This window comes from Pangasianodon hypophthalmus, chromosome 29 (assembly GCF_027358585.1).
Source record: "Pangasianodon hypophthalmus isolate fPanHyp1 chromosome 29, fPanHyp1.pri, whole genome shotgun sequence".
NCBI classification, from domain to species: Eukaryota; Metazoa; Chordata; class Actinopteri; order Siluriformes; family Pangasiidae; genus Pangasianodon; species Pangasianodon hypophthalmus.
The window spans coordinates 7,629,086-7,773,264 of NC_069738.1; the positions used below are offsets into that span (position 1 = coordinate 7,629,086).

General features: G+C 38.4%; 5 protein-coding genes across 9 annotated transcripts; 2 read left to right on the plus strand and 3 right to left on the minus strand.

Moving 5' to 3' along the window:
* Positions 1-29,251: 29,251 nt before the first annotated feature.
* e2f3 (E2F transcription factor 3) lies at positions 29,252-36,456 on the minus strand. The gene is made up of 7 exons (XM_026942389.3): positions 35,967-36,456; positions 33,181-33,283; positions 31,797-32,016; positions 31,477-31,644; positions 31,010-31,124; positions 30,762-30,900; positions 29,252-30,499 (listed from the first exon to the last, which is right to left on the minus strand). Exons 1-7 carry the CDS (start codon positions 36,210-36,212, stop codon positions 30,252-30,254), a joined length of 1,239 nt encoding a protein of 412 aa, XP_026798190.1. The 5' UTR covers positions 36,213-36,456; the 3' UTR covers positions 29,252-30,251.
* A 2,500-nt stretch (positions 36,457-38,956) lies between these two features.
* Positions 38,957-44,565, minus strand: srfbp1 (serum response factor binding protein 1). Its single transcript, XM_026942106.3, has 3 exons — positions 44,415-44,565; positions 42,009-42,675; positions 38,957-40,608 (listed from the first exon to the last, which is right to left on the minus strand). Exons 2-3 carry the CDS (start codon positions 42,648-42,650, stop codon positions 39,160-39,162), a joined length of 2,091 nt encoding a protein of 696 aa, XP_026797907.3. The 5' UTR covers positions 42,651-42,675; positions 44,415-44,565; the 3' UTR covers positions 38,957-39,159.
* A 32-nt stretch (positions 44,566-44,597) lies between these two features.
* maco1a (macoilin 1a) lies at positions 44,598-58,261 on the plus strand. 2 transcript variants are annotated; one of them, XM_053231462.1, is made up of 12 exons: positions 44,599-44,832; positions 45,518-45,590; positions 45,757-45,898; positions 47,183-47,309; positions 48,052-48,175; positions 49,927-50,105; positions 50,712-51,159; positions 52,553-52,711; positions 53,820-54,002; positions 54,347-54,467; positions 56,350-56,524; positions 56,620-58,261. In XM_053231462.1, exons 4-12 carry the CDS (start codon positions 47,249-47,251, stop codon positions 56,820-56,822), a joined length of 1,653 nt encoding a protein of 550 aa, XP_053087437.1. In that variant the 5' UTR covers positions 44,599-44,832; positions 45,518-45,590; positions 45,757-45,898; positions 47,183-47,248; the 3' UTR covers positions 56,823-58,261. The 2 variants fall into 2 exon arrangements, with proteins under 2 accessions (XP_026798163.1, XP_053087437.1); XM_026942362.3 differs by lacking the exon at positions 45,518-45,590 and having other exon boundaries at positions 44,598-44,832.
* A 1,627-nt stretch (positions 58,262-59,888) lies between these two features.
* ldlrap1a (low density lipoprotein receptor adaptor protein 1a) lies at positions 59,889-76,779 on the plus strand. Of its 2 annotated transcripts, XM_026942303.3 has the most exons (10): positions 59,889-60,135; positions 67,486-67,628; positions 68,190-68,302; positions 68,682-68,796; positions 69,152-69,224; positions 69,403-69,492; positions 69,930-70,048; positions 70,164-70,198; positions 71,269-71,300; positions 73,266-76,779. In XM_026942303.3, exons 1-10 carry the CDS (start codon positions 60,054-60,056, stop codon positions 73,310-73,312), a joined length of 849 nt encoding a protein of 282 aa, XP_026798104.1. In that variant the 5' UTR covers positions 59,889-60,053; the 3' UTR covers positions 73,313-76,779. The 2 variants fall into 2 exon arrangements, with proteins under 2 accessions (XP_026798104.1, XP_034157577.1); XM_034301686.2 differs by lacking the exon at positions 71,269-71,300 and having other exon boundaries at positions 59,892-60,135; positions 73,266-76,776.
* A 5,016-nt stretch (positions 76,780-81,795) lies between these two features.
* fndc5b (fibronectin type III domain containing 5b) lies at positions 81,796-107,473 on the minus strand. 3 transcript variants are annotated; one of them, XM_053231486.1, is made up of 6 exons: positions 107,186-107,473; positions 96,365-96,480; positions 94,481-94,679; positions 92,138-92,227; positions 89,235-89,412; positions 81,796-86,985 (listed from the first exon to the last, which is right to left on the minus strand). In XM_053231486.1, the coding sequence occupies exons 1-5, from the start codon at positions 107,286-107,288 to the stop codon at positions 89,273-89,275; spliced, it is 648 nt and encodes a 215-aa protein (XP_053087461.1). In that variant the 5' UTR covers positions 107,289-107,473; the 3' UTR covers positions 81,796-86,985; positions 89,235-89,272. The 3 variants fall into 3 exon arrangements, with proteins under 3 accessions (XP_053087461.1, XP_053087463.1, XP_053087462.1); XM_053231488.1 differs by having other exon boundaries at positions 96,365-96,476; positions 107,186-107,352; XM_053231487.1 differs by lacking the exon at positions 107,186-107,473 and adding an exon at positions 96,582-96,892.
* Between the last annotated feature and the right edge of the window lie 36,706 nt (positions 107,474-144,179).

Below are 144,179 nucleotides of genomic sequence, written 5' to 3' on the forward strand. Positions count from 1 at the left end.
ATGTAAAACACAATATCTTACAATAGGTGTCTGGCCTAAATGTTAAGACTATAGTAACTTAGACAACCACTCTTTACAAATGTGGTGAGGATTCTGCTGTTGTAGCCCATCCACCTCAAGGTTCGACATGTTGTGCGTTCTGAGATGCTTTTCAGTTCACCACGGTTGTAAAGAGTGAATGACTAGCGTATCCTTCCTGTCAGCTCGAACCACTCTGGCCATTCTCCTCTGACCTCTCTCATCAACAAGGCATTTCTGCCTGCAGAACTGGATGTTTTTTGTTTTTCACACAATTTTGGGTAACTATAGACATGTGAAAATCCCAGATTGCATTGCACTGCTGCCACATGATTGGCCGATTGGATAACTGCATGAATGAGCAGGTGTACAGGTTAAAGTAGCCAGTGAGTGTATGATGTTCAGATTTTAAATACTGAATTGTTGTAATACATGAACAAAGCCATCCTACATTAATCTGATTTTATACATAATCCTCGGGCCATGACGGTTAATTCTCCAGCTCATTCTGATATAGTGAATATGTGATTCCCACTCTGTATGAAAGTAGAGAATAATTTTAAAATAATGAGCTTATCTATTATTTCAGTACAGTGCCTGCTTGAGAAGAGAGTAAAAAGCCATTAGCAGTTAATGATGCCTTTATAAACCCTACTAATGTTTAAGCCTCATACCTCAAACCTTAAGCTAATGCACTTACCAGCTTTCTCAAAGCCTGAGAGAATTTGACCAAAAACAGACCAGCACCCACTTACCTCAAAGCATTTATCACACCCCGCAGTGCACCACGCTCCCTCCGATCCTCTAGCACTGCTCGACTGGACCCACCATCTCTCAGGGTACAAGGAAGGCATGCATCGAGACTCTTCTCTGTTCTGGCACCAAGGTGGTGGAATGAACTTCCCCTAGATGTCCAAACAGCTGAGTAACTCGCAGTCTTCAAATGTCGTCTAAAAACCTACCTCTTCCTGAAGTACATAAATTAGCACTTTAATTTTAAAAATGTGTTGTTTGTGTGATTTTCTTACTATATTACCTCCCCAACAGAGTTTTTAGATTGATGGTATTCTAAGTCCATGACCTAGTGAACCAGTATCAGGATGTATTTATTGATAGAGACTTCAAAGCACTTCTGAAAGTCGCTCTGGATTAGGGTGTCTGCCAAATGCCAGAAATGTAAATGTAAATGACCACTTGCAGTTCTATCCATCCATTCTCTGTACCACTTATCCTACAGACGGTTGCAGGGGAGCCTGGAGCCTATCCAAGGAAACTCAGGGCACAAGGTGGGGGACACCCTGGACAGGGTGCCAACCCATCACAGGGCACAATCACACACACATTCAGGTACTACGGACAATTTGGAAATACCATTCATTCTATAATGCAGGTTTTTGGACTGGGGGAGGAAACCGTTGTACCCGGAGGAAGCCCCTGAAGCACGGGGAGAACACGCAAGCTGTGTGCACGCAGGGCGGAGACGGGATTCAAGCCCCCAACCCCAGAGGTGTGAGGCAACAGTGCTAATCACTAAGCCACAATGCCCCCTGCCCACTTGCAGTTACAGTCCTTTAATCTTTAACCAGCTTGTTCATAACATCCCATGAATATCAAATTTCAAAATAAACAAAGCTGAAAATAAAAAATGAAAGCTAGACAATAGACCTTAAATAATCGTTCAATGTTTTTAATTCACAGCATTTCTTTATTGGTTAAAAACAATCTCTTCCTTTCAAAAGGTCAGCTAATAAAGGCAACTGAGAGAGCCAACCTAGTCTAGATACATATCTCAGGTCTCAAGTGCTGCTCTAATTAGAGTGCAAATACTGTGTGTTAGTTTAAGCCTAAAACAAAGGCTTTAGGGACATAAATCCAAAAGGACACTGATGAAATGAGAGCAAAGAGGAAGCACTCTTATCTGCTTCAGCAGCAGTAGGCGGGACACAGAGATTCCACCATAGAGTTGGCAGGGTGTCTGTAGCGTTTATTAGCCACTAACCCTGGACCACCTCATCTTCAAGCCTTTCACTGACACGCAGCAGTGCTGATAAGAGCAGTGATGAACTATAAACTTCACACAGGAAGGCTTAAGAGGCTGGCAATGCATGCTAGCTGGCACAGCAGGCATCGCTGCATGGGAAACACTAGGAAGCAAACTCAACCCAACACACACAGGTCTTGTGCATACTGAAGTTTAGAAGCATGAGATGATAAGAAAACTAAATCAGGATGGGTCAAACGAGGAAAGGCCAGCAATAATCTGACACAGAATGGCATTAAACAATAAACGTGTCCAAAGAATTTGAAAAAAGTTATTGAGCCATAAAATTTTTACTCTTTGTAAGTACCATTTGTGTACTCTTTTTTTAATTATTATTTTTTCAACCAGAAGGAAATTGTGGAAACTTATGGCAAGCTTTCAAAAAATATATATTGGTATCTGTATTACGGCTGTAAACCTTAGGCTCTCACACAGAACAATATGATTTCAATTCTTACGACAATGATTAGATATTAGACGATGCCACTGAATCTGCATAGAGACATAGAGCATGTGAAGTATCAGACTTATAGGGCAAGTCACCTTGTTAGCCTATTTACACTTCTGCCCTTTTTTTTTGATAATAATTGATTTATAATCAGTTATAATCAATAACAATTGATTTATGATCCTTGCCTTTTAAAATCGATGCATTGATCCAAATCATCTGATCATTACACCTCTAATTTGTATCCGTTTGGAACACATTATCTGTTCATTCTGAATAACGTATTCATATTCAATTCCATCCCTAATCCACATATAGTCTAATTGTGAGCTTTGTGTTCTGAAAAGCTTATTACTTGTTAAACTAATAGACTTAGAAGGCAAGTGACAGGATGGTAAAAAGGAGTAAAACTACTTTAGTTGGCTATGCTATAGCTTTACAAAAGACCACAACATCAGTCAGCATGGTTGTGCCTTATGTTATGGATTGTTGTCTTGTTCCAGATTAATAATTCTGTATATAATTTTAACCATATCAGTTTTTTCCCAGTTTTTCCATTTTTCCATTCAGAAAACATAGCAGGGTGCAAATTTTTGCACTTAAGCTGTAAAAAAAAGCCTTCTTTTTACATTCTCTTAAAGCTAGTCTCCATTATTTGCACAGAAAAATGTAATCAAATCCTCTGCAGTGAGGGAACGTTGCAAACAGGACATTTATAAGAGCACGGACCTTCCAAGAGTAATCAATCATGTTGTTCTTGTTCTTATGCAAATGATATGTTGATTGGTTCTGAAACAATTAGCAGTACTCATTAATTAAGGCCAGAACCATTTTGTCAATGTTGGAGGGTCGGAGACCAGGAGGAGAATAACTCCTGTGTGTGATTAATGAGTGCATAAAGATCAGCTCTCCTGAGAGACACATGGTTGAAAAAGTGATGTAACACATGTACTAAAAGCTTTATTTACAGGGAAGTGAGTCGAAATCATTCGCTGCACTTAACTGGAAGTACTTGAAGTTAAGTTGAGACTTGAGTGCAAACAGGCAGAGAAAAAAGAAAACACAATATAAATCTTTGAGACTCTGCTAACCTCCGGTGACGGTTTCCACACACTTGCACACGTCTGCTGCCTTTTCTCCAGTGTGTTCACACCTCACTTGTGAAAACTCAAGCTACCAACTGCTTTCCTGCCAATCCAGCAAGGCAAATCTGCATTGCCAGACACGGCGCATGAGTCACGCCATCAAATCCACGTTAGCTCCACCGCCACTGAAACCACATCGCAAATGTTGAAACACGAAGAGGGAAGATGGCGCATTTTCATTCCTAGCAATGCACAAATATAAATATAGCAATGATAGATGAGCTGCTGTTGGCTGTTGATAAAAAGATAAATTCCAGGACTACGAGAGAGACTGTTGGACCCTTGAGCACCCTTAATACTCACCTGCTCAGATTCAATTAAATATTATTTGTATAGAACTTTTATCAAAAGAGATTGATACAAAGAAGAGCTGCGGAAATGCATATTTAGTTTTGGATCCCTAATGAGCAACCCAGAGGTGATGGTGGCTAGGAAAAACTCCCTGAGAAGACATGAGGAAGAAACCTTGGGTGGAACCAGACTCAAAAGGGAACCGAAAATCATTACACTTCTAAAATTGTATACTATAACATCAAACAATACTACATGTGTTCAGTAAGTTAAGGATGTTCAGTATGAGCATGTAGCGTTTACGATTACAGCAGCACTTCTACAGTATCCAGGTCAGACTATGCACTGAAACCAGGGTGAGTCTTGGGCATAAACTGTTCTTGGGAATCCCAAATCTTTAGGGTATCCATGTGCAACAATCCACAGCAGCAGAAAGTGTGTCACAAGTACAGAAGTTCCCACCAAAGAATTACCGGAATATGTGTGTGGCAATCTGGGAAAACCTGCTGGATGCCGCTGTGGCTGAATTCTGAATCTGGTTTTGATCAAAATTGAGTTGTTTCACCTTTTATTTTAAATAAAAAGATATATTTCAATAAAACAATGTGGAAATGTTTTTATTTAGGCTACTTTCTAATCTTGCCTTGACTTTACGATCATGTAGTGTACAGGATCCAGTTTAACAAACATGGTGGTAAAAACAGACTGCCTAAAGATGTCTAAAACCTTACTAGCAGAGTGTGATTTCCTCACACAGTGAATGTCACACTTTGATCAAACTTGTAATCTAATACCGGCTGTCAAAATGTCTGCAATGCTCCTGCGCCATCACATCATCATCAAAACTGATAAGAGCACTTCCACTCTGCACGGATAACACTGGACAAAGTTTTCAAAAGTTTAAAATGACCTAAAAAAGGACATTGTTGTTAGGCTGCTCCTGTTATGGCGTCACCACAGCGGATCATTGGTCTGCGTATTTGATTTGGCACAGTTTTTACACCAGATACCCTTCCTGACAAAACCTTCCCCAATTTTGGGCTTGGGACTGGCACTGAGAGCTCACTGTTGCATACAACCCCAGTGACCAGGAATTCGAACCCAGGCCGCAGGAGTGAGAGCGCTGTGGCCTAACCACTAGTGAGCCAGGGACCCACACCTTTCTTTTTTTAAAAAAAAAAGGGGGGGGGGGCATTAATACCAAAAATAGTCATCAGAATAGAAGTGTGTGAATGAATCAGTGATTATTTCAGTGCTGATGTTAGCGTGAACATAGATCAGGAGATGAGAGAGACTGATGTAGATGATGCTGATAATCAAAGTGAGGACTCATTTCCCCATGATTTTCTATAAGTAGATTAGGTTATAAATGTAGACGTAAGCAGAATATGTTTCAGTGAAATGGAATGAAATCTTTAAAAGTGATTTTCTCCCATTTCACTTTTGGAGGATCCAGATTTTAAATTGCTAGAATTTATGTGTTATTGAGATACATGCAATCAAATTTCCACCATGTGAATATGCATAGCTGAAATTTGGCCTCACTATCAAGCCTTAAAAAATCAACCTTTACTGTGTGGCCTTAAGTGAAAAGACCCGAAAGCCATCAAAATCATCCCAGTTTGTTGCACATTGCTTCCTAATTGAGCCCAAAATCATCTTTTTTGATGCAAAATCTGTCTGGTAAAATTCAAGTCCCCATCTGCACCAAAATAATTAACCCCCCTTTATTGAAGTCAAATTAACACTCGCCCCCTGCAGATTTCTCCACTGCTGCCTCTGAGCCCTGCTTATCTCCACAAGTAATAAACATTTCAGGCCCTCGAGCATCCTGTGCAGGCGAGAGACAGAGGGAGAGGGGGAAAAAGAGGGAGTTAATAAAATAAATATAATCCCTGCTCTAAATTTCTTTGCACCACATCAACCTGGACGTTTGCACCAAGGACATTTCAGAGCTGCTCAGAAATTAGGCTTTTCAACCACAAAAAGGATTCTTTGGCCACCAAAATTAAGAATAGCAATGTGATGAAAACTGGCATGAAGATTACAGGTGCAATCACGTATAGATTAAAAAAACACATCACCTTACAGCACTGAACATTGAAAATGGACAAAAGCCTACACACACATACACGAGTGGAGTAAAGTGAAGAATTTTGCTTCTACACATGGCCTTGCAGATGAATGCTGTGCTGATTGTGTTTGCCGAGGAAAAGATGTGTTCCATCCATCGCTCCCCTCCTTTCCCCACTCGTACCCCTTCCAAACATCCGTAGTCTGAAAAGACCACATTATCCAGAGGATTCGTGTCAATTTGCATATTCATTAGAATTAATTAAAATGCATTGCTGCCTGTTTTTTTATCTTAATTTTTTTCAATACTTGAGAGGTTGTAGAGACAAAGAGGAAAATGATCAGAATGTGCGATTAGAGTCTAAAAAAGAGAGTGAGAGAGCGAGAGAGAGAGAGAGAGAGAGAAAAAGAGAAAGAACTACAGTATCTCCAGCCGAGCTTAACGTCAGGGAAATGCCTTTTTATTCAAAATCAAGCCCGACTCTTCCTGATGAGTCTTATTCAGCCGCAGACAAACGGGGCCTTTCTATAAGATGGGCGACTCTCTAATTTGGACGAGTTCAGGTGCCTTTTCACTGGGAAACTTGAATTTTAAAAGGCCCGAGCCACACGACTGCTCCACAAAGCCTCCTGGCTGCTTTTGTGCACGAGCTGTGGAGTGAAGCAGTCAATCACGCACACAGACGCGCGCAAGCTCGCGCGCACGCCGAGCTCATTCAAAAGCATTGCTACTACTCCCTAATTAAGATCACAGGGCACACATTAATGCATTTTCAATCCAAACGAAGGCATTCAGACTGCTATGCAGCGAATGTAGGAGCTGATCGGGAATAAAATAACGGTGTTTTTTTAACGGTTGTTAAAAAAATGGCATTAACGTTAACAAATGAAAAACAAACACATACAAATAAGTTGATTAGGTGTCATGAGGCTAAGGTCAGGGTCATGCAGGTTAATAGCAGACCTGTATGGTATTTGTCAAGCTTTGGAAATGGTTAGCGGCATCCTGAACTTTCTCAACTGCTATGTGCTACAAAATAATTATTTTTCTAGCATGTGCTTGGCTCCATTTCTCTAATTAACCTGAATATCCATTATTAAAAATTTGTAATACAGAGATTACAATAAAAATTTGTAATCATGTCATCTTAATTAAAGGTAAAATGACTGTTTTTTCTGGAAATCAATCATTCAAGAATTTACAAGATTACTGAAAATATAAATGTAGTGCAATTCTCTTTTCCATTTTTTGAGAATTAAAATCCCATGAAACTACAAACAGTGGGCTAACTAGTTTGTCATTCAACTGCCATGTATTTTTTCTCTGTTATCTTTTTTTCTCTCTTTAAGTTAATAAGACAAAAAAGGCAGCTTGTCTTGTTACCAAGAAAATGCAAAGCCACCAATCCCCCCCTCCCCAAACCTTGAGGTTTTTGTGGAAAACCTAAAGTTACAGCTTTACACAGGACCTATCAATCTCAGAAAACACTATTAATAATAGGAGAGAAGAGTCACAGGTGCAGAAAAAAGTTCAGAGATTGGTCTTTTAAATAGGATTTTAGTGTGGAATAGAATGGAGGCCTGGCTTCGCTCTCAGCATTAGAAGAGTGTCAAAGAAAATGGGTACTTTTCAGTACTCCACTTGACACCTCCTTGAGGCTACATCCTTCAGCCTGTGAGCTAGAAATGTCCACCATCATTAAGGACATATCAGTTATTTTCAGGGACATGCAGAGACCTTAAGGGGGCAGATGTTCAAGTTGGATCAAGATGTTAGAACACCAACTACAGTGTAACTCACAGGTTCCCAACCCTGGTCCTAAAAACTAAAAACTTTAGTGTTTTTCCTGCATTAACTGAGTGACTTTGACAAGGGCCAAATTGTGATGGCTAGACGTCTGGGTCAGAGCATCTCCAAAACAGCAGGTCTTATGGGGTGTTCCCAGTATGCAGTGGTTAGTACCTACCAAAAGTGTTCCAAGGAAGGACAACCAGTGACAGGGTCATGGGCACCCAAGGCTCATTGATGCGCGTGGGGAGTGAAGACAGATCCCACAGAAGAGCTGAAACAGATCCCACAGAAGAGCTACTGTAGCACAAATTGCTGAAAAAGTTAATGCTGGCTTTGATAGAAAGGTGTCAGAACACACAGTGCATCGCGGCTTGCTGCATATGGGGCTGCGTAGCCACAGACCAGTCAGAGTGCCCATGCTGACCCCTGTCCACTGCCGAAAGCACCTACAATGGGCACGTGAGCATCCGACCTGGACCATGGAGCAATGGAAGTAGGCGGCCTGGTCTGATGAATCATGTTTTCTTTTACATCATGTGGATAGCCGGGTACACTTTCATGCCAACGGTATTCCCTAATAGCAGTGGCCTCTTTCAGCAGGATAATGCGCCCTGCCACACTGCAAAAATTGTTCAGGAATGGTTTGAGGAACATGACAAAGAGTTCAAGGTGTTGACTTGGCCTCCAGATTCCCCAGATCTCAATCTGATTAAGCATCTGTGCGACGTGCTAGACAAACAAGTCCGATCCATGGAGGCCCCACCTCACAACTTACAGGACTTAAGGATCTGCTGCTAACGTCTTGGTGCCAGATACCACAACACACCTTGTATAGTCCATGCCTTTACAGGTCAGAGTAGCACAAGGGGGACCCACACAATATTCGGCAATATTAGGAAAAGTCTTTATTAACACTTTGATATGATTTTGTATGAAGTGTAGAGGTGTGGATGAGGCTGTTTTTTTTTAATCCTGCTCCCATCCACTGCTGAAGCAATTCCTCCTGCAGATATTTTTGTTGTCTGAAATAAAAATTGAATAAAATCCATGGAACTGACAACATGAATTCCATTGTGATCAGCACTTTGTAAAGGAGCACTTTCAGAGCCACGGGTTGCACATCAGTATCAGTGTCTAGTTTAGAGTCAGATCAGCAACACATGCCAGCTGAAACAGGCTCATGCAGACTCGTTTTCAGACACTACCGGATTTGAACATGATGAAAACACCGCTGTGGACATTGCATCTGAAATTAAGTTATAAGGAGCTTCCCCTCTGCGTGGTCTCAGTTTCAGAATCAACGATTTTAGCTGAGTGGCCTGCTCATCCATATGAGTGTGTTTTAAGGATTGGTATGTCCTTAAATAGTGTAATATGATACACAGATTTATTATTTTGCACATTTATTGCACCGATTTATTTATTTTTGTCACGGACAGTGTAGCCTAAAGAGCACTGACTCTGGAAATGTAATTTCTAGCCAGTATACAGCTGTTAAAATTTGATGCACATATAAACAACCTAACGATATTGATGTCTTGAAACATTTTTTGGCAAAGATAGAAAAGATGACTAGTTAACAAACTTTTCTGAATTACTGATTGACTAAAAAAAGTACTAGTCATTCAACCCCTAATATAGGCTTGAACTTTGATACACACATCCAGTAACATTTTGATCAATGTTAATTTAGTGTGTAATCACACTGTTTTGTTTATGTACAGATCAATTATGGCTAATAATACGTCATACAGCTGTAAAACAGCTCATGTGTCATTTGGTGAATACATTTGGTGCCAAGTCCTCCTTTTCTCATATCTCATCCTTGTTTCCCTTCCTCGTACCCACAGAGCAGGGAAAGTAAATGAGAAGGATGATTGAAGAAATTAGATGCACCCAAAGAACAAGTGTCAGAAACACATCCTGTTTTCTTTAGTCCTTGCTCCAGCTGTGCACTACCACATCCTCCTGATCTGTGTTCACACCTCATTCTTGTGATTAGTCACATTGTTTCTCACTAGTCTCTCTATTGTTATTTCTTGGGTTGAAACACAAAGCTGTGTTCTTCCAGATGCTTCCATAGAAATTACTTTTTGGATTTGGTTTCTGCTCTTGGTTTAGGTCTCTGCCTCACTGAGAACCATGTCATTATGGTCCTGCCGATGTTCACCATGTCTGCCTGTTCTTTAACCATGATTCTTGGATAACTCCTAATAAAAACACTCTGTTCACATCCAGTTACCACTGGACTGCCTTCGATACAAGATTGTTTTTAGCAACCACCAAGAGAACAAACACAGCAGCTGTAACCTGCTTCAGAAAATGGATCTGATGCTACTTGCAAGAAGATTCATTGAGCTTCATTTTTATCAGCTCTAGTAATCTAGGAGCTTGTGACTGTTATGGATGGTCCCACTTGGATACCCTAAAGAGATTTGCACTTACGAAAAACAGATTATGACTAAGACCTACCCTTACATCTGTAAGCATCTGCCCTGGATACTGTAGATTTTTAACACAGCAGTCTATGTACACACTTAGTACTGTTTGTCTTTACACTTCTACAGCTGTATACTGCAATGATTTATCCGGAGTCACAGTTCCCTTCTGAGTCTCAAGGTTTCTTCCTCATGTCATCTCAGGGAGTTTTTCCTTGCCACTGTCACCTCTGGCTTGCTCATTAAGCTTCTAAATCTACATTCAGATTTCTGCAAAACTGTTTTTGTGACCATATCTATTGTTAAAAGCGCTATACAAATATAATTTAATTTACTTGAATTGAACTGAACTTCCAGCAGTACAGACAACGCAGAAGAAGAAAATTATTATATACACTCTCAGACTTAAGAGCATTTTTATAGTGCTCCAGAAAAAGCAAGACTGAAAGCAGCTGCTGGAGAATTAATACACCTGATATGCTAGTGTATATCATAGACTTGTCATTACAGACAAGGAAGATAAACGTGTTGATTCAAATCAGGTTAGAAAATGGGGCAAACAAAAAATCTGAAATGAGTGGGGATGCTTTTAAATGAGAGCTGACACTCTGTAGACTGCAATAAGCACCAGAGTGGAAAATGCTTTTGATGTCTGATACAAGCACATGCATCCGAGCTAAAATATAGAATCGCCTCGTGAGATGTGATTCTGACAGGCTGAAAAACACACAATACTCCCATGAGCCACATTACTGGAGGGAAAACGGATTCAATTAAACGATCCTAATTAGATTTCCTTCGACTCCTTTCTCATCTCTGCTACATCGCAGCTATATTTCCGCCTCCGTATCGACTTTCAGACACACGAGGAGCTTGGAAAAAGTCCCTCTCTTTTCCCCGACATTGAGCAGCAAGTCTCCTGAGGCAGCCAAAGAGCCGATCATGCCACAAACGACTTTAAAATGGACTGAGCAGCCTGGGCTGAGTGTGCCTGCACGTTGGGCGCCAGCTGTGTCCTCATGTGGGTGCCAGCACTGCTGCGGTGGGAAGAGGCAAAGCTGCACATTCACAGGCTGTTTTTTGTTATCACTTGGGCCATACAGAGGTCAGAAAGTGTGCATGCGGGCAGAAAAAGAGACGAACCCCTAGCACTAACGTCGTTTTATAAGCAACTGTGATGAGCTCAGCATAAACAGACAGATGATTCATATCTGCGGTCCAACAGGGAGGTCGGGTGGCGTTGCATGAATAATTGAGTGGTGGAGAAAATGGTTCAGTGTTATGAATTTTGCCAGTGACCGTTTTCTCACAGCAGAAGCACCGCCGGCATGCAAGCCCTCGCTACAACGAGCCCTTTGACACTGTGTTTATACTCAACACAGCACAGCCGCATTCCAAGAAATCCTGCATCTGTAGGGTAGGGGAAAGCCCGGAACTAAAAACTCAACATTACCGCTCATTTCATACTATCGGTTTTTTCAATATATGGATTTTTTTTCTTCCTGGAAGCCTGGTTCGCAGATCAGTGCCAGGAGCCACCCACAGGATGTCCTCTGCCAAAGAGGTCACACACATGGCTGACATTACTGCATTCTGACCAGCTCATCATCTCACACATACACACGTGCCATGCATGCACGGCCATTCAGGCAGAAACAAGATACAGTAGGGATCTCTCACACACACACACACACACACAGTTTAAATGACAGAATTATGAAGAGCCCATGCCAATGCTGCCAATCCGGTTGGCACAGTGACCACGGAGGCAAATGGACTAGTCATGCTTTCTCTATCATTAGCACTAGCATCCCTTCATGAGGTGTTCAGAAAAATAGATCACTCATAAATGAAAGAAATACACAAAGAAGGAATAAAACACTTGGGCATGCTGTTACAGGAAAATAATCAACTACGGGCTGGGGTGATACGACCAGACATGAATGACATGCCACACTTTTTATCCAATTATAGATACATTTTGTGGAATGTCTGTGAAACATATTAGTTCCTTTAACAAAAATAAATAAATAAATAAATAAATAAATATTTTCCAGGCTCCTTTTTAGTTTAAAAAAAAAAAAAAAAAAAAAAAAAAAAATTGATTCTATTTGTTCACACTTTTTATTGTATATTTCATAATTTATATGATTTTTTTATTCTTTCTTTATCTGCTATTATTTATTGGATTATTGTTATTTGCCTATTTTCTACCTTTTTTTAAATTACTTCCTTTTGATTATTATTATTATTATTATTATTATTATTATTATTATTATTATTATTATTATTATACTGGGATGTAAAAATCAATCAGCACTCTGTGTTGTACAAAATTCCTATAAAAATTCAAAATGATTTTATGGGATTTCATAGAAAATCTCATAAGAAAAATAACACACTTATGTTATATGCATTGGTTCAGGTAAATTCTTTTTCTGCAAGGTATACAGAGCCTTGAATAAGTATTCACCCCCCATGAACTTTTCCACATTTTGCAGTTGTATAACTAGAAACTGAAACGGACTTAATTGGGATTTATCATGAATCTACACAATATATCCCGTAATATTAAAGTGGGATGAAAAATACTTTGCAAAGTCTTTTAAAAATAAAAAAACATAAAAGCTGTGATTGCATAAGTTTCCACTCCCCCTTGCTGTGAAACCCTGAAATTAGTTCTGGTGCAATGAGTTGCCATCAGAAGCCACATAATTCTGATTGAGAGTGTGTGGCAAGACTTGGAAATTGCTGTTCACCAATGGTCTCTATGGAATCTGACAGCGTTTGAGTAATTTTCCCAAGAAAAATGGGCAAATATGTCAGGATCCAGATGTGCAAAGCTGATTGAGATATCCCAGAGGACTTGCAGCAAAAGGTGGTTCTACCTAGAAGTGGACCCAAGGGGTGAATATTTATGATATTAGTACAGTAAATATAGCAATTAAGGTTATAATGCCTGATGTCTTGACCTTTAAGGTGTTTTAAATACTGCTGTGTAACCCTTCACTAAATGTAGAGGACCTTTGCTCTAAGGATTTTTGCTTGTGTGTTTCTTTGGTTTGTGCCAGGGCCTTCTTTTTTTTTTACTTTGAACTTCAGCCTGCTAAATTAGAAAATAACTAAAACCTTTATTTATCCCTCCTTTTGGATTCTATTTCTGGCGTGTGCTCATTACCACCATGTTCCCGTTGCCACACTTCAACAATGAGTGTGTTGTAGTAAAAAAAAAATACAGCCTGCGATGCCACAGAGGCCACAGGGTACAGTGTCTGGCACAAGGCAAGCCTGGGAAAAACCCCTGCGTACCAGCTTACTGGCCTCAGCCACTAAAAGCACGCTGCTCACACACATACACATACAAACACACACAAACACACACAATGCCTGACCTTAATAACCTTGTAGAGTCAAACAGGGATTGCGTGGTGGAATTCAAGTAGCTTTGGAACAAGAAACAAGGCGTAAAGGATGTGAGAGTGATGTGAACCTCACTTCTGAGAACCTGTAGGTGATTATCCAAATGCGAGTCAGAAAAGGTTTAAAAGAAGCCACTGTTCTGAGCCACACACACAGCTCAACACATGCTTGGTAACAACACTGAGGCAAAACAGCCAGGATCTCCAGGAAAGTGCCAGAAACACAAAGAATGTGGCTGAAAATGAGGAAATTAAGACTAAAATTGCCTGCAATGATGGACATAAATAACCACAAGACACAACGCAATGTCTCTATCTATATTTGTTCAGTGCTCCAAATATCCATATCTGTACTCAGATTTAAACCCAGAAGTTTTTTTTATTATTATTTTTAAACAAGCTCTATCACTATGCCCCTGGAAACTATGAAAAAAACACCCAGAGACAGAAATGCCAGCACTGTCAGCATGGTGTATGAGTTCTGGCTCTGACAGTTCCTCAACCTCAGCTACATCACTCGAGTTCATAATTGGTCTCACATTGAGATGTTAATCCTGCTTGCACGGTTATTATTTTTGTTTGTTACCACTCACGATATTTTCTAACACATTTAATTGGTTTCCCAAAATATAAACAAACTTAGGAGCCTAATTTAAACCACCACGACCCTGCCCATTCAGTTACTAAGGATGAACGAATGAATGCTTTACCTTCATCTAAAGAACATGGGCTTTGTTTGTCCCACGAGCTTCATATATAACCACATGAAAGTAATAACATCCTACTCGCACCTTTTTGTTGCGTCGTGTGGGATCCCAGTCTCGATGCACATTTCTAGTCTCAACCAGATACCCTGTTAAACTTTCGAGCATGCTTTCCTAATAAAATATATATATATATATATATATATAGTGTGCCTTCTATATCGTATTTGTATTATCAGAATATTATCTGTTCATTCTGAATAACATTCCTATTCAGTTTCAACCCTAAGACACACAAGCAACACACACCAGATGAGAAAGAGAAAGCCTGATATACAGTTTATATGCTGTAAGGAGGGCAGCTGTCATGTCTAACATGGTGTGTATAATCTGGCCTGGGATGACAGAGTTGGTCACACGGAGTTAATGCACACACACATATCCCTGTGGGCTGTGACAGCTTGGGTAGCGCTCAAGACGAGCGTGCAGACGGCCTGGTTCCCAACACCCGAGGCTACCCAGTGCTCCACTATAACATATCACAAAGCATCAGTGCAATGAAATAAAACATATATACCATTATATACTGTGAGACCATGGCGCAAAGGTAACACACTGATTCATTAGGACAAGAGCCCACAGGCTTAAAGTGTGTACTCATTTTGAGTCTCTCAGCAAGCATCAGCACCATTATTACTCTTATTATTGCAATTCATCCTGAACAACTTGCATATGAATCCTTATAATTAACATAATCTTCAATGGCATCCAAGATTTATTTTGCAATGAATTTTTTTTTTAGTTTAAACCTATTTCATACGACTTCAGTATATTTTCACTTTGGCATCCTAACGGCATCCTACATTACCCACAAAGCTGTTCGACTACCTTCTGATAGTGGTGCCAGTGGGATTTAGCCCCTGGTTGATCTCTACCTAAACAGAGCAATGCAGCAGCGCTTCAGACCTTTAGTGTGTTCAGCTTTCTCATGTCCTCATCTGTACACTCTGCATAAACAGATCAGCTTCCAAAGCTTCAACTTTCATTCTAACGCCTTAGTGCTTGCCATCTCATAGATTACTGACTAGCCGAACCGTGCCGCTGCTGTAATTCAGAGCAACTGCATTGTATAGCCCAACTGCATTCTGTTACTTTTTGGACGTTTGCTGTCTTCGTGGGATTTTTGGTGAACGTTACTGGAAAATGGTGAGTGAGAAAAGAAGCTCTTGCTCTTTAGTTTTTAGGACCTAACAACAAAACCTGATCATTATCCATTTATCCATTATCCTATTAAAAGCCATTGTAGCTGGGCTAGCATCAGTAACACAGCCAACCACTAACTTCTCAGAGGAATAATGAAAATACCAACAAATTAGCACCAGGATCAGTAAACACATCACAAATACAGTAATCACATACAAATACAATTCAATATATACATATTTAACATGTTTCAGGGTGGAGTTTTCCTTTAACTCCATGTTTGGCTTAGATTCTGCCTCATTTGTAAGTCATTTTGTCTGTTAGAGTGTGCCAAATGCATGACTATAAACGTAAATATAAAAAATACTGCCACTTTCACTGGATCCAAGTATCTCATCATTCCATATGCAGACAGAATTCAGGAAATGACCTTGTGTATGCTTAATTGATGTATGTTGGACATATGCCTCAATGAGTAGGGATGTTTTATTCAGTATACTGTCTTCATCACCATATAGTATTTCTTCTAAGACTTCCTCTTACTTAACCCTAGAATCCCTAAGAGCAAAGCTGGCCCAGTCCCTACACCACCCAGCTGCCTCCAGAGGAACAAAAGAGCACTCCAGAGTCCAGAATGAGCTCCAGTAAAGCCAGATTTCTCGATATTGAATAAAAGCCGAGGGTAAAAAGGCCACCATCTTTGTTTTTAGTAAACGCTAAGCTGAGCTTTACTACTATGATTTGATGTAAGTGTAAGTGTAATCATAACATTAATTGTGAAAAAAGTAATATAGTTGTAATACAGTTTCACATTTTTAAAATGTTAAATGTACTTTTCATTCAGGGCAGTTGTCCTCATGTGGATGTGGGCGGAGTCATCCTGGACAAGACCACTCTCATCAGGATAGAAATGTTTCACCCTAGGATAAACGTGATCATTAGTCACCTGACTTTACATTAGAGCTTATTTTGCAAGATTAAAGACTTCACTCTATTGTGTTTCTTTGTCAAAAGCGAATTAAAATCCCAAACCTGATAAACAAGGTATACTAGAAAGTTGTAGTAAGTTAAATTGTTGCTATTGGACCGGCATTCCTAAAGTACCACCACATTTTAAAGTGTGTTAATTGTGAGATAGTCAAAGGCTTCGACTCTTAGCCCATGGGCCACAGACTGTCTGGTATTTTTGTACACTTTTCTGGCCACAACCTTCAGGACCTTCAGGAAGGTTGAAATCTGAGTGACTCTCTGGTTTTCAATGGGAAAACAAACTGTAACCCTGCAATACAATTAGCATTTTGGCTGCTAATTGATGTGATCACTGAACTGAAAAAAGTTTAGGATATCCTGTCAAAAGTCATTAAAGACTACTGCTTGAAGCAGTTAGTGGTGCGTAAATGAGATAATCTTACAGAAAAAATTTCTGTGGTTGGGCATCTGCCGCGCCCATCGACTTGCCTATTTTTCTTAAAGTAGGCGGTTCTTGGCTGCATTTATCATCGAAATGTACCAGGCACTCTTGCAGCTGCTAGAGATTGGGCTTGCGAGACTAGAGGTGAGAACACTTCCTGTAGGAATAGTGAATTAGAGAAAATGCCAGTTTTGATAGTAGAGTGTGACAAATTAGACGTAGCCCGGCTCACACACAAGAAAGGTGTGATGAAGATGGTATGCCTTAGTAGAAGAACCTGTTCCTCATCAGCACCCTTCATCACTATGCTGGATTTAACACATGAAGCTTGAGACGGAAGTAAAAAAGAAAAAAAAAAAGGTAATATGAGATTAGTTTGTTATTCGGTGAATACATAACTCATTTCTCAAGACATCTGTTAAGAAGATTAGAAAGCTGATGGTACCAAGGCCTCAAATGAGAATGAACTGAAGATGGCTTCAAATCCAACAAATACTGTATGACCCCTTCCTTTGGTGTTTACAAGGTTCAATTTATGAATAAAATAATGTATTAAAAAAAAACATACAGTGCTCAAAAATGAACATTTATCCAAAAAGAAGCACGCTTTCACTACTAAAGTCTTCTTTGACTTAGATCTGCTGTCAGTGTGTGAAGAGAAGACAAAGTCTCCACATTAACTAATACCAAAATCCCACTATTTATCAAAGCCATTCTCTGATCTTGCACCTAATGTAATGAATGCGTCACTGTTTGGACTGCTGAGTGAGATTGATCATGCTGATAAGCTCAAGACCCATCAGAGCCAAGCCCAATTTTTCATCCTTATGAAAAGCATGACAGGACATCCACGCACGCAAAAGGCTCCTTGATTGGGAACAGCTTGCGCATCCTGGTCCCAAACGCATGCTAATGTATTCTTCTGGTTATATTGATAATATGCTTAATGAAATTAATTGCAATCAGAGCTTGGCAAGGACGCAGGCAATTAAGGTCACCTATTGGAGCAACCTCGGCAAAACTGTTCTTATGCAAATGAGGTGCAAACTAAAAAACTAGTTAATTTGGCCTCTTGACATTCCCAACTGGCTGAGCTTGGTAGAGAAGAGGTGGGTTGTGTAAGTGTATGCAAATCATATGCAAATGAGAGACGCAGACTGTTTTCTTAATGTCTGAAATAAGGATGCACCAATCCCACTTTTTTCCATATCGATGGTCAGGGCATCGCCTGATACCCAAAAGTAACATCCTCTCAGTATCTGAATTGACTCTCTATAAGCTTCTGTCGCAGTCTTCTGCAAAGGCATTTTGTGTCTTATGTCAAATTCAAAAATTTGTGTTCATGGCTCAAGTGGATCAAAAGGCATTTGGCTGCTGAGCTACTGATCGAAAAGTCATGAGTTTAAATCCCAGCACCACCAAGCTGTCACTGTTGGGAATACGAGCAAGGCCCTTCACCCTCAACTGCTCAGTTGTATTCTGTCTCAATTGTAAGTGAAAAACTCTGCACAGACACAGCAGTAACCCAAGCTCAGAATCGGAAGCTGCGGCGCATCAACACTACTCACTGCACCACCATGCTGCCCTGTTAGAAATTCAGTTCTTTGAAAATACCTATTTAGGTAAATCAACCTTTGCCAACTCATCAGCCAAAAACATCAGAACTCTAAGTATATTATATGGCCAAAAGAGTATAAATGTATAAACATCCCATTCCAAAACCATGGGCATTATGATTGATGTTTGTTGTTCATCCTCTGCTGCTATAACTGCCTCCACTCTTCTGAGAAGATTTTGGAATGTGGCTGTGGGGATTTGCCCATTCAGCCACAAGAGCACAAGAGGCTGGGCAGTGATGTCGGGCAAGGTCTGGCACAAAGTTAGACTTTCCAATTCATCCCAAAGGTGTTCAGTGGGTTGAGATCAGGGTTCTGTGCAGGCCACTCAAGTTCTTTCACACTAACCTTGCTAAACCATGTCTTTATGGACCTCACGTTGTGCACAGGGGTAGTATCATGTTGGAACACGTTTGGGTTCAGGTCCTTAGGTCCAGTGAAGGAAAATCTTAATGCTACAGCACACAACAGCATTCTAGACAACTGCCTACCTCAAACTCATACACTCAAAGATGAGTGTAACATCTACTCGCTAAAGGACTGAAGCATGCCCATGGTAGCATGGTAGACAGACAACAGTGTAAGAAACTGATGTTAGATGATGTAAATGTTATGAGTTAAGTGATTAGATACAATTAGACAAAAGTGGTGTGGGAAGTAGGTTCTAGCTCATTGTGTCTCACTCCTGATTGCTCATCAATTTGATTCAGTTCAGAAAGAACAAATAATTTCTGAGATTGTCCATCACTGGTGCGTAGATGACAACCTGTTTGTCCGATGTAGCCACACAAAGCAGGTAACAAAAAAACACAAACAAAGCACAGCAATGATGTAAGCAAAAATTAATACATTTATTTGGATTGAACAGATAATGTGTTCTAAACAGGTACAAATATAGATACAAGTAGAAGGCGCACTAATCAGGTTTTTTTTGCCATAAACACACAGAGGGCATCTGGGACTAGTGGTGGGACTGGGATTCTTTGGGATGCATCCTTAGTAACTGCCCGGTCAGGGTCATGTTGATTTAAATTAGGTTACTAATGTGTATGTATTTTGGGAAACAGAACCATCCAAATTTGTTAGCAAAAATCATGACCAGGCAAAAACAATAATAACAATATTAATAAACTCATGAGCAGGATTAAAAAAAAATAAAAACTTGTGCACATTACTATTTGAGACCTTGAGGGATGTAGCTGAGGTAGAGGAACTGTCACAGCCAGAAATCACACACTGTGCTGGCATTTCTACCTCTATCATTTCCATGTTTAATTTGAAATAATAGAGAAAAAAGAAACAAAGACAAAAAATCAGATTTAGACCACACCCACACTGGGTTTCAAATCTGAATACAACACACATCTCTTACTTTGGCCTTCCATTTACAGGAGGTGAGCTGAAAGAACGAGGAAGCAAAAAATGTTTGTTTTTTTTTACCAACAGCCTGTGAAAAGATCATTGTTGCTCTTCATGAGGATATATACGATCAAACTAGTGATAAAGAGCAGGAAAAAGCTTCAAGCCCAAAAGGCAGATCAGTGGTGTGCCAATTTACACTGTCCTCTGAGCAGCTGCTAGTGAAGCAGGGGGCAGACGTTAGCTCATCTATACAGGAACGGGTCACCTAGAGAGAGGGAGTGTGTGTGTGTGTGATGGAGCAAAAGCACTCGACTGGAGGGGAAGTGTGAGACAAAGCTCAGTCAGATCACAGGGTTTAAGCAGTGGACCAGAAGGACACTCGACTCCCTGCTTGAAAAGTCAAACCAGAAATTCCATACAGGGAATTAGCGCATTTCCACATTCAAGAATTTAATAAGAGCTAAATGGCAAATTCATTTGTTTGCTATTAGCATGAGCTGCATGAGGAATGCTAATCCATTAGAGTCACGCTGTCAACATAATCAGCGAGATCTTTCTGGAAGAATCCTACATTACTCCCAATGGACATGTTCAATCAAATGAAAATGCAAAAAGGCCCATTTAGAAAAGACTGTTAGTCAGTAACTATTATTATTATTATTATTATTATTATTATTATTATTATTCAGATTTGATACCAGTAAATAAATATTCGATTAGGTGCCTCAGATAAGATGAAGGCAGAAAACTGACTTACGTGAAGCATTTTCTCCAAAGGTCTTGATTCAAATCAGATTTTTTCCTGCACAACTCGATCAATCAAATCCATTTCACGGAGAGACGGGGAAGGTTCATCAGATAAACAGACGGAGACCGTGTCTGTGCTTTTCAGCAGTTTAATGAACAAAACAAAGCAGTAAAAAGAAGCTTAAACACCCAGTAACACTTCACTTAATGTCAGCATTCAGAGGGTATACATGACACCTACATAGCCCCTTCATGACAGTTGACATAACACTAAACAAATATTTTCAAAGGCTTCATTCAACTCCTTCTGTCATATTTGATACCGAGTGACAGATTTTTGTCATCACAGGATTTTATAACAGCAACACTGATGATCATTAAACTGTAATAACAGATTTATGTATCATTTTTCTGGCATGTTTTTCTCTTATAAATACTTATAGCAGTGTTATGTACAATGTTATGTTTCCCCTGACCTTGAATTTGAGGGAATTTCGTTTGGTTTGATCATGCAACTCAAACATACCAGAAGTGCAGCCTTGAAAGTGTCATAACATAATCAAACCTATTTCACTTGACATTTTTCTAATACGTTCTATGCAGTTCATAATTATAATGAACTTTAGACACATTCATATGTTATAATGCATTAATAAATCATTATACATGTTATAATTACTTATGAAAACACATGATACATTATAGCTATGTTTATTATGCACTATAAATTGTTATCATGACAGAAGTCTGATTTCCAGATAATCTCTCTGGTATAATTCATTTGTTCAAGAAAAAACTCAAGACAGTTTTTGTGCTGGACTACAGAAAGGTCCTCTGATTCACTGGTATTGGTATTATAATGCGTTATGAACACTAGTTCTAATCCATCATGTTATAATGCATTCATAACTCATTATACACATTGTTAGAATTATTTATGAAAATGCATTACATTGTATAGTGATATTTATTAAGCATTATGAATTGTTAATATGATTATAAGTAGTGTTCATAATGCATTATGACACCAATACCAAAGAAACTATGTTTGTATAGACCTTTTTTTTTTTTTACTTTTTCCTTTAACAAATGAGAGATGATCAAGAAATCACACTACAAAAATGTAGACTTTTTTTTTTTTTGTATTGGCATTATAATGTGTCATAAACACCACTTATACTGCATTCTGTTAACAATTTATAAATGCACGAAGAACATTATGATAAACTGTAATGCCTTTTCATAAATAATTATAACAATGTGTATAATATCTTATGGATGCATTATAACATGTTATGAATGTATTCATAGGTCATTTTACATATCGCCTTCATAGAAAGTGTTAAAGTAGTTTTTCACCTGGTGGAATAAGCCATTATAACTATGTATGTAGATTTAGATGTTGATGGTCATGAAGGGCTTATATACAGTGAATATTCATAACATGTTATGTTAATGCATTCATAAGGCATTGTAATGAGTTATGAATATATTCATATTTCATTATACATATTGCCACAGTTTTTATGACATTCGTCACCTGTTGGAATAAGCCCTTATAACCGTTTATGTAGATTTAGATGTTAGTTGTTATGAAGGGCTTATGTAGCCTTATGAATACTGAGGGTAAATGTAAATGGTACTACTTTAATTTCTTTATATATATATATATATATTTCCTGTAGCCCTTAGACTCATTATTGACTTTGAAAAGCAGATGGTCGCCTAAATAAAAATCTAAAATATAACGAGATGGCTTTTAGGAACGACTCCAGTTCCCAACAGTGAAATTAATCTGGCTTAACACAGACAATGACATAAATAATGTGCTGCCTTGATGCCTGAATTCCCAACACGAATAGATACGTCTTTAACTGATAGTAAATGGAATCACACATGCATTCTCCCTAAAGACCTTCAGCACATACACAGGTTTAACACACATGCTTTCACATCTCCTTTGTGTTCGAATCAGGGCAAAGGAAACACACAATGGCTCCGATAATTGCCTTAACATAGATCACGCCTGTTGTCCTGCATAATCAGAGTCCAGAACATTCCACTCACATACATGATTTTATAGTTAAGGCAGGATTTGCGCATGCTACACTCTATTATAGAGCAGGTTAGAGCAGAAAGTCACCAATCTGCAGCCACTTCTACTCGACGCAGTCCCCAGAACAGCATTTTGTTCCACATCATCCTCTGTGGTTACATATAAACTGCTCACCGCTGCTCAGTATGAACGAGAAGCTTTCCGGCGCCCTCTCACTCCCGCAGCCTAAACATACCGAACGGAGCTCTGCTCTGATTGGCCACGTCTTGCAGCGTAGCTGATCCCTCAGCAAATCGGCTTCAACCAAAATACGGCGAGTGAGTTTTATGAATGGGGAATAGAGTACGGCAGGCGTGTTAGCGTGCACTCGGGTTTTACAGCACGCGTGTGCATCACGGCTTTCCTAAACAGTGCTGGTGCATGACAGTCACCGAGCAAGGATTGTGATTTGAAAAATTTATTTAAAAAAATAAAGAAAGAAAACAGGACTGCATTAAAAAGCCCTGAATAGAAAAGACAGGACAAACAGGAATTGTTATGATGTACTATAACTGAGATAACTTGAAATACAGTGTAATAACATTGTACTGAATATACATTGTGACTGATGTGCTCACTCTTGTGATGACAATTCTCCCAAATTTGATTAAGCAACATGATCTACATCAACTTTCCATGAAGCAAAAGTGGGGAACTGGGTTAAGTGTGTTTCTTAGCCTTTCAGTGTGTACACAGTGCCACCTATGTGCAGACAGACAGAGTGGTCCAGACACTAAAAGAATTACATCACAGCTTCCCCGTCCATTCACCGCTGCGCTCGACCAGACAAAGAGCCGAGGAACATCATTCAGCTACGAGGGGAGATAAGGGGAGGCTGCACCCTACGCCAGTCATCCGGCTCCGTTCTAATTACGCCGTCTGCTCCCGTGCCCTGATTCACAATGAGAAGCCTGGCGCTCGGTGGCCTGTGTTCGAGACACTGCCCGATGACACAATGACACGCTCCAGCTGCCAGGAGATGCGGACATGAGAAAATGAATATGGAACATGCACGGGATTAAAGATGAATTATTTAAAATTGAGTTCAATTCATACTTGTTTAAATAGAAACAAAAAGAAACACAATATCATGCAAGCCCAATTTCATTCCTCAATGTGTAATAAAAAAAAATTAGGCAATAGAAGCATGCTGCTTTTAGAAGATGTGTTTTTAGAACATATCACAGCGTGGTTTAGGGACATTCAATTGCAATTTTCACTCAAGTTAGTTTCATTTGGAGCCGCTGCCATCTAGTGTCAGAAAATAGAAAAGGGGGAAGGGAAACTGAGCGGATGAGGCAATTCCAACAACATGGCATAGGATTTGTGTTAAATAAGTTCTTGCAAGGACTTGTGCCTACTTCCTAGGGGAAATGATGTCATCACTAAACAAATGCCTGGAAAGATATTAAAAAAAAGAAGAAAGAAAAAGGACTTTTTCCAGTATCAATGTTTAAACACACGGATCAACACTTGAAGAAAAAAAAATGTAGCTCTACACATTTCCGTGACTCCTGGATAAAGAAAAAAAAAACACAACTTCTGGATATCCAGTCATAATGTTGAGATACTATCTCATAATTTCAAAATGCTGTCATAATTATGAGACAGTCATATTTATAAGTTATAATTTTGAGATATTTTACATCATAATTATGAGAATAATATTTCAAGTCATAATTTTGAGATAATGCTGGTCTACCACATAAGACACTATCATGAAATACTTTACTTATGACTTATTAATTATGAGATAGTATTACAAAATTATGAATTGCTTATTATTATGGCATAGTATCTCAATTATGATTGAGTATCTTGAACTTGATTGAGTTTTTGTCTCAGATTTATGACTTAATATGAGTTATCTCAGAGCTCAATTGTGACTTGTAGTATCTCAAAAATCATGATTTGATATCTCAGAATGATGACTTGGTTTCTTGAGATTATGATTTAGTATCTTGAAATTATAACTTAGTATCTCATAATTACCAGACAGCACACAGGATTTGTTTAAATGGCAGAATTAGGCTTCCACACACACAAGAAAAGCCAGACTAGTCTTGAAATTATGAAACTATTTCTATTTAATGTTAACGAGTTCACTTATAACGGCAGGCTTCTTCAGCTCACCTGAAATTAAGTACATTTTATACTTGAACAATAAGTTGAATTTTAGAAATCATGTACAATAACTTCAACTCTTTGTACAATAAAGATGAAACACTGCATTCTACCTAAAGTGCTACACATTACAGTTTAATAAACATTATCACTGCACAACATGGGGACTAATTTATGTAACTATATGTACATGTAGTGTAACTACAATTATATAACACTATATATCTGGTGTGACATATAACAGATAAAACACTTTATCTGACTTGTATCTGGCACTAATTATATGAACCTAGTGTTATAATTATATAATACTATATATTTGCTGTTACAACACCAAACAATATTTTGCTACTTCTTTTTTTTATTGCAGTCAATAACATGAGTCTAAACAAATAATAAACCATGATACTGCCTCCTTCTGTACAATATAAGATAAGAATAACCTTTTTACTTTCAATAAACTTAAAAAAAAAAAAAAAAAAAAAAGGCTTACAGGTGTAAGAGTCAAAATTTAATGCTTGTAGGTGTTAAATTTGTGGGTTCAAATTCAGTCCCCTAATGTTATAATTTTGTTTTCCAGGCCTGCCTGTAAACAGCTTTTTAAGCAAAAATGCATTTAGTGGAAATAGTGTAATTATGTTCTTATAGAGTTTACTATAATTCAGAGATACATATTGACAGACTCGTGTCTGACGTTTTCCTTGAACAGAAGTTATAAACTAGCATATGATTTTGGTCACGTGACAGTCTCACTTAAAGCTATCTGCATTTGGGTGAATCTCAAATGGCTCGAATTTGAACACAGTACAGTGCACTACAGAGGGAGAGGAAACCAGTATTTCATCGCCTACATGGTGCACTTATGTAAAGCGTAAGACGGTTAAAACTAATTAGAGGAACTTAGCGATAACTAAGATTTAATATCTATTTGACCTATCATCAAACCCATAACTGCCTCTCATGTTAATACAGCACAGCTCTTTGTATAATTATATCTACATATCTATAGTGGATTTTCTGCTGTGTGATACTGTAAGGCTGAGAATCTGTTCATTAAAACAAACAGCCTTGAAGACGAGACTTTTAAAAAAAATTAATAATAATAATCGCCCAGACGAACTCCAGGACTTCATTTCAGTTTATGAAGAGGAAGCGTATAGACTATGACCTTTGCATTCAAAACTTTATTAAAAACAGTTTGAAACATTGTACACACACATACACACAGCCATGCCACAAATATAAAACTGCATTTGAAAAAAAAATAATAAAATACAAATAAAAAAAAGAAGTGGGGAGGAAAAAAACCCAGAGCAGTGGTGGTGCTGGAGAGAAGTTGAATCTGACCCTGAATCATCTGCATTTTGCCCTTGAGTTGTAAAAGCTTATTGAAAACACTCCAGACTTTTTTTTTTGGGGGGGGGACACAAAAACAAAAAACAAAACAAAAAAACCCACAACCAGACACATTTTAGCATTTGTACGCAATCTCAGGCCTACAGAAACACTTCCACAGTCTTTTATTTTATTATTTATTTTACATCATATATTGGATAGTAAAGTGCAGGGAAATCAGCTGCCAGTGCAATCATATGCAAGACATACACAATATTTTCCCCCTTTTTTTATGAAGGTGGATGTGGTGACTACATGTGATCCACCACAGCACGACCGAGAGCGAGCGCGCACACACGCGCACACACACACACACACACACACACACACACACACACACACACACACACCAAAAGTGAACCGCAAAGAACTTATGACTTCATCATTTTAGTCATTTACTAAAGTCAACGTGATGTGACTTTAGTCATTTACAACGTGGTCAAAGATGTCAAACGTTTCCTTCATATTTAATCAGTAAGGAAATTGGCACAAAGGTCTCGACTAAGAAAAAGCTGAGCTCAGTTTCTACAGAATTCAGAAAGAGGAACTTCACTTTGGTCATCCTCAGTGTTCAGTTTTGGTAATGAGATATTTTACATATTTTACAAGTACCTAAAAAATCCATAAGTAACCTTAAATAAGTTAATTTGGAAGGGCAAAATCTTTGAAAAGGTGATTTCTAGACAGAACCCTACACTAAAGCCTACACTTTTAGGGTGAAGTGTTAATCAAAGGCTCTTGGTTTGTGCTTCTGGGTGAGCCATTAGCGCTTCTACATAGAACCCAAAATCCTCCAGAGAACCCTTGAGGAACTCTTTTTAAACATATAACCAGACAGGCAGTCAAAGCTACGTTCTTAACCTTAAAGGAAAACTGAACTGAAGTGGACCTGCAACAACGCATTACACAAAATCAACACAAAATATAAAACGAACATTGTGGAAAGGTAAAGAACATTATTTTTGATTGCGGTCTTCACGCAAAGAGCGATAAGGAGCGAAATGTTCCTGTAAATAAACTCTTCACATTTCCTAATGCTCTCCAGAACTCTCTAGAATGTTAAATCATCAGCTTTTGCTCACGATGAGCTGCACATGGAGAAAAAAAGCAGTTCTTACAGGTTGTTGTTACAAATGGGGCGAGTTCAGCTTGAGCACCAACAACTCTTCTAATCCGGACAGGAAAATTATAGGATTTCGAAATAATTTTCGAACAGTGTGAAGCTCAGGTGTCTCATTCAGGGAAAGGACAATGTATGTGGCTCAATTACGAACCATGAACCGGAGCACAGGCGTAGGAACTTACCCCAACACCTTAAAAAAACAGTGACAATATAAATTTTCTCGAGTGTTAATAAGTCACAGACTTAGACATGAATTGTTCGTACTACTTGGAAGTTATGCAATAGGTGCAGTTTACGATATATATATGAAGTGTACTTGTTACCATGCAACGGATAATAATAATAATAATAATAATAATAATAATAAGCTGGAGGGGTGGACAAATCACAAAGCAGATTTCATATCTAGGCTATTTGTTTTTGTTTTTGTTTTTTTTTCATTTGTAGTTATTTTTCAACAACCAGAAAAAAAGACAAAATAAACCCTACTCCATATTAACTTTGACAAAACATTTTTGCTTGTTGCGTGTGTTTAAATTTAACGTATATCACGGTGGTGTGACGCACTTCTGATGCACGATAGGTAGGTTTTTACTAGGCAGATTAATTGGTGCGTACGAATCCCCGCAGAGAACACCGTAGCTCATAGCTAACTTTTTGTCAAGGGCATAAACATGCTACATTAGGAACTTTATCAGGATAATGATATGTCATCCCTTCGCAAGGAATCATTAACCCTTTCATTTTCTTTAGTCTGTATTAATGCCCTTAACTAACTTTTATTATTTTGCATTAGCTACTACTTTTAAGTCTAGTTAATAAGGATTATGGGTGACGGAAACATGGAACCACGCAAGCATACTGGAGCTTCCACTTTCTATGTGGGCTAGGTAATAAATTTATGATTTCTCCACACCTTACTCTCGTGGTTTAAAATGTTAACGTGAAAAGACCAGTAGATTTGTTCACTAAAAAAAGCTGGACAGGTAATGATAAGTATTATAAGATACATGATTAGCAAAAGTCCCTGAATGAAGCTTATCTACTGCTCAATGCCCTTTACCTCAGACCATTACTGAAAGTTCAGTTCAATGTTTTATTGTAAATGTATCATGTCATGGATTTCCACAATCCATAAGAATATCAGTACAGGGTCTATAGCTGAGCAATAACCGGCCGTGCTGACATCATTGTATGATGGCCAATTTTCATATTTAAAGACTATCCATTTAGTCCTAAAGGGGTATAATTCATAAATGTATGCCATTTAGCACTAATAGGAATACGAACTGATAACTGTCCTGAGAGAATCAGTGCTGTGGTAGTACACGTGATCTGCACGGCATACTGAAGTCTGCATAGCGATTCTGCTAAATACAATGACTGGAAGACGTTAGCAATTTGTCCATGATACTCAGATTGAGTATATGAATCCATGCAGGAAGATTAGACTCTCCCAATCAGGCACAATTCATGTCCAGAATCAGGACCATCAGCTATAGCAATGTACAAGATCAAGCGGCTGTACTTCATGAAAACTGACAAATAGGTCATAGGCATTTTAAACTGATTAGCTTTTAAAGAAGGAAAGCTAGCAAAGCTCAGCCAAACTTGAGTAAAGAACTTACTGTGAACATGTGTGTTCTGGTAAGTGAATTACAATATGGACACCGTTAATTAAAATGAAAAGGAAACGTTGGTAAGCAAAATAAAATGGATGCAGGACGATCCATAAATCACAAGTCAAGGAGAGAGGAATAAAAAAACCCTGCATTCACACTAGCAAGCGACAATTCACTCGTTATGTTATTTTTTTTAGTTCTGATGAGAAACGACAGTAGCTATATTTACATATATAGCTACTCTATAGCTTAAAATAATGCGTTACTCAGTAAGCAAATTGATTCGTTTATATGTTTACATGCTAGGCTTTGCACTAGCTTTGTTTCAGATTAGAAAAGCTAGCTAACTGCATTGGCTACAAACACTCATCAGAGACACTAATGATCACTGCTACTTCCTTCCAAGCTTTATTTCAGGATAAGCTGAAACTGCGGTTATACGGGTGTAATGACATGTCACATCGTATCATATCGTTTTTCTTCTATTTTTGTGCATCAAACCATAAATGAGAAACAACTGCAGCTAGACTTTGTCCAAGGAATCATTCAAGCCGATCACTTGGATTTCTCGCTTTACATGTTTGCATAGAATTGAGAAAATTCAATCTCAATTCAAATGTTTCTTTACACTTTGAAATCGTAGCACACACATACACAGAAAATAAACACTCGTCTGTCGCTTGCTAGTGTGACATCCTATTTAACACAACAGGTAGCAGTATTTAGCTTAGTATTTTACCTTTGTAGAAATCAAGCCCTGAAATGAAAAGTTCTCCACTGGGTAGTTTTGATCTAGTATAGCTGTTATGCGGAATTTGTTTTGTCTGTAAATGCAAATCAGACAAAGCTGCTGAAGCAAACCAAGTTTGCGATGCGAAATAAAACTACCTGGTTACCAGGTTTTAGCTTGGTGGCTCAACTGCAGACATCACGTCCAAAAAGCTTTCAACATCCACTACACTATGCAAACATCACGCTTAAAAAAACATTCCCTCTGGATTTACAGAATGAAAAACAAAAAACAAAACATATCAAAACTACCAGTCGTGACTGGCGATCCAAAAGTCCAACTGATCCAGACTCAACCAGCGCATTTCATCAAACAAGTCCATTTTTCCCCTATTTAAAAAAACAAAACAAAAACAACAAATGACACGTAAACCATCTCCTGTTCACCTGCAGGCTCACACCATGAGCAGCTCATCCAGAGGCAGCATGTCCAGGTCGCAGGAGTCGAACAGGTCGCTGATGCCCTGCTCCTCGTCCATGCCCAGCGGGTACTCATCTCCCAGCAGCGCAGGCGAGAGCGTCACGAACGGGCCCAGGATGGAGGACAGAGACGAGCTGAAGGGAGACAAAGGTGCCGTGCCGGTCTGCGTCACGCTGCTGTTTGACTGGTTAGAATCAGCCATTTCTGTGTCTTTGGTGTCTTCTGCAAAAGAGACGGTTCAAGGTTAACATTTTTCAAAGAATATACACCTCTGAATAGGTTGAAGTAACATTACCGTAAAGACAAAATCTACATCTTAAGAGAAATTACAACCGGCTAAACAGTTACATCTCTCACTACAATTAATCGGTGTAAAATCTTTATGATCAGTGTTTTCTTTTTTCCATAAGCAGACAAGCTAGTAAAAAACACATAGGCAATTATTTTGATATATGTTTTTAACAGCATGTCACCAGATGCTCACCTCTGGACATTCGGAGGAAGGCAGTGTCGTTCCCGTTCACGTCCACACCGTTGCGCAGGGGAGTGCTGGACTCGCTGGTGTCCGTGCAGAGGAACACATCGATGGGGCCTTTAGAGCTGCTCAGATGCACCTGTAAACTCTACACAAGACACACATAATTGTGAATAGATAATCACTCTGTGTATATAATGATGTATATTATGCTAAAGAGAGCAGCGTTTTTTGTTTTTCATTTGTTTTTTTTATACCTCCTTTGGGTCAGGAACCTCCAGTTTAGTTTCTGATGGTGCTTTAACAGCAATTACAGTTTGATCCTGCAAGTTTTTGATTCTCCGGATGTCCTGGTACGTGACGTAGGCATACGTGGGAGAAGATAAGGAAAATACCAGATGGATTTTGGTGGGTTTAAAGTTATATGGGCGAAAACTTTAATTTTATGATCTCTAATTTCATCAAGCAACAACTCCAGTGGCCTTTATCATCTTTTCAGAAGTCTCTGCTCTGGCCCTGGTCTGATCAGTGATCGGTCAATGTGTGTAAATGCTGATATGGTGAACACTGTCGCTGATTATTTTCCAATAACAGCACAACCAATCGTATTTTATTCCTTACTTAAAGACCTGCAACAGACCTAGTGATGCGACTGTACAGTTGTAAACATGAATGGCCTGCAATCTGATCAAGATAGTGCTGCGTTAGAGGCAGTAAAGGATATTTCTGGTTGTGCATCTCCTCAGTCATCTGCTGCACGTTGTTAGTGCAGGCCTGAATGAGCTCGTCCAGTCGTCTCTCCTCGTCTCGCAGGGCCAGCATCTCTCTGCTCAGAGTCTGCAGAGGGCCGAGTGGACACAGCGGCCCTGATTCTGAGGGCAGAGTCGAGCCCCTGGAGCACACAGCAAACATGAGCTGTAAATATCATCTATGTTCTTTCACATTATTATACACCAACCATTTGACATGGATGACAGAATACTGTAAACCCTACATACACGCATGTACACACAAAAGCACAAACACACACACACACACACTCACAGCCACTGGATGTTGTTCTTCGATTTCTTCTTGATGAGACGCACGCCCTCCAGCACATTGGTGATGTCATACAGGCGTCTCTTCTGGACATTGAGTGTGTCAGCGGCCTGGTTCAGATCCAACACGCCATCTGAAGACTGAGCCAGCAGCTGGCAGAACTTCTTGGTCAGAAGGCCGAGGGATGTGTCATAGCGTGACTTCTCTGGTGGGGTTTTAGGAGCTGATGCATAAAAACAAATGGGAAGTCAACTTTTAAACAATCAAACAATATTTAAATATGTATAAGTCCATCATGCTCACAGATTATTGCCACATCCAAGATTGGGAAGAAATAGTGCTGGTCCTTCTAATACAAGCTTTGGGCAATTATATCCAATTATAAACACAGTAGATGTCCATGCAACATTGGTATCCATGACAGTGCGAACGAGGGAACTCTTCACAGACAGTGGTGGAAAAAAACACTACAGAGCCAATGAAGCATCTTGGTCTTCGAACAAGTATTACTTTTGTTAACTTAATTAATAAAGAGCAGTCTACTTGGCTGCCTCAGCTGTCATGCGTTCATTAGGGTTTGGTCGTGTTAACTAGTTATTTAAAACCATTTTCTTTCCTAGCCTGGAAGATGCCCTTGCTAGGAGTGGACAAATCACTAGCCAACATTCTTGAGTTGACTGTCTGTTGACAAGTACGTTCAAACAACCAGAGAAAGAAGATAAACACTTTTTTCACAGAGCAATGCATGATGATATAACTATAGCATGGCACTTGTTTCAAATCCAGCACTAAATCACACACATCGTCCGAGGCGTGATTTGGCTGACAGTAGATGCAGATTAATTAGCGCTTCCCCTCGCTCACTGGGTCTACACTCTACTCATGAATCAAGTTGAATTTTGGGAATAAGAGAATCTGACTGATCACTCTCAATCAATCCTCTTTCTTCTGGCAAAAGACCACTTTCAAGGGTAATATTCGCAAAGAGGGAAAGTAAAGCTCATGTGCCTCAGTACTCAGTGCTCAGTGCTCGCACATGGAAGCTGCTCTGCTTGCTTGATTCATTGCTTTATTACATTAAGGGTGAAAACATGATGCACTACATTAGAACCTTTGTTAGAAAAGGATAATGATCATATCCATAACTGTCTGTCTTAGTCGGAATTAACGCACTTAATTAGCTAACTAGCTTGTTGTTACATTACGTTAGCTACCCGTATTTAGCCAGGCAATAAGGCTAAGATGGGACTAGGCAGAATACTGGAGCTTTTACTTGCCTGAATTAATGATTTGTCCACCCCTGCAAATCAGCCTTACTTTAAATGCAGTATAACTGAACAGCCACAGTCTGGACCTTTCGTACATTAAGCACACTAGAATTAAATACCTTTAGGGCTCTTCATTCGGAGAGCTGCTCTGCGACCTCTTGGTGTTCGGGCCGGTTCACTGTACTGGTGATCTGCGACGTCCAACTCCAAACGCCTTTTGGCCTGAACAGTCAAAACGTTACTGGTAAATTACGACAAATGAGAAAATGCAGCAAAGCAACTAGTCTTATCCATTTGCTCAGCAAACAAAGCAGAAGCGTGTTCTATTCGTCCTAGCGCTTGTACTAAAACCGGTATCTGACTCATTTAGCACGGTCAACACTTCAGTGATGAAGTTAGGAGTGAAAAATCAATAGACTGCTAAACTAAGCTTAGAGAACTCTGAGTAGATTAAAGTGGAATACAGTGTGTAACAGTGTGACAAACACACTAACGGACAAGTGAGGATGGCCACTTTGATAAGATCTCTTGAAGTAAATGCATCAGTTTTAGATTGTGCACCTTCACTGATCTTAAGATTCCTACTTTTCTTATGGTATGAGATAATCCCAATAAAACCTTGGACGAATTCTTTAACAGACTGTGAGATAAGGTGTTCTCCATGTCAGATTATGATAACGATGATCATCCAGCACTGAACCTGCGATTGAAGACAATTATGTCCTAAAATTATGACAAAACGTCCTATTTATGTCAACAATCAACATGATTTGGATCTTGTGCAGAAATAAACAAACATTCTTCAAAGTGAGCTTGAAGTAATAAGGATATTTTTCACTTGGTTGAGGATTTGGTGAAGTTATTGTTTCTTTTGTTGAAGGAGAAATCTCAGGCAGTCTTCACCATCACGGGTATCGATGGTTACATCAGCGTGATGTTAGAGGGCGTGTAGATGAATGATCATCAAAATTAATGATCCGATGGAGTGGCGTCCAGCGCTCCAAGTCCCCAATGCATTATGTCATATGGACTCATATGATACATTTAAGCCTAATGGCGATTAAATGTGCCATAACACATTGGGGACTGGATTGCTGTACCGAGAGCGCCGCAATTACAGATGTTACACCGCAGATGTGACCATCAATAGACTACTGCCTGCGAGTTCCATGTGGTTCTTCCTTTTAAATAAACAGTTTATTGCACAGTCTTATCAAAGTTCTACTACTAATAATAATAATCAGGTGCTGATGCGTCACAAGATTAAGTATTTCTGTATTCATAAAGTAACACATTTCTTTATTCTCGCTAGTTATAGTATTATGACTTTATTCTTGTGACTTTACATTGCAACTTGTCAGGTAATATTGCGTCTTTTTCCCTGTATTATCACATATCACTTTGTTTCTCAAAAAAATCACAATATTACTCTCAAAATATTACGAATTTATTCTTGAAATCTCACATTTGTCTTTTATTTAAACAGTGACCCTAAAACACTGTGATACTTATGACAGTCAGAATTACATACACAAAAACTGTAAAACAGTAAAGCAAATTAAAAAAAAATCTTAAGACTTTCTTTAAACTGGAAGGCAACAAGCCCCCATCCCCCATCTACACAAACCAAGGCCTAGGCTGAATCCCCAAATGGCTTCCCTTATGAGACAAAATGCTCTATAGAGACAGAAGAAGCCATAATATTTCTGTAAAGACCTTTGTCTTTGTCAGTCCTTACTATCAACATGAGTTAATATTAACAGCTATTGTGTATTTGATCCTTCTTGTCTGGACACAGATGCAAAGTTAAAGAGGCTGTTTCACATTTCTCCACACACACACACACACACACACACACCACAAATGCTCCATAAAGGCCATGAAAAAAAGCTCTCTCTAGTCCATATAGTGCACTTATGTGTGTAGTAGAGATGAATTTGTTATTAAGCCCAAGTCTCTAAAGATGAAGCTTGGGCCTTGTGTGTGTGTGTGTGTGTGTGTCTTGTAGCTACATGAAGTAGCAGCATAACTTAGCATTAAAGAGACTCACAAAACAGGTAGCTAGCTACCAAGCTAACTATTTCCACAAAAGTTGCAACTTTTCCCCATGAAATTATCAGTAAAATGGCGTTCTGGTGTTTTATTTGTGCATCACGAGCTGAAGTGTTTACTCACCATTAGCCATGAAGCTAGCGACAGTTTGCTAACTTTTCTTTCGGTTTGAAGCTAAACAACATCCAGGTTGCTACTTTAGAGGCTAAAAGAAGTTTCCAGGACTACATTTCTCTCTCTCTGTGGCAAGATATTACACTTTTACGGTGTTAAGGAGCGTGACACTTAGGAATACGAGTCAAAAAAAAAGTTTAGGACATGTCCTGAAATTGGCGGCACCGAGTAGCTCGGTGTATAATAACAATAATAATAACACTACTAATAAGAACACTAAGCTCATCCCCATGGCTGGATTATAGGAGCTATATAATAAAGTTCACTACCTAATGCAGTGTAATAGGTTTTTTTACAACATTTCTCTCTCTGTAAATGATCAGATCATAGAAAATAGAGTAAAAACAAGCTCCAGAGCTGGCTGATGGTATCATGGTTAAGGAGCCAGGCCCATGGTAGTGTAGTTGGGACACCATTTTAAGGCCACCGCCAAAAACTGGTGCACAATTCAGTATAAACAGTGTGTACTTTTAACCCAAGACTTTAAATCAGCATCAGATTTAGATCGCAGCTCACATCTCTTACTGATCAACGTCCTAAGTGAATATTTAGGAAGTGCCCATGCAAGCTGCTAATGCATTTAGCTATACAACACCATCATCAGGGTTATTTTTATCTTAAATGCATCCAGATCTTTTTTTTTTTTTATTTAAATCCCTAAATGAAAGAGGTGAGTTACCGGAGGTCGTCCTAAAGCAGGTCGCAAGCCGGTGCCGTTTGCAGATCCTTGGAGAGGAGTTGTGTACAAGCTGCCAGATGAAGACACCCGGACATGATTAGGCTGTGAAGGCGGTGTGATCATTTGGATGTGTGTGGGATAAACTGCAGAGCGGCGATCGGAGCCCGAAATCAAGCCCATGTTCGGCTCAATAAGAGCGGCTGATATAATCGCTCTGTCTGAGACCGAGGAGACCCCCTTTCTCATCTTCAGAGATCTCCCTTTGTGCCTCCCCTTCTTCGATGATCTTTTACTAAAAATCGCACCAACGCACACACAAAATAATCATAGATATCGAGAAAGGAGAGTCTTATGTGTTCATTTCGATCAAGATGTGCAAAGATCGGTAGCGAAAAAGCAGCAGATGGAAGCGAGAAAAACGACCAGGCGAACTTCCCTCGGAGCCGCTTCAGAAAAAATGGCTCCAGGAAGCGGACAATGAATGAAGGGGGATGCGGTTTACGCGCGAAAAGGCGGCTCGCGCGAAACTCGGATTTCCCGGGAAAATTTTGAAATGAATTTGCATGTCGAGCCCCATTGGTCGTTTCTCATACGGCGTCCGTCGTGATTGGCTGATGTGTACTATATCTGAGCCAATAGAAACGAAGAAGGCGGAACTTCAGTACAGGCGCAGGGTTGCTACGGTGATGGCGCGCAGGACGATATGAATATTTACAGAACACACAGTGAGCGAAACTATTCAGGAGGAAAAGCTTAAATAGTGAATATCCTTTAAATTCAACATGAGGATCGGGGCAAACGTAGATTCTAAACAGCTTTGACAACTCTTTTTCAGGGGAAAGTCGCTAACGCATACTCAAATAGTCGTTAGAAGCCGCCGGAAAACGTCATAGACTTATTTGCATATTCCGTGAAACGTCATGATTATTTGCATGTTAAAACGAATGGAGATTTCCTGAAGACACACAAATTTTTTTTTTCTGATATATATATATATATAATCATATTATATCAAAATATTTACATATGTACAAAATACTATAATTTCTATCAAGACCACAGACAAAATGAAGCAGTGGTAGTGAGTAGTCAGGAAGTAGACATAAAGTAAATGGATGGAATAACTCACTTTTAATATTTATACATTTTGCAGACAGTTTAAAACAAAGAACAAAGAACTGCGCAGGCGGAACAAACAACGGTGGTCAGTGATTGGTCGTTGGGAACAGTGCTGATCAGTGATTGGTCTGTATCAAGTGCAGGATATTCACTAATTTCTGCTCAAAGGTCCCTACATTTGTCAATTGGCTCTTTTCTTTCTAAATAAAGCCACTAAGGGGATCTAAAAAGTCACCAAATCTAGCGACTAATTAAACATTATAAATCCGTTACAATAGATAATTGTACCAAGCTGTAACCATTTTTTGTTCTTTATTCTTTCTAGTGGTTTGCATTTTGTGCTAAAACCTGTGGCATGACCATGTATTTTTCTCTTTATAGTCATAATGAGGGCTCATCATCCACTTTACACTTTCTTTCTGATTTATTTCTGAAAGTCTTCTCCAATCAGCCATTACTGTCTCTCATACACCACACTGATGTATTGCAAAACTCACCAGCATACTCTAGATTTCGTAACATTGTCCTAACTAAGTAGTTCATTTTGTTCTGATCTTTTGACTGTTTTAGCGTCATGATGTTCTGCTTTACTCTCATTGCCTGATCTTAATGTTGAGAGACAACAGCATCAAGCAGAAATGCCACATCGACAATCAGCTCTAGACCTTTTGTTCTTATGGAACAGCTGAACAGCATCTTATCCAGATTCACCTGATATGGTCATGCATATACACTGTATTTGTAGTCAGCATGTTTGCATATACACTCAGTTGCCAGCGTATTAGCTACAAATACCATTTGTAAACCTTCATCAGCTGTTATATAAAGTACAGAAGGTATAGAATTACCCCATGCACCACTGAGCAAATGTTATTTGGGTGGTGGACCCACAATGGACAGTCTAGTGTGTGTTGTGCTGGTCGGAGTGTATGACACAGAAGAGGTGGTGTGCTTTCTGAAAACAGTGTACACTTAGAGACCACATTTCCTTTTCGTAGCAGCACAACACACACTGCCTTGTCGGTGCGACTGCTGTGTGGAGAATAATTCACCATAGGGCACCTATAGACTGCAAATTTGCAGAAAATAATCCTTTTTAATATTAAAACCCCTAAAAAGGCTTTCCAAATTTCCAAACGGTTCAGCTCTGTTTAATTCTCAAATCTGATTGCTCAAGTGTTGATTAATTTCCTATAAGAGCAGCTCTGCCAGTTGTTCTGGTTGTAATTGAAATAACACGTTTATATGTTTCTATAATAACACTACTATATTATAATATACTATAGTTTCTATAGTAACAGCTCTTTGTTTAGCAGACGCTTCACATAATCTGAGGTTAATTATATCTAGATTAAAATGTGTTGTTATTTAACATAACAATGTGTAATTGTTTTTCCAAAATTTGTAACTGTCAGTTTTCCAAAATTTTCAGGAAAAAGGAATTTTGCTATATTTAAAAAAATAATAAAATTCAAGAGAGAGAAAATAGAAAGGCTTGTGAGAGAATAACTGGCTGATAACAGGAACTAACTTGTCTTGTGAATGTTATAAATGGTTAAAAAGCATGAGTTGTTCATTAATAAATCAAAAACTGTAATCATGGGCAAATTGCTGTTGTATAAAAGGAATAAAACACTCCAGGCCATACTGTTATTGGGAAATAATCAACTTCAGGGTAGGAACAATAACCCTGCTTTGCGTCAGGCTGCATCACACTATTCCATCATTGATTATTTTCCTACAATGATATGTGCTGAAGTGTTTTATTGCTTACAGAATAGATACCAGAAGTAAAATGATCATAAGAGAGAAATATTAAAATCATACTATTTTTCAATTACTTTTTTTAGTAAAACTTCCAGAAACAGGATGAAAACACATATTTACATTTTATTCAGGATTTATACATACAGCTATGAAAAGGTCTTAAACCATCCTAACATGTCAACATGAATGAATGAATGAATGAATGAAGGAACCTTGATTTGAAACATAGAGTAAGACAAATATCGTCTCTGTCACTGTGGAAATCAGTGTAAATGTCTTAACAAATAAAGAATGATCCTGAGAGATGTTAATCATCATCATCAAATTTGATCTTTTTCCCTTGGAAGGCTGTGATCTGAGCCTGCTGCTCCTTCCTCTTCCTGCTGGCTTCCCATGACGGATGCAGGGCCTGCTGGGAATGCCTCGCTGCTTTATTAACCGGAGTGTTTTTCCGCTCAAATGCAGGTTTACCAGTTTTATCTCCTCCTGGACCTTTCTGCTTTGAACTCTCTCTGGATCCAGGCATCTGATTTTTAAATCCCGGAGGCCTTTTTTCCCTTCCAGAACCTTGGCTTTTAACCCATGATGGTTTCTCGTCACCTTGTGAACGTTTCTGGTTCTGGAAACGTGGTGGATTTGGACCACTGTGTTTACCCTTCTGAGAGGAACTGCTGGATTTGGACAGAGTGGAGCAGAAGACTGACTGCATTTTGAACTGAGGTGTCTCGCTAGCTTCTTTCTCTCGAGCCTTGTTAGGATCGTTTGTTTTCTCCTTTCTGGGTGCAGTGTCGCTTTTCTTCTTCTTCAGCTTGCTCACTTTGCCGAGGAAGAAGTCATCGTCATCGCTCTGCTCTGAATAAGAAGACTGCTTGTGGAAACGTTCTTCAGTGCTGTCGTCGAAATACTCTTTCTCTTCATCAGAATCAGACAAATCCGACTCTTCTTTGTCCTTTCTGGTTCCTGGTTGCTTGGTGTCAGGTTTGGAGACTTGTTTCAGTGGTGGTGCTGCTTCTTTGCTCTTGGATGGCAGACTCTGGACCGCTTTGACAGCTGGTTTGGAGCTAGATTTCGGATTTGCAGGACTTCTCGCAGCTTTTTCCAGCTCTACTCCTTTTGATTTCTCTTTCGTAGAAGCCAACTTGGTGTCCTCTGGTGGCTTTCCAACATTAGACCTTGGAATTACCTTCAGGGTCGGATGTGTCTCCTTTACTTTCTCCTCCTCTTTCTCCTCCTCCTCCTCCTCCTCCTCCTCATCGTCATCATCATCATCATCATCATCGCTGTCATCACTAGCTACCTCCTCTTCTTCAACCTCATCATCACTATCTTCAGCCTTCATCACCTCACTAACATCCTTATTCTTTTCTCCAGCCTTTTCAGCTTTTGTCTTCTCCTCTTCAATGGCTTGTCGGACATCTTGAAGCTTCTTCACGAAGCGTGGGTGTGTGGAGATCCGTGCCGTCGCTCTCTCTATCACACTAGATTCTGGATCCTGGAACACTTTCTCCATATCAATGCTCCCCTCGAGGGCTCTGGTGGTAACGAGGTCGGGTAGAAGCGTCCTCAAAACCTGCACTTCTTTCTGCAGCCGTGCCACCCCTTCCATGTTCCCTTTGAGCTCAGACTCGTCAGCTTTTGCCTTCTTGAGACTGGTGATCTGCTGAGTGAGATTCCGGATAATCAGCACCCGGAGTTTCTTCACCTCCTTCCTCATCCTCACCACCTCAGCTGGAGTGCTGCCTGTTTCGGAGGAGCTCTGGGAAGAAAAAAAACACAACATCAACTCCTAGTTATGATTAACAAGATATAATCCACTAACATGACAAAATCTAGTAAGTGTGGATGTGTTACACCACAGCGCTGCTGAATTCTGAAATCTCATGGGTCAGATGGTCTTGATATGTCTATCTTAAAACAGATTTTAATGTCTTAATATCTTAAAACATTAATTAATTTATTTATATTTAACATGTATGGAAGGAGTCTCCAGTGTCAGGGGTTTGTAACAGTCAGAAGTAAAGCTGTTTCTTTAGGTTCTCTGACATGGGAAACCTTCCACAATATTAACTGTAACTATAAATGGATAAAAAGGATAAAAATGGATAATAATTCTTAATTATCAACATATGTAATGTTACCAGTTGCTGTGGTATAAGAGGAATTAAACACTTCAGAACTTGCTGTTATTGGAAGAGAATCAACCTTAGGGTAGGAACAGCTTTGCACAGCTTTGATTATTTTCCTGTAACAGCACATCTTCAATATCCTCATTAGAAAATTGATATGATGTTATATTGGAATTTTTTCTTGTGTTTTAATGCACAACTCTATAAACCTGTGATACGCTGTGGCCTGCATTTTAGTAGTCCCATGAGCCAGACATCTATCTTTTGCTAGAGAGTCTGATACTTTTCATCACTAAACACAGCCAAGAACCGCCTACTTTCACACGAACGCTACAGTCAGTGTTATAGATTTAATAAGCGAATATATCTGTATGTTGATTGATCTAAAGTAAATACTTGTATATACAGTATAACTCATTAAAAAGTAAAGAAGTGCTACTTTGTTTACTGTTGATTTGACATGAGGAGACCAAGGTGACAAGGTGAACCTGAAGGTCGTGGATTCGAGTCTCAGGTCCGGCAGGGATTGTAGGTGGGGGGAGTGAATGACCAGTGCTCTCTCCCACCCTCAATACCACGACTGAGGTGAGACCCTTGAGCAAGGCACTGAATCCCCAACTGCTCCCCGGGCGCCGCAGCAAAAAAGGCTGCCCACTGCTCCGGGTGTGTATTCACGGTGTGTGTGTGTGTTCACTACTGTGTGTGTGCACTTGGATGGGTTAAATGCAGAGCACAAATTCCGAGTATGGGTCACCATACTTGGCCACACTTTACTTCACTAAAATATGTGATGCTGAGGATTTTTAACAGCTTAGGATTATAAAGTGTCATTCAAGTGTCAGTCAAATTCAAGATTCTGAAATGTATGACTAGCTAAGAGTATGAAAGGTATGAAGACAATATGTGACCAGTGGATGGAGTGGCCGAGGCAGGTTTCATGACAGGTAAATTTAGCACATCTAATAGTAAATTATCAATTTTACACCATAGTAATCTAGGTATGTTTGAGAAATAGCTAGATTAGCCAAACCTCTTTTGCTGTGACTGAATCCTTATTCTGCTTTGTTGGTTCCTTTAATTTATCTTCATCTGCTTTCTGGACCTTTTGAGAGGAACCACCACCACCATCATCATCGCTATCATCATCGCCATCATCATCGATATCATCATCATCGCCATCATCATCATCTTCCTCTGAGCCCTCTTCGTCATCACTATCTAGTTTTGATTCTCTCTCTTGTTGGTCAACGTCTCTAGATTTTTTATCTTTCTTCTTTTCAGCTCTCTCAGCACTTATCCTCTCTGCTTTAAAGGCTTCTACGGCATTTTTGATGCTCTGTATTTTCTTGCTGAACTCGGGGTGTGTGGCAATGCGGGCTGTGGCGCGTTCTGAAAGGCTGGAGTCTTTACTCTGGCACACTTTCTCAAAGCTGATGTCACTCTGCAGGGCAGCCTTGGTAACGCTGTCTGGTGCGAGTGCCTTCAGTTCATGGATCTCCTCGAGCAACCTTGCCGCTCTCCTCTGGTTCCTCTCCAGGTCGGCTTCAGTCCCTTTCTTCTTCTTCAGAGCCATGATCTGGCGAGTGAGTTTGCGAATGATGAGCACCTTCACCCGCTTCACCTCGGCTCTCATCTTCACCACCTCATTGCTGAGGTTTAGTGCAGCTGGCATCTTTCTCCTGTCTTTATGCGGATCACTGGAGAAAGTAGAGAGAAATGTTACAGCCATGCAAATTTACGATGACAGATGAGGGGACACAAATGCTCAATGTGTCTGGTCACAATACAGTTTCAAACTTGAATATCAACCGCAAGACACACAACAACAAACACACACACAGACACAAACACATATCTTCTGGTTGTTAAAATGCTAACGGTTATATTTAAAGTGTTTATAGTCCTTTAATGCCTAGAGGAATCTCAGTAGTGATTATCTTACATTACAATGGCTCCTGGAGATGGATTCAGCTGTTTAGCACACATAGCAAGTGTTTAATACTGAAATTACGCTAGACTTCAGACATAACTACAGACTTAAGTGCTATTCAGACAGTTGCGCATGAAGTGGAGTTTTAATAACAGATGTGTGTCTCAGTTACCTTGGACTTAAGCCCGTTTTTCTTGCGTGATAACAGCGAGGAACAATTATTAAATCCAGTGCCACTGTCTGACAGTTTTATGTAACCACAACATGTCACTATAAAATGTATGTTTTGGGCTGTAAAATACATTCAGATAAACAATGCAATGCCATTCAAGCCCAATATTAAATACATAAATATGACACTATTCATTAATTACTAATATCATTCCTTTAAAGACCAAGAAAAGGTGGGTTTCTTTTCCACAGGAGACAGCATCTTAACATGTGACACTGCCTATCTTGAGGACCAAATCTTTAATGGTTTAAAGTTATAAACTCTTAATGTGAGCTGTAAGCATAGCAGAAGAGTGCTTGGTCAGCTTATTCTTCAAAGCATAGGTGTGTTCTCTTATCAGGAGAGCCCATGGAATTAGCACAAAAACCGCATCTGATAGTTCTACTTAAGAAATATCTCGCAGGTATGAACTATACGCAGGTAATATGATTAATCTGATGGGCCGCACGTAAAATCGCAGGTGCGTAACCAGACTGAATACAAGGAACCTTCCTGTGTAAATATTGATATTGCTTTTGGACTTGAATACGGCCCTATATGAATCTGGATTAATGAGTTCTCAAGCTATCGGAACTCAAAATCACCTGAACACATTCATTTGCATACACAAATCCCAGAGGATTTATTTTGTTGTAATTGTTCCACCCGTATCCTCCTGTCAGTTTAAAGCAGGACAGCTCAATGAGCTGACTGCATCATGTGCTATTCTGCTGATTCTTCCAGTTTTTTGTTAAATGATTCCTTTTGTAAAGGTAGAATAAAAATTCAACTGAACGTAGGAACCTATAAAACAGATATTGGGATACATGACATGCTTTCTCATCTCGCCAAAGCCATAACTGGGCTAATCAAAAAGACTTATGATTAAATCACTTCCTTGTGATTTTTCTCATTTTGGCAACTTCTCCACTCTTATTATAACTTCATCTTCTATTCATCAATTGTGGTTAGTTCTGGGAAAAGTGGAACAGCAGTTTCTGACAGTTAATTACATCAGATTTCTGATAACATTCACGCATCCGAAAACAAATCATTAAATCTATCATTCTGATCGCACAGATGTTGCAGTGTAAATGGACCTAGAGTAGTTTCTGTAGTTTAAAGTGTTTCCCAGCATGGCTGAGGGAAGGCATGGCAGTGTGGTCTACACAATTCAGTCTTTATCAGCTCAGTTAACATCTACTGCTCGACATCTACGTAATAGTTTACAAATATAAACGCGCTTTATTTATAATTTACATATCACTACTTAATTAGTGGTATTATTTACATACCTTTAAAACTACAAGCATTACATTTACGCATGGAAGTCTCTCGCGTAGGGCGCCGCCATGATCCTGGACGTAAGAGAAGGCGTGGTTAGATGACGCCATCACGTCCGCGGACACGTTGGATAAAAGGGGCGGGGCCTCTCCGTTCTGGCTGGAGTTGTTTTTATTTATTGCTTTGTGGCTCTTTGAGCTGAAATGATGACCAGCTTGTGTTCATGGCGTGACGTAGGTCAGCGTTAGGGCGCTTTCCTGATTCAACTCAACGTAACGGTTGAGGGACATAAATAATACACGTATATATTAAACATAAATATATATTCCAGTCGAAAAGGGAGGGGAGAATGAAGCGGCGCAATGCGGACTGCAGCAAACTCCGTCGCCCGTTAAAGCGGAGCCGTATCGCCGAGGGAATTCACGGCAGGTACGCGGGAGGAGGCGCACCTCAGCCCGGCCACTTCAACACACCGCGCCGGCCCTTTTCTCCAAATGAAGCTGTACACTGTCAGTTAGGCGCTTAAAACCCTTTTTCAGTCAGCTCCAGCTGGGAGGAGGGACCAGGCTAGGCTAGCCGAGCCTCTGTGATAACGGCCTAGCTTTAGCTTTAGCTAAAATAATCTGTTATTTAATGTTTACCGGTGTATATATTCGCGCGCGCGCTCCGTGCACAGTGCATATAACTGTAATAAAGCAGCACTGTGCATGCTGGTACACCTTTAGCTCATGTGTTGCTTGGTAGCCTGGACCAGCATGGTAGAAATGGCTCCAGATCTACTTTCTTACATCTCATTTCACTGAAACTTTAAAAGGAAATTAGACATTTCAGGTGTCACACATGTTACTGAGCTCCTGTGTCACTTATAATGCCTGGGTTACAACATGTCCTGACTTACAGCTGGTGGTTTCTCAGAGAACAGTTGTGATAGTTATTTTTTTTATTATTATTATTATTTTTTTTTTAAATCTGCACAGCTGGTTTGGTTTACATGTAGTGAATAAAAGTTTGAAAAAAAAATGCTCCATCAAATCATCAAGTTCAAGCTCAAAGTTCAGCTGCCAGTTAATGAGCCTGCTGCATGTTTACTTCTCCTCTTATCTCATCATGATAGCAGCTACAGTTTGTTCCTGGCCTGCTGAAAGTGTATAAACTGGTGCAAAATGAATACCAGAAATAAGCTCCCGGTATGCGATACAGTGAAACATCTTCCAACATGACATGTGCATGTAATTACGTTCACTCATGCATTGTTTTTCCTGGGAGATGAGCTCTTCTGAAATGTAAAGCAGTTGTTATTTATTGTCATGAATTCGTATTTCTGATCTGTGTCCTATACCTTCTGTCTCGCAGTACTTTCCTTTACCTGAAGTTCCTGCTCGTGTGGGCCCTGGTGCTGCTGGCAGATTTTGTCCTGGAGTTTCGCTTTGAGTATTTGTGGCCTTTCTGGCTCTTTATCAGGAGTGTGTATGACTCCTTCAGGTACCAGGGACTGGTGAGTGACATCCTCTTGTCAAAGGATTTTGCCATTTGTAGCTACATCAGATTTCAGGACAGGGTGTGCAAGCTCTAAAATGAGGAATAAAACAGGACCAGGCATGCTGTAGTAGGATAATAATCAACAACAGGGTGGCATGATGCCTTTACCTTCCTGAAGATGAAGAAGGTAACATCTCTTCTGGTAACAGCGTGTCCTGAAGTGTTTTATTCATCTCATACCACAGCAATTTTCCAACAATTAAATTTATTAATGAAGTAAAAATAGCAAGGCATGTTTTTTTTTTTTTTTTTAAGAAATGTTTACAGTTATGTTTAGTGTTGTATAATGTCTATGAAACAAGTTAGTTTATCATCACTTATAACAGCTATAAGCAGTAGTTCCCTCGCCAGACTCTTGTTTTTTTTTTTTTTTTCTTTGGGGTTTCTTGAAAGTATTAAGATGTAATTTTAACATGGTACTGATAAACCGCAAAGCATGAAAAATGTCAGAAAAATTACCTCTGACGCTGGAGACTCCTTCCACAAATGCTAAATAAACATCTCCTCTCAGAAAGCTTCATCATATCAATGTTATTAATTTGCTTTCATGGAGTGTCTGTCATCCAAGTCCTTGTGTAACTTGCTGTAGGAATGATAAGGTATTAGAATGAGCACATTAACATAAAACTGAATTTATTATAAAGCTGCTGTTAAAGCAAATTAATCAACACCCTCTGACCAGTCGCTGCTGTGGTATGATTGATAATAAAGCATTGCCATATTTTGGTGCCCTGATAGCTTTATGCTGTCATTGTGATGAATGTATTAAAGGCATCATCACGGTGTACTGGCTCCAGATCACTTGAGTATGAAATTAAATGGATTGGTTGCATATTTATAAATAAACGATAGTGGGAGGGAAACGACGTCACCTGTACACTGATGCGACAGTTAGAAATGAGCCCTCAATAACTCGCCTGAACCTCCCTGTGGTTATTCATAAATGCCATCTATTTATAGCTAACACTGATAAATGGAAAACAGTTATATCAAGTTTGCAACTCTGTGTTTTTTTTGTTTGTTTTTTCCCTCCTTTATATCTGTATAATTATCACAGTGTGGTGGGAAGTTAATTACATTTCTGATGGGAATTCTATCTCTGAGAGATTACACAACAGAGTTTGTTTACGAACCCCAAAGTGCTATTTATTTATTTATTTTGGATGCTACTAAAGGCATCCGGTCTCTTAAGACGATCGCATGTCCATTAACTTTTCCTCCATTCCTTTTTGTCTTTCAGGCGTTCTCTGTGTTTTTTGTTTGTGTTACGTTCACGTCAGACATCATATGCCTGCTGTTCATCCCTATGCAATGGCTGTTTTTTGCCGCCAGCACTTATGTTTGGGTACAATATGTATGGCACACAGGTACGTATTGCAATATTCCCTTTTTTTTTTTTTTTTTTTAAATGTATAATAATTGTCAGGCTTTATTGTATAGTTGATTATTACAAGAGGATCTGTTGCAAAACTGTAAACATTCTCAATTAATTTTTATTGTTTAAAAAAAATGACATTTTTAAAATAATTTTATATATATAAAGATGAAATTTCTGCCTCCCAAATTCATTCAATCATTCATTTATTCATTCATTCATTTATTTATTTGCCTCACTTCATTTCCAAGTATATTTGAGAGCCTCTGCTTGAAATGGAAGCCATTTCACTGCTTTTATTTCTGTTCTACCTTCACCCTCATCATTAAACATTTAGCACACATGCATATTTAATCTCACATTAAAAGAATTACAAGAATTCTTGTCCTAATTCTCTAATAGCCAGGGATGGTGAGGGGTATTTAAAAAAAAAAAAATCTCAATCCTTTAAAATCCTCAGGAATAAATCTTTAAAGTGGCTCTCAGAGGGTTGAGGAGTTCAAACAAACAAGAAAGCTCAGTTAACGAAATGAAAAGCCACATAGTTTGATATTTCTGTAAGTGTTATCAAGAGTTTTGCCAGCTGTGTGTGTGTGTGTGTGTGTGTGTGTGTGTGTGTTGCTGGTTGTTGCTAATATGAGATCACTGCCTGAAATGGAAAATGGAAATCTTTCCATTGCCGTTCAGGAGAAGGAGTTTGGCTAAGCGCCTTGTGTGTGGTTGTGTGTCCTCAGAGCGAGGTGTGTGTCTGCCCACGGTCTCTCTGTGGATTCTCTTCGTCTATATCGAAGCCGCCATCAGATTCAAAGACCTGAAAAATTTCCACGTGGGCCTGTGCCGTCCATTTGCCGCTCACTGGTAAGGTTGTCTGATGCAGCTCTCTTAAAACAGACGTGTTTTTGTTCAAATGTAGACATGTAGACGTGCGCAATGCGTTCTTTTCACATAAACATGAATCCTATGATATGCAGTCGGGTGCCAGTATTTATTGTCTGGTTTATTTCCCCCAGATAGACCTACTATATACTTACACCTACCATATACTTGCACATATTATTCTGATATTATTAGTGTGATCCTCAGCACAGCAGTGACAGACATGGGAGTGTGTGTGGCTCTGGTTGGGTGTTATGGTATCACGATTAGTCACTGTGTATGATCGGATGGCTACCTCACTGCTGTTTTTTTTTTTTTCTTTTTCAAAATATCGATTCAAATGCATTTCCACCCCCCTTTTTTTTTTCCAATCAAGTTCCTCACTCCAGTGCACTCACGCCATCTGCACTTCAGAAAAGCCCGGTCATCCTATCTACTCTTGTATTTGTGCGCTCGTGTGTTAGAATTTATCGTAGCCTGTTTAATAGCGGGCGTAGAAAAATGCTGTTTGTTCTTTGACGGTCTGACCCTCAGAAAAAAAGATAAAGATGAGTCAGGAGGGGATGATGAAGTGTGTGGCATTTATTAACAGCCTCTTACTTCCAACAAACAAAACAAGAAAAAAAAAAAGATGACGAGAAATGGAGGGGCGTCACAATCTACGCACGAGTCTACTGCATACAAAACAAACATTACCCATGATGCAGTGCACCTAAACTTTGAACCATTACCTTTTCATATCCTCTACTGTTGTGAACATGTTACACTGCTATCAGTGGTGCTACTCCGATCATGTTTGTCATACAAGTTTTGGCATTGATGAACATGTCACTGCTGATCATAACTAAATGAAATGATTTTTATTATTTTTTTTTTAACTAAAATTAAATAGTTTTTGGATAAGCAGCACCTCACACAGCCACACTAGTTTTTTTTCGTTTCTTTTTTTTTTTTCCTCAGTGCACCACCTTTCCTCGTAGCCACTTTCCCTCTTATCTTAGAATACCGTGACAATGTACAAAATTTTATGGGAAAGTTGTTCTCAAAATGAACGAGGATTTGATTAGATTGAAAATGTTTGTACAAAGTTTTCATAATAATTATTTCCTTTAATTTTTTTACCACCGGATTGTTCGCTTTTAAATGATTGATTAATGCAGTGATACCAATTAAGCCGTAATATGTGTAGACTTGGTTATCACATTGAAAATTTCAAATGAAACACATCTAGATGCTACTATTTTGAAACACCTCAGTGTCACTGCTGCATTCAGAGCTATAAGCCAGCTAAAAATACCCAACCCACAGCCAATCAGAAACAGTCACTGATAAAGAGCTAGAGGTTGATTAACACACACTGTGCATGGGAAAATGAGCTCTAACTGTAGCTAGAAGGTGAACCAGCAAGGTAGGTGTGTGTAAGAAAATGGCTGGTAAGAATACAGTGTTTAAAAACCCCAACATGACTGCTGAGCCTCATGCACTCGTACCAGCATCACCTGCAGTAATGTCGAGAGAAAGAGAGAGAGAGAGAGAGAGAGAGAGGTTGGGGAAGCTGTTGTAATATAAGTGACTTATTTCTGGAACGCGCCACAACGTTAACTTTATACATATAACTATAAACAGATAAAAAGTATGATATGTTAGAATAATATGTTTTATTTGTCTTATGGTACAGTAATTTGTAATCGTGGCACCACACAATGAGCACTTTCTCTTTGTTTTCTTTACAGCATCGGCTACCCGGTGGTGACTCTGGGCTTCGGCTTTAAGAGCTACGTGAGCTATAAGATGCGCCTGCGGAAGCAGAAGGAGGTGCAGAAGGAGAACGAGTTTTACATGCAGCTCCTGCAGCAGGCCCTGCCTCTAGAACAGCAGATGCTACAGAGGCAGGAGAGGGAGGCAGAGGAAGGTAAGCAACACGTGATTCGATGAGTGAACGTCGTCACGTTTTTAATCTTGGAAACAAGTCTGGATAAAGAGATGTTGGCTCACACAAGTAATTGTACAGACTTTCATGGAAACTGTAAAAGTGACCCTGGGGATGAAATGCAGAATGTCTGCTCTTAGTTACAACAAGCCCCGTTTCCAGAGTCCTCCATGTATGGGGAAAGTTACGTAGTTGGTTCTTCAGTGTACATAAAAAGACTGCAGTCAATAAAACCATCACTGATGCAACCTGTAAAAAAAAAAAAAGGAAAACATTAAAGACATCTCCTTGTAAGCATTTTCCACTCTATAATGCACGTCTGCATTCTTATTTTAGTCACCAGATGCTGCCACATTTACTGCTGCTGGGCATTTTAATGATGTCTCTATAGACCTGTTTATGGAAATGAGTATGGCGGATACACAGCGTTTAAAATTCAGCTTCTCTTCAGCTTGGAAGTGGAAATGTAGCATCAGTCTGCTCATCTTTACTTCTGATCTTATGATGTGATTGCCAGAATCTCCACATTATTCCTCTGTAATTGGTGGTCTTCTTTTTTTTTTTTTTTTTTCCCTCCCCTCCATCTAGGAACCTCTAAATCCATGTTGGAAGCAGATCCGACGCTTTTGGCTCAGAACGGCACCAAGAAGCTGCCCATATCTTTCCCCGAGCTGGAGCATCGGGCCAAGAAACAGCACCAGCACAGCATAGGAATAAACAACAACATCCTACACACTGTGGAGTCGAAGCTGCAGGACATTGAGTACATGGAGAACTATCTGAGCAGCAAGAGACTGAACAACGAGCTGAACGGCTGCACGGAGGACGTGGGTGGCACAGATGCAAGCTCCGCCTCCTCCTCCAGACATTACAAAAATTCCTCCCCACGCAGCCACAGCTCCACCAATGGCAGTGTGCCATCCTCGTCCAACAGGAACGAGAGGAAGCAGAAGGGTGTAGGGAAGAATGCCCATCGAGAGCTGATGGAGAACTGTATACCCAACAACCAGCTCAGTAAACCGGATGCTTTGGTGCGGTAAGAAGCTTCCTGATGATTGGCCATTAATAAGAAATCTGTTTAGTATGTTTTGTATCACACAGCTGGTGGGTTGTTGATTCTGATTGGTTGCTTAATTTTCTATAACAGAAACTCTGATGGTTGTAATTTAAATCACAGGTTTACATTAAGGCGCTCATTCCTAATACATTTATATTTTCTTTCGTAAATTACACAGTGACATGTATGGCAGACGTGCCGCATAATCAGATCAAAATAAATGTGCGTAATTGTTGATGGGGTGAAGTCTTCTGTGAGGTGACGTTTATTTAGCATTGTGGAAGGAGTCTCCAGTCTCACTGCTTTGTAGCAAACAGAAGTTGTAACTTTAACATTTCTGTGGTCGCTGTGGTACACGAAGAGTGAAACACTTTGTGATGTGCTGTTATTAGAAAATAATCAACTTCAGGGTGGTAACAGTAACTCCACTTCATGTCGGGCATCACATCAACACAGTGCTGATTATTTTGCTATAACAGCAAGTGTTGTTGTTTTTGTAGCTTATATATTAAAATGCTACACTATTGTATTTCCATGGGCATTGCATTTAGGTTTTCTTTTCCCTCTTGCAATAGATTGGATAATAACATTCATTCATTCATTCAGCTTCAGTAACTGCTCAATCTTGGTCAGGGTCACAGTAGATCCAGAGCTGGAACGCTGATCACAAGTCGGGAATACAGTCCATAACAGGGCTCCATGTACACACTCATTCACACCGAGGGGCAATTTAGAGTCACCCATTCACCAACTAGCATGTTTTTGGGAGGTGGGAGGACACCAGGGAACCCAGAGGAAACCCACACAGTGACGGAGAGAGTGAAAGAGTGAAACTCCACACAAACAGCAGGCTCAGGATCGAACCACTGCCCCACCGTGTCACCCAAATCAGGAAGATTAAATCATATTTCAAGGTTTACTTGCAATTAAGTTCAAAACACTGCCGAGCCTCCTCTTTCCCCTGTAACCGGTAAGTCTGCCTGATTGCACTAAATTCTGGGCCGGAAGAATTTGTACAAATTGCCTGAAATAAAGAAACGAGTGAAATCTACAGAAATTTAGATAGCTAATACTTTTTATAGTGTATCTATTTGTAAAATTATATGATTATTATAAATCTAAAATCATTTTAAAACCTTAGACAGCCCCTTTAATTCTCAACACATTCATCAGTCAGCGCTATGAGTTCTAAGCCGTAAACAGAATTCTGGTGATTGTTATTGTGAAGACTGTTTAATTACCACATATGGTGGTATAAAAATATGTAACTAATTACTGGTGCATGCCACAGATTCCAAAACAAAACTGCGCAATTTGCATCTGATGGTGTGTTTCAGTTTGTGAGTGAAACACGTTGTGATTGTGTGTGCAGTCTGGAACAGGACGTAAAGAAGCTGAAGGCGGATCTGCAGGCGAGCCGCCAGCTGGAGCAGGAGCTGCGCTCTCAGATCAGCTCTCTGAACAGTGCCGAGAGGAACACTCGCTCAGAGCTGGGCCAGCTCCGCCATGAGAACGAGCTGCTCCAGAACAAGTGAGAATTCAACATGCACCAAAAAGCACTTTCCTGCACTTTTTGATTTATTGTGGACAAATGGAAGCAACTCTGTTTATTCAAAATGTGAATTGGAGCATAGCATTTCCATCTGAATAGAAATTCTAACATGAATATTGCAGAAATGTTTTTATAATGGGCTACAGAAGATGCTTCAGTCTCTCCATGGCTATCTAACAACTCGCAGTCTGGTGTACTAAAAGCTAAAGTGAAGTTGTGCACAATCTGTGGTAATATATGAAGGTAAACCATTTAGATTTACTGTGCTTATTCACCAAGCAGAGCAGCTCGGAGGAGTAGGAGTAGGAGTTAATGATTGTAATGATAAAACAAAACCAGGCATGTCTCCTTTCATATTAAAATCTGTGTGGCGCTGCCACATTTTTCTTTCATAGATTGAAAGGAAGCACAATGCTGCACATTTGTTTGGCAAAGCGAACACCCAAATACAAGCATGACAATGTTCAAACTTTCACTTAACACAGCCCAGTGTGCCAATGCTTTCATCTTTAGGAGCTCAAACCTTACTAGACAATGGTAAGAAAACACATGGGTGGTTAAGCTCCATTATTGTATATCCTATCCAGGCTGCAAAGAGGGTGGATCACAGGGAAGAAATGTAAATAGCAATAGGAAAACTTTACTGTGGGTAAAGAAATGAAAGTAAATCTGAAACATACAATTGTTAAATTGCTGCCATGTTAAAACCACCAGATAAAGGACTTTTAAAATGAGTTAGAAACATTGGCAGACACTTGATCTGGTACTGAAATTTTTTTTCCCGCTAGAGAGCAACTCCAGCTAGAAACTTTAATCAGGACGATTCTGTGGCGATGGTGGTTGATCAATCGAAGGTCTGCACTGTTTTTAGCTCCGCCCATGTCAGGTCTCGTAAGCATGGTAACTAGACTCACTTGCTGATGGAAATGGTGACCAACACTCGTCAAATACTGGTCAAAAACTAATTAATTAAAAAAGTCATCACCTGCTTGCTGTTCTTTAGAGTATGGTCTGCTAGCTTTTAGGCCATTGATATCAAAATGTCAGAATTTGCTTGCATTAATGGTGCTTTGTGTCTATGCATCAGGCTTCATAACTCAGTGCAGTCCAAGCAAAAGGACAAGCAGACCATCACTCAGCTGGAGAAGCGGCTGAAGTCCGAGCAAGAGGCACGGTCGGTGGCTGAGAAGCAGCTGAATGAAGAGAAAAAGCGGAAAAAGGTGGAGGAGGCGACGGCTGCCCGGGCTGTCGCTCTCGCTGCTGCGTCCAGGTAAAGCCTGAAGAGTCAGCCACTGTCCAGCATCTCAAACAGCAACTACATACCTGTTATTCTTTAAGTATGTGCAGCTCTATGAAGAAACTGAATGTAGTAGAGAGGAAGTAGAGACAAACATAAGGATGTTTTCCTCTTTTGCCACATAATGACTGTTCTTATTTGTCAAAAGCATGCATAATTTTATTCTACTTCTCTTATGCAAGCATGTTAGATTGTACCTTGAGCGAAATGATCATGTTCAATTTGGGACAAAAACTTGAACCTGCATTTTCTTTGTCCCTGACTTCAGTTTTATTTCAGTGACTGTTTTTTTCCTTCACTTTCTCTGGATGCTGTAGAGGGGAGTGCACAGATTCCCTGAGGAGTCGAATTCGAGAGCTGGAATCCGAATGTAAGAAGCTCTCCCACGACCTGAAGTTTAAAGAAGAGCAGCTCAGAGAGCTGGAGGGCAAAGTGCAGGTGAGCCACAAGCTTTTCACCAATAAAAACCCTCTTCCATTCCACCTTGGACAATAAATACAAGTGGGAGCTGCATAACCTATGGTATTATGCACAGTCACAATGGCTGTGCCGCACTTTTTGCTGACTGCACCATCTTTAAGAATTCAGCAGTTTCATGGCTTTTTATAAACCAATGCTTTAGACTTTAAAATACCTTTTTAGAAGAGTCATTATAAGTTTATGAGCCTCCAAAGAGTTGCCATCTATGGTGTTGATGCAGAACAGCTTTCACCTAAGGGCATACAGGCACTTCTGTTTAAGAGTGTTTCCCAGACTGCTAGATTGCAGACCTCAGTTCATGATTCATTCCGAGGGAACAAACACACAGGGACAAACACACTGTTCATCTGCTCCAGGTTTTGACCACCAGCAAGAGCAGCAGGGAAAACTAAGGTCTTGCCAGCCATCTTGGGGCCACAAGTAGAACTCTGGGTATTCAGTTGCAGAATTCTGTGCAAAGTGAAGTATCAGTGTATGTTCACTGGCTCTGCCAGGGAGAACCACAACTGATGATATCCCAGAATCCTCACCAGAAACCATACCAATCTGCACATAGCAACCTGGCTCAATCTGATTGGCAAGTTTAAAAACATCCACCACACATTGGAAGATGCATCCCAAATTACCTACACCTTGGTAGAGGTGCATTTGAACCAGTCATCTCAAAACAGCATTCTCTGGCCATCATGGGAGACAGGGTAACTTGCATACCTCTTAAACACCTGTGGTGCTAGAGGGAGAGGCCAAAGGGTAGGACTTTGAATTGCCGTGCCTCCTTGGAATGTGTTCTGGGGCGATTGATACATGTAAGTAGGTCTACCAGCATAAACCAGTCCTGTGTTGCATGGTATATAAATTCTGATACAAAAACAGAAAGGGGAGGGTCTTTAGAAACCAGTCCCCTCAAATCTAGAATTCGAATGGAAACCACCAACCTTCTTTGGAACAAGTCTATTGTGTAGAATCCTTTGTTTGGACCATGAGGGTTACTATTTCAATTACTCCTCTGTCCAAGAGGGAATGAACTGGGTCAGAGCATCAACCTTGTTGGGGTTTGATAACAACAAGTCTCTGAGAAAGTTGGGGGCCGACAGCAAAACGGGAGTTTGTATTCGAGGTGCTGTTGGGATGGATGGAAATTCCATTTGGTCACGCTGATTCTGAAATGTGCAATCCTTTCCAGTGCCTTTTTGTAAACAGGTCCAACAAGCGTTCCTCTTTGCACAGTGTTCTGAGCAACAACACACAGCAAGTTTGTGCAGTGAGCAACAGATGATAAAGCTGTCACTGCTAACCAGGGAATACCAACTCAAAGCTAACGGGTGCCACAGAGATCCACAGTGTTTCACCAAAAATGGCCCAAAATGTATTTTAAAAAATACATTCACCATGGAAGAAGAGATGAGACAAGGTTATTGCCAGCTTTGAAAGACAGATTGCCTGTAGCTCCAACCATGGTCTGATGTATACACGGCGAGAGGAAGAAAGGAAAAGATGACTGTGTGACTGCAATATTTATTGCAAATACTCTGTCACGTGTTAGTTCGTGACTTTGTTGGAAGGTCTCTGTATACTTGTTTTTGAATTGTGTGTATCTGAGCTTTTGGTTTAACACTGTATAGAGTAATAAAAAGTTATGCAATTACTGTGATAAAATTTTTTGCTGGTTCATGCCTCTCAAGCATTCACAGCTTGTACTATATTGTTATTAGGGTGCTTCATGAAGGCTTGGTGGTGTTAGTAAAAGAAAATAAGTGAATTGGTGGAAAAGGTGAATAGAAAAAATATACAGTATAATAAGACAACACTCATGTTTCCACTTTCTGGTCTGTTTTGTCAGGAATTGCGCAAGTACAAAGAGAACGAGAAGGACACAGAGGTCCTCATGTCGGCACTGTCGGCCATGCAGGATAAAACGCAGCACCTGGAGAACAGCCTGAGTGCCGAGACCAGGATCAAGCTGGATCTCTTCTCAGCGCTGGGAGATGCCAAAAGGCAGCTCGAGATTGCACAAGGTATTTTTTCCCTTCCTAACCAGTTTAGTCAGTTTTTGCTCTCATAATTTGTCGCAACCACACTCATGCTTGTATTTGACCGAATCTGTGTGCAGGTCAGATCTTGCAGAAGGAGCAGGAGATCAAGGAGCTGAAGCAAAAGATAGCCGAGGTCATGGCCGTCATGCCCAGCATCGCATATTCGTCCGACTCCAACAGCATGCCTCCTATTTCACCTCACTACTCATCAAAGTTTATGGACACGAGTCCATCCAGCCTGGACCCCAATGCGTCCGTCTACCAGCCACTTAAAAAATGACCCTATGTTTTGTTTTTGTTTTTGTTTTTTCTGAATTGACCAGGATCAGTATGCATACCTCCTTAAGAGTGTTGTTTTTTTTTTCTTTTCTTTTCTCCCCATGTCCTTTCAGTAATCTGTAATGTGGTGTTGATTAAACTACAGGAGAAAATGGAACAGTTCGAGATTAAGACAACTTGGTTTGGATTTTATGATTGTTCAGTTAAGGTGCTATGGCCTACTTTTAATGCACAGAGTTTGTCTGTCTGCATTTTTGTGTTCACTATAAATGCCAGCAAGAGTGGCACAGTTTTGTGTTAGAAAATAATTATTACTTCATTTGATTATTTTACCATAAAAGAAGAGTATTCATGATAAGTTGTGATTTCTGTATCAAGGTGCTGTGTCTGAAACCTGTTTCCATTTAATTATAACCACAGTATTGCCATTTCTCCTGGAACCAAGGAGCTGTAATTGGTTGTTTTCAGTTTTCCTTGGGAAAATTCAAATACTCTGTTCTTTCCCAGAGCATCTCCAAATTTTTCATTCGCCCGCGTTGTTGACGAGGTTCAGAAGAGACTGATTTTGATGTATTTGTTAATTATATGCTGCATAAACTTTTTGCGAATACATATTGTATTTTGCCCTCAAAGCAATTCCTCTTTGTAACCGGACCAAAACTGAAATTTAGCTTGTATGCAGAAACACACAAAGTGGGGATAGCTGATCGATTTCCAGTCATTGTTTTAATGCAGTGCCTTGAATCTTTTCAGTTTGAAGTAATTTAATTCATGACCTGGACTGCTTCTCCCTTGCTCAACCTGACGATCCTGTGTCACATGGACAATGTTTTTTTTTCCCCCCACCCTCACTCAGTCACAGTACTTCTTTGCATTATGCTTTGGATGATGCTTTGGATTTTATTTGTCCAACAGGTAGAGATGTCACAGTATTATCACTGAAAACAAGCAACCTCATTTTGTCAGTTACAAAATGGCCCCTCTAGTTTTAGATTCCTTTTCCATAGAAAGAGGTACCGACTTGTTTACGACATGCAATGGTGTAACCTTGTGCTGAATGTTCTCATTTTAATCATAAGTGCCAAGTACTTTCTCCATATAGAGTTTGCCATAACCAATGTGCACAGTATGTGTATTCTCTTAACAGGCCTAATTTCTTATGTGACTACTCAGACATTTGCCTCATGCAACAGCCATGTTTGGGTTTGATCTCATTTTGCAACAGGGATGATTTATAAAATTCTAAGGCTATCAGGCATCTTCACCCAGATAGCACATTATAAAACTAAGATCACAAAATATTCTATTTTAATTGTTCCCTCGTCCACTTTTTTCTTTTACTTTTTTCGCCTTCAGAAAAAAGTATTTCTGTGGATTGTAATGGAATTGTACCTTTATTTGGGGGGTAACTTTGTGGAGAGTAAAGACTAAAGCACTTGTTCCTCTTTTGCTCACTGGTTCTTTGGTAGGGCATGATTTATATGCAAGAACAAAACAAATCAAAAAATTCATTCGTTTAAGCTTGTTGCTCTAGATGCTTCAGCAATAGACCAATATAAACTTCAAATATAATGTCCATAGATCTGTAGTAACTCTAACATTGTGTAGAACTTTGCCTGATAGCCACATGAGGGCGTATTGGAGGATGTGTGATTTTATTGCAGGCTGTCCACAATTCTTTACACCCTGCTGCGGGAATAAGATAAAACCCTACAGCAAGTATAACTCAGAGAATGCAAACACATTTTCATTGCCTTTAGTATGACTTGAAATCATACTTCTTGCAAAACACTATGCATAATTCTCCACTTTAGGGATAACCTGAGGAAAGTAAATTCTCTTGTATTTTATTTGGAAAGCATTGCAATTCAAAAATGCAGCACTCATTTCCATTCCTTACTTTAATTATTCACTTCAGAGCTTGAGCAACATAAGACAGAACACAAGTGATCTCTTGTTTTTGGGAACATTGAACATACAGTGTTAGTGTGCAATAACTGACTTCATACTGTGCCGATGGTCAGAAGCTGTTGGTTAATTTTCTCTAACAGCAGTTCTTACAATAATGCCAGCTATCAGGCAAATCACAGAGTTATATTAATGCATTTGTTCTAATGCATTTCTGTATTAAAATCTCATTCACAGGTACTTGTATAGTAGACACTCCAAATAATCAAAACCTTAATCAAAACCTAAAAACATACTTAACAAAGAAAAATATATTATTTGTGATATGACGTTTTCTGTAAGGAGACATTTATTTAAAATTTATGGAAGGAGTCTCCAGTGTTGGCTCTTTGTAAAAGTTTTCCACCACAGGAAAGTCTTCAGGACAGAGAGAGGACTTTTTCTGGTTTCTTAGTAACATTACAATCTGTGATTTTTAAAAACAAAAATCTAAATTTTAATTGCTGGCAATCCAAAGAGGAATAAAATACTTTGGGACATGCTGTTATTGGAAAATTTCAGGTGGTAACAGTAACTCCAGGTGGCGTCAGGACACATCACACCACCCTGATTGATTATTTTCTTAAAACAGAGTCCAGAAATAAAATGATCATAAGAGAAAAATCTAACAGTGGTACACATACACTGTCAGCGCTTTGTAACGGTCGAAGTTTTCAGTGTGTGTGTGTGTGTGTGTGGTCACACTGTATGGCCAAAAGAATGTATATGGACAACTGACCATCACACCCATCACCCATATGTGCTTACTGAACATCCCATTCCAGATTTTAGATCTATAACCAAATTTACAAGTGTGATTTGGATGAAATGTTTATTATGAAAAGAGACATTAGGTGCTGTGTTTTGAATTTGTGTTTGGGTATAATAAGTGTGTGTGTGTATATATATATATATATATATATATATATATATGTATGTATGTATGTATATACATAAGCCCAGTTCCAAAGAATTTCAGATGTAGGCAAAAAAGTTAAGGGGGAAAAATTGCTATGTGATAGAAAAGTGAAATATTTCATTTCAAAAATGTACAGTGCTTATAGTTAATGTAGCTTTGCTAATTAAGGCACGTGCGGGGTGTTTTTTTATGATTGACACCCGTAACTCCGCCCACTCGGATGCTGACGTGAAAAATGAGTGCAGCTGGATAACGGCATCAAAACAGAGAGGAGAAAGTTCACAGAGCGGTTGAGACGCTTATAGACCGCGAACATTTGGGTTTGTTTAGGGATTTTGAATATAAATATATTAGCTAGTATTCAGTATGGACATGCTGAAATCAGCCAGAAGGGTTATCCGGAGTCCGAGTGTCTCCAAGCAACCGTGGCACACCGCTAAACACCAAAGTGAGTGAAGCTTTATGGATATTTCCGTTAACTCTCAGGCTCAATTTACGCCATTTCACTCATTTTCTAGTTTACACTAGTTTGTTCTCTCTCTCTCTCTCTCTCTCTCTCTCGCTCTGTGTGTGTGTTTTGACGTTAAGCCTTTCCTACATTTAAATGTAAACCTCCGCTGGCGGAAAGTTCGCGCGCGCTACGGACAGCGTTCCCAAGACGTGCTATTACACTACACAGTAGGTCAGAGCTCTTCTCCATCCACAGGTGACTTGCACTAGTTTGGCATTCTGTTTAGTGCAGTAGTACGCGGATTGGGACGCAGCCACGAATTCGCTGCTAGGCAACAGGGAGCACGAGCTAATAGTTTCCCATTATTGCTGGAAGATGTCTAAATTTCTTTCAGCTTTAAAAAATGTCTTATTTTCCAACACTGGAAAGTCATTTCCTTTCTCAATAACCACTTTCTATTTACTTATGTGTGTGTGTGTGTGTGTGTGTGTATATATGTGTTTATGTATATATATGTATGTATGTATGTATGTATGTAAATAAACACACACACACACACACACACATATATATATATATATATATATATATATATATATATATATATATATATATATATATATATATATATATGTAGCCTTTTGCCATAACTGACTAATTGGGATCAGTGTACTATTTTCAGGTGGATTATCTTTCATTCATTCATCTTCACTAGCTGCTTTCCTGGTCAGGGTATCCTGGGAACACTGGGTGTGAGGGGGAATATGCCCTGGCTTTCCATCCAAGGCGTATTCCTGCCTCAGGACACCACTCAAACATACTCACTCACATCTAGGGGCTATAAAGTAGCCAATCCACCTACATCCATGTTTTTGGGACCCTGAGGAAGCCCACATGGACACAGGGAGAACATCCACAGAGACCTTACCCTGAACTCAGGCTCAAGCTGGGGACCCCGGAGCTGTGAGGCTACACACTGTGCCACCAGGAGCAGTAAACAATAAGCACGTGCACAGGCCCTGTATTGTGTGCTACTGACTACAAGCAGCTTGATTTATAGCTCCTTTAGTTTTTTTTTGCTCAGTTGAGGTCAGGGAACTTTGCAGTCTCTACAGAACAGCTACTTCCACTGGGAAAAGCCTTTCTGCAGAGCCGTTAAGGTGACCTGAAGGCCACATATTAAGGATGACATTGCAACACATATTAAGTCATGGGCTCAAAGGTACACACTTTGTGGCCATGACTTTGGCAACTCATGGCCACAACGTAATATTTTCTGGCCATGAGATGCTTAATTTGTGGCTTCTTCTTATTAAAAACCCAACCATCATCTCACCTCAGCAGCTCCATAGCTTTCTATGTTTAGTCTTAATCCTTTTTTAAGACATTTTGATGATAAAATCTTGGAAAAGAATTGCGTGCTCTATTTTCTTATGACAATAATTTATTTACTGGTTGCAAACCCCGTGACCCTACCTGTGACTGTTTCTAAAATGAAAACCTCAGCAGTGTCTTGACCCCATAGGAGCTACTTAGTGGTTAAAGACTACTTAATTTCATGAGCGCAGGCTTAAAATTCCTGAAATTCAAGCTCATCACAGGAGGGAAAATAATCTCAGTAAATCTTTAAAAGCAGTTTACTTGGCATTCTAACCACTGATATGTTGACTACACAACATGCCCAAAGGTATTCACACAATGTCGTAACACAAGTGGTAAATTGCACCAAGTCTTTCCAACAAGACTTAAACTCCAAACTGCTGGAGCGAAGTGTGTAAAACTGTTAGGTCGCGGCTGCAACAATCATTATCGAGTTCCAGACTGCCTCTGCACAAGGGCTACTTTTGAGAAGCTAAACAAGATTTTGAATAAATGGAAATTAAATCAAGATGGCAACTCGGCACCCAGCACCTTCCAAATATTTGCATGGGTAGAACTGCTTCACCCAGCAGACACATCGGCATGTTAATTACAATAAAGTACAGAACCAAACTCATTCAGTCATTAATACATGACACTAGTTCCTAAAGCTATAATTCGCCAATGCATTTCTTCTTAACTATTTCAGGTATGTGTTAATACAAATCAAGTGCTAATGAACCAAATGAAAGCCATGGAAAAGGACATGTCAGCAAATTACGTCAAAGTCACAACACCGGAAAAAGACTAAGAATGTTTGTATTTTATGTGAGATTCTGGATGCTTCCTAAAACTCGACTTAATGCCTCGTTAGTTCCTCCTTCAGACTGTAACTTGAAAATCAATCGAAGTCCGCCATCTTTACGAATGTCAATAGAGATAGGAGGCTTGTAGAGCAAGGATACACTGGTGTTTCTTACGCAGAGGTATTCTGTGTGTGTACGTGTGTGTGTGTGTGGCCCATGCTCCATCTCTCTCAAAAAACAAATGAATATAAATGATAGAAGAATATGAACCACAAATACAAGATTAATGAGCTTATTTAAATAATCAGTGGGTACAAATAAAATCCTTGCATGAAAGCCTGTTTTAAAAGTGGAAAAGTGAGGTGACGTGCAATAATGTTTTAATTAAGAAAAATTGAACTGTTCACTGTCCTGTAGGTAGATCCTGCAAACGTCTTCGATAAATACATTTACTAAAGTCACTTTGAAGTGGTGCATTAAGGAGCAAGAACGTCTCATTTGATAAATTTTGTCTGTTCTCAATTCCTCCTGTCTTGATTCCTTCCTCCCTTGCACCTTTTTCTGCACTTCTTGAGGTATGAAGCGAGGAAGGGAAGCAAAGGAAACAAGGCAAGATTAAAGAAATGAGAAGCATGCCATATATCTGTTACTTTGATAAAACTCTGCCTCAGAGAAGTACCAAATGCATTTGTTATGGCAGCGGAAAACATGCAAACTTGCAGCGATCTTTTAATGAACAAGCGTGCTCCATCGCTCTCACTGGCACTTGAAGTCAAGCCCTGTCTAAATCCATAATATGAAAAACAAGGCCAAATCGTGCTTCTTGCTTTGTTGATGCGATTCAATTTTTAATAAAAATCTCCCTCCATTTCATGTGCCATGTTACAGAAATCATTTCTCGTTAAAAAGTAGTGGGGGCCTTGGTGCCCTTCCAAAGCTCCAAAGTCACACACTTTCAATGAGAAATTGCACCACTTGCAGCAAAATGGCTGCGTTGTAATGAAGAGTGACTCAAGTGGCCTTTTTATGGGGGTTTATGGAGCTACGAATTATAGCCAGATTTTTTGCGTGTCCATGTCCTGCTCAGGAGGTAGACTATCTGGGGGAAATGCATCAGTAGAAATGAAATGTAAAACATTTAATTGAACCTTTTATTGCTATGCAAATTTTCTAAGAACTCTGGAATGCTAAGAGCTTAACCACTGAGCTGCCACTGTTCAGGCCAGCTTTTAAAATGCCACCCAGTTCACTTCTCAACGTTTCAACAGTTTGAAGTAGTCCATGTTAAAAGGAAATTTTATGGATTTTTCAAAAAGCTCTGATTAATTTGCTTGTTGAGAAGATAACAGTATTGCACTACTATTATTTCCACGTCCCGTGTTAGGAACAGCTAGCAGCTGTACAGGTTCTTAAATGTCAGATGGACTGCAGTATGACAACAACTGGGCTTAAAAAGGAAGGGAAAGAAACATGGAGCTGGATGGTGCAGAAGCAGAAAAGCCCCTGACAGATGGAAATTGGGGTCTGTTCAGCAAAATGTCCTCCAGCTACAAACAAAATTGAATGGATTGACAGGTCACCACTTTTTTTCTTTCTTTTTTTTTTTTCTTTAAATATGACCAAGACCAGAGGCCCTTCATGCCAGTCAGTTGAGTAGGTGAACTGGATTGAGTGGTTACACAGATCCACAGATACACTATCGCTGTGTCTGAAATCACTCCCTGACTGACTTGATCAATGTTTACTATATAGTTTGTGCACACCTGTCCATCACACCCGTATGTGATTCTTCCCCAAACTGTTGCCACAAAGGGTGTGAAAGCACACAACTGTCTTGAATGTCTCTTTATACTGTAGCATTAAGATTTCCCTTCACTGAAACTAAGAGGCCCAAACCTCTATGAACTCTATGAAGACATGGTTTGCCAAGGTTAGAGTGGAGGAACTCGAGTGTCCTGCACAGAGCCCTGACCTCAACCCCACTGAACACCTTTGGGATGAACTGGAACACTGACTGCACCCCAGACCTCCTCACCAACATCAGTGCCTAACCTCACTAATGAGCACAAATCCCCACAGCCACGCTCCAAAATCTAGTGGAAAGCCTTCCCAGAAGAGTGGAGCTTATTATAACAGCAGTTGGGGACTAAATCTGTGTTAATGCCCATGGTTTTGGAGTGGGGACATATGGGTATGATGATCAGGTATCCACAAACCTTTGGCCATATAGTATATATAGAGCACTGTATAGGGCAGCAGTAATGGACATGCTGGACTGAAATCACAGTGATCCACTGCTACATAAACAATTTAAACGTGACAGATTACCTAGTAACTTGAAACCACAGTCATAGAAAGCTATTAAAAGTTAGAAAGTAAGAAGATTTTCTGCAATGAATGCACTATTAACAAGTACATATTGACTTTAATGGTCATTAAACAACAGTTTTATTTACGTTTATTTAGGAAGTTAGCAACTCCACTATCCAACCTGACATTCATTTCGAGCTGAAAGAAATCACTGTGCATCATAGTACTTAGTGTGAAAGTAGTGTACATCAGTTTTACACTGGATAATAATGTATTATAGTGACCAGAAAATATAATTAGTAAGCTTGAGAGACGATTGTTTATTGCTGCTATAACGTGTGATAATAGGAACTACCTTGTTTCATGAAAGTTCCATAACATTAAATGTAACTACAAATAGATAAAAATTATGAATTGTCATTCTTTGATTGATAAAAATTGTAATCGTTGGCAGATTGCTGTGGCATAATGAATGAAACACTTTGGGAACTGCTGTTTTGGAAAATAATCAGCTGTGATGTGGTAACAGTAACTCCGGTTAATGCCGGGCCGCATCACACCACCCTGTCATTGATTATTTTCCTATCACAGCACACTCCCAAGTGTTTTATTCTTTACATGACCCCTGGTTCTTGTCACAAACATTGTAAATCTGTCTGTGTTATGTTTAACTAAGATATCTATCATGATGATATCTTACTTATTTTCCTTTCTTTGTTTATTTTATGATATTTTAGGGAGTTTTATTAACTAGAGTAATTTCCTGTTTATTTCAAGGGGTCAAAGTATGCACAGCACTGTTACTTTAGATTAAAAATGAGATTTGTTCTGATGTCTTTGATGAAATTTTAGTTCCTGTGAGTCTGAATTCTTTCTGGACAAATGTATTTGGTCCTAACACGCTTGCTTTCTTGTCACTGAGCATTATTCAGACAAAATAAAGGTTTCCACAGTAGGTAAGGCCTCCTGGGTGTCTCTTTTCAGCATTTTCAGAGATTGCCTATCACTTTGCTGTGTTATTGATCTCCTCTATGAGTGCCTGAGGATAATCATCAGTAATGTGCACTAGAGGTCTTAGTTCCAGAAATGTTGCTGGGAGCTCTCAGAGTCTCTTTTACATTTCATTAAATCACTATAAGTGGTTTAATTACAGGACCACTGGTTAAACCTGAAAGTTTTTTTTTTTTTCATATTGACAGGACTAAGCAAGCCACAGAAACCCAACTATAAGTGTAATACACAGCCAATATTATCCTCAGGTTGAAATCCATTGACTGCTTTTTAAAGATCATGTTAAAGATCATGTTAGCCTTCTGACTAAGGCTTAAAGTGCTAGTGTGCTACCCCGGCAGAAGTTAAGTTAAGAAATCACTTCAAAGCCTCTTCTCCTAAACTCAAGCATATGCTCTAGCTAAAGACCAAAAAAGCCACATGTGCAAACATTATAACCAAACATTTTTAGCACAAATTAAAGGCTGTGAGATGTGTTGAAAAATGTAAAAATGCAATATGAACAAATAATAATAGTATATATTTTGACATTGGAGGTGTGAACGTGTGGCGAATATGTAAAATGAAATCAACTTTGCTGCTATAGTGTTGTCCTCATTTTAAGAAACTTTCTGATCATTCTGAGAAACTGAGTCATAATCTAATAAAGGATTATTTTTTTCCTCATAATTTTGTCCTCAAATGATGTATATGTTCTTTTGTAATGGCTTTGCGGCTGTACTAGTTTGGGCACGCAATGTCTGTTCCTAAAGTGACTTTCAGACATAGCGTTCAGACACCTGCATCTATCTACCATCTTCCTCATACATGAGCTCATAGACAGCCAGGATTGGCTAGTGTCACAGTGATTGTCAGGTGAGAGAGAGTGTGACATCCCTCCCATCCAGAGAGCATGGCCAATTTGCTCCCTTGGCTCCCAGCCATGGATAACTGTTGCATCGTCGCGGTTTAAACTCGTTTTTAGCCAACTTGTTGTGCCACTTGGGAGCTGGTTTGCATGTAGCTTGAGAGTGTTTATCACGTATTTTTGCACACACAAATCTTTAGTAAGTCAGGGCCTGCATGCTCTGTTTTGCTCTGACATTTTTATTATCATGCTGTGTTATGCAAAATAAATGTAATGGTTTCTTTCTGAATATGTTAAAATTGTTCGTAAAATAAGATGTCACACATTTTACCTCATTACTGCACTATTAGCATACCATGTACAGAGAGTAGCAATGAAGACTTACTGATGTTAACCAATAAATAAACAATAGTCTCTTTAAAAGTTTCTTAGTGAAACCACTGCATGACCTGTTGTCTAAAGGCACAGTATTTTTGTAAAGGTAAAGAAAATTTAACCTGAGTCTCTTGAACCAGTTCACTTTCATTGAGCTAGTTACTGTGTGTTTACTGTCAAATATATCATGTCTAGAGTCTAGTGTAGCAGAAATGAAGTACAGATCATGTTATGATGCATCCGCATTTTCCATAGATCATAAACCCAGTAACTCAGATTTGCTCTTGAGGTCCGTCTTTGAAGATCTGATCTTTGGAGATGTTTGTCTTTATCACGTTGTATTTTAAGCCTCAGCTTTGTGATATGACTTTGGGGAAAAAGCAAGGAATGCAAGAAGATATCAGCATAGTTTCCAGGAATGTTATCTAGCTTTCTTCAAATATTGACCTTTTATGTTGCAGTATTTTCCCAACAGTTCTGTCTGCTCCATATGTATACTTAAACCCTTGTACTCTTTATACATTATGTGTTCACTTGTGTCTGCCCTTGCTTTTGTGGACTTTGTGCATTTGCAAAATTGTTGTTCTGTTTGACCTTAAACTCTGGTTCATAAACTTTTACCTCGTTCAATTTTCCCAGAGCTTCCAGAGAACTGGACAGACACAAGGGAGACCCTTGTGGATGGCATGACCTTTAACCTCAGGTACATGGGAATGACTCTTGTTGACCAGCCCAAAGGTGAAGATGTGTCAGCCGCTGCCATCAAAAGGATCACTGCAACGGTGCTCATCTTCACCTCCGCATTCCTGCTATGTGCTAGCCTAGTCATTTCCTTTCATCACAGCTCTGTCATTAGAGGATCTTCACTGTATAATCTGACATGGTGAACACAGACTGGTATAGAATTTGGCCAAGAATTTATTGGGATAATCTTGTACAATGTGACAAGTAATCTTAAAAGACTGCTGAAATCGAACACCATCATCAAAACAACAAGTGAGGGAATAACTTTTAGAAGAACGGTGTTCATCGCTTGACATGCAGAATCTAATGCAGGGAGAGTGGAAGATTTTTTCCCCCTTATAATGTTACCTGTCTGTATTTGGTCTGTAAATAATACTTACAGAAACAGACCCCAAAAGGTACAGATTTACAAACGTCTGTCTTTTTTTTTTTTTTTAAGAAGAAATGTTTCACTTTGGTATTCTCAGATGGCCTGACCAAGCTCTAGATAGATTTGATGTTAAAGGTTACTCATGTTCAAATACTAACAACTTGATATGTTTCTTACATGCTTCTTTGTACTAATTCTCCTTTCTGTGTGTAAATCTGTTCATTCCTAGGCTAAAGCTGGTGGCAAAAAGCTCCTGAAGGTGGCGCTTACAGTCTCTCCTCAGAAAATGCTCATTTACGACCGTGTATCCAATCAGCTAATAGAGCACATCTCTATATACAGGTGAATGTCTCTGATTCTCCATGTACAGCACAATCAGTCTTACTATGGAATTCCGAAATCAAAAAGGTTTATGACTAAGCTGACATCTTGTTAATTTTAGGTTTTTTTTACTATAATTGAAATTCAGATATATTTGTTTTGAAAGTGACATGTTTAGACATGATCACTATGAGGCAGACACCAAAACACACCAATCATCATCAGATAAGTCTCACAGCTGCTATTGCTGCTCACATGCATAATGCACAAAGAATTGTAATAATAGTAATTGCTCCAATCCTATACAGTCTACGCTTGCACTACAAAACACATCTATTTAGTGTTTATCTAACACTGAAAAGCTCAGTTGTGACCTTTTTATCACTTTTATTCCATCCAGAATATCGTATTGCACAGCCGACAAAATGCACGACAAAGTGTTTGCTTACATCGCTCAGAACCAGCAAAACGAGACGCTGGAGTGCCACGCGTTCCTCTGTGCCAAGAAGAAAGTGGTGAGTGTCTTTCTTTATAATTGCGTGGGTTTTTTTTTTTATTTTATTAAACCAATACATCATCTCAGGCTCAGTGAGAGCCAAGATCATAATGCAGAGACTGAAGATGGGAAAGATACAGGACTCTCTTTTAACAAGTAATAGTAGCAGCTTTATTGGCCTTGTGGGGATTTTTCTTTTTTTTTCAGTTCATTGAAACTTGTGGTCTTTTCTGTTTTTGCAAATGATTTATAAATAGTTTTAGTATTGCAATATTATAATTGAAAATAATGTCTGTTTTGTCATACAGTTAGCACTGTAATAGTTCCACTGTATTGAGGGAACTCTCATTCTTTCTGTTATTTACTTTTCCAAGGCTCAGGCTGTGACACTCACCGTAGCTCAAGCCTTCAACGTGGCCTTCGAGTCCTGGCAGCTTGACAGAGAAGGTTCATCACTAAGAGATAAACTGTCCACCCCAGCTTGTTTTTAGTTCTGAAAGCATCTTAGATAAATCCATTTCTTTTATTATTTTATTATATTTCAGCATTCCCCCCCACTCCTGATAATTTGTATTTTGTAATTTTACGATTAATGATCAATCTCTCTCTTCTCTCCTATTTCCAGAGAAAGAGCAAAAGTCTGGCTTGGTTTTAGAGACAAGTAATAACACACAACCTGATATATCTGTCTCTCTGCTCAGCATGAATGGAACTGGTACTGAACACACTGTCATACAAACACACACATTATATATAATATGAAATTTTAAAACTGCAGCTTTATTTGTTTATTTATTTTCATGAAAATCACATTTTATGTGTTGTGATGTAGAAGTATCATTATCTTCCATAGACATTAACACATAACAGCCTTAAGGAACAAAAAAGCACTGACATGGAGTTCCTAACAAACATTTCTGTCAAGACGTCCAAATATTGTTCTTCATCTGATCCAGCCAATTACATTATTTCTACAGTGAAGTTCACGGGAGACTCTGTAATTCATTATTGGATTTCCCTCAAATTTTATAAGAGCTTGATTTCTCCAACTTTAAGATTACCAAATGCACTTCAGTTATTAAATTCAGGATGAAGCATTTATGCCTTTGTGCAAAAATGATATTTTATTACTTTGAGATGTACTTTGTTTAGATGCAGTTAAAGAGAACCTGTTGGACTTTGAGGATTGCCCCAAGGTTCACATGGAAAACACTGAGAACCTGGAGAACCATGTGGAGAAGCACACGAAGACTGAAAACAACATCAACTGGGTAAGAGCAGGACATTTGCACACTGTGCACACACTGATCACATGGCACCTGACTATAGACATTATACACAGAGCACAATATGGTTGCATCTAAATTTAATTCACTTTCTTCACAGGAGGTAAATGATGGTCTGGATGAAGCCTTCTCAAGGTGAGACACTTATCCTGCCTCATAAACTCTCACTTCAGTCTCATTTTCAGTGTCCTTCCCTAATGTAGGCTGAAAGGACACATCCTGGAGAAGTGAACAGAATGAAAAGATCATGCTCATATACTCCCACATACTGTATCACACTGATTTCTAACTTTACTGTTTCAGTCATGCACCTCATAGAGTTAGATAAAGCTTAGGTAAAGATTACTGGAGTAAAAGAGAATGCTGGAAGAAAACAAAAAGGAAAAACCTAGAATGTTTCTCAGCTGTCTTAAATGGAAACCAAACAAAGTGGAACCATTGTTTCCAAATTCCAGGCTCAGTGTTAGCAGGAAACTGAGTACAAGCCTTAATCAGAAGTAATGAATTGTTTCCCATCTTATCTGTTATCTCAGCTATTTGACTTCCCTGTTTCTTACACTGAAAAAAAGGGAATACTTGGTCAGTCAGATTTAAGAAAACATATTACGTATAGTTTACATAAAAATATTTAGTTTCTCAGTAAAACATGATTTTATTGCTTATATTAAATTTAATTTAAAAACGTTTCTAATTACTAGTTTGAATTATGTAGAGTGAGCGTGATCAATTCACGTAGTATTAGCATGATAAATATTACATTGTAAAATCTCACGAAGATGTTGGCACTGATGGGAAGAAATAACTATAGTATTAAATTAATGTGATTAAATCATATGTGGCATGGCAACCCAAGTTCGATCCTGATGATGATGAGTTATAATCGTGAATAGTCATAAAGGAAGTGATCATATACAGTATATCCAAAAACCCGACCAAATAGGACTTTAGACTGGTGGAATTTATTTTCATGCAGTAAGAATGCTTTATAAACTTGCTGCCATATGGAGTTTTACAGGCTCAGGAATACTGGAAATGTACTCCAAAAAGACAATCAGAATTTTCCCTTCAAATCTTGAGTCTGTCATTCTTTTTTTTTTTTTTTTTTTTTTTTGGTATTTTAACAAGGTTGGGATTAAAACAGGAAAACAGTCAGTAAACACTGTGCATTTCTACAGGCCCTGATTATTTTCTCTCTTTGTCCTTAGCTGCAGTTTGGATAGCTTTGAGTACGCTGCAGGTAATAAATGGTGGTGTAGTTTTAAAATAATCTAATTTCATTATCTTCTCCCCCATGACGTAACCTTCCCTGTTGTATTAGTCATGTTTATCAGTCTGTATGTCTTCCTCCATCCCAGCTTTTCTCGTGTTTGTTAAAGCACTGTGCAGAGATAAAAGCTCGCAGCTTCCTTTAGTTTCTGTAACAGCTAATTTAAATGTTTAAATGTCCATATCTTTATTCATCAATTCACACGCATACTCACTCTCTCAGCAATCAACCAGGGGACTGATATCTGACTCTGGCTTCTTTCCATCTCTCGAAATTTTTATTTATCCATTTTTGTTGGACTTAGGCTTGCGTTAAGCATTGACTGTAAAGTAAAACACTATCAGGCTGCAGATGTAGTTGTTTATTATCTCATTAATGATAAGATGAGAACATATGGACATTCTTTAGTACTTTTGAATTTATAAAAACATTGATTCTATTTTACTTTATGGCAATGAATTAGTATATAATATTAGATTCATTATATTCATTACATAGACCCCATGTAATGGGGGCACCTTGAATTCTTGAATTTTATTGGTCAGAGAGTGTTGATAATTTTTTTTACGTAACAGCATGGCTCTGAAAGCTTTATATTAATGCGATCATTCTAATAATGTTTCTATAGTAACTGTTATTCCACAGAGACTTGGATCATTCTTGGATTATGCAATGGAGTGAATGGTTTAAAAAAAAACATGTAGTTGTTAATATGGTAAAGTTTTCTGTGAGGAGGAGATTTATTTAACATTTTTGAAAGGAGTCTCCAGTGTCACTGCTTTGTAATAGTCAGAGGTAAAGCTGTTCCTTTATTTTTTCCATCACTGTAAAGTCTAAAGGATGGAGGGCTTTGTGGTTTCTCAGTAGCATCACAATCTGCATTTTTTTTTGTCTTAATAAATCCAAGAGAAAAAAGAGATGCAGATGACGGAATGTCTGTTTATAGCTGCTATAATGTAAGAGATAACTTGTTTAATGGACTTCCAAAGCATTAAACGTAACTATAAATGAATAAAAAATTGTGATTACTTAATGAATAGAAAAATGTTAGTGTTTTTTGTAGTGTAAATTGCTGTGGTATAAGAGCAATAAAACACTTCAGTATATGCTGTTAGGAAAATAGTCAACATCTCGGTGGTAACAGTGACTCGGCTTCGCGTCAGGCTGCACCACACCATGCTGTTGTTGATTATTTCCCTGTATTTCATTAATGTATTTTGTATCTATCAATTCTAATGTCCATCAGTCGTGCGTATGTCCTCCTTACTTACAAAATCATTTTGCCTTTCATGAAAGGCCTCACAAATAAGTTTTTGCTCATACATTTCTCATAACTTCACATCACATAATCATCAGTGCACTCAAAGGTGTGCATTAATAGTGATGTGGTCTGGTGACTAACATAGCAGTTAATATGATTACATTAACAACAGTAGATATACAGTGGGGTCCAGAAGTCTGAGCCAGCTGAGTGGTTTGAGAAAACCAAACTTCATTTTGTTAGGTTGTATTTCATTATTCATAGTTAATATAAATCAAAGCAGTTGGAGCAATATTGCATGATGATTAGATGACTGTATTAAGGAGATGACAACAATTAACTCCATGTTAGCAGTATACATGTGTTACCATTTGTGATATTGCATCACTGTTTTATACAATGAAGCAAATGATGTGTGAACAACATATACACATACGGTATATTTCACTTTCTCATAAGAGTTTCACACCGATAAAATGGCTTCAAGGATAAGGAGTTGATAAATAATTTGTAAACAGTTCTTTTGGGCCCTACTGTAGCAATAGCAATAACGATCTGCTGACGGCTGTAGCCATTAACCTTTCTCTTGATAATACTTCTCCCTTTAACACTCTGATTCAACCCAATCGGTAAAAGCTGACTTTTAATGTTTCTGTCTATCTCGCTCCCTCTAGACTTGCCGAGTCCCGTGCTAACCCCCAGATCCTGGACACTGGGCTAAATGAGCCACACAGCACTGACAACCTTTTTTGCCTTTAAGAGCAGATTGTAGAGGTTTGGAGTTGGTGCTGTTTTCCTCCAGGTACTGCAAAAAGACTGAAGATTACAGTGAACAGAGCGAACCACTGCCGTCGTCCAGGCCGACACAATCTCCTTCACACCAAAGCAATATAGTCCAGTTTTCAGTACTGAAACTACCGCATATTTTTAAATTCAGATTTCCTCTGGTAAAGCTTTCAGAATCAGTATTAAGGTATTTCCTTGTTAACCAAAAGCAGTATTTGTTTATATGAAGCTTAGAAATAGACTGAGTTGCCAGTTTATTAGGTATACCCACTTTGTATCTACCTTTATTGGCTATGTTATTAAATGCCATAGACTGGAGTGACCCAGACAATTGCTGTCCTGCCAAAGCAATATAGTTATATTTTCAGTACTTAGCTATATCCAACACTGCCTTTTTTATTTAGTTTCCTCTGGTGTGTATTTAATTTAAAACCTTCCAAATAACATCAGGTCAGCAGTGGTATTATGGTGGATCCTTCCCATAGATGTGGTAAAAGGTGTCTGAAGTGACCTCTGAGGTAGGTGGACCTCATTAAATGGCAACTCAATGTACTGTACATTGTAGTTATTTTTGTTATTACTCATACAATGAACTGAAGTGAACATTTTTAATTAAGCTCTTGACTCTTTATAAATAAAAATGATCTGCTTAGGTAGCTGCAGATGCAGTGTACGTGCTGTTAGGCAAGTATGGCAAGGCAAAGTTTTTAACTGAATCTGTGTCTACTATATCTGTAGTACATGTGCAGATACAGACCTGAAAACCTGTTTACTCTACACTCGCATATAATGCAAGTCTATAGGCAGCTGCTGAAGCAGACAATAAACAATCCTGACAAAAAACATGACCATTCTCGAATCTAATTGGTCAGAAATTTTCTATAACAGCAGTTCCAGTAGTAGTTCCAGCTGCGAGGCAAATCACAGGTTTATATTAATGTGCTCATTCTAAAATGTTATCATTTCTATAGTAACAGATCATTCACAGGGACGTGTATGGCAGACGCTCCACATAATGAATAAATGTTATAATGATCTTTCTGTAAGAATCTATGGAAGGAGTCTCCAGTGTCAATGTACTGAATAAAGCAGTTCCTTTAAGTTTTCCACCACGTCTAAGGACGGAGGATATCAAGCTTTGTGGTTTCCCGGTAGCACTTTTTCTCAAGAGAAAGTGTAGAAAATAATCAACTTTGCTTTGCATTGAGCGTTTTTTTCCTTACATAACTTGTCCTTTAATGATGGGACTAGGTTTTCAGAGGGAAGAATGTGTGGTTATGTGTTAGCAGTGGAGATACATTTCCACAAAACCAAAAACCTGCTCCACTATTGTAAAGTCAGGCAAAAACTATAGAAGATCAGATTTGGTAAGACTTTCTCTATGTCTCTGTCTTCCTAAGACCTACTGTTGGACTGCAACTGTTGAAGTTTTAAATTTGTGTTTTATAATTGCATATTTTAAACTGCCCTTAGACTTCCATTATTAATGATTTTCAATTCATTGGGTTTTCTTTTTTTATTCTTAGTACAGGGGAATGTGTGGACATTTGGTTAAAAATCACTGGTGCATCTCGTTAGCTCAGTTCAGAAATGTTCTATCTATCTGATATACACTGCAGATCTTATATTTTAACATGTCAGTGAATTTAATGGCACCTTCAGAGTAATATTTATATATAAAACTGAATAAATAGAGGAATTATGCACACGGTGATGACCTGGGATGCTGTTTTTAGACCAGGAGAGGGCAGCACCTCTGCACTTTTTACATTTTCATGTCATCTGTCTCACACAGGCACGCACACACTCAGAACTCTGTTCTGCCTTTTACCCCTGCTACGAGTACATGCGTATGTTCATGCATGTGGATGTGTGTGTGTATTACCATGGTATCCAAAGGTAACACTATATGACCCATGGACCTGTGTGTTACTCTATTTGTTTTACATGTGTATTGTGTATCTGCCTCTCTGTGTGGTCTTTTTGGGAATGAAGGGATCTCTGCACGTCCTCCTGAGTAGCAGCCTTCCTCTGTGCAGCAGAAGCATTAAATAATGCAGGCGGTCTAAGCTGTCGAAGTGAAGCTCAAAGCTCAAAATTCCACAAACTGAGTGTGTGTGTGTGTGTCTAAGTGCAGGTGTGTGTGTGGGTTGAACCGAGTGACGCACGGTCCTCTAGAGGACTCGCACAGTCAAACATCTGAAAACGTGTGGGAGGCAGAGAAGCTTGGCACGTTTATCGTCTCCCTGCCATGCACAAACACACACACACGCACACACACTCTTACAGAATTGCTGTGCCTCCAGCATTCTCATCATAGCTGTCAATAGAAACTTTCATTCACTCACTGTTTGTAAAAAAAAGTCACCTCACACTTCTCATTTCCTCTCATAAATGCAAAAAATGTTATTGCTTTAATCATTGTGCCTCATATAAAGTATTGGTAGAACAGACAAGTCTCAGGCAATGAGTGTATAAAGCAGAGAAAATAATCACAGCTGGCAAGAAAACTGTGTGTGTAGACTTAACATGGTGTGCGTTTATAATATGCTTTTAGTCAGAATTAAGGCATATGTGCATGCATGAGTAGGGGTGAAAGTACCTCTGGTTAAAGTCAAATTCTTCACTCAAGTTAAAGCAGAAAAGTGTAAACTTAAATATACTTAAAGTATGAAAAACCTCAAGTACAAACACTTAAAAACAGACAAAAGTACAGTAGCAAAGTCATTGTACTTATTATTATCTTTAAGGCCAGAGACATGGACCTTCTTTTAGTAAACAGTTCATGAACAACAGAACAGCTTGAACACTGTTCTGACTGTTTCTTAGAGAGGAAATGGAGATTTGTCAACTGATTTGACAAACTGATTGTATCCATTTTGTTGCAAAAATCATGACATTTACACCACAGTGCTGTTGAATTCTTGAATGTGGTTGCTCAGAAGGATTTCTGTAACATCAGCTCTGACAGTAGTGCTGGCTGTAATTCAAATCACAGGTGCTAATATAGAAACTACTATTTTCCAACCAACTATGAGCTGAATAATGGTACATCTTTCATGCAGTCATATCACTCACACTGCAGAACATTACATTTTAAAAATTCAGCAGTGGAAAAACTACAATAATGACAAACCATTTGTAAAAGTAGGCTACCAAATAAACCTTTTTGTTTTACACTACTTTGTGTAACTGTATCTCTACTGCACTGTCAGTGAAGTTCATCTCCTTAGACCTTTTGACATGCTCCAAGTCATCCGCAACAAGCAGTGCCATGAGTTACTGGGCTTTTTAAAGGAAAGTTGTTTACTATAAATGGTAGTATAAATTTGGGGCTGCCTCATTATGCAAATGAGAGTGGCTGTGTCTGTGTTGGCCAGCAGAGTTCAGTTAGATAGTTGTTAGCATTTTAGCCTGACCTGTGGTTTGGTCCACTAGACCATTTAACTCCTTGATAGCCAGTATATAACACTATAAACATTAAATTTTCCTCATAATAATTTGCTGCTGTGAAAATGGTTGTGTCTTGTTTCATTGTCCTGTTTATCTTTGTAATGAGCTCTCATGGGTTTTTCAGCTGACCATGACTACCAGTGTTAGCTGGTTAGGATTGTTAACTAGCATAATTAGAGTTTGATGCAGTTAGCTAGCATTGCATACATTTCTGTGAAGGTTATCCAAAGCATTTCCTTACAGGGCTTTCTGAGAGATAAAAATATATCTACTTGATTGTGTGAAGTCAGCAATTTACACAGATTGTATTTGCATATATGTCCAGGAGCAATGTCACTAATTCTGGGTCCAACGTGATCCCCTTAACCACTAATAAATTGATCCATCTTGGATAAGAGCTACCAACATTGATTCTACTTTTACCACATTTTCTATCTTAGTAAGGTCTTTGGAGCATGTTTTTGAACATCTTTTTTTTTTTTTGCTCACAGTAAAAGTATTGCCAGGTGCTTACTAGATTCCTCCATGTTTAAAGGAAAGTTGTTTACTATAAATGGCAATTTGGGGCCATTTCATTATGCAAATGAGAGTGGCTGTGCATGAGCACATCGATTTCAGTGTGTGGAACTGATCAACGTCCATTGTACCGTTGAACATATGCACGAGTGAGCCAATTTTTTTTTTGTGCATACTGACAGCTCTTATGCACAAGTTTGCACAAGAATATTTAAGAATGTATAAGAATACTTGTGCATAAAAACTGTGCTCACAGAAGGTTCAGATTCCTGTTCTTGGCTGACAGGAGTGGAACCTCTTGTGGTCTTCTGCTGATGTAGCCCATCCTGCTTAGGGTGTGGCATTTTATGCATTCTGAGATACTTTTCTGCTTATCACGGTTGTAAAGAAAGGTTATTTTGAGTTACTGTATCCATCCTGTAAGCTATAACCTGTAAGCCAGCCTGGCCGTTCTCCTCTGACTTTACTTATCAACAAGCCATTTCCACCCACAGAACTGCTGCTCGCTGGATGTTTTTTGCACCATTCTGTGCAAACTCTAGAGACTGTTGTGTGTGAGAATCCCAGGAGATCAGCAGTTTTTGAAATACTCAAACCAGCCCATCTGGCACCAACAACCAAGCCATGGTTAAAGTCACTGAGATCTGATTTTTTTTTCTGATCATTCGTCCGTTTGATGTGAACATTAACTGAAGCTCTTGACCTGTATCTGCATAATTTAATGCATTGCACTACTGCCACATGATTGGCTGATGGGATATTTGCATGAACGTGCAGGTGTTCCTAAGTGGCCACTGAGTGTATATCTCCCTATATTTCTGCTCATTGCTGTGTGTGACCCATCTTTTTAAATGTCCTGCTTAAAGGGCACTCACCACACTCGTTTGCTTCACAGAGAGTCCTATTTTTCATTGTGACAGTGAAACTCATGATAGTCAGAGGCTACAAATCTAATAGAATTGCGTGCCTTTTGTGTGTGTCCCAGTCAGATAGATGGCTTTGATCCTGAAGCTGCTACAGCTGAAGGGCAGATTTTATTGATGCTTCAAGGATGATGATGTAAGCACAAGCGCATGCAATGACTATGTGGTGTAACATCTAATATGTTTGCTAAGCTCTTATTGGTGGCATTTGAGAAATGAATGAATGTGACTGTGCAGCACTGCAAAGCCTCATGTTCCACTATAGCAGCATGTGAAGAGATTCCTAAACCTTTGTGTATTGATCATTAATCATCATAAGCGTGTTATCATAGGCTGAAGTATCAAGCTATGAACTTTTTAGCAGTTCACAGTTTAAAGGTGCATTCATCAAGATTAAAGTGGTTAAGTAAGTAAATTACAACAACATTGGAATTATTTTTTTTCCCATTCCTGCCCATGTACACAGAGCCATGTCTCCAAAATCTGTGTTGGCCAGCAGAGTTCAGTTAGATAGTTGTTAGCATTTTAGTCTGACCTGTGGTTTAGTCCACTAGACTATTCAACTTCTTGATAGCCAGTATATAACACTATAAACGTGAAATTTTGCTCGTACTAACTTGCTGCTGTGAAAATGGTTGAGTGCCCTGTTTCATTGTCCTGTTTATCTTTGTAATGAACTCTCATGAGTTTTTCAGCTGACCGTCACTACCAGTGTTAGCTGGTTAGCATTGTTAGCATAACTAGCATAATTAGAGTTTGATGCAGTTAGCTAGCATTGCATGCATTTCTGTGAAGGCGATTTATACAAAGCATTGCCTTACGGGACTATATGAGTGATAAAAATGTATCTACATGATTCACTGTGTGAAGCCAGCAATTTATACAGATCGTGTTTGTATATACAGCCAACGTCACTAATTCTGGGTCCAACTTGATCCTCATAACCACTAATAATTGGTTCCATCTTGAAAAAAGATTTCTTACTTACTAAGTTTTTTGGAACATGTTTTTGAATATGTTTTTTTTGTTGCTGTACATAATCGGCTGTGCCAGGTGCTTACCGGAGTCCTCCATGTTTTCCTTTCCAAACAGACTGAGATGGGGGCGGAGTGAAGGGACGTGTCTATAAAAAGTCGACAGGAGGCCCATATAAACACAGACAAGCACCCTGGCACAGGCTACTGCTTTCTAAACGGGGGGTTTTCAGCCACATAATATGCTTGTGCTGACACCGTGGCTTAAACATGTTTTTGTGAGAGGTTTATCGAAGCTGGACAGTCAGAGATTGGACAAACATTGGTCTTTTTTTCAGTCTTTAGCTGTTCAGGTGATCCTGTGCCTGCTGTAGCCTCAGATTCTTGTTCTTGGCTGACAGGAGTGGAACCTGATGTGGTCTCCTGCTGTTGTAGCCCATCTGCCTCAAGGTTTGATGTGTTATGCTTTCTGAGATGCTTTTCAGCTCCCCGCGGTTGTAAAGAGTGGTTATTTGAGTTACCCTAAACATCCTGTCAGCTCAAACCAGTCCGGCCTTTCTCCTCTGACCCCTCTCATCAAGAACGTATTTCCACCTGAAGAACTGATGCTCACTGGATGATTTTTGTTTGTTTTTTTTTTTGCACCATTCTTTGTAAATTCTGGTGACTGTTATGTGTGAAAATCCAATGTGTGAAAATACTAACTTTTACTCAATCAATACTCATTTTGTATCATAGCAGTGGTTGTATATGGATGCATTTCTAAATTGTGAACATTATTTACTAGCCTAGATATTTATAGTGCACATTTGTATAGCATATAAAAAAATGAAACTTAGCCCATTTGAAAATATTTAATACTTTATTATTTTTGTGGCAGTACATAAGTAGACATGTAATTTTTAATCCATATAAATTGTATAATTTTGTATAGAACAGCAGAAACATGCTAGCCCTCATGAAGCATTGTTTTATGAACATCAAGTAACACAGACTCTGTGGTTTACACTGAACGTTCATCCTCTTTTGAAGCCCATGCGTCAGAGTAAATATGTGGGACAATGATATCAGTGACCATCTCAGTTCTGTTTAATTACAACACAATATAATGTAAATTCATCTCTCTCTTTTAAGTGCTTTAAGGCTTGGGCTTTGATCTCACAGTTGGGAATGCTATAGAAGTAGCCACAACACGAATATATGTACAAGAACTGTAGCTTTAAATCATTAACACCTTAAAGGCATGATCAGGGATTTCAGTGTTGCAACAAATTTATTACAGTCTACATCCAGCGTACATATTATAACACCTATTAGACCTTTTTACCAACAACTTTACCATAGTTTTCCTTTCATTCAGATCTATTAGTTACTTACAAACAGTGTACAATCCAAGCACAGGGATGAGCAGATGAGGGTTAATGACCTTGCTCAAGTGTCAATCAGTGTCTCACTGGGAGTTAGGGGATGTGATCTCATAACCTTCTTGTTACTAGTAATTAAAAAAACACATGCATGATGAACACTACTATAACAACGATAAATTTTATCAAATTTAAGCTCAATATGTATTTTACACTAAGCATAAAACCTTTCTCACATATATGGGTGTAGTAAATTGTTACAGGCCTACGGCATCTTTACATTTGGCTGTGCTGCTAGACCTTTCATAGGCACTGCTGTAACTAGAGTTTTGGTGGATGAGTAAGGAATAAAACACAACGTGGCATGCTGTTATAGGAAAATAATCAGTGATGACGATGTGTGAGCCGTTACCTTAACAGAGATGATTATTTTCCAATAACAGCATATGCTGAAGTGTTTTATTTCTCTTATAACACAGCAAAGAGCTTATTAAAGGATGGTACTTTTTATCCATTTATAGTAACATTTACTGTTGTGGAATACAAAACAAGTTAGTTCCTGTTATTACATACATTATGGCAGCAGTTATAAACAGTAATTCCTTTAATAAGACAAAAAATAATAAGACAAAAAACCTACAGCTTGTCTTGTTACTGAGAAACAGCAAAAAGCAAATAGTCCTCTGTCCTGAAGACTCCCATGTTGGAAAACTTAAAGGACCAGCTTTACCTCTGACTGTTACAAAGGGCTGACACTGGAGACTCCTTCCAAAAATGCTAAATAAATGTTTCCTTTTTTTAAAATCAGTTTCTCTGGTGCATCCACCAAAGAAGTCTCTGTGTAAGTTGTTACTATAGAAATGAAAATGGATCAGAGATTATGAGAGCATTAATACTGTATAAACCTGCAGCCGGAATCAGAATTTAATCAATACCTTCTGACCAATAAGAATTGAGAATTCAACAGCACTGTGTTTTAAGTGTTTAATAAAGACTACTTATACATTATAGACATTTTTATTAATTTCAAGCTTGAAATAGTCTTGCTCTTTTGACAGCTAATTTTGCAAATTTTAAGAATTTATTTCTAGAAAGCCAAATTATCTGCCAAAAAAAGAACATCTAAAGCTTGAATTTAGTGTATGTATATATATATATATATATATATATATATATATATATAAATATTAAAAACTATAATAGGAAATACTAGATAAATTTGACTATATTTGAGATGTCAGTTTTTTGTTGTGTGATTAAAACAGCCAAAAATATTTCCTCTCTTTTCTGATAATCAAATTGTAACGTTTCATTAATCAGCCTAAACGAAAAACACATGCTTATTGTATTTTTATTACATCTTGTAAAATATAGTCACTGTATATAGGTCATTTCAAGTGAATTGGAAATGATACACTGCAGCTGTGGTGATATATCACACAGTCCGATTCATTTGCTGGTGGGACAGTTTGGCTTAATACATATAACAGAATAAATATATGTAGAAGTAGAAATGAAATATGCAGTACCAATCAAAAGTTTAAGAACACATGATTGAAATGTATTTCATCATCGTCTTGATCTGAAGATACATTAAACTCCCAGAATCCATCAGACTTGCATGCCTCATTCTCATAACTACACATTTTTATTAAAATTATTTAAAGAATAGTAATAAGCACTAATATGATTAACTGAACCATAAGCCAAGAGTTTGAGGAAAATGCTTGAAATATGTTTCTAAGCCAGTTTTAAATATAAAGTTACATAAAATGACCTGACCTTCACAGTCATGGGAGGAAAAGGAGGCAACAAGTGCTGAGCATGTGTGAGAATGTCTTCAGCACTGTTGGAAAAGCCTCCATTATAAATGCTGAGAATGCTATGAGTGTGAAAATATTTACAAAGAATTTATTACAGAGAATTTGCACAATTTCATTTCATTGGAACATCATAGTTTTTTCAGCATCAGATATAATAACATTTTATAACAATCATCTTCATTCATTTATTCATCTTAAGTAATTGTTTTATCCTGGTCAGGGTCATACTGGCTTGTTTTTTCTGCATGTTTTTGGGAGGTGGAAGGAAACCGGAGAACACAGAGGAAACGAAGACAGAGAACATGTGAAACTACACAAAGGCAGTAACCCAAGCTCAGAATCGAACCAGGGACCGTGGAGCTGTGAGTACGTGTGTTCAAACTTTTGACTGGTACTGTATATAAACCTTTCAATAAGGTTAGTCTGGTAACTTTTTCTATGAAGAAGGCCATGTGTATTATTATTATTATTATTATTATTATTATTATATTCATAACATGTTTATATGGCATATTATGAATACATTCACAACATTTTATAATGTAAAATTACATTATAAGCATTGTTATAATTATTTATGAAATGGCATTACAGTTCATAGCAATATCTATTAATGTATTTATAAATTAAATAGAATGCATTGTAAGCAGTGTTTATAACACATTATACCACCAATACCAAGAAAACTCAGCTCCAGTTTGCTTAGAGCATTATGGTCACACTGAATTTATATACATTTAATTTGTGAGTGTAGATTATTGACTGACATATGATATTATAACCTAATTATAATACCTTTCATTTTGTATTTCTGAGCTCTAAGTAAAATGAGTTCTATTTTACACAAAACCATGAATTAAATCCATGGCATCAAGCCCAAAACTACACTGCACATAGAGTATTCTTTCAGCAGTTGTAAAGTTTTGCAGTATGATTTCTTGATAAATTCATTTATTAAAGGGGGGAAAAAATCAACAGCTCTTACAATGCACTAGGCAAGATGAGGTTGGATTTCTTAACAGTGTTGTAATATGTTATGAATACTGCTTATAATGCATCATGTTAACAATTCCTAATGCATATATAGATAATTATACCAATGTGTATAATGCCTTATGAATGCATAACATGATATGAATGAGTTCATAGTTAATTATAGATATGAAAGAGAAATAGTCATAGAAAGTTTTTCTTTTATGTCTAGAGTAAAACAGGACATGAGCAGTGTTCAAGTACGTCCTCAGAAAATTTGAAACCGTCCTACATAAGACTTTACAAAAGAATTACTAAGAGTCAGACATTTCACGTTCTTACTTGCAGTCTCTTATTATGGAAGTGATTTTAAATTCAAAGAGCCAGACAGTTTTGAAGGCTAGAAGTGTAAATGTCTATAACAAAACCATTTCTGCTTGTGATCCAGTTTGGGACTGAGAGGAGAGTTTGCCTCTCTGATTATTTTGTGGGTCATGAGTGGGACATCGTCTCTGGTCAATACAGCAGAACATTGCTTAGGAACACTGTGGCCTCATTCTCATTCAGTGTCTCCCATTGTATCTGCTGGAGCAGAAACTAGCAGTAGGAAAGTGATGATCTGTGGAGGTGAAAGCATAATCCTCTCTGCCTTATGTAAGCTGCCCAGACACGATATTGATGTCGGCCATTTTTCAGCCGGCGGCCCTCCTGCTTTCTCCCCGCGGCCAAGGTTAATTAGCAGTCATTAGAGGAGAAGTATCGAGTTTCTTCCGTGGCAGTGGGAGGGATGGCATGAAAAATGAAGGAACAGATGACTCGCGGAGCGTGAGGACGGTCCGTTAGGCTGCCGCCATGACAATGTAATGGCCGTATGTCTGGACTGGGAGAGTGTTTAAATGCAGTGAGACTCCTTCAAGTACCCTTCAACCCACTTGATTAACACTGCCATCAATCAGTGACATGGCTGAATACAAATTGCTGCTGAGAAGGGCTGCATGATATACGGTTTCTTAAATGCTATCTCAGGATTGGAAATTGCGATACTGATATCTCTGACGGCTGAAATATGTAATAAATACATAAATGAGCCCTTGGACATGTCACCAAGTAGCTTATCATGTGCTGTTATCCTGATTAGAATATCACAGAGAATTTTACAATCGCAGTATGTAGCAATATTATTATTGCTAATATGCACATCATGCAGCCAGATTGCCAAATTATAGTAATTATAATGATTAGGGATGCTACCCGATATAGATATACCATGCTCATTTATTCCATGCTCATTAATTCATACTCATACTGGTAAATTGCTCTAATACCAACATCCGATACTACGTGATATTACGATACTGTGTGACGTGAGCCTAGTGTACAGTGTGCACTGAAGAACAGGCAACGAAAAGGCAGTGATCTGGACGTACATCACGATTAATGATAGCAATCAAAGCAGACTGCAAACTGTGCTTTGTGAAAATATCAAGAGGAGGAACTACAGCATATTTCTACAATACAAGTAACCTGAAAAAAAAAAAATCAGGTTACTTGAACATGAAAGCCAGCTCGAGGAGTTCAGTGCTAGCAGCAAACGCTGGCTAGGTGAGACAATGAGAAAAAATAGCAGCACTTACCCAGTATGTTGTTCTTGACGATCAGCCATCATCAGCTTTTGATAACGAAGGATTCCAAACCAGTGAAGAATGAAACGTACTTTAATTACAGCTGTACAGAAGCACTTTTCAAAAGTGGAACAAAACCTGCTCTGCACTGCAATCCAACACAATCCAAAGTAACTAATGTAGCTTGCTAATGCACTTCATTTAAAATCAACATTATATAGAACAAGTCTAGTGGTGAAAGTGCATGAACAAGCATCTGTGTGAAAACATAAACAGAGCTAAATAAAATATTCTCTGACGTCCCTGATTGATAAATAATAAGTAGGTTATGCATTTCGTTATCGGTATTGACGAGTACCAAAAAAACACGTACTCAAGCTTGGTCTGAAAAATGGTTCGACTGGCTGGCATCCCTAATAATTATAGACTCATTTATAAATAACACATATTACGAAAAAGCATCTTATTTAAGTAATAGTTTGGTCCTTATTCCAGAACATACAAACTAACTCATGGGTCTAAATGGTAAATAAATCCCCATTAATTGTAGCGTCATACTACCGATGCATTATTATGGTTGTATAGCAAAACTGTACTGCTCTTTTAGACATATTCCCTAGGATATCTGCATGTCCTGTCATGGTACAAATCAATTCTTTCTAGACCTCTGGCCTGCATTAAGCATGTTCTTATTGCTTCCTGCAAACTGACGACTTGTTGAGTTTGTCCCAGGAGGACGACGTCCGCGTCAGTGACTGTGCTCTAAGTGACAAGTCCATCTGTCCTGACACTCCAATAACGCGCTGTCAAGCCTCTCCCTCATCTCGCATACTTCACTTAAACTGTCAAACGGAAAATTTATTACACAAGAATGAGACAAGAGGGCGTTGAAGGTCTTGAAGGAGATGGGACACTGGCAAGGAAACGCTTTGGAGGAAAGGCACCGGAATCTCTAATGGAGCCATACGTCACAGCAGAAGCATAATTATAGCAGTACTCATAAAACAAGACCGTTACCAGGTAATGAGGAGCAAAATAACTTATACTCTACATTTATATACTCATCATTGACAGCAAGCTTTTGAGTTACTCAAGACGCACGAGTGATTAAATATATTCTCCATCACTGTATTAATATAATATACGAATATATCGTCTATATATCGCGATGGGATTGGTGTGGATGGTATGATGGATGAGGTTCAGCGTGAGCCACTGTATTATTCATCCTCTGGATTTTAACTCGGATGCCCTGAGAGCGAGAGAGTGCTTATGGAGAGAGAGATCGCACTGCACCAATACACATTATCACATTTACAGCGGTGACTCCTTTTCAGGGTGAAAAAGAAAACCTCAAGCAAGGAAAAATGAATGGAAAGAAAAGGAAAAGTATGACGTAAAAAGAGGAACCAAATGGCATAGAAAGAGATAAAAAAATAAGAGAGAATATGCAGAGAGAAAGACGGAGAGATATGTGAAATAGCTTCAGTTTATCCCCTTCCTCATATGATCCTGTTTCAGCACTGATAAGAAGAGAATGCTTGGGGGGAAAAAATTGTTCCCCTTCATTCATAGCACGATTCTGGTTTATTATCGTCTTCCCTCAAAGGCGATGACACATTTTGCTTATCTGTGCGAGGTGGCGCTGGAGGCAGAGTGTCCTGGGATTTCTGGCTCTCTCTTCTCAGAGCTTAGGGAACATCTCTGTTTGGAGCCAGACCCAAGGGAACGCCCGGTCATGCAGTTTTCAATTCTCAGGTCTTCACTTCAGTCTTCAGATGTGCTCAAGTGTACTCGTCAAATGTGCTCGAGTGTATCATTGTCTTTGTGTACTTCATAGACAAGCACCAAGGGGTCCGTATTTGTTGATAGGATGCGATATTAAAGAGTCCTTTCAAATGAAGATGGGCACTCTTGTTTCACAATAATGTCATTTGATGGCTTTCCGGTATGTCTCAGCTCTGTGGGAGGACACATCAACAGTAAGGAGCCAAAAGATAACCAACGTATGTCAGAGCATTGCAGACAGAATTTGAATCAGAACTCGGCTGAATAGGTTAAAGCCTCTGGCAACATGGTTTCAGATGAAAAAAAAAGTGATACCAAAGATCTAATAATAAATATAAAATAACTGGATCTTTGGTATCACTTTTTTTGGATCAGGGAAAGAAAGAGTTCCTGAAGTAAGTTGTTGTGGTGATTGGGAGTGTGTATTGTTTGCCAGAGGGATGTGGTTGGAATGTGAGGTATGCTAGAGTGTTAGGGGTTGGAGGTGATTTTTTGTAGCTCTTCTTCTGATATACTTGCTGAACTCTTTCTTTCCCTGATCCATTGGAGAACTCAAATCCTAACTGTATTACAGTCACTGATGTGTTCTGTCATTAACAGTTTATGCCCAAGTCTCAGCCTTTCTTCAGTCAATAATCTCATCTGGCTACTGTAGATTTGTTCCTAAGAGCTGCTGCTGTAATCATAAAGACTGTCCTATGCTCATCCCATGACTCATTCACTATATACTTGTACTGAACATCCTTTCAACACTCTTAGTACTGTTTGTCTGTCTTTACTCTTCTACACCTGTATACTGTAATAATATATAATCCCACTATCCGGTGTTACCTGGAAGTCTGGTTCAAAATCAGATTAAGGTTGCATATGTTTTAATTTGTAATGTCGTGAAATGTTACCACACCCATGTCTAAATAATATGACTAAAACAATACCAGGTTTATTAGACAAAAAAATAAACCTTGCCTACCTGAACTGTTGTGTAGCCACTCTAGTAATTAAAAAAAAAAAAAATTGGAATTGACAACAGACTCCAATTCCCACAATGCACCACTGCCTACAAACATGGCTGCCACAGACTCCAATTCCCAGCACACACAGGGTTCATATCAATCAGCTCCCTAGTTCAGCAGTCAGGGCTCTGATCAGGGAGTCGGCCATTTTAAGGGTTGTCTCAACCAAAATCGCAATGCAAAATCCTTTCAGTGCACTAGAACTTTCACTCCCTAAAAAAATCCCACAATGCACTGCAAAAACCAGGGAGCATCGATGCTCATTATGTTCCCTTAATGGAAATAATGTCGTATTTCCTGAAGCCTCTCAGCTCAAAAACATGGCGGACAAACTCTCGGCCAACTTCCTCTACAAATGTAAGTAGCTTGTTGTCATTGTTTTAGCTCTCAAATGATTACTTACGTTAGCAATTTTTAACTTTATTTGATGTTCTATATACGGTTTGTTTGAGGCTAACGACTTTTAAGTGTTTAAGTGTTAATTTTAAAAATCCACTACCTAGCCTATGGTCCTAGCTAGCCTATGATTAAGATAACATATTTATATGACATATAATGTCAGAAAGAATTTCGGTCCTGCCTGCTGTTGATAAATGCCAGTGGTGACGTTTTACAGCACAAGGACATAGTCATGTTGAGTCGTCAGTGTCCCAGTGTGTAGTGAGCCAGGGTCCTTACCAGTGCCCCAACCCGTGTACACGATATACTGATTCAGATAGGGAGCTGATTGAGATGCACCTACAGTCACTGTCACGCTCACAGACACCAGACTTCTGATTGAAGACACCCTGACGTAATCATCACACCACCTTATGTATACTCACTCCAAACATATACACAATACAAAGTATCGTTCAGTCACAAGCCTTTGTTAATTGTTGTTGCTTTATCAGTATATTGTCCTCGCTATTGTTCCTAGTTTTGTGATTTTTTGATATTCCTTGTTATACTTTTTGCTGATCAAATGACCTTTTTGCCTGTCCTTTGATTCTGTCTCAGTCTCACGTTCTTGGAACGGTCTGCCACTCTGCCTTCTAATAAAGCAACCGTATTCACATCGCTGTATTCAAACATACCCTATTACATTAAGATTCTGTTTATAAAATGCTGCAGTTTCACTTACACAGTAAGCAGATGGTATACAGATGGATTCTGATTGTTATAGTCCCAGCTAACTCTAATTGGCCAGATGAAAGCATCAGGAAAAAAAAAAGAAACTCAGAAATAAGAAACTCTCAGCTGAAAAAAAAAACCCTCATTCTTTCTTTTGCGGTGGTAAATGTACTACATCTAATAAAAAAAAGCTAATTATAAAAATAAGTTGACAGGGGCTTTAAACATTTGGTGAAAAGTAAGCTTTGGGCTACATAAATGTATGGAATATATCATATGAGTATAAATAGACATACATGTCCTGAGGCTGAAGCCTGTTATTGCCAGTGGTCGGTTAGACCTTGCTGCGCAGTAGGCCCCCTGTAGGATGCTCGGGGGTGCTGCACTCCGACGAGTTCTTGGCTTTGTCCTTGTTGTTGTTGGGCTCGTTGTCCTTTATGATGTCATACTGACGGCAGAAGAGAGCTATCACACCTGTAAAGAGAAAGTTCGAATTTGAAGCAGCCCCAAATCCAGTCATGGCCTCAGTGACTTCAGTTCATGACTCACCAAACATGGCTAATAAGACCAAAACTGAGCATGTCTGTTGTTGGCTATGGCAGGGGTACTTAATCTTTTCTGATTTTGAGATCCTTCCTTTGGAAAAAAATTCCACAGACCCCAAAGCTTGGCTATTTTACAGCTTGGCTGGTTTTCATAGCCTTGTTTGATAACACCTTGAGGCACATCCTGCTCCTTGGTCACTGTTCTGAACCAAAAAAATTCAACGTATTTTTCAATGTACTTTCAAAGTCGATTTTATTTTAGTTTCCTCATGATGTGCTTAAATTAGGCTGTTTCAAATATTTGTTCATGGTTGCTATCAGGTGCTCTAAGTAGGTTTGTGTTAGTGAGTGCATATCTCATGTTTCTATTGATTCATGTTTAGCTTGATGGTATCCATAGACCCTGACCTATTGAACTAGCATGAAGATATGTTTCTAATGGAGACTACAAAGCTCTTCTGTAAGTCTCTCTGGATGAGAACATCTGCTAAAATGCTGCAAATGTAAATGTCATGTCAAAGTTTTTTCAGGCTCAAACAAAGAATGTGATAGTAGTGAACGTAGCAGAGCATTACTTATAGGCTTTCCTTATTTTAATGTGACATGCTAACATAATTATGGGTAGTTTACATGCAGCACTTTCCTCTGAGCATGTCATATTGTGCACTAACTAGCTTGCCTGCTAACTAGCCAACATTAACCAAGCTTAACCAAATAAACCAGCTATGATGTATAGATGGCATCATAAAACCCAAGTTCAATATACAGTAGAAAAAACAAATGCTGTACATAGATTTTTTTTTTAATATTAGATTTGTTGACTATGATTACAATAAGAGAGAATATGAAGAGGAGTTTTGAAAAGACAATGGCTTAAGACTACAGTGGCTTCTGGGTAAGTTCTACTCCTGAAGTCTTCATCCTTCATCCTTCATCTAACACTCATCTAGCAAACTTCATTCAAGCTAATTACGATGGCGATTGGGAGTTTCCTCAAGAGGAAATGGCTAGAGCGTTTTATTGGAAAGCTGGGCTTGAAAAAGCCTGAAGTGGAGAGAGGGAGTCAGGGATAGTGATGGATGGGGGATGTCAGAAGGAGAAAGGAGATAATAGAAAAGCTGAAGATGGATCTCTGTACATTTGGGCAAACATTACAAACCAATTATAAATGAGCTCTAGAGGTGTGAAGATGGCTTTTGTTTTTCTTAGTTGTACCACAAATGTCAGTTTTGAGTATTTATTCTGCACAATTTCACGTTTTCTCATTTCAACCTAACGAAGGGCTTGTTAATTAGCCAGAGTTGAGTCAGGTGGTAGAGCAGGGAAAACACTAACACACTGCACAACAGGGGCTTATTCCCTTTCAGTGCCTGGGAAACACTAATCTGGTTCTTTTTTTTCCTGCCTGATATGGTCTACACAGAGAAAGGAAACCCGCTGTGGTCCAATTAGACCAAAGAAACTCGGAAACTCCTCTCTCTCTCTCTGTCTCTTTCTATCTATTGCTCTTTCTCTCCCTTATACACCATTCAGCCGGGACACATTTGGGTTATTTATTAATTGCATCCTTATGAGAGCACAATACAAATGGAAATATTGCAATAATGATTTACAAATAATATACTGCACAGCACTAAAGAAGACTATCTAATCAATCTCAGAATACACATCAGGAGCGGTACCACGTTGGCTCATTTTCCTCCAAATTGGTCTTTTTAAATCACATTTGGATTGAAAAACAAAATGTCCTTGGGATGTTGGATAGAAATTATGATGCAAAGTCACAATCTGAAGCAAGATATAAACTCTGATTAGGCTTGAAACAATCAGGCCAGTATAATGACTAATATCACACAGAACATGACGATAACATTTATGCATTAATTTGTCAGACTGAGTGTAAAGATGCTTGGTTTTGTTTGGATATATTTGAGACCATATATTTTGGAAAGGAATGCTGTCTGCTTGTTTTTCCTCACTGTGCACATGACAATAAATGCTTTGAATTTGAATTTGAATTTGAATTTAAGTTGAAAAATGTGGGGAAAAAATTGTACAAAACTTACTCTTGAGAGCAGCTGATGAATCCAACAATATCACAGCAACTACAACAACTACACTTACTACTAATACACTAGTAGTAGTAGTAGTAGAAAAAGCAATAATAATAATAATAATAATACTTCAGCTACTATTAAAACTGTAAATCCTACTGCTACTACTATTACTTGTGAAGAGCTGGCACATTAGTAACACGTTTGTTTTCTTTAATTTTTTTCTTTGGCTTTATTACATCCGTATACAGTATATTACTTCTCAGTTTGAGAAAATTGTAGAGAAAAAGTGGCATTTGTCCACTCTTGCTGGAGATCTTTGAGGAAAAATTTGTGCCAGGAAAGTAAAATATTATTATTATTATTATTATTATTATTATTATTACCTGTGTAGTTGTGTAGACTTAGGTCTACACTATCGGCTAGCCTAGTATTCGTAGTTTGGGTTAGAGTTTCATAGTTAGGGTTTCAGACTGCTAAGAGTAGAGAAAGGTGGCAGCACTGAGACTTCTATTACCCACTCCTACTACTAAATAATAATAATAATAAGAAGAAGAAGAAGAATGCTGTTGATTAAAACTCTTGGTGTAAATCTGTTACCTGCCCACATGATCAGGACCACTACTATGATGATCAGCTCTCCGGCCCTCAGCTGCGCAGCCTGGCCAACCTCCTTCATTGTCACCTCATCTGACAGGACACACAAAGGCATACACATGCTTACGAAGAGAAAGATAAAGGAAACACAGTTGGTGCTGTATTTTAGCAAGCATGACACATAATATGGCTAAGTTCTAAAGGTTACCTAAGAATAGTTTTTGGCTTGTACAGTATGTTTTAAAAGGGAAAGTTTTTTTAATCATCAGCCAGATGTGAAGTAAGTGATAGCTATATTGTGTTTACTAATGAGATGACTAATGCGTATTTGAGGACTTTGATCATGAGCTGTGATCAGCCACTGGAAATTGAAGGTTTCTTTCAGGACATGCTTCTCCCCTTCCTGTCTTTAAAGTCCTGTCTGCTATCAGGAGACCATCCTTCTTGGCAGCAGATGTAAAGCGTCTGGTGGTAATTAAGATCATTTGTGAATTCCCTATTTGTGTTAGCCTCTGATGAGCCCTGGAGGACAGGCCAGCTGGATTGATGGAACACTCTTATCACTTACAGCTAAAGCAGAAAAGTTATCATTTTCTTCATGCTTCTGAAGCTGTGCATTTTTTTTATCTGCCTGTCAATGCGGATGCATGTCATAAGCCCCAAACAAAAAGCAACATGAAGCCACTTCACCTTGAAACAGGAGGCGTATGGTGAAAAAGATTAACTGTCCGCGCTCATTAGCCACCCTCGAGCTATTTGAAATGAAGTGAAGCGGAAGACTGCTTGCTCGATTAACTGGAGAGCAACTCAAGTGCTAATGGATGATTATGGAACAGTGTTTTTAGTAAACGCCTGCCTGTCACCATTGACGTATTGCATCAAAAGAGTGTAAACTAGCTGTACATTTTCTCAGTTTACTATAATTTCTGTATAATTCGATGTACATTTCTGCTTCAGTCAAGAAAAGCAACAGTTTTCTGCAACTTTAAAATCGTTTCCATCAACTATCACATATGCAAATGCTAACGACTTAACTCATTATGATCAACACAACACAGCTGCTTATGTACACAGTCAATGTTGTAATTAATTTTGAAAGGAGCAATCAACGTGTCACTTGTTCATCTATTATGCTGCCTACAGAAAATGTTCTTTTTTTTCTTTTTTTGCCTGTTCACTTGGACTTGAGAAGTTCTCCTGAAGCCTAAACCATTTCGTATGACTCATAGTCAAAGGTTTTAAGAAAAGAACATTGGGTCATTCTCAGAAATGGATGTGGGAGTCAAAAGAAATGTTGCACATTCTCAGACATTTCGTGGTAAAAAGGTGCTGGCACCATATCTTCATTCGAGCTTTTCTACCTTACTATAATGGTTTTGCATCATTCTCTAGCACCTCACCTCTACCTGAAATATCAGCACCAATGTATAATAAAATGGTTGCCACAAGTTTATATGAATATGTCGGTCACTAAATGGATTTTAAAACATAAACCTGGAAATATTGTGGGTTGTGCAGAGAAGGCAGTCTGTCCTGCAATAAAGTCTGACATTTTCACTTTGAATTAGAGTGTATTTTTAGAGTAGCTGTATAATGGCCAACCTGCTGTGTTTATGCATGAATCAATGTTAATGCTTTTCATCATATTCTGACCCGAGCCTCAGTTTTTAATGCATCTGGTCAATATCGTATCCACAGAACATAGTACTTAAGTATATATTTGGAGTATTTGTACTTGATTATTTTTGAAGACGTTAGACTTCACTAGCTGTGTATATTTATAGTTTAAGTCAACTGCAAGAAAAAGCATCAATCGTTTACTTTTAGATTTTATACTTAAGCAAATTTAAGTGTAAATATATGGCTGGAATTTAGGATATTAATTTTACTTATCCCAGTTTATACAGTATGTCTGCCACATATAAACGTGCTTCTTTAAGAAATATACCTCCTCACACGGGGCACCTGAAATGCAGGTGCTTTGCCTTACATAGACCAATAATATGGATTTTGCACTGTAAATCTACAGTGTTTTTGGGAGATGGGAGGAAACTAGACACCCCGAAGAAAACCCACATTATACATATAACATTTATATTTACTTTGAAGCCTTAAACACAATTTAGTACTCATCCTTTAGTTCAAGCAGACGTGTAGTTTTTGGACACGCAGCATAACAGTAACAATATATTTACTGGTCTACGTAATGTATATTTCTTCTTTGAGCTCAAGTGAAGTTTCTGTGCTTCCTCCACCACTTTGTCTTTGCCAGTAAAGAAGTTCTGAAAGAGGAAGGGGTTAAAACATTATATTGGAAAACACTGGGACTGTTTATCTTCGACTTACCAGGACTTTTGGAGGCCATTTTTTCTGACTCTTTTGGTGTGCGGAAGAGGACAGGGTCACTGGGGGGGCTTGTGCCACTCATGCTGATGGACTGCACATGGACAATATACTCTGTATCAGCCTCCAAATCCCATAATGCACACGAGCGAGTGGTAGTGTTCACTTCCTGGATGAAGCGCATCATGCGCACATCCTTCTTCTGAAATAAACAAGACAGGCAGACAGAAATGTGAGAGGCCCAGGCACTGCAAAAATATGTTGCAAGAATGTGAAAAATAATATTTATCAGTACCAAAGTATCATTTTAGATAGTGATCTTACTCAAGTATTCCTTTTGAAAATCACCATAAGGTCCCCATAGGTCATGTGTTATCTTCAAATGGCACAGTGAATTATAGTATTTAATTTAAAAAAAAAAAACTTTTTTTTTAATGTATTTTGTTATGATAGTTGGACACAATCTATTACAGTGCATTGTGGAATTTCATGAATGCGCTGTATATTTTCCACTTGGCACAGATCCAAAACTCTATAGTGGACTTGAATCATTTTGCACACTGGGATAACTCTCCAGATCACTCATTGTATAGATAGCATATGTTGTTGTTCCTCTTTCGGCTGCTCCCATTAGGGGTCATCTAAGGATCATTGGTCCACGTATTTGATTTGGCACATACATGGGTGTTGGTTTTTATGTCGGATGCCCTTCCTGACGCAACCCTCCCCAATTTTTATCCGGGCTTGGGACCGGCACTGAGAGCACACTGTTGCGCGCACAACCCTAGTAGCTGAGGCTGGTTCCCTGGCCGGGAATCGAACCCGGGCTGCAGCGGTGAGAGCGCTTTGGCCTAACTACTAGTCTTCCAGGGACCCTGATTGTATAGATAACATGTAATCCAGTAATATTGTTGACAACAGGCTCCCCTTCATGACTCAGAAATGTATAACCCATAACCAAAAGTGGCCATATGAAGGAAAACAGCAACTTAGTGTAGTGTGGAACAGAGTTTTCAAAAGCAATGCTAGCCCTTGGTAATTAGTATTGCAGTGTCTTGCATAAGTCTTCACCATCTTGAACTTTTCCTTTTAGATCTTGTAGGGTTACAACCTGGAACTGAATTGGACTTAAGTGGGATTATATATCATGAATCTACACATAAATTAGTTTTGGTGCATTCAGAACAAGTCCAGGACAAGGTTCTGGAAAAGTATTAATCTGGGTTATGAAAAAAATATTTAAAAAATATAAATTTTAACATCCTGCCAAGCACCACAAATCCATTATTAAAAAATGGAATGGACTTTAACCATAACAATAGGATTAGAGCTTTATACTCGGCTTTTTGAATCCACTTCCCCAACCAAAATGAGACCGGGAAAGAGGATGAGTGTGACATAGAAAGGGCCTTTTATAGGCTGCATATGTGTGGTCATGGTCACAAGGTGATGACTTTTACTTTTAGTACTCAGCAAAGTAATGAGCAAAAAGGGAAAACTCCACTACTTCATAAGGAAACCGCCCTGGCAATCTGGAATGAAAGGAAGTAGAACAGGCCATTGTTGGCTTGTTATTGAAACTCGGGGATAGCATTTGGTCTGGGACTTTGGTGACAAGCTGTAATGACTTTGTGCTCCAACAGATGGTGATTCTGCTCTTCATTACTGGAGCACACAGAGTAGCGGCACATCTCCCGAGACTGCACACACACACACACACACACACACACACACACATACACACAAGCCTGCGATTCTACACGATGTCTAAAATATGTTCAGCCTGTATATACTGTACATACTGTATCTACACAATATACTTAAATATACACACGGACAAAAATGAATTACCTAAGAGACTTTTGAACACATTTGATGCATCAGTACCTGCTGTGTGATGGCAAACCCGATGACCGGATCTCCCTCGAGGATGTCCCATGTGACCACAGCCGCATTGCCCTCTAAGGTCTTGATGGTTACATTCAGTGGGGCGGATAGGCTGTCTGAAGACAAAAGTCACAAAACCAGAGACAGAAAGTTGATGAGAGAGCATCCTCTTGCATCTCCCCACAGCTTTGACTGACAACACACAGAAAAATCTTACAAGTAAAAGCTGGAAATATCACCGACTGTTTTTTTTTTTTTTCACTTCTTTCTCTTCCCTCATTTCTAACACCAAATAGGATGGTGTGTGTGCTTCAGATTGTGGAAACACTCCACTGCTCAACCTGGTATGAGGTCACGCTCAATCGATAGTTCCATTACACTCCACTTTTATTTACTCATGTGGGAGCTCTTAGATTGGTATCTGAATGTGCTTTAGAGTGTTAAATAGTCTGCAAATAAAAAGCATGCAGCCGTCTTTTCTTTGGTGGTATATTTTGTCTTTTTGCATAAAATAGGCATCATGCAGAGAAAAGGCTTTGCGTTGTTATGACTGTGTGTGTCATTTGTCTGCATAATAACGTAGTGATGAATAAATCACCTCAGTTAGCACCTAGTTATCTCTAAAGTTCTCGGAGCACAGATAGTCAGCACTGCATTATTTATAAAACTATCCTAAATTCACATCCATTAAAATATGGACAATATTTAAAAAAACAGGTCAGCTAAAAGATGTGTTCTCCAAATTCTGCATTAAAGAGCCTTACACACACACACACACACACACACACACACACACTGTTGTTTTTGCCAAAATTCAGACTTTAAGATATCATGCTGTGGGGAATGCACATGCTATTTCCGTAACAGAATCAGAATCTTTTATTTGCCAAGTGCATAATGCACAAATATTTTTCTTGGTACAAATGTCAATAGTCCAGTAATATAAAGGCTAAAAACTAGTATTGGTAATACAGTAATATTAGGTGGAACTATGCACATGGAAACACTGGAAAACCCTGGGGGAAAAAACCCAGATGTAGAAATGCCAGCACTGTCAGCATGGTGTTTGAGTTCTGCCTCGAGCAGTTCCTCAACCTCAGCTACATCACTCCAGTTCATAATTGTTCTCAACTACAGATGTGCGCAATCCTTTTTTTTTTTTTTTTTAACTCGTGCAGTTACTACATTTGTTTGTACCTGCTTGCACATTTTCTAACAAATTTCTAACAAAAACCATATATATATACACATATATATACATACACACTGTGTATATGTACTGTGCAAAAGTCTTAGACACCCTATTTTTTGGTACATACTTTGTTATAGGTTTTTATTTTATGATTTCTGCATAATCAAATCAGTACAAAAACATTTTAGATTTCCCAACATTAGTTTTCCAGCACAAAATTAAATGTTACAGAATAATGTTTGTATGTCAGTAAAGAAAGTAGCATATTATGTAAGAGACTGCTTTTCAGACAAATAACATAATGAAGGCTGCTGGGTTTTGCTGCAAAAATAAAAAGCAAGTGCAACAGTCAAACTCTCCAGAAGAACTGTGGCTGCAAGATGCTCAGAAAAACTTACCAGCTAAATTCCTTATAAAACTGCACAAACTGTACCTGAGACTACTGATTTTTTTAAAGCAAAGGGTGTATATATATATATATATATATATATATATATATATATATATATATATATATATATATATATATAGGAGTAGTGTGTGTGTATTACGTCATATGTGTATGAGTATATATATATAGAGTGGGAAAGCTCAAACATGTAGTATTGAGGGTGTTGAGTTTATTAATATCATACGTCTTAGTTGTGTGTACAATAAAATACCACTTAATAACACGTCTCAGAGGAGGGTTACTGGAAGGGTCCTTGTTTCTGAGAGTCATGGCCTGAGGACAGAAGCTGTACAGATGACAATTAATCCCAATCTTTACGCCTGTAACTCTAGACCTTTAATGGTGGGATGTTGTCTGCTTTGTTCATCAAAGACTATAAGATTTCAACAATAATGCCCAGTACAGTTTCACTGTGAAACCTAAAACTGTGCGAAGCAGTAAATCCTGGTTCAATACAACTATATGATTGTTTGATTTACTAGAAATAAAGGCCACCCTGTATGTGTAACATAGCCATTTCTACAAAAGAGATTATTGCCTAGCAATCAAAATTTATGATACGGTGATAAAGTTTATATAAAATAAAGTGCTGAGTGATGACATTTCCTATGCAGTGCTTTGCATTCAGTTAGTTTAACACATTTCATTGCCTCACTGGATGTTCATGGGTGATCGGTATTCCCTGTGAACACATTGTGCTTAAGCAAACTGTAATGGTCTGTTCTCAAGACTAATGTGTTTTGAACACATTGATTGACTTCTTGTCTACCCAAAACTGTACCTCATAATCCATCTTCTCACTCCAGCTTCCACACTTTTTTAATCTTCTGCTATTCTTAAGATGGTATTCCTGAGTCTTTGTTGGTAGGAAGTCAAATTCACAGATTAGATAATGAACAAATTCTATCTTGTTATCTTGTTATCTTGTCTATCTCTTGCATATTCCTCTGCTCAATGTGGTTTTCATACATTTGAATCGTATATACTTATGATGCTTATGGGATATTGGCAGCTTCATGGTTAGAATTAGTGACCAGAAGGCTGTAAATACTAGTCCTTAAACTACTTGAAAGCCTTCAAGTGTTGTTACAAAATGTACAAAATAATCTGATGCCTGCAAAAAAACCAAAACCAAAACCAAAACCAAAAAAGAAAAAAAACCTTATTTTGGGAATAATTTAATCACTGCATTTAGATGCCCCTACAGTCCTCAGTCTCGTACCTCCAGATATTTCCTATTAGTTTCTGAATGTGGATACTGAATATTTCCTAGAATAATGTGCATTAAAATGAGTATAATAAATAAATAATAAATAATAAATAATAAATCGGGGTAAATAAGGAGGTCATGTTGTTCCTTTTTAAGTGAAGTGACTTGTAAGTAGCAATTATTTTAGTGACTGAGCAGTGGAGAGGCCCTGATAAACACTACAACATTCCATTTTCTTAACATACACAGTATGTAAGGAATAATACCCTTTGGGGCATGGTGTTTTATTAAACTAATCAATGTGATGCGGACCAATGCGGATGCAGTTTTTTATACCACAAAACACACCACACTATTTTTTTATCCATTTATTGTTACATTTAATGCTGTGCAACCTGCTCAAACCAAGACATCCCATTCTCTCTTTTTAACTCCCTCTTAAAGTTAATAAAAACAACAGAGCTTGTCATGTTACTGAGAAACCAGAAAGCTAATAAAATACCACTTAATAACTCCTGAAGACTTTCCTGTGAAGTATAACCTAGGTTCAGTTTTACTTCTTCCTGTTACAGTGATGTGACGACACTGGAGACTCCTTTGAAAAATGCCAAATAGACATTTAAAAAAAAAATCTTCACATCTTCAAAATATCAACATTTCTAAATGTTTTTTTTAAGCATCCACCATACAAGTCGTTGTGTTAGCTTTGATATGATAGAAGTGATATGATAGAAATGATGACATAGTAAAACACGTGTGTTAATATAAACCTGTCAGAGCTGGGCAGTTAAAGCAAATCAGTCACTTTCTGACCAATCAGAATCAAGAATTCTGAAGCGCTGTGGTATAAATATCTTAAATACATAAAGTTAGTTTTTCTTGGTTGCTTGGAAGCACAATTAGCTTCACATTACTGATTTCTAATAAGTTCTCTCTTGAACTTTTTACGAGACAATGTTTACTTGGGAGTTTTTCTGGTTGCCAGTTGCTCATAATGCTGTTTTTCTTCAAGTTGTCTATAATTCGATTGTACATGAGAGACCAGATTTTTCTTCTCTGGATATGGTTACAGTAGAAAATGTAAATATATATATATGTATGGTGCGAGATTTTAGGTCACGCAGGTGCTGGTAACTTTGCAGCGCCACAAGTGCAGTGTCCTCAGGATTTAGATGACTGAAAAAAAAACATGCAAAAAAATGCAAAAAAATGATGCAAAAAAACCAAAAATCAAATCTATACTCTAAATATTTACCATGCAACTACATAAGAGCAGCAGCGCCAAGTCAACTGTATCCAACACAAATGTTAAAATCCTGTAAATACTAAAAAAAAAAAAAAATCACACTAATACAATTTCTGGCATTATTCTGCAATCATATAGTGACCTCCTAGAATTTTTACAGGGTATGCATTGTCCATTTTCACACTAGAAGCCACACGCATGGTCAGTTATAAAGCACGCCAAGACCTTTCGTCCACAGTTTCACACAGTTTCATCTCCTTCTGCTTCCTTTTGCCAGTTTCTCAGTGGCGGTGTGTGTGATTGGGTGATGATACATGGCCAGGTCACCACTTCACCACCTGAGCCTGCTGCAGTGATTTATTCTGCCAGGACTGAAAGCTCAGGATCCTGGCATGGATCGACTTCCTCCTGAGCCCTTGGCCATGCCAGGTCTCGTAAATATACATCCTTCCAACATCTATCTCTGGCCTGGGCAGCCTAAAGGAAGTATTTACTGTTGCAGATTTCAGTCCAAAACCTACAAAACATACAACATGTCGAGATCTTATGGCTATTTTGCAAGGCTCTTGCCAAGTATAAAAGTAATGCGTCAAAATTTTAGGAAACTTACAGATGCAGCATGTCAGCATAGACATTCTGCACAATGTTGCATTGTTCGTGTGTCAAAATCTGATTGCAGACAGCTTTTCAGGGTACTTCTGAATAATCAGCCACAAGAGAGTGAAGCAAGAGGAACCAGACCTGTCTGATTAGCGGATATGCGTCTGTAACAGTAGTTATATACAGCCCAATCACAGCCGGTGAACTCAACCTCACTGTGATTAGCTTACATAATGCTGCACTTATGTAAATGTGAACCATTTATACATGTAAGTTTAGATGTTGTAAGTGGGTGCATCAGTCAAGGATTACATGGATCATATGGATAAAAACTAATTCACTCTGTAATATCATCTGTTCTAAACGTCAAATCTATATATAGTGTAGAATTTAAAGGGCCAGAAAATATGTGCATGAAATCTGGTAATAAATGCTGCCAGTTATGTTGCACAAAAGATCAGCCATTACGTATTACAGAGTAATAACAAAGGTCAAGACCATAAAAATTGCACAGTGAAAGTGAATTATCTTCACAGAGACGGACTTTGTCCCAAATTTCTTGAAAAATTCTGACACCAATTACTTCTTACGCAGTGAATGTGCCCAAAATGGAGAACAGGAATGAGCCTTGAATAGTCTCTGAGAGTGAAATGTAATTATGGACCTTTTCAAAGTGTCTATCTGCCCTGATATATCTCAGCTACTGAGGAGAGAGTGCTCAGAATAGGCAAATATTCAACTTTGACAATTTCAGCGACTGTAGAAGATAACTTGTGCAAAGATTTGCTGAGCACGTGACATGCTGAGAATAACCTGATTCCTAATTTACTCATAGAAAGAAATTTAGGTATTTTTTAAGGAAAAACAAGGTATTTTTCCTTATTGCTGGGTTGGTACCATCAAGGGTGCATGATTTATGTATGTATCTTTTATCTAGAAAAAATTTATATGGTGTATATGGTGTACCTTTAATTGGATTTTAGAATGGTTGTTAAGGTCCAATTAGGTACCTTAAATTATTTTAAAGGTTCCCTTGATTCCCTTGGTTTGGTATTTTTATTTATATGGTATGTACACTGAAGCAATGATTTACTAAAGGTTTGTGTAGGTAAAAACCCTGTTAAACTTCATAACACCAACCAAAATGTGCAAACTAATGTCCTACCAGGATCTACGGAGGAATGCGTAATTCAAATGAGACACAACAGCATGTCCATTTGGTGTGTTTGCCTTGAATATCTGGGCATTTCTACCTATAAGTGTGAAATACAGCATGGTGTCTATGCAAAGAAATTAATTTAGCACCTTCAGTGTGATTTACTGCAGCCTAAATGTCACTTGGTTGAGCAAATCAATACCACCAAAGGGCAGATATTAAATCTATACAAAGCAGTTTTTGCCATTACAAGACAAAATAAAACCATTATTTTATGAAAATTTCCAAAACATTGTTTTAGTATCTCAATATAATGAGATAAAACATCTTGAAATTATTACTGCCATGAACACAGTGAAGTTAGATTAAATACTTGACGTGTTTGTGCCTCTATTGCCACCAATGCACCTTAAAAACAGAGCGCACTCATGTCTACACTCTTTTATTGTGTGTTCATGTTGCATTGTGGACAGTTTTTCAGCACGTTTAATCAGCATTGTACTTGACACCTAATTACATACATGCGGCACGTTTCTGGGTGTATCTCTAAGATCCAAACTCATCATGCAAGAACCTCATTTAAATATTGTTTTCTTCTCTCCTACTTTGCATATGACATCAGTCACGTAATTGTAAATCTCATGCAAAACATCTACTAACAAGCAAGTTATAAGATTGCACATGCAAATTAGCTCATCTTGGCAACTTAGTAAATCAGGGCTTCTGTATCTATAAGTTTAAACTCCATTATCTAGGTAAGGAGTAAAATACGATGCGACATGCTGTTATAGGAAAATAATTGATGATGAGGTGATGCGATGCACCTCGATGCGAAGTAGAGTTACTGTTACCACCTCAAAGTTGATTATTTTCCTATGACAGCATGTCTCTAATTATTTTATTCCACTTATACTGCAGCAATATTTATAAGGGTCCCTGGAGGACTAGAGGCTACAGTGCTCTCACCGCTGCGGCCCAGGTTCGATTCCTGGCCAGCGAACTGACCCCAGCCCGTGGGTTTGTGTGCAACGGTGTGCTCTCAGTGCCGGTCCCAAGCACAGATAAAATTGGGGATGGCTGTGTCAGGAAGGGCATGTGGTGTAAAAACTGTGCCAAGTCAAACAGGCGGACCAATGATCCGCTGTGGTGACCGCTAACAGGAGCAATCAAAAGAGGACCAACAACTGCAGCGATATTTATTAAAGAGTAACATAATTTATATCCATTTGTAGGTATATTTACTGTTGCAGAACATCCACAAAACAAGTTAATTCCTCTTATTATAGCAACTATAAACAGTCAATCATTAACCGGCCTCTTTTTATTCTCTCTTTTTTGAAGCTAATAAGACAAAAAAAACACAGCTTGTTATATTACTGAGAAACCATAGAGCACACTATCTGAAATACTTTCCCATATCTGAAAAGTTAAAGTTAGAGCTTTACCTCTGACTGTAACAAAGCACTGACACTGGAGACTCCTTCCAGACATGCTACACAGTTATTTTTAACAATTACATGTTTTTTAACCTGTTTACGTCAAGCATCCAACAAGTCCCTGTGCAAGTTATAGAAACAATATCGTATTAAGTTATAGAAACAATAATCTATTAGAATGAGTGCATTGAGATTTGTATTGCAGCCAGCACAATTGTCAGTGCTGCTGTTATTGAAAATAAATCAACACCTTCTGACCAAACAGAATCGAGCATCCAGCAATAGTGCTGCGTTATTACGTGCAATAATACCTATAGCAAACAGAAAAATAAAGCAAAATTACTGTTTATGGTTATATAGAGTATAACAGAAAAAATTGAAGGTGATGCCATGACACGTTCTCATCACATGGTCCTGCACTGTGCTATTAAATATTTCACCGCCTGTCTGCCTCGCCACTCTGAAAAGTGTCTGCAGACATTATCACTGAAGAAGACAGTCTGGTGTAGAATGACAACCGAGCAATTTTACTGATATTGTCATGCTTCTGTGAAAACGTAATATCAGAAAAAGTGCTTACCATGGATTTCTAAATGCTTTCAGTGCATTTCTGATGCCTTTTTTTCTCATATTGTGTCGTATATATTGTGAGTGTCGGCTGCACTTCAGAGTGACTGCGAGTGTTCAGGCTGAGCGGATTAAGCCCCTGATCTCCGAACTTAAAATCTCAGCCAAATGCGTCACTTTCTCTTCAAGTCTGACATGATGACTCCGTCAGCAAAGACATTCTGGAGTTTAACCCCTTAACATCCAAGGAGCTGTCACCAAGTCCAGATGAAATTCCTCACTCTCATAAATACACACATTTTCAATTTGTTTCACTGTAGTTACTGAATAAAAACTGGGAGTTTAAGGGGCTGATGATATCTGTGCCATTAGTGTCCTTGGTTATGGCTAACAACTGCTCTGGAAATTAGGAAATTTCTAATATATGAGTCATTAAAACCTGGGAACACTGGAACGCCAGCCCACGCACACACATTCACACCTAGGGGTAATTTAGTGTAGTCAGTTCACATGTTTTTGGGACGTGGGAGGAAACCAGAGAACCCTGACATAAACCCACACAGACGCAGAGCGGACATGTGAAACACTAAACACAATAACCTGAGCTCAGGATCAAACCAGTGGCCCTCAAGCTGTGAGATGCAACACTACTGACTACATCACCAATTTTTCAATTTAAAAAGTATCTATAAATATCTGCAAATATTTGACACACAGTAAAATAGCATATCAAATTAAAGACGAGCTTTGTACACCAAACAGTTGTGCTACTTTTCTCTGCCACTGTGATTTTTTTTTATTAGTGAGCTGATTGGTTAAAAGCTAATCTGTAAGAAGAACCAAGCAGAACTGATCAAATTTGATGTAAAATTCATTTTTCAGAATTGTCAGTAAAAAAATGCTGATAGTTTATGAATAATTTGTTGTTTGATATATTTTTTTCATTTTTCTTTTTATTAAAAACACAGTGCTCATAGGATATTGACAAAAAGCAAAAGAGCAATGCATCCTAAATGAAAATTAATCAAAAAAGTATAACGTAGATTATTTTTCATAGAAGAATTAGTCAGAAAAGCCAAATCCAGTGACCCTCTCCAAAATAAAGACACCCTAAAATAGTGTAAAAACACAGATTTTAAAGACGCTATACCTGTATGTGGAAAGGAGCTTTAGTATTGTCATAAATATTTAGTACTTTTTTCTTAAAAATTCAAATTGTGTTGAATCATCTTCACATCGCAATAAATCCAGATATAAAATTATGTCTACTTTTAACACATTATATAGAGATTCTGCTTCAATTTGCCAAAATTTTCCCTAATTTCCACGTCCTGTTTGACATACATAAATTCTTGTAGTATTGGAAGGATTAAAACCATACAAATTGTCTTGTAGTCATATCAGTATCATTTAAACTCCAGTGTCCTCTCAGGAGTATCAGACCCAACAGCCATTTAGTGAGTCAAAGCGACGACCTGAGCGCTTCATGCCTCTGTTTTTCATCATCACACACATCTCAACGGGTGAGGAGCGAAAGTCTAACACCTCCAGAGTTAATCAGCCTTCGAGTACATTTGCTGCCTGTTGGCATCACCCCCTGCTTTTGTTGTAGCTCTTTGTTATGCAGGTTGCCTGTAAACTGGATTTGTTTTTCCCCCCAGAGCATAAAGTGAAGGCGTGAAAGTGATGGAGTGAACGTAGGAGTGAACGGGCCTTGTTTTGTTCCCTCCGTGTACATGTACATCAGCTCTGTTCTCTGCTGCATCGCCTGATGAAAGCGATGATGAGGGCTGATGGAGTCTCTCCACTTCACATGAAAGAGAAACGCAGACTGTTTGTGTTCGCTGTCATGACCCAAGAGGTTCAAAAGGTTACTCTGAAAACATATTCTGTTTTTTAAAAAAAAAAAAAAAAGAAATGCCTTTCTCAGTGCACTTGTCATTCATTTTTTTCCCCAGTTAGTCTAGGTTTAAAAATTAAAATAATGCCTGCATTTCAGTTCCACATGAATACACTCAATCAATTTACATGGAAATTCCAATTATTTATGAATTTTTAATATTTTGGTTGATATTTCAGTCATGTAATCTGGATTCTACTCCACTTTAGCATGGTTACTGGTCCACAGAAATATACATGCATCTTTAAATTTGTAGGAAATTTGGCATTTTTAAAAAAAAAAAAATTGTAGTATTACTAATGAACTGTAAGGTTGGAATAAGTGAAATTAGTTAAATTAATATTTCATATTAATTAATATTCCCATACAGATAGTAAGCTCAAATCATTATTATTTTTATGTGCATGATAATATAGTAAGCAGTAATGACTCTGGTTCTCTTCTCTTGGATGTAATATTATCATCCATCCTCACCATCAGGGAATTTGGCATCTTTTACACAGAGATCGAGAGCAATCAACACAACTGCAGATTCATTTAGCTAATGTGAATAACTCACAGGTGATTGTTTATTGATCAGAGGAATCCAAACGCTGTGTCTAATGCATTTCTTTAGCACAGTTTTAGAGGGTAATGGTTGTGCATGCAGCAGTGGGCTTTAGGCTACACAGCTCTTTATAGGGTGCATTTAATCAATCAGATCAGCAGAATAAAATTAAGCTCAATGTAAGACCGGATTTGCTCCCTACAAACTTCCTTCCTTAGCATTTGCCACCTGGTACCTCTAGCCATAGTCATCAGTAGATGGGAAGATGAATCAGTGCAAACACACACAGGCTGCAGGACTGAGGCGCACATCGCATTTTTTCCTCCTGTTCGGGATTAAACACCGTTACTGTCCTTCTTGCACGGATGTGATGAACAGGTTGTAGTGCACCATTTACTCTGCCCGCATCCTCAACATGTCCGGTTGCATTTGATGCAACAGCCACGCATTAGTTTGGGAGCCAAACGCATGCAGTGCCGCAGACGTAGTAGCCGGTTAAAAACACGCCACACTTACCGGCGCGGACCGGAGACGCGAGCACGCAGGCGAGCAGCAGCAGCAGCAGCGGCGGCGGCGGCGGCAGCAGGAACGCAGCAGCAGAGGAGCTTTTTCCTCCCATCCTTCACGGGATCCTTTACATTCCGCCCGGTCAACCTCCAAGCCCATTTACTCACGCGGGAATGTCCGCAGCTCACAGTTCACTTAACGCGCCGCGCGATACCGCGTCGCCCCGCTCAGCGCCTTCAGTCTGCTCATGGCGGCGAACGGACAGAGCATGAGAAACTCTCCAGTGAGAGAGAGAGAGAGAGAGAGAGAGAGAGTGAGAGAGAGAGAGAGAGAGAGAGTGAGAGAGAGAGAGAGAGAGGTGCTCTCTCATATGCGCGCGGGCCGTTTTTACGCACCACCGGCTTTTAGAGTGACGTGGAGTATCACACAACAGAAAAGCCCTCTATCTATCTATCTATCTATCTGTCTGTCTGTCTGTCTGTCTGTCTGTTCATCTATCTATCTATCTATCTGTCTGTCTGTCTGTCTGTCTGTCTGTTCATCTATCTATCTATCTATCTATCTATCTATCTATCTATCTGTCTGTCTGTCTGTCTGTTCATCTATCTATCTATCTATCTATCTATCTATCTATCTATCTATCTGTCTGTCTGTCTGTCTGTTCATCTATCTATCTATCTATCTATCTATCTATCTATCTATCTATCTGTCTGTCTGTCTGTCTGTCTGTCTGTTCATCTATCTATCTATCTATCTATCTATCTATCTATCTATCTATCTGTCTGTCTGTCTGTCTGTTCATCTATCTATCTATCTATCTATCTATCTGTCTGTCTGTCTGTCTGTCTGTCTGTCTGTTCATCTATCTATCTATCTATCTATCTATCTATCTATCTGTCTGTCTGTCTATCTGTCCATCCACCCATCTGTCAGTCTGTCCATCCATCCAGCCATCTGTTTATCTGTTTGTTTGTTAATCTATCTATCTATCTATTTGTCTGTCTATCTGTCCATCCATCCATCTGTCAATCTGTCCATCCATCCATCCATCTGTTTGTTTGTTCATCTATCTATCTATCTATCTATCTATCTATCTATCTATCTGTTTGTTCATTCATCTATCTATCTTTCTGTCCATCTGTTTGTTCATCTATCTATCTATCTATCTATCTATCTACTTAGCCATATATCTATCCTTCCATCCATCTCTCTAAGTATCTGTATGTCTATCTGTCTGTCCATCCTCCTGCCCATCTATCTATCTATCTATCTATCTATCCACTGACACTTTTCCCTTTGTCCCACACTGTAGCTTCAACCTGACTCTTCTCTCTCCTTCATTATCTTTCTCTTTGTTTCTCCATCTCCATCTCTTTGTCCCTGTCTCTGCATATATTTAGCTCTTTGTCTTGCTCTCTCTCATTCTTTCTCTCTGCTTTATGACTAATGGGGAGTGTTGAGGATGAACACCACACTGCAGTACCACACGCTGCACAAATTTACTCTCATATAACACACTCACTTCACAGCTTAATGGATCTGAATGGGTTTTGTGGCATCTGAGGTGAGTGACATAAAAATATCTTGAATCTTGTATGCTAGTCTAACAGCACATGTGACATCTTCCTGGCTGAATGGATGAAAAAAGTAAACTAGGTGACACCAGACAGTGGAATCATAAAGACAAACAGTACGTGTTCAGGATGTTCAGTCTGAGCAGATTGTGAATAAGAGTCATGTGATAAGCATTTGGGCACTTCCAAATCTTCAGGGGATCCATGTGGGACCATTCACAGGAGCAGGAAATGAGCCACAACAATGCTAATATTGTGGAATAGGTTCATTATCAACTTTTTATTGACTATTTTAAGAACTTTGCTGAACTGGTAATTCAACCTGAATGTGCTTTTGATGCATACAGGAAACTAAAATGAGAAAATCAAAGTGCTCGTGGTTATGACAAATTGGCCCAGCCGAAGATGCCAGCTAAGGGTTTTATAATCTACAGTATTAACCCCGTCCACACATTGTCAATGAGAGGAAATTAAATGGCATGCCACCAAAAGCCATCAAATGCGATTAGTGCTGGTGTTGTAATGTATAATGTATCTCAGAGTTAAGAGATCTTAAAAGGTCGTGATCCTGGAGTTAAACTGAATGAGTTAAGCACTTTGGATAATGGGGACTTACCATGATAGAATTCTACAACATGGACTGTTTCCAAAATGATGAACTAATATGAACATTTCTCATTACTGTCCTCAAAGGATTTCAGTCATCCAGGTTAATGGATAAAGCTCTGGCTTGCTTGATCAGAAGGATGAGTCTTAATGCTAGCACCACCAAAACGCTTAACCAAGGTCCTAAACCAGGTGTGATGTAATGGGGAGGAAGTCTGGGAAGTTTCTAGGAACAACGAGTAAGGCGTCCCAGCAAAACTGTCTAGGGAAGTGGGTCCAGTGCATTAACCTGGCAGTAGACCAAACCCTCCTGGTACACAGTATGATGGCTGACCCTACACCCTGACCCCAACTGCCCTACATGCTGACAAATGCAAAGGAAAGCATTTCACTGCTGACAATAAGGTCATCTTTCATTCCATTCTGTCATCAGATAGTGATTTTATTACATGAAGGTGTGAGCTGGTGTAACACTGCAGGGGTAAAGGTGTTATAACAGAATTGTAAGTTGTTGATGTGTGCCAAAAAGCTGCTTACATTGCTGTTATATCATCTTTTCCCTGATGAGTGGTGAAATATCTTTGACACATCCAGTTAATTGATCTACTACTACTACTACTACTATTACAAACAGTCATTATTACTGTTGGGTTTGTCACCAAATGTTCTTCTCTCATTTCTGAGAAAATTCACATATGCATAGTATGTAAGGGTATGAGAGGGGTGAGTTAAACTGCTCGTCAGTTATCTTGTCATTTCAGTATTTTCACATATTGTGATTTTGTAGCATGGTGATTTAAAATGATACTGTTTACTGAAGCAATGCAGATTCTCAAACTGCTGCTCATGCTGCATTATAGGGCAGTGTAACACACCTGGAGGAAAGTGTTATTTACCCTCTTCTGCATACATGAGCTCACAGACGCTCACGATTGGCTAGTGTTGCTGTGATTGACAGGGAGAAGAGAGTATGCCCCTCCCACCCAGACAGCACAGCCAGTTTTCCCCCAACCTTCTGCTCAGTCAGCATTTTGTCGAGTGTTACCTGTTGTCAGTGTGTGCTCAGCTCAAGTTCCTATTTCATGTTCATGCTTCTAGTCTTGATGTTTGTTTTGTTCATTGTGCACTACGTAATAAATGGCTTGCACATGCATCCACCTCAGCCTCAAATACCTGACAAATTCTCACAAACAGCCAAAACCGACAAAATATTTGTTGGTGTATTTTTGCATATAACACTCTGACATATCTAATAAAAAAAATCATAAATATATTTCACCAAACCAAAGAGGAAATGTTTTTATTTACTTTCCTTGGCTTTCTTCCTATAACCTATATCCAGAGCTATATCTAGTAGAATTTTTCCCATTGCCTCCACACATCTATCAAATACATCGGTTCTGTTTTTTGCCACCTAGCTATCATCACTTTGCTAGTGTTTTGTTTTCATTACTTGCTAAACAAAAAGCAATGTTTGCTATTGCTAGTGAGTAATTCAAATGATTCACAAATCAGCTCAGTGATGAACTCTTCCGTCGCTACTTTGCATGTTAGTCTGGGTAAAATCCCAACACACTCACTAACCAAGCATTAATCTGTTACACTAATTGAAAGCGAAGGTAAACCTATGACACAGCTCTTCTTGCAGTTGAGGATTTTTGCATAATTGATCTGGGACTTCAAGTCTCTTGGCAAAGACAAATTGCAGCCCATCACCTGCTTTTTATGGCACACATGACCAGTCAATATCATACTTCTCCAACAAAGCTGAAATCATTCTCATATAATAAATATAGCTCATATTCTGGAGTCTGATTAATTCACTATAAGCCATCAGTCTTGTTTTTGCCAGTCTTGTTTTCATTCTCGGTACAAACAAATGGAGTGTGGTAGAACAAATTGAAAACTACTACATGTGTAATGAGTTATCCAGAGGGGAACAAGTCTTTATGGATAATCAGATCAATGTGCAATTAGTCTTAATATATCTTTTTATTCTAAAAACAAACAGATGAACAGATGCATGACATTTGCAGGGTGGGCTCTCAGACAGTGACTAGCAAAGCCTCCTCTGGGGATTGGAAGTATTGCTGCTTAAAGTGCAGTTGAGCTTTGGCAAACAGATCAGTGTGTGTAGGGGAGTTTAGAAATTGGTGTGAAGTTTAATTTGTCTCTTCCTGATGCTCAGGCAGGTCCAGAGAGTATTCCTGGTTCTTTTTTCCCCCCAAAGCACCATCCCAACGCACACAAACTCTAACTACCATATGACTGATGGTCACACATGGCTGCACAGTCAGTTACTTTGCAGCGGAAAACGAGAGGGAAATTCTCAGGGTGAGAATTTTCCGGTGCGTCTTAAGATGCTTAAAGGAAAAGTCCACCCTGAAACACATTACATAGTTTATACTGAAATATTTGTGATGTGATTAATGATTGATTATGATTTTAATTTTTCTGCTTCTCCATTTTTGTATTTTTGTGAAATGTTAGCAGTTGTGTGGTGCACTGATGTCACAGAGGAACACTGCCAGCTCACTTACAATGGCATTTAATAAGAGAAAAAAAATTAAACAATCTCAAACATAAATGATACCGGTCAGGTTTCACTGTTCGCTCCTAAAAAAAGAGCACGTCTTTTCTCATTCACAATTTTCCAGTGACGTTCTATGTCATATTAATGTGAAATCCATACGTGGTAGATGTGGTAGAGACAGCAAACACTGGACACAAAGTCCCAGAATGCAATATAGCTACATGACTCAGTTGTGCTTACAGCAACTCTGAGTTATAGCAGATGCTCTGCTCGGCTAGTTAGGGACATACAAGATGGTGAAAGCGATGGTTGTGATGGCGGTATTAGCATGAAAGTTGAAGTGTTGGAAGATGATCTGTTTAAGCAGAGTGTACAGATGAGGAGGTCAGAGAGCTGGACACACTAAAACACTAAAGCGCCGCTGCATCGCTCTCTTTAGGTAGAGATGAAGTGGGCACCAGTCTCAGCAGGTAGTCAAGTGGCACTGTGGATAAAATAGGAAACTGTTATCCAAAGAGAAAATAGACCAGAATGTCAATGAAATAAGTTTAAACTAAAAAAGTCAACTCGGAATTTCATTACAAAATAAATCATGGACGCCACTGAAGATCACATGTTAATTATAAAGATTAGTATGCAAGTCACTGAGGGAGGATTTTTCCTTTAAGGGCACAAAAGTGGCTCTCTGGCAGTCCTTTCCAGTGACTAATACAGAGCCTTAACTGCTGAGCTACAGTATCATTTCTTCATATTCTCACTTCTTCTGCTCAATCTTCTTCTTCTTCTGTTTTTAACATTTACTACTATTTCTGTCCTCTTGCTTTATTTGGTTTTGTATTTCTTTGGCTCCATCTTTTTGCAGGGTGAGAGGAAGAAAAGAAAGAAACTAGGGCAGTAAATGCTGTGCATCTTGCAGTACGGTCCAGGTTTGGGAAGTAGATCAGGACAAGGTGAGCGGAGAGGGTGAGGGAGAGTTTAGAAACTGGTGTGAAGGTGAATATTTGTGCAGAGATAGATAGAGAGAGAGAGAGAGAAAGAGAGAGAGAGAGAGAGAGAGTGTTCAGGTCAGCATTCAGCTGCTGTTCCCTGTCAGAGTCATATGTTTTGCTTATGAAAAAGACTCATAGAAATGCTAGTGGCACAGTGTGTGGGAATTGTTGACCTTGTTTTTAGCATCCTGTGGGCTACTTTATTTATTATATCATATACATATGCTAATAAAATGAAGTGTATTCTATTATTATACGCAAGTTCCTATTTCTCCTATTTCGTCCTGCCCTGTCCTGTTGTTAGTGGGTTGTCTCTAGTCCATTTCATAACAATTTGCACTTTATTTTATTTTGTTTGAATTTATTTACTGTCAAAGTGCAGCACTTTGGCTGACACCAACTGTGTCTGAATATGTAAAATTAATTTTACTTGACATCCTCTAAGGAAATTTTCTGTTTAAACTGTCCTTTCTTTATTTAGAACTTGCTGGTTTATGGATACATGCTGTAGTTACTATTAACACAAACTTGATTATTTTTTTTGTATGAATATTTAAAAAATGGACATTTTTGCTAAAAACCTTCACCTATTATTAGATGGGTATAACCTATGATCCTCATTTCCCATATGTTTAATTAATCAGGTTAATCTAATCACAATACTCACTTTACCCAAATGATTATTCGTTTGCCTACACATTCCAATCATCATCTTAAATCTCCCAGACAATCAAAAGGGCATTTCTCCAACAATCCATGGCCAGTTGAAGCCATTGCCATTCATTAATATCAGTATATGTAGTATGTTTATATAAATATATTTTTTTGTGTTGTTAAAAAAAACACTGTCCCCTACCAATCCAAGAGCAGGATAATCACATCTACACGTCTGAAGTGTTTTAATGCAATCATATTCACACACAGGCCATTCACTGATTGGCTGAAAATGCATGATTATGACATGAATAAACAGCTCTCACAGTCACAAAAGATGATGGAGTGTGTAACAAGCAATTCAATTCAATTTTATTCATATAGCAAGTTTAACTATAGACATTGTAGTCAATCAGCTTTGCAGAAATCGGGATGTAGATGTAGATTGCTAATGAACAAACCACAAATGACAGTGGCAAGAAAAAGTTCCCTGAGACAACATGAGGAAGAAACTTTGAGAGAAACTAGACTCAAAAGGTTGAGATACTGGCACTATTTTTTATTAATTGAAATAATCCATATTCCTCCTGCTCTCATTTATCTCAGTAAATGACTCCCAAGTTGTTCCTGGAGGTATTTCAGATGATTCATGTACTTTAGGGAAATTCACACATTCTAGGAATTAACTGAAAACACTAAAGTACCACCATGAATATTGAATGCTAGTCTGAAGGCCGTTATATTTCATCGTTAAGGATTTTATCAGACATGTCCCACAGCTGTTTCATGTCTCTTACTATAGAATGATTACTAAAGAATTTCCTTAATTTATCATGCTTCCAAATCTAGCTTTTAATGGCAACTTTAGGGGTTTCTGAAACTTTCATGGTTAATTTTCATGGACCTTTATGTTTACACAGAACACAGCATCTTAAAACATGTGTCAAGACCATATTTAATTAACTAATAAAATAATATAACGTGCACAACTGACATATACATGCTAATACTTTGCAACTAGACAGAGACACAACAGGGTATAACAGGGTATAGACAAACTTATCAAGATCTAAACAGAGAATATGTGAACACAATCAGGTAACAAACTAATGACAGGACAGTAGAGGAGACCAAAACAAAAACACGTGTCAAAACTAAAGCATGCTGTAAACTCAAAATGGAACTTAAAAGCAGCACTCGTTGCTCTGTGAAATGCATGGTGCGTTGAGAGGGAGAATTTGTGACACATTTTTGCCTGCATGAATGTACAGTTTGGTCTAGAACGAAATCAGCCCCAGGCTCTACTTTGTACTATTCTGTGTATTTTTACTTTTTTTTATGACCAGTGGTGGTGCAATTTGTAAACAGAAAAAAACAATGATGATGAAGAAGCCTTATTTTTATGTAATTGCTGTACTAGCCCATTTATACCAGCCAGTCCTGATAACAGTGAATAGATGCATAGCTCCTGTCCACACTATCCACAGTATGCTCCCTCTACAGTTTCCTTTTAAATCATTTTAAAATCCTCCAACCCCATCCAAATTCTATCACGATTTCTGTGGCCTATGAACTTCCAGATGGCATTTGAGGCTGCTCAATTGACTGATGCTCTTCCCACAGTGCAAGCAGCAGTCAAGCTTTTCTCCAATCTAAGCTCTTTCATGGTTTATTTTCAGCAGCCCAAACTGGAAAGCGCTCTTCCCACAGTGGCTCCACTGGTAAGGCTTTTATCCGGTGTCAGTCCTTTGGTACTCTTTAACTGACTAGCATTATAAAAGCTCTTCCCACGCTGGAAACAACACACAAGCCCACACTTTCAGTGCCTGTGTGAGTAAGTGTTCCCACAATGAAAGCATGAGGAGAGCTTATAGCACTTCTCACTTGTGTGAACGCTCAAGTGATTTGACTTTCTTTACATTTTTTTTAGCTGCTTAGGTTTTTTAAGGAAAGAAACTTTTCCCTCACACAACAAATCAAAGGCCTTTCTTGAAAGTCAGGGATCATGAAGATTTATGATATTTAGGCTTGTGAGACTGAGAACAGTTCTGAGCTTTCACTGTAGCATACAGCATGTCTGTTGATACAGCTTCTCCTTATTCTCCTTATTATTATTATTATTTGTTGCTAATTTGGTTGGGCGTCAGCTAATCTTTTCCTGTTTCATGGTCAAGTCATGCATTCAAAATCTGCTTGGACAGAACTATTTTTGAAGATCCTTTGGTACAAAATTTCTTTCTTTACTCAAGACCCCTTCAGTCTCAAGGTCAAAATGGTATTGTCCTGACTTTTAAGTGAAGTCTTGCTGCATTTCTTACAGCTAAGATTTGTGGATTTCACCCTACTCAAAAACTAACTATATATAATTGACTGATTTTTAAAAAAAATATCAAGATTCCTTTCAAAAATATTAAATGAACATTTCTTCATCATATCAACATGTGATTTTTAAATGTAGTTATTATCTGGATTAGATTATGTGGAGTGTCCACCCCTGTGAATGAGTTGTTACTATAGAAACAATAATGTATAAGACCACGCACATTAATACAAACCTGGGAGTTGTCTTGCAGCCAGATGGAACGTCAGAGCTGCTGTTATAGAAAATGAATCAACACCTCGACAATCAGAGTTGAGAATTGAAAAATAAATTAACTATGAAGCTGGGCTACTAGTCATGTGACCATGTGTATTGCAGAAAGCAGTAAAGCTATACCAATAAATCATGAAACACAGACTATATAATGAATCCAAGCAATACTGAATAATTATTATTAAAGAAGAACTTTTGGAAAATCAAGTATAGATATGATTCTGGTGTGTCCAGCTCTATCTCACAGTACTGCAATCATTTTATACATTAAAGCTTTCTTCATGATTTGACTAAAGAGGACCTGAGAGTGCTGTTGTTACGAAATTGCCTTCCATTAAGGGTAATATGAATTCTGCTAAATAACTCTAAAGTGGGTACATTAAGCAGCAATTTGCAGAACTGTTTAGTAACGTTGTGAACTGACTATTACAAGATTAACATTTATAACATGTTGTATTTGCATTAGCAAATGTTACAGATGTTACAATGTTACAAGTAATGAGAGAACAGTTTTCATGCTGGTAATTGCATTTCATTTCTATTTTTAATGTTTGTGTATTTTGAACAGAAGGATATTCTTGTCATTATTCATGCCTACTTCGTTCTACAGTACTTTTTTCCTCAAAGGAACACTCAACCGTTTTTTTTGTTGAGCTTGTCTCTATCTAGCACATGTTAGTGCGTGTGTGATTATCATGAACAAGAATTTCGACACATTTCCCTGTGCTGAGAAAAGAACAGAAAATCTGGTTACTTGAAATTCTGTGATAATGGAGGTCTAAGGGAAGTTGTTGAATTCAGTCAATAAACATTTGAAACACATCAATATATAACACAAGGTCATAATTTATATCATTATAGTCTAAAAATAAAGGTAGAAGCATGAGGCAGACATGAGGAAAAGCTGTTTTTCTCACTTTAGTAAGGAATAAAACATTTCAGGATGTGCTGTTATGGGAAAATAAGCACAAAGCAGAGTTACTGTTACCCCGAAGTTGATCATTTTTCAATAATTCCATGTCTCAAAGTGTTTTATTCCACTTATTCCACAGCAATTTGCCATTAATGAACAACATGTGCTTTTTAACTGTTTATAGTTACATATGATGTTGTGGAAGATCCGCTGTACAAGTCCCTGTGAATGAGCTGTTACTATAGAAACAATGACCAATTTCAGATGGCATACATTCATTAAAGGGAAATATGTATATCAGAATTCTTTTCTATGGTAATTCCACACACTGCAGATGCTTTAGGTAAAGATTAAGTTTAAAACAGCTGAAGTATTCCTTTAAAAATGTTTGAACATGACAATGCAATTAATCACTGTAACTGCATTCTTATAATTACAGCAACCTATTTTTTTCTTTGAACTTGTATTCCATTGAGTTTTCCACCTGCCCTGATAACGCATATTAAAGCAGAGACTAGAACAGAAAAGTGAGAACGACCTCCTGAATTATTTTGATGAATGCAACAGAGCATGACGGGGAATTGAAAAGAAGATGAATGAAGAGGGTGAATGCAGTTCAGGACAGATAGGAAGAGAGAGGACAGAATGAGCGAGAGAGAGAGAGAGAACGAGAAAGAGAGAGAGAGAGAGAGAGAGAGCAATAGAATGAGGTATGCAGAAAGCATGACGGATGGAAAAATGGATGGCTGAGAGAGCTGACAGTTGTGAACGAGGAAGCTGATGCAGCAGTCCATCTTCAGCTTTCTCTTTTCTGCAGTGGCACAGATGGCATGCAAACATACATTCAGCACTCAGATTGGTGCACTGACATCACTGCCAAAAAAACGGAGCTTGTTTTTGCTCATTTGAGACATAGAGATTGATGTCATCTCTTCCTCTCCTGCATATATATTTGTATTCATCTGTGCTCTGTGGCATCGTTGAGCGATTATAGAGTGAATTTTGCCAAAGTGGAAAGTATAGTTGGCACGGGCCGGCAATGGAGAAGAGGAAAAGTTGCTGCACATCTGACATCACCAATTTCTCTCATGTCCTTACAAGGACATGTGTAAGAATGCATTGGTGAGGATGTAAGGCCTAAGAGTGGACCGTCTGGATTTCCTCCATTTTATACAGAAACACAATACGCACCCTAATAAACTATTTTAATCTCAAATACTGTTGATACTTTCCATGCACAGAAACACATAATCACATAATAAGTGCTGTATGGAGCATTGAGATAGTTGTGTGTAGTGAGGATTAATACTGAAATTGTGCACATTTTCAGAACTCAAACCTAACTACAGATTTAAACACTCTTCAGAAGTGCAGGAGATTCATGTGAACCGTGACGTTTGCCTAAAATAGAGGTGTGTCTCATTCTGACTCTGAATTTAAACTTTTTCTTGTGCGATATTGGCTCAAACAAGGAACAGTATTAAGTTCAGTGCCACCGTCTGACCAAACTTTCCCCTGTAAATAATGACATAACTTTTGGACTTAAGTTGCAACTCTTAATACGGCCCAATGAACACAGGATAGAGGATTATTTAGATTTAATGAGTAAGCTTCATTCGTTATTTATTTCACCCAACATGGTGGCCAGATTGGGAAGCAAACACTTAGCAGAGAAGTGTACACACATGCCAGAGCTTTGCTGCAGATGGACCCTGAGCTTTATTTGTTCAGTAAATATTTGTCCAGCCTGTGTGTGGGTGCTGGAACTTATAGAGGACAGTTAGGCCAGGAGCTCACTGGACACTTTATACACAGCATGGAGCAAGTGTGTGTGTGTGTCTTTTCCTCACTGTATGCTGCACAGGCATCTCTTGAGTGCTTGTTAGAATTACATTTCCATCAACTCTTTACAAACATTTCACAAGCTCAATACTCCCTTTCTGATTTTATCTTCAATATGTTGTTGTTCCTCTTTCGGCTGTTCCCGTTAGGGGTTGCCACAGGGGATCACTGGTCTGCGTATTTGATTTGGCACAGTTTTTACGCCGGATGCCCTTCCTGACTCAACCCTCCCCAATTGTTATCCAGGCTTGGGACTGGCACCGAGAGCGCACTGTTGCACACAACCGCAGTGGCTGGGGTCGCTTCCCTGGCCGGGAATCGAACCCGGGCTGCAACGGTGAGAACATGTGGTCTAACCACTAGTCCTCCAGGGAATTTTATCTTCAATATGTATTTGACATTTTCGACTATATGTATAGTTCTGAAAACTATCCTGGTCTGAAATATATTTCCCTTTTGCTTGTATCTTCTTTAATGTTACATCATTTGCTTCAATAAGCTTTAATGCTCATGCATATGAACAAAAATTTTTTATTACAGTAATAGTATTCAAATTAGTACTGCATGTTTTATGTGTCAGAATTTAGTAGTAAGTCTCCTGACTAGATAAGTCTGATCCTCAAACTGGAGGTGAATTTTGGCTCCCCATGTTTTTGGGAATTAAAGGAGATCTGTGAACGTCCCAATCCAGCAGCACAGAACAGAAGCCGCTGCTCCTGGTGCACTTTAATTAGCTGGAAGTGCCTCAAGACGCTCCGAACACTTCCAAAGAATTATAAATTGCATTCCAACACTGCTGCCATTTTCCCATGTCTCCTCTCATTTGTATTCATGGCTATCTGGGAGGGAGAAATATCATGTTAAACACCATCTCTTTCTTTCAGAATTAACTCCTGCCTTCAGTTTGAGTCAAAATCAGGCTTTTCAGTACATATTTTTTTATTTTACCATTTTTAAATTTCAAAATTGTAAATTTTTTTTACAAGTAGAACAACAGTATACAATAGTATATTCTTTGTGAATATGACTCCTGATCTGCTTGCAGCAAACATTGAGAGTTTGATTCTTTTCTAACTTTAAATGCTTTAAACAAGTCTTTACAAAGAAAATGTGTTGACTGTTATAAGTCATTAGACGTCTTAATGAGGCACAATCAAATTCATTAACATTTGAACTTGCAAATAAAAATAACTGCTGCTTCAGACTCACTTGTAATATTTAAACCATATTATAATAGGATGCCAGTGGAAAAACACCACTCACAGTACTTGGAATTCTGGGGCTGTAGTCACAAAAAATCTTATCAATAAGAATTCCTAACATTTATTTTATTCATTTTGTACACACAGCTTTCACGTATGCATTTTGATTACATGATTACAGGCATTGTGTGCACTATGTGTGTCATAAAAAGAAAAAAGGACAGCAACAACAACAACAACGACTGTAGAAACATTTCTCATGCCTATCTAACCTGGCATTACTGCTCTATCCTGAGTTAGGATGTTAATGTGTGTCAGTAAAAACAGTAAAAGCCAGAACAAGGTTAATACATGGGAATCAGACTGACGGGCAAAATGCAGAAACAAGACTTAGCAATGACGCTGACTGACTGAGGTGTATAAAAACTAAAATAAATGAGGTAAATAGACAAGAGGTACAGGTATTATAAGGCAGAGAAGCCTGAACAGGAGCAATGAATCCAGGAAAGTGGGAGTGGCTACATGCTCAGGATTCTGGGAGTTGGAATTCCTGGAGTATGGGACAGATGTGACAGTGTGGCCCACCACAAGCTTGACTCGAGACAGTTATTATTTACTAAAGGAGGAGTGAATTAAAAATCTTGTCAAAATTCATAATAATAATAATAATAATAATAATAATAATAACTTTTTATTGTTTTTATTATTATTTTTTTATTTGATTGTTTTTATCTAAATTAATTTATCTTTTTTTTAAATATTTAATTTAGATGTTTATTTTCATTTTACTTCTATCATTTTATCTTTAATTTACATTATTATGTGCAAGAAGAAGAAGAAGAAGAAGAAGAAAAAGAAGAAGAACATTTATTTCAATGCTAATTTCAACCCATTATATCGTCTATGTCTATCAGCTCCTGTCCAAACAAGCCCCTGTATTAAAAACCTGGACCACATGCAGCTGTTTCTCTTGTTCTTTCTCTCAAACACACACATACTGTACATACTTACTGAAAATGTTCTCGACAATGAAAATAGGACTATTTGTATGAGCCACTTCCGGGAAAGTGAGAGAACTGCTTGATGGACTGGTGTGGGTGGACAGAGGGAGAGAGAGGGAGAGAGAGGGAGAGAGAGAAAGAGAGAAAAGGAGAGAAAAGGAGAGTGAGAGAGAGAGAGAGAGAGAGAGAGCTCATGGAGACCTTTTTGAGTGCTGAGAGGTGGTGTGTGGGCTCTGATGCATATTTATAAATGTCACGTTGCGGAGCAGGAGTTGATGTGTGGATATGTGAATGGCTCTCCGGAGGGGCCTGCAGTCATTCCTCACTGCTCTGTGCATTTCATAATCACTACAAACATTTGTAGGTTTTCTACCTATGAAATTCTATTCATGACAGAAGCTTAGCTTTGCTCTCATTTTATTAGTTAAGTATGTCTGACATTATGGCCAGGGTGTTATACGGGGAAATGGTTATACATTATGCTCTATGATAAAAGGGTGATATTTCTAGGTGCGGCACACAAAACATGCTACAATATTTTTAAACCAGGGTAGCCTACTATCTAATGATAATAATAACAACAATAATAATAATAAAAATAATAATAATAATAATAGGCCAAAAATGCTTCTGAAGGCTAAAAGCATCAATGTTTACATTTAAAAAATTATTTTCCCCAACAAACTAATTCTGGTAGTTTCCTCAACCATATAATTGAATCATCATCATCCCAAAGTTGATTATTTTCCAGCATATAACAGCATATCCAAAAGGGTTTTATTCCCCTTCTACCCCAGCCATTTTTAATTTATTAAAGAACAAATAATACTTTTATCCATTTGACATTTTGTCTGCAAAACAAGTTAGTTCCTGTTATTATCTAGGTTATAACAGCTATAAACAGTTGTTCCCTCACCAGCATCTTTTTTTTCTCTGTCTCACTTTAAGTTAATAAGACAAAAAAAAATGCAGCTTCTCATATTAGTGAGGGACCAAAAAATGCAAAGTCCTCTGCCCTGAAGACTGAAACAATCCTGATTCAGTAGAGGCATGAGGATCCATGTGAAGAGGTTTTTATTTTTTTTAAACACAATCCAAATTTTTAATTGTAAGGCAAGCAAAAGATCAAACACAATCATGCATAAGACTTCAGACAGACAGGGATGATCCAAAAAAGTAGTCAGGCAAGGGCTAGCAAATAATCATACACAGACAAGGCAAGCAGGTTTAGCACAGCTCAGAACTTACACAACTGGAAAGATTGGCAAGACTTCGCATGAAAACCATGTGCTTTTATAGTCCATGACCAGGAAGTGAACTCGATGTGACCAAGAGCTAAAATTGTGGTGATATTGACCTCTGTTGTCAGGGAGGGGTATTGTCCTGGGCTGTTGTCACAAAGATTTTCCCATGTTGGAAAACTTCAAGTTACAGCTTAGGTAATGTATTGGAAGGAGCACATTAATTTAACCCTGTGATTTGCTTTGTTACTGTCCGAGTTGCTTTTATAGCTAATTAATTAATTAACACCTTCTGAATCGAGAATCCAACAGCGCTGTGGTGTAAATTAATTTATTATCTGCTGTAAAGATGTAAAGTGTAACTATTACTTTGAATACTGTATCATTATTCCACTTCTTGTTTGAAATTTTCTTAAATCTGTCTTAGTCTTTAAAAAAAATCTGCTGCTTTCTAAACAAAATCTCACCTGTTCTAATCCTCTGCATTAAATCTCCATAGCTGGAGCCTGTCTACTATATCTTGTGTGATTTATTTAGGTGTAATTCTGATGGGATGTAGCAAGTGATTTTAAATCCAGCGTAATCCCTCAGGATTAGAGTTCTTGGCATATAGATTTTCTAAAGTGAAACACACCTTAGCTGTATAAAGCAAAGGAGAAACAGAGGAAAGAAAGTGAAGAGGAATAAATGTGGGACTCGTACTGACAGCAGACATCAGCTATGAAGCTTTATCCATGTTTGTAATAATGTGCGTGTCTGTGAGAACACTGTCTGTCCCTGGTGTTGAAAAGACTCCGCACTCCATCCTGTTTCCTGTGCTATCAATCATATCAGTGGTCCTTTGTGGTTGGACCTCACTGTATTTATAATGCAGCGTGGTTGGGGTTACTGCACTGCAAAACACATTAAGGTCATTGATCTCTGTCCTCTTTTTCAGACGAGGTTCTCCTTATTAAGAGTCGGCTTACACAGGCGCTTAAATGGATAGTGTTTAGACTACAATACAAGTACAATACAAGTATTTGCCTTTAAGACTGAAAAAAAAAAACGAAGGACAGGAACTGCAATATCCAACATAAAAGCAAGAGATTATTTAAAAACAAACAATAAAAAGTAAGACTAATATGATGGTATATAAATGAGAAGATTGCAAGCTTCTTCAGCTATGTAGCGAAGGTTGCAACTGATGAGTGCAAAAAATATTCTTTGTGTATGTCATCTGTGTATTACCACACTACTCACACTAAAATTGCACAACCTGAGATGTAATGAGAGAGATCCTACAATCTAAACCAAGGGTAACTCTGGAGGAGCTGGACAGATCCACAGCTCAGATGGGAGAAGCTGTTCACAGGACAACCATCACCCAGAAACTCCACAAAGCTGCGATTCCCATTTGGAGACTCAGCAAATGTGTGGAAAAAGGTTCTCTGGTCTGATGAGACCAGATTGAACTTTTCGGCCTTGGCACAAAGCACTAAATTCGGCAAAAAACCCAACACACAAACCCATCCCCACAGTGAAGCATGGGAGTGGTGGCATCATGCCGATATTTACCCTGGGGCTGTTGGTTGCTTGATTACTGATTTTTGGTAGACAGCCTCCTCTAGTCAGATTCACAGTTGTGCCAGATTCTTTCTCTTTTTTAATAGTGGATTTATTGATGCTCCACTGAATGTTTAAAGATTGGAATAGTATATTATAACCAAACCCTGAGTCATACTTTTCCAGAACTTTTCCCAGATTTGCTTTGATAGCTCCTTGGTTGCTGATGCTCTTAGTTCAGTATTTATAGTGAGATCATATTACACTTTAATTGCACACAGTTGGACTCCATTCAACTAATTATGAGATTGCCAATGGCAACTGGTTGCTAATTTAGGGTACTCACTGCAATGGGGGTGAATACTTATGCAACCACAAAATTTATTAAATAAGTTTAAAAAACAATATTGATTTTTCTCACCACTTCAGTATTATGGGCTATTTTGTAGATTCACGATATATAATACCAATAAAGTTCATTTCCAAGTTGTTACACTACAAAATATGGAAAAATTCAGTTTTTTTTCCTCTGGCTAACAGACTAATTAGCGTTTTGTAGTAGCATTTTCCAGACAGAGATTGGAACAGATGATTTCTCATGTCATATAATTGGATATCTCTTAACTGAATGTTACATTTGTAAACAAACTCACTACTTACAGCAATTTCACAGAATAAAACAGAATATGTGCAGGCTATATGCATTCTATACACTCTTTCATTTGAGATTTCATTTGAGATTGCGACAACCTCGCCCCTCGTACACGCTCTCTAAGGCATTTGTTTTACCACCACAAAATTGGAACACGTTTGCTGTCTGGATGAAGAAAAGTATGCTTTTTCCCTGCAGACATTTCCCTCATATGAGCACACTGCAACATTTTACCCCACTGATTTAGCTGCATTGCCACCTGTAGTTCATGAAAGCATGCTTTTTCACGCTATTAATGTTCATATATATAATGGTGTGATGACAGTTATGACTACAAAAATGGCTTTTCTGGAACTACTTATAGATCTAGCCCAAGGACGGCCATCTACTTCCAAGGTTAGAGTTAAACTTTCAGATACTTTTTAGATTATTATTTTCTATGTGTGGGCCTACATTTATTATATGCCCTTGAATGCATGGCATATAATAAACATGTTTATATTGAAATATTTGTGAAGTGATTCTGGATCTGGTGCTAATTTGCTGGTATTCGTTTTTCCCGTGAGAAGTTCTCGTGCCATCCTGACATCACAGGAGGCCCATTTCCCAGCAATGTTTAATGTCATATTAATGAGAAACCTATATGACAGGGTTATGTCAGAGACTTGGCACTGCTAGTTAGCGATCTATGAGATGGCAAGCACTATGGCAGCGACAGTGATATTAGCATGAACGTCGAACCTTAAGAAGCTGATCTGTTTGAGCAGAGGGTACAGACTAAAGTACTAAAGCGCTGCTGCATCACTCTCTTTAGGTAGAGAAGAAGCTGGCACCTGGCACTTTCAGCACGTAATCAAATGGCATTGCGGGTAATATAGGAAACCATTAACCATATATTGCCAAAGAAATCTCGGATGCCATGTTTATTAAAAAAATTAATATTCAGGATGGATTTTACCTTTCAGTACTTCATTAAGTGATTAATATGTAATTACTTACATAATACTTATAATATTGAGGGTTTTGGCTTTTTTGTTATTGGCTAGCTGTTGCTTTTTCTTTTTTTTAAAGAAATCTTAAATCTCATTTTTAAATCTCACTTTTAAAACATTTTGCAGACTCATGCAATCAGCACAAGCAGTGGTTAGATCTTGCAGGCTCTCCTCCTCTTTCCTGATCGTAGATTGTTTTCTAAAGCTTTGCGCATCACATCTGTTATCCACTGCAGTAAGCAGTGTTGCTGTTTGGTGCACCCCATGACAGAGCCTGAAGATGAAATCCATCCAGAGAGCAAATGATGCACTACAATGGAAAAAAAAAGGCACTGCACCTGTTTCTCATTACCACACAAATACTCCCACATGGATTAAGCCATTAGTGAAGTGATGAGTTTTCCGACATTAATTGAGTTGTCCATTAGAGGATATTCAAAGCTATTCAGCTATTTGTGTGCTACACAAAATTGATTAGACCAGGAGGCATGTACTTACTCTTTTACTCTTATTTTACCCTACTACAATAGGGTTCAAAAGTCTTAAGGCTGTGTTCAGAGCCGATAAGTTCAAAAGTTCATCATTATCAGACTTACACTAAGCAGATGCCTAACTTGATTTTCTAGGCATCATCTTCAGATTATTAAAAATTACATACATGTACTCCACAATCCAAGATTTCTGGATTTTTACTGTATATGGCTCTTGGGGCAGGAGTTTGCATGGAGCTTGCATTTTAAACAAGCCTTTCAGACCAAAAAAGTGGAAATGCTATTATTTACTTTTAATTTTCCTTGCCACTGTCACCTCTGGCATGATCATTAGGGATCTGGATCTAAATCTATTTGCAGATTTCTGTACAGCTACTCTCTGACAATATGCATTGTTCTTGTTATTTTTATTTGTATTTTATACAAAAAATTTCAATTGAATATGATCCAATTCCTGCAAAGCAGCCAGCAAATGTAGTCAGTTTGCCGAAAGATATCTAAAACTTCATGTCTAAAACTACATGTAATTTCCTCACATAGTAAATGTCACACTTTGATCAAGTTGTTATGTGCAATATATATATGTGCAATAGTGAAAGGGACAGCCTAGCCAGGTCAGAGTGTCATCAGGTACTGCTTGCCTTGGCTGCAATGCTTCGAACATCACATGGAGCACTGTTAAATCCATTATTAGAAAGTTGAAATAATATGACATAACTATGACCCTGCCTAGAGGAGGCTGTCCACCAAAAGTCAGTGGCTGTGTAAGGAGGCCATTAGTAAGACAAGCAACTAAGAGCCCAAGGTAACTCTGAACACGATGCTGCCACCACCATGCTTCACTGTGGAGATGGTGATATCAGGGTGATGAGCATAATTTCATAATTTGTATAGCATTTGTATTTTTCAAAATGCAATGAAATCAATAAATATCAGTTGGTTTAAGACAATCGATGCGTCCGTGTCTTTTAGTGGAGTCAGAATGTAATGTCAGAATGTTAGCATGTAGTTTTCACAAATATTTACAGTAGAAGATGGCAAAATTTCACCATGTGACAGATTTTCCCGGATCACCACATAAACAGTAACACAGTGTTAATTGTTGTTGTCTGTTATGTCTACGTTGGAATCGACATCAAACTGCATTTCTCAAATTGCCTCACAGTCTACAAACATGGCCACCACAAACTCCAGTTCTCAACTCGCATCACTGCCTACAAACATGGCCACCTCGGACTCCACCTCCCAACATTCACACTCACTGTTCCATTCACGATCATTCCGTTAGTGATCTTACAAACCTGGACTCGATCACCACTCACCTTTATATAAACACTCACTAAACCCACAGTCAGTGCGAAGTATCGTTTAGTGAATTTGCTCCTAACATACCAAGCCTTTGTCACCGTATTTGATATACTGGTTTTGAGATTCTGCCTGTCCTAGCGTATACCATTTGCTGATCACCTGACATTTTGTCTGTTTTTAGACACTGTTTTTTTGCCCTATGTTTTGCTTCCCAGCCTGCTTCTTTTAATAAAAGCATCATTGCTTTCGCTGCATGACACTGTCTAACACCTTATATATTATATAAAGTATGTGTCATACCTCATCATTCCAACATCTTTCAGTCAATAAGAACTGATATTAATTGCATTCATTTTTCTAACAAAATTCTTGCTAGTGGACCCTACAGTAACATAACGACTTCATCTGGACTCATCACTTATTCATGAGGCCTGTGGCCTCCATTCCTTAATCTCTGTCCTGAGCCGGACATGTTTTCCAGGAATAACAGATGTTCTTCCTCCCTGTCGGAGATCCCTGCAGGTCAGGGGTGACTTTCAGTGACTCAGCTTATTTTGGCATTACTTTCTTTCCCTCCTTTTAATGTGTAAACCAATATACTTGACTATACAAGCATCACATGTATGTGGTATTTCTATGATTAGTGGGACAGATGTGCAGTGCACAGCATGGCTCATTAGCTGCGCAGTTTGTCTAAGGTTACAGAAGTTTTTTAATTAGATCAGGTGTCTTATTCTGTCCCTGTCTTCTGATGCATCATTATGAAGTTGCATGCAAATGCAGCCTCAAGGAGATTTCAGATGAATGTGTTTTTTTCTCTATTATCATACATGGAATCTCAAATGCTAGAGCTACTTATTACAGACTTATTCTTTTGGACTGAGGATAGAAATATGGATTAGTGTGTTAATGAATGCTGTGTGAGCACAGGCTGGCCAATGAGAGATGAGAGTCCAATGCTGCAGTTTTAGACAACTTTTAAAATTGTCCATCTGTGCTGTTAGATACAGCTCCATCTGTCCTTGTGTTCTCTCCTCTCCTCTCCACTTTAGGAGGTTAGATTTAGAGCTCGGAACAGAGCTACTTCCTTTGAATCACTACAAAAATTCAATGGCATTTCATCTGTGATGTATGATCTCACAAAGACTGAGTAATATACATCTGAAGGAAATTTTAAAAATACAGCTCATGATTTTAAAGTCTATTCCCACCACCATAGTGTTCATTATTTCCACTTTTTATCAACACAATTATAATCTAATCAATCCTATATATAAAATACAGAAGGGTGACAAGGTAAAAACAACATAATGTGGCTCAGTAAGGTGTTGAATCATCATATGCCACCAGAACAGCTTCATTGTGCCTTGGCATCGATTCTACCAGTGTCTGGAACTCTACAGGAGGGATGAACACCATTCTTCCAAAAGATATTCTCTCAGTTAGTGTTTTGATAATGGTAGTTGAGAGTGTTGTCTAACACTGGGTTGAGATCTAGTGACTGCGAAGACCATAGCATATTATTATCATCACCATCACACCATTCAGTGAGACCTCCTGCCTTGTGAATGGGGGCGGAGTCATCCTGGAAGAGAACATTTCCATCAAGACAAAAAAGGATAAAAAAGAAGTTTGTATTGATTTGCAGTGACGCTTCCCTCTAAGTGGACAAGTGGATCCAAACTATGCCAGCCCCAGGATAACAAAGCCACCAGTTTTTCCTTTAATTTATCACCTGCCTGTGCATTATAAATGAATGGTAACACTTTCTCTGAAGCCAGTATTCATAAAACATTAACACTTTGCTTTAAAATTGTTTACAGTTAGTCATTTGGCAGACATTTGTCTGCAAGGTGACCAATAAAATGTCCAAACAGCTGAAAGCAGAACAATATAAAGGAAATCTGCAAGGATTCATAACTAACTAATGCTAGTTTGTCCAAGTCCTGGCAGCAAATTTGCAGTATAAGACAATTTCTCTCATAAATCCATAAACAATAAAAGCTAACTTCTGAGAACCTAGAAGCAATACAAAATAATTAATAGGGAGGACAGATTTAACCTGGATGCACTAACAATGATAAATCTTAGAAATCTGATAACAATGCATTGTAGTCATTTTACAGATTACAATAATTAATAAATATCCAATAAAGCACTATTCCGAATTAAATTATATTATAATGAATGATTCTTAAAGTAACATAAAAAACAATACAATATTATAATTTATTCCTGATTACTAAACAGCCCATTAACTGTAGTGCAGTTCACCACATAGATTTAAAATGAATAGTAGCTTATGTTTCGAAGTCAGAAGTACTGTACTGGGGTTTTATTAGTCATGAATCATTTATGAGTAGAATTCTCAAATCTGATTGGTCAGAAGGTGTTGATTATTTTTCTATAACAGCAGCTCTGACTAACAGCAGCAGTTCTGGCTACAAGACAAATGCCAGCTTTATATTAATGTGCTTATTAATGCTCATGTGCTCATTATTGCTTATTCTAATACATTATTGTTTCTATAGTAACAACTAGCATAGGGACTTGTATGGTGGACGCTCCACATAATGTAAGACTAATAATAAATAGATTTTTAAAAATGAATAATCATTGATAATAGTCTTTGTAACACAGGTAAAGCTGTTCCTTGAGAGAAGTGAGGGAATGACTGTTTATAGCTGAATGACTGTTTATAGCAGGAACAAGCTTGATCATTCCATTCCACTGCATTAAAAAATAGCTATAACTGGAGAAAAAGCATAACATATGTATGACATTCTTGACATTCATAACATATGTATGACAAATAAAAATTCCAAACAATTGGCAATTTGCTGTGGTATAAGAGGAATAAAACACTTCAGGACATGCTGTATCTAACCAGCCATCTTTGATTATTTTTCTATTTCAGTTTTGTCCAAAGTGTTTTATTCTTTATTTGTTATTACAGTATAAATAATTGCACTCACTATGAATCACTTAATTGTAGGGGATTGAAAGTACTTATAATCATGTTCATAGAGTATTAAACCCCTTAACCTTCAAGGACTTGACCTACATTCCTCACTAACATAACTACATAACTTTACTGCAGTTATTGAATGATTTATTTTAAGTACTGAATAATATCCCTTAAAATAACTGAATAATAAGTCAGGATTTAAGGGGTTAAATCTGAAGAGCTGTTGTATGCTTTATGTACTAATACAAAAATTCATAAAACATCAATCAAGAACATTTATCTTGCTTCTTAAAACAATGCAAAATAAGAGTATCACTAGGCATCCATATTTCTGAAACTGAATACACAAAGTACTAAGTTCTTTAGGAATCAGCAGTGAGGCCTAATAATCTAATCTGACTTCGATTAAAGTGTTTTAAAAGCACTTATAGTGCTATATAAAGTGATTATGTATTGACATAAAGGCTGAAGTTAGCACAGAAAATGCCATTAGGTCTTCAAATAAAAATGACCCTATGCCCTTATAAAACTATAAACCTGAAGGGGGTTGTCTTGCCGCATACGAAAGGTATGTTTTTATTGCAGTATACCATGAAGACAAACCTACATTCAAACCTAAAGTATAATACGTCATGAATTTTTTAGCATAATATTGCAATATTGTCATGTAATGCATCTAATGTTCCTGATTTATAATGTGCTAAATACCTTGGTGAGGGCTTATAATTACAAAGCATTATGCATATAGTAATGAATTTGTTTAAAATTTAAATATGACTTTTTTTAAAGTATGTGTAGAATTTATTTAAGATGACATTTTTATATATAGTTGGAATGAAATCCATAAATGCTTAAACTTTCCTCTGTTTCGCTTTGAGTATAACCAGACTTTAAAAAAATTTACTTGTGATTGAGATATGTGCAAAAAAGAAACACATTTTAGTTGATTTCATTAGTTTTCAGAACATTTTCAGTTGAACATGTCAAAATTTCACCATGTGGAGGTTTTTCCCAGGCTGCCACACATATGGTAAACTGAGCAGCTCGGTGTGAGAGAAGATCTAAGATTCCCTGAGAGTTAAAAAGGAATTGATTTCTCTCTCAAACTTTAGTGAAGCAAGTTAGATTCATTAGAGTCTTTGCTGTGCAAATTGATGCACATCATCTCTCAACCATTAAAGTGGAAAAAGATAACCCACTAAAGTACAACTTTAAAAAAAAAATGAGAAGGAAGGAAGAAGGATAAGAAATATACAGCAGGGAGCAGTTTATTTCAATATTGGTTTAGATCACTTTGCAACATTTGTACTTTTAGACTGTGATTTGGGGCCTTATATTCATCACGTCTCCATACTTAAAGTGTTCCCACATTTAAAATGACGCACAGCTCAGAATATGACCCACTACGCTTAATGTTACTTTCAGTGATGAGTAAGATCAGCATGTACGAATTAAATTCCTTCCACATTTCATGACAGCATGACGTAATTGAATGGCTGTGCTGGCGTTCTCAGGTTAGCTCAGCATTTAGACGTTATGTTTATAGACATTTTATACTCAGGAGTGGCTCATGATCATGGATTTCTGTGGGGAAAGATGGCATTATTAATGACATAACAACAAAAATTAAGTCAAGTGGCCTGGATACTTGACTTATAGGCTATAGGCTGCTATCTAGTGATTTTTAGAGTAACCCACTAATAGGCAATCGAGAATAGGCAATCAACTTAAACAAACTAACTATGTACACCAATTTTCAATGACAAATCAGAAACACATATTTCAGAATTTTCCAGCCCAAATGAACTGCTCTTTTGTAAAGAAATTTATCTCATCGATCTTTCAAATGCTCAAATTTTTCAATTCCAAGTTTACTGTAATCAAACATTATAATTGTATAAGTTATTGGTGCAATGATGATGGTTTCTGGTTGTTGATAATTGCACTCCAGAAAAGCCAAGCTAGTTACGTAGTTAGATAGATAAGAGTATAGATTAATCTTGCTAATCACGTCCTATCTAATCAGGGAAAGGACTGAAATCTGTGGACCAATAAATAGCAGTGTTCATTTTGATAACTTACATTCAAATGTTTTTTTTTTTTAAAAGAAATTCAATTGAAATCTGCAAATCAGTCAAATCAGAAAATGTAATATCATTAACTGTCCTGTTCACTGTCCCTCTTCCACTCATAAACAAATCGTTCACAGAGCGAGCATGGGGCAGCCTGAGCCCTGCCCTAGTGGACGTCTATTAGTGCTTGTTGCAGTTCCCTCTATGAAGCTCTCTATGAAGCTAAATGGGATAGAGAGTGCACTGCCCCACAGTCCTCATGAACATCTAGAAATGTGACACAATCAGTGCAACACCAACTTGTAACTGTCAAATAGCAACTTTTTTTTTTTTTTTTTTGAAATTGTTGGTCACTCAAAAGAGGTGATTAGTATTTCAAAATGTATGGAGTTGTGAATGAGGATTTTATGATGATTAAAATTTGTTAAATATATGTATATTTGGCTCAAACATATGGGGTGGCGCTGCCCCATACCTGCCCATATGCACGAGCTGCCACTGTTTACACTTGTATCATAGTAAAAATATTTTTAATATACTTTTTAATGCATGTATTAATATTAAGATGCATAAATATTGGACATTTTTGTCTTCTCTGTTGTGCCTTGATGGTCTTTACACACTGAAGGTTTGTCCTGAAATGTCTACTTTTATCTGTAATATCTTCAATTCACATTCGCTTAATCATTTTATTGTGGTTTCATCATTTTGATATTCTTCAGTGAGCCCTGGCAAGTCAACAATCTCCATGAATGCATAGTTTATTATTTTCAAATGAGTGCTAGGGAAATAAATGTGTGAATGATATGAGGTGCTGTAGATGCTCACAGTGTTTGGCTGCTGGTTGATTGATTCCTAACACTGCTTATTCTTCGCTGCTGAAAAATGTGTGCTCGGCAGCTACTTCTCAACTCCAGCTCATCAGATTACCTCTCAAGAAATCCTAAATTTTGTTATTTATGAGCACTCTTATGTATTAATAATTTTGATGAATTGCTTTTAGTCGTATGTGTAAGAGTAGAACCAAAATGACATCACTCTCAGAATTTTCTTGCAGTTATAACTGATTTCCCACTCTGAGAAGCATGATGCCAGGACACTTGAACAGATATAAATTTCAATAGTTTGTTTATTTTACTAGTGCACAAATATGTAGATATTAATATTTCTGCTTCACTCTAACCCTACAACATTTGAGTTGAGATTTTTTTTTTCAAGTTTATGCAAATTAGGTATAATGCTGCAAAGCCAGAAATCCAAATGACTGGTTCGAATGTTTCCTCGGAGCAACCCTGTAGTGCATGTGGTCCAACATTTCTTCATTTCTCCAATCTTCAACTTTAGTTCCTACCTGCAGTTAGTTCTCATTTACTGTTTGATTTGCAAAAAACTACTACTGTTTCTCAGACTAACAAAAAACCAACAATGCTCAATGGTGCATGCTCACAATGCATGGGAGGCAGTCGTGGCCTAATAGTTAGAGAGTCGGACTTGCAGCCCGAAGGTGAACCTGAAGGTTGTGGGTTCGAGTCTCAGGTCCAGCAGGGATTGTAGGTGGGGGGAGTGAATGACCAGCGCTCTCTCCCACCCTCAATACCACAACTGAGGTGAGACCCCTGAGCAAGGCACCGAACCCCCAACTGTTCCCTGGTCGCTGCAGCAAAAAAGGCTGCCCACTGCTCCGGGTGTGTGCGTGCGTGTGCGTGCGTGTGCGTGCGTGTGCGTGCGTGTGTGCGCACTTGGATGGGTTAAATGCAGAGCACAAATTCCGTACTGCACTAAACTGTATCTTTCCTTTCTTTTGAGGTGGGAGATATATGGTATGCATCCTGGAAACTAATATATATCCTGAAACTGTTCAGTTGTTTAAATGTAAGCCACTCTGGATAAGGGTGTCTGCCAAATTCTGTAAAGTATATGTAAAAGAATTTAAAAGTATTTCAGGAAGATAATTGGAATTTAAGTACATTTTTATTAGATTTTAAAGGAAAGCTTTCAGTGTGCATTGCATGTAAAAATACTGTACATACTGAAACTATGAAAGTAAAATTTAGTACCCTTTTTTTCTGAGATTGAAGTCAACAATAAGTCAATTTTCTTCTTTTAATCTTGTCTGTATTTTTGGCCCTTCACTGTATTAAAGGGATCTATGAAGTGTGGCCCAAGGTTGATCTCCTTCCTTAATTAGAAACATTTGGGATAGACATGTAATATACCCCTTCAGTGCTTATGTGCTTTAAAGATCTGAGTACAGAGTAGGTACAACAGAATAATCTACACTGATTTTAAGGTTTTATACAAAATTCACAGTGACTGCCTTCATCTGGAGCCCAACACACATTTAACTCCTCAACTCCATGGGGATTTTTTTTTGCCAGCTAATCATTTCACTCCACTGTAATTATTTCTACTTAAAGGTAAGGGCTGTCTAAGATATGCATGTGTAAGCATCAGTCTGCTTGGTTGTTTTCCTGGCATCTCAGCATAAAAAGCTCATAAATAGCTCAAACCCCCCCCCATAGATGAACTTTGATATTTTAGATTAGCTGTCTGCTCATCTGTTTGCTCATTTGGTAGCAAAGTCATCACCTCATGACCATGATCATCATATGAGTAGCTGATAAAAGATTCCCAATATATCATGACATTCTTGTCAACTTCAGTGACCCCTGTGGCCTGGCAGTACATTTGTAACTTTTTATTCTACCTCCTGCTGTTTGGACCACCACTCTTTAATACTTACTTACTAACATATTTTACCAAGAATAACAATCAGTCAATGAGCTGATACTGTTCTTATTGAGGGTAAGAATCAATGATCCTTGTTCACTATTGAGAGTGAGAATCACTAAAACTCAGCACAGCACACATGGGCAGCGATGAAATGATATTCAATCCACCTTCATAGTGTTGTCCAGGAGGCAGCCATAGTGCATGTCAAATGGCAATCAATGGAAGAAGGTGCCTCTTGACCTGCATTCAAGTATGCTTGCGCAGTCACTTCCTTTACCCAGAGGGATAATGTGACTTCGGACAGCAGAGCCCCTTTATGGTGCTTCCCAAAGCACTCAAACAGTTGGCCAGTGACCCACCAGCTGGCACGCACTTCCACATAGTGCTTGAGAGCTCTAATGGACACAAAGCTAGCTTAGGCATATTCTTACCTGCAAGAGCAGATTGATTAATAGATTTATTGATGGTTCAATGAGGTCCATCAGAACTAGAATTTGTATCCAACCAACTTAACTGATGTAGTCACCATCCAGTGAACAACTTTTCAACAGTAAAGCATCTCGTCTCCAGTTGCTGTGCTTCACAGACTTGTTGCACAAGACATTTAATGGTGAGCCCCACTGTCTAAGGCCTGGCCCACAGGATAGACAAGGGTCACTCAGCCTGAGGATGTAGTTCTGCTGCCTTGGGTTAGTGCGAGGCAGGTGGATCCCTTGTGGGTATTGGAACATGGAACAGAGATGTGATTGTCTTGGCTGTCTTTATGATTTTGAAACCTGTACTCTCTTATACAGGGCTTCTTCGGCTTGAGATCCAAAGAGTGACCATAGCATGAAAGGCAGATTCCTCAGAGTTAGTTTTCACATATCAGGCAGAAAGTGGCAAAGTTAGTGGAGAGTCACTCTAAATCCTGGCTAAGGTGTCCCATTTCCAGGAGTCAAGGGTCAGTCGACTCACCTATAGAGGAACTTCTGAAGATTGGAGAGCTCAAATGCTAGCAGCAAAACAGATAATGTATTGCTGGTGCACCAGGCACAGGATGCAATAATGTCCTCACCAGGGAGTCGTCAATGAGTCTGTACTCAGTGCTTGTGCAGCACACATCTCACATACTCTCAGGAAATAACAGTGCCAAAACATGAAATATGCAAAGCAGTGTATACTACCCTAGAGGACTGTAGGAAAACATCATGCTGGGACATGAATTTGCAGAAACAGCACTGACTGTGTGACAGCAACCATCCACCTTCTCTAGGCTATTACAATAAGCACTGATAGCTAAACGGTGAAGGAAACTGTGGAAAATGAAAATTTTGCTTGGCCACCTTATATAAGAGTACAGCTGATCTTCTCTCCATAATTTCTATTTTATATAGTATAAGTATTGACCTTCTAATATAACAAAGCCCCTATTATGTATTTATAGATCAATGGTGAAATATTGGGGCAGATTTTGGAGAATGGATGCATATACTGTATCTAATGGTGATTGATAAACTGATCTTGCTTTTTTGTCTCATGTATGAGCATGCTTTCATGACTCCAAGCTCCCATTAAACATCACCGGTATCCATGGAGACCAGCTGAGCCATCTGGGCCCACAATATGATGTGGTGTAATCAGGTTCAGAAATAATAATCGCTTCTTTTAATAAACTGCATAAATTTGCGGAGCAGGGGGGCACATTTTCTCCTTCACGTGCGTCATCTAGGCCATAAAGGCAGTAATGTCTTCAGTTTAACTAATGCATGCTGTCAGGAAGTCTGAGAGAAAAAGTAACAGGCATTAGCATGAGCACTATCTGTACTGACTATGTCAACACCATTTACCTGCCATGCCAGAGGTTAAATGTGTGATGCTGAGAGGCAAAATACTTAGCACACACAAAATCACAGTCGCTCAGTCATTCCTGACTTCCCTGTGAGATGAGAAAATTTGTTCAGATAACAAAACCAAATCCAGATCATATCCAGAGGTTTACCTTCATGCAGACACTAAGCACACATTTTAATCTTACTCATTTACAATTCCCAGGAGAAAAAAAAACTTTTACTCCTTACATTTTCTTTCAGACCTTCCAACTTCTTCAAACAAAAAAGATCATGACTTCAATATTTCATTTTATTTTGTTTCATTTTGGTTTACGAATTCAGTTAATAACAAACAATAAATTTCTGCACATTTCAATTTTACTTATAAACAATATCTAAAATATCCATTCAAATTCATAAATGTGTATTATATAAAGTAACACACAAAGTAAATTTGCTGATGACACTACAGTGATCTCCAGATGGGGATATAATAATAATAATAATAATAACAATAATAATAATAATAATAATTCCACAGTATAAAAGAAGCAAAAAAACAAGCTATAATAAAGAATGATCAAAAATAAAATAATAAAATAGGTAAATAACACATTTTAAAATCAAAGCCATGTCAGAAAGAAGAAAATAATAACAATAAAAAAAGGAGAATTTAAAATTGAATTTAAAAAAGTGTGTAAATAAAATAAAACAAAATAAAATAAAAGTAAATAAGAGGTCAATTAAAAATTATGGCCTTTATCAGATTTATCTCAAGTGGGTTGGTTTCCTATCCTGGGTTCTTGGTTTAGCTTAATCCAAGACTATAGTGAATATGTATTGAAATCACGCTGCCATTTTAATTTATTATTGTTTTTTATTGATTTTTAGGTGTTCATAGACTATTTAGAGACTGTATATTTCCATTTATGTGACTTCTAGTGTGAAGCAATATTCTAACGTGTGATTTACCTTTAATCCTTGAACAATAATCTACAGTACTTTTGATAGACAGATTGTTACAGAGGATGACTTTGCTGTTCATGATCCTTGCTTTCGACTCCAGAGAATGAATCATTAAATGCATCATGACTTGGCAAATTAAGTAGAAACCCATCTCATAAGTCTACTGGATACAGTTTTATTGGTAAACACATTTGCAGATGCAGTGTCAGTTCTGTGTTTGTTCCGTTGAATATTTTGTCACCACAGAGCAATGAAAAAGATGTAATGGATAAAAAGTGTGCGTGCACACACACACGCGCACACACACACACACGCACACACACACACACACACACACACATACACACACACAGAGTGCTCTGATTAAATGTGTTAATTGCAAATGATTAGTGTGGGTGTAAAGTAATAACTGCTCTCTATAGGCCCTCTCATGCCTCTCTCTCTCTCTCTCTCTCTCTCTCTCTCTCCCCAGTGATGGTTTCTCCTTTTATCACTCTTCTGCCCTGCTGTGGAACTTATCTTTTCCTGAGATTCTTCCTCTTTAGCTCTATAAAAGTTTAAAACATTAGCTTATGCACAAATCTACATATTATTCCCCTCAGTGACAGCTGGCTACAATGCATTATATCACCATGTCTCATCGATGGCATAATGAGAATGACAAACTTTTACACTTAAAAACAGATAGACTTTCATGATTTCTATCTTGTTTTAGGTGTTTCATGTCCTAGGTTCATGTTACATAAACATAAAATTTGTATCCCTTTGGCTCAAACCAAAAAACTCTAAATGAATGGTTGTGGACAGTGTGTGTTGTATGCTTCAGTGGACAGTGTGTGCTTAGTCTGTCTACATTTAGCTTCTCCTCCAAAGGCATTTTGGGTTAAAAAATGATTATTGGATGAATAATCCACCTTCTTCACGTTTACTATGCCACTGACAATGACATGAGCTGAAAAATAACAAATGGTGCTCAAATCTTGGTGACGTCACTCTGTGTAATCACTTGATAAGACTGTCACTGAATCTACAGTCTGGGCTAGAAAGAAATCATCCCCAGCCTCGCTTCTTCATACCATTCTGTGTATGTTTCTTTCAGCCATTGGTGGTGCTGTTGCACTTGGTTCCACAAAAATCCCAACAGTGGGCACTAGGAAGTGACGTAAGCCGGGCGACAGCGATGTTGTTTGTGCGTGGCGTTCAACAACGGAAACAAAGAAGAACAACGTAAACAACCGGAGGATGGAGGACGCTGTGATCAGAGCTGTGTATTTGTTGTGTCTCGTGTCCATCTATCGCTGTTCTCCATACTTGCGAAATAAGTTGACACTACAGAATGTTTACATGGCGTTTTAAATCATGGCGTGTGAGGGCGTTTTCATATGTGTTTGGCCAATCAATGTCTACTTACGTCACGGATAGTACCAGTTGTGCTGCTTAGACCCTGCTCCGGAGTAGGAGCTAATTTGGTTCTCGAAAAAGGCAGTCCGGTACTAAAATCGCACCCAGTTCCAGAGGTGCAAAACGCCAAAAATTGGGTAGTTCCAAAATTAGTTCAGGTACTATGAAAAGGTTCCTGCAGTGCAAAAGGCCCTATTCTGCCTTAAGACATTTGTTAACAGTAAATAATCTGATGTGGATGCCGAAAACGAAACTTTATATTGAAGTTATTTTATATTTGAAAGTCAGGGGTGGCTTAGCCCTACTGGCCCATGGTTCCCCTTTATATTGCATCATATGATGGTGTTACGAAGCCCATGTTAGTGTGCTATCTGAAACAAGCCAGACCTTCTTTTCCAATGGGATGGCTTCTATTTTCCCGCTGGTCATTCTTCAATAGTTACACATTTTGCACAGAGAGTTCAAACAAAAGACAAACAAAAATCTTAAAGAAATAAACAGAAGAGCTGGCTCTCATAATTCAGTGCCTCTATCGGGCCGGCTCATCCTGTGTCAGCTCTAAATGAGCTTTTCAGCGGCTTGGCTGTGATAAAGCCCATTGTGAAGCGGAGTTATTGGCCGGCACTGTCCTGCCTTGATAGTAAATCAGCTGCTTCTTCCTCAGCTCCATTCATTAAAAGTCTATTATCTCCGAGTGCAGAGCTCCACAATCGCAACTGCCCACTGCGCCTACAGAGCGAACGAAGAGAGAGAGAGAGAGAGAGAGAGAGAGAGAGAGAGAGAGAGAGAGAGGAAGTAAGGATTTGCAAGCGGACCAAAAACAAACATAGCTTTATGCAGACACTGTTGGCTCTTGAACAGTATTGCTGGAAGTGTAGATTCAGACTGGGCCAAAAATAAGATTAGTCTCTTAAAGTCAGCTCTGAGTTATTGAGTCCCTGCTTCGCTCTCTTTTTCTCACATCATATTATATCATGATAAGGAAATAAGAAATACTTATACACTGAAAAGAATAATTCAGTGGTTCAGTAAATATGACAAAAATAAATCTGTGATTTTTCTGTGATGTTAGTGCATGTTCCCATTGGTGCGCTACTTCCGGTTGGAACTATTTAAGGTATTTACGGGCCATGAAGTAGTAATGATATCTTTTTAAAAATGTAGAACAGAGGAAAATGAAAGTGCAGAAGTTAACGATGACATGAAATGTTTTAATTTAAATGCCGACACAGGCAAAAATCTCCTGGGAAATGGTTCAAAAACAGGAACTACGTCACAGGAAGTCATCAGAGCTGGCCTTCGCCCTCCGCCTGTGCAGCCTACAGTGAAGAGCTGTCGCTGTGGCCGGCTCCTCGCCAAGATGCTCCTCCTGCCAGGCCGACACCCCAGCCAGCCACAACCACAGCTCCTAGCTGTAGGCGAGGAGCCGCGCTGCACAGGCCGACGCCCCAGCTGACCTGGTGGAAACATCTTGTTGATCGGAGAGGTCTAGTGAGAATGGCCAGAGCAAGAGTAACTCAAATACCCAAAGGTTAACTGAAAAAAAAAGAAATTTGTTGTTTGCATAAGTATTCGCTCTCCTTGGTATTCACTCTCTTTGGCTAGATCGTGATATTTTTGCACATTCTATGCAAAATTGCTCAAGCTTGGGTCATTTGGATTGGTTGATGAACAGCACAGATTCTCAATGTGCAAAGCAGAAGTAACCACAAATATGTCTTTTATGTCCCACATCCTTTCCCCTATAGGGAATTGGAGTTTTCACTGGATGCATGTTAATGCTGTTTGGTCTGAATGCTGCTTTCGCTGAGAAAGCAAAGAAGGATAGTTTTCAAGTGGCTCCTGTATCGCCATAGCAAGGAGTCAAAACTCTTAAATGCTATGGCTCTGTATCATAACTAACTAAATTCCGGGAGCTGTCCTTTGAGCCTAATTTTGAAATATTCTAGCAGTCTGTAATCAAACAGTTTTTATTTTTGCAGTGTCATTGCAGCTAATGTTGTAAGCAGGCAGAGTGATATACTGAAAATCATGATATGTTTTGAACATTTGATGAACTGAATTTGTATACTGTTCCATGGCTGTGTAATACATAGTTGATGAATGACTTATAGTAAGGGTTGTGAAATAAAAGTGAAGTGTTTAAATGCAGTGCACACTTTCACGGCTCTCCAGAGAGACTCTGCTCAGCCATTAGAACACAGCAGTATCTCCAGTTTGCTCCCAATCTTATTAAAGAAACAGGCCATTTGTAAAACATTAATGATCTCAACAGAGGGTCTGGGTTCAGTGTTCATATCGTAGGTTTTATGTCTAATTTCATCATTTCAATCCTCCATCGTTACAGAACATATATTCCAAGGCTCATTGAGCTGTTAGAGGGGAGGAATTTTTTTGGTGCCATGAAAAAAGGGTATGTTCTTGATTAGTTTTATCAAGCTGTTATGAGTTAACTCTGATAAAGTTTTTTGTTGCCTGTTAACTGTGAGATTTCTTTTCAGATTTCTGAACTGTTCCTAAAATAAGACAATATTTTGGGTGAAGCTGGTGTTGTAAGAAAGAGGCCTTATGCATATGGTTATTATTTCCTAACTGCAATCACATGAAAATATTGGCCCTGTTTACTGTAATGAGCTGAATTCAGAGTTGAGTTTTGTGTGTGTGTGTGTGTGTGTGTGTGTGTGTGTGTATGTGTAGTGAAGATATAACGTGGAAATTGTGCATTGGTATGCAAACTATGGGCTTAAGACTATTCAGAAGTTACACAAGAGTTACACACACAGGGAGCAGTACCAGCACCACTGTTTGATATAAGTGCAATATGTCACACTGTAATTCAAGCTTTGGTCTGTAAATACACTCAAAGAAAGTATGGAATGTAATTTGAGGCCAATATTAAATACATAAATAATAATTGAATAATAATAAATAATTAAATAATAATATCCACACACAAAAAAGTCCACAAAACCTTTTTTCACATGATGGACACTGAAGGAAACAGCATCTTAATCTGAGACATTGCTTATCTCAAGAACTGAATTTTGGATAAATTTTTTAGATAAAATAATGAGTTAACTTAAAGTGAGCTGTAAGCAGACAAGTTCTTGTTCAGCTTTTTCTTCAAGCCATGGGAGTATTTTCTTTACAGCAGAGCACATTAAAATAAAAAAACATTGCCGTTACTTTAGTAGACAACTCAAAATAGCACATGTGGGATAAAATAGTCTGCATTCTGCACACACATTACAATTTCATGACTAAGATTCAGTGTCTGATCGCTGCGTTAATTTGTGAGCACAATTAGTTGTCAGTAGACAGTAAAAAAAAAAAAAAAGGGCAAAATAACAGGGTGTGCTGGATCAAGTGCTATTTTATAAGCTAATGAATAATGATGGTGGAAGCCATATTGTTAAATTTGCCAGGATTAATGTGATAAATACAACTAGGATTATTCATGCAGCAATATATTATATTGAAAATATACTAGGCTCCTTTTAGATGTTTTTCAGTGCTTGCTTTTGTCTCATTCATATATAATTGTATTAAAAAATGTATTATATTTAACACTATCTGAATACAGCCCATAGACACCTTTTTAACTGATGCTATATTTAATTCCATTTTCACTGATGGCAACTTTAACTGATATTGCCACAGTTCCTACATGTATGAATATGTAAATGTTTATGCACACCGCAATTCAATACTAAATGAAAAAAGACACCAGTTTTCCTTCCACGTTGCTCTTCTTTTTTTCTTATTATCTTTTCCATTTGCACTTGGAGCCACATTAGATGCGTAATCTAATCATGTTTCCTGCCGATTGGTGAGCACTGGCTGCACCCCACATGGCTCAATTTGCCATTAAATACTTTATTATCATTGATGGGAACATTGCCAGAGATATTTGCAGCTCACTTGGTACTTTCAGCTGCAGCTACTTTGAGTCATTAGTCATGCAAAAGTTCAAATCAAATAAAAATGATTAAGAAGAACAAAATTGCAAAACCACCTGTATTGTTGTATGTTAGACACATTGTACACTATAAGCAAATGAGGAAAAATTATGGTTGTGACTTATTTGCTGGGAATTGTAATAAGGGATTTAAAGACCTGCACAGTAAACTTTATTCCCTTTTTTCCATGCTCAGCCTGGAACAGACCCACAGCAGCGTGTGGGCTGTGTGAGATCTGTTTGTATGCAGCTGTTGCCGCTCAGTCTGTGAAAGCATTGATCAGGTTGTATAAGAGAGCATGGAAGTGTGTGTGAAACAGGCAGGATGAGAGTATTTGCTGTGTATGTGTGTTCATGCGTATATACAGTAAGGTAGACATTTTTCCATAGGCATTTTAGATAAACACACTTTTCTGTCCCTTTTGGACAAGAAATAAGATCTATTTATGTTATATTTGAACTTTTATTTTGTCATCCTCCATTCCTCTTTTCCTCTCTCCAGGTTTGGTTTGAGATCTGCCAGTGACGTAAAAGCAACTAATGAGAAATAATGTAGAGCATAAAGCACCAGTGTGACTCCACACCTACGCCTGATTCAATCAAAACACAAGCAAATAAAGCTTCTGACTCTCTTCTCTTCTCTCTCTCTCCCTCTCTTTTTCTCTTTCCTTCAGCGCTTATTGATTTTTAGAAAATGTATTTTTAAAATACTGAATATATTGAATAAGATCTGCTCAAAAAGAAAAAGACTTTTGAGCAGTTCTGTATAGAAGGCCATGTATGTAAGGAATAAAACACTTGAGGGAGTGCAGTTACAGGGAAATAATCAACAATGAGCTGGTATGAGTTAGTGTTACCACTCCCAAGTTGATTATTTTACTGTAATAGCACTATAATAGCAATAGAAGTGATTCTTATAACAGAGCATTTTGTTTTTTAAACATCCAAGAATTGTGAG

What these genes read in the sequence shown, in the direction of transcription:
- maco1a (XM_026942362.3), top strand. Translation starts at nt 44,753, where the DNA reads ATGAAGCGGCGCAATGCGGACTGCAGCAAACTCCGTCGCCCGTTAAAG. An exon ending in CCTTCAGGTACCAGGGACTG is followed by an intron (nt 45,899 to 47,182) that starts GTGAGTGACATC and finishes TTTGTCTTTCAG; the next exon opens with GCGTTCTCTGTGTTTTTTGT. An exon ending in AACGAGCTGCTCCAGAACAA is followed by an intron (nt 52,712 to 53,819) that starts GTGAGAATTCAA and finishes TCTATGCATCAG; the next exon opens with GCTTCATAACTCAGTGCAGT.
- e2f3 (XM_026942389.3), bottom strand. Translation starts at nt 36,212, where the DNA reads ATGAGAAAGGGGGTCTCCTCGGTCTCAGACAGAGCGATTATATCAGCC. An exon ending in AGGTTCCTGACCCAAAGGAG is followed by an intron (nt 30,901 to 31,009) that starts GTATAAAAAAAA and finishes TGTCTTGTGTAG; the next exon opens with AGTTTACAGGTGCATCTGAG. An exon ending in CTTCCTCCGAATGTCCAGAG is followed by an intron (nt 30,500 to 30,761) that starts GTGAGCATCTGG and finishes TCTCTTTTGCAG; the next exon opens with AAGACACCAAAGACACAGAA.
- fndc5b (XM_053231486.1), bottom strand. Translation starts at nt 107,288, where the DNA reads ATGGGAGGAAAAAGCTCCTCTGCTGCTGCGTTCCTGCTGCCGCCGCCG. An exon ending in CGCGTCTCCGGTCCGCGCCG is followed by an intron (nt 96,481 to 107,185) that starts GTAAGTGTGGCG and finishes TTTTGTCTTCAG; the next exon opens with ACAGCCTATCCGCCCCACTG. An exon ending in AATGGCCTCCAAAAGTCCTG is followed by an intron (nt 92,228 to 94,480) that starts GTAAGTCGAAGA and finishes GTGTCCTGTCAG; the next exon opens with ATGAGGTGACAATGAAGGAG.
- srfbp1 (XM_026942106.3), bottom strand. Translation starts at nt 42,650, where the DNA reads ATGCCAGCTGCACTAAACCTCAGCAATGAGGTGGTGAAGATGAGAGCC. An exon ending in ATTCAGTCACAGCAAAAGAG is followed by an intron (nt 40,609 to 42,008) that starts GTTTGGCTAATC and finishes TTTTCTTCCCAG; the next exon opens with AGCTCCTCCGAAACAGGCAG.
- ldlrap1a (XM_034301686.2), top strand. Translation starts at nt 60,054, where the DNA reads ATGGACATGCTGAAATCAGCCAGAAGGGTTATCCGGAGTCCGAGTGTC. An exon ending in TCAAAAGGATCACTGCAACG is followed by an intron (nt 67,629 to 68,189) that starts GTGCTCATCTTC and finishes GTTCATTCCTAG; the next exon opens with GCTAAAGCTGGTGGCAAAAA. An exon ending in GCTCAGCATGAATGGAACTG is followed by an intron (nt 69,493 to 69,929) that starts GTACTGAACACA and finishes TACTTTGTTTAG; the next exon opens with ATGCAGTTAAAGAGAACCTG.